Raw genomic sequence first — 144,179 nt, forward strand, 5'->3', positions numbered from 1 at the left:
CTTGGTGGTGGCGACAGTGGGGGAAGGCCATCGTTTCCCTAAGAGCGGTCCTCGAGAGGCTGATCTCTCCAGGCACCCTCGCGAGGCTGACCCCGCCAGCGGTCCTCGCGAGGCTGGTCGCCACTCCTGATGAGGGTCACGGCCGTCCCAGCGTCTTCCACCTCAGCCTCCTCCGTGGCCGTGGCCTCGATTGTTGCGCTCGGGGTGTCGACTGAGGTGCCCGTCACGGATGGCCCTGAGCTCCTGACAGTCGTTGGTGTTGTGGCTGTGCATGTTGTGGAAGATGCGGAATGGGGGGCTACCCTTTGATGACTCCAGGTGATCACAGTCGCGCTTCATCTCTGGTTCAGCCACGAGTATGGCTGGTCCCTTGCGCTTCACGTCCTTGGCCTTCGTCTTCTTGTCTTCTGGGTCAACTTCTGGGAGCTCAAGAAGGGAGAGGCGTCCCTCGTCAGCTCTTGTACACTTGGTCGCCATGTTAAACATCTCCAGAGCAGTTCATAGGTCCTCGTGTATGGTGAGCTCCTCCCTCATCTTGACGTTGCGGACGCCATCAGTGAACGCCGAGATGATGGCCTCATCTGACACCTTGGGGATCTTGAGGCGAACGCTATTGAAGCGCCGGATATACTTTTGTAAGGTCTCTCATGGTTGCTGCTTGATGCAGCGCAGGTCACCCGCGGCCGGTAGGCGGTCACGAGTGCCCTGGAAGTTGGTGATGAAGCGCTCTCGCATTCGTCCTAGCAGGAGACGGATCCAGCGGGGAGGTTCAGGAGCCATGAGCGCATGCCATCCTTGAGGGCCATGCGGAACCGGTTCACCATAACCTTATCGTCGCCATTGGCTGCCTCAATGCTCAACTCATAGAGCTGCAGGAACTCGTCAGGGTCGGGAGTGCCGTCGTAGCGTGGCGGCAGGACGGGCTTGAACTTCCCTAGCCAGACGATGATGCGCAGCTCTGGAGTGAACGCGCGGAATCCAGCAGTGGTCGCGAGGGCCTACCGTGGAGGTGGAGCCTGGTCTTGACGCCCGTGCGCCGCCGCTGTAGGCGGCGCTCGGTCTTGGCGTGGCGGTGCTGGGAGCGCACACGCATTTTCTTGTGTCCGCTGCACCACCTAGCAGCTCGCCTCATCGCGCGCGGGCGCCTGGCGCTGCAGATCATGCCATGGAGCTTCCCGCCTTGGCTCGATGATGGCGTCCTGCCTTGGAGGTGGAGGAGGCGCTCCGTGAGCTACATCACCCGCATCAGGAGATGGTTGAGACAGTGAGCGAGATGGTGTCGGTGTCAAAACCGGCGAATCTCGGGTAGGGGGTCCCGAACTGTGCGTCTAAGGCGGATGGTAACAGGAGACGGGGGACACAATGTTTACCTAGGTTCGGGCCCTCTCGATGGAGGTAATACCCTACGTCTTGCTTGATTGATCTTGATGATATGAGTATTACAAGAGTTGATCTACCACGAGATCGTAGAGGCTAAACCCTAGAAGCTAGCCTATGATTATGATTTTTGTTGTCCTACAGACTAAACCCTCCGTTTTATATAGACACCGGAGGGGGCTAGGGATACACAAAGTCGGTTACAAGGGAGGAGATCTACATATCCGAACTGCCAAGCTTGCCTTCCACGCAAAGGAGAGTCCTACCCGGACACGGGATGAAGTCTTCAATCTTGTATCTTCATAGTCCAACAGTCCGGCCAAAGTATATAGTCCGATTGTCCGAGGACCCCCTAATCCAGGACTCCCTCAGTAGCCCCCGAACCAGGTGTCAATGACGATGAGTCCGGCGCGCCGATTGTCTTCGGCATTGCAAGGCGGGTTATTCTCCAAATTCCGAATACCTGTTGAGTAGTGTTCGACTTCCCATAAATGTTTCACTCCTCAGCTTCTGTGCTTTAATAATGGCTATATTCCAGTATCGAGCGAATGTGAGAAGTCGGGGCATTTTTACATTTTCCACCCTGACCCTGTGAGTAAATCGCCTATTTAAAGAGTTGGGGATCCTCAGATCAGATCACACCATCCTCCCACAGCGAGTATCCATCGGAGCGCGCCCGGAAAAGCCCATCCTATCATGGCCGCCATCGCAGCTCCTCCTCTCACTCCCGTAGCACTAAGCCAGGCAATTGGGAGAAGTGTTTCGTCCCTCACAGCCAATTAGTAGAGTTACAGACCCAGGGGTTTCTTCCTCCTGCGTATATGGTCCCTGTCCGAGCTGGACTAGCCACTTATAACAGCAGGGAGCAAGCAAAGAGCTTCCCCAACCCGTCCATGGGGGAGCGGGTATGCCTTGTCCCTTATTGAGGGGACTCGGATTTCGAATCCATCCGTTCCTCCGCGGGCTCCTAGAGTTCAACAGCCTCCAGCTGCATAACTTTACTCCCGCCTCCATATTGCACATCGCTGGCTACGTCGCATTTTGCGAGCTGTTTCTGGGCTGCAAAGCTCATTTCGAGCTATGGAAATGGCTATTCTGCCTCGTACCCCGAACACAGAAGGAGTCAATATATCAAGTGGGCGGAGCCGAAATATGGCGCATCGCCGGGACCGGATACCTGTCCGGTGCCCCAAAGAAGACATCCGAAGACTGGCCTTTGGAGTGGCTTTATATAGACGACGTTCCCCTACCAGACCCTATTCGGATGGGCCTTCCTGAGTTCAATAATGCCCCTCTGAAGAAACACCGCAACTGGCATCCTTGGTGCCCCCAGGAGGAAGATAACAGAGAGGTCCTTTACCTCATGGGCAGGATAGAAACGCTGGCCAAATCAAGACTGACAATAATCGAGGTTATGTCAATATGTATAATGCGGGGGGTGCAGCCACTTCAGTATCGGGGGAAACCCATGTGGCACTTCAATGGAGAAGACGATGCCACCCGCTGCGGCAGTAAAGGTCCAGACTCCGCCGCCGCTCTAGCAAAAGTACTGTCCGATTTATACAAAGGAGAGGAAGAGGAGTTCATCCGTATTAAGCCACGGGATGGATTCTCCATGTACAACCCCCCAAACTGGGTGAGCTGCTACCTTTTACTCCAGATCTTCCCGCATTCTTCATTATAAGTATTTACCTTCCTATTTCATACCAGGTACTGCGAAAAGCTGCGAGGGAGGTCCATAGCCCATCTCCACAGCCAGAGGACCCTGATCGGGCCCTCGACCCCGGACTCGAAGAAGATCCGGACATAATCGTAGAACTCATCGACATGATGTTCTATCAGTTGAGCTTCGACGGTGCCTTGGTCGCTATCATAGCCGATTATCCGGGCCTGCTCCCTACATCACATGTAAGTAAAACTGGAGTCCCAACTTATGATATTGATCCTTTTTTGCACTACACCCATCACACACATATGGTGTCCTACAAGGAAGGCCCTTGGGATGCCACGCCGAACCCGCAGTGACTCACCAGCAAGGGGCACCGAAACTGGATAGGCTTAAAAGGAAGGCGGTCAGGACTGAGACGCCGTCACAGAGGTATGAAAAAACCCTGCTCTGTGGTTTGTCATCTTTTAAAATATAATAACATCCATGGTTCCCGGCAGAAAAAATGCTCGCCGGACCGTGCCCAGAGAGCCTGCCGGCCATGCCTCCGCCAGCCGGACCCTAGAGTCGGACTTAGGGGTAGATGCTAACGTGGGGACAACACTGGATGTTCCTCCTACAGAGGATGCAGATAGATTGTCCGCTACGAATTCCGAAGTGGAGAGTGCCATGAATCACAGGCGCCACCGGGCCGTACTCCGCGACCCTGGTTTCTCCGAAGAGGCGTTCGATGCCGTCAACTCAGGAGACGCGTACATACGCGCTGCTCAAAATGGTCTTGCCAGAGCCACAGACCATTATGTAAAGGATATACGGGTAAGAAATTTTATAATTATATATACCACTAGCCCCTGAGACTTGAAACAGTTGACACAACTGATTTAAGGATCATTATTTGTGTAGGCTCTTATGGAGAATACCCAGTTGTCTCAAGAGGTGGAGGAGTGCAAAGCCCAACTGCGGGTCGTAGTTGCCTCAATGAAGGAGTCCACGAAGGCCCCATCTGGTAACACTTGCTTCTATCGAAAAGAAGGATATGTACCGGTTAGTATTCGGCATGTATGCAAATCTAACAATAGATTCTGTAGGGGACACCGGAGTGAATCCGGAGGTCGTGCGAGGGGATGAGCAACATGCTCAACGACAGCTAGAGGCTGGCGAGCGCGTGCTGACGTCGATTAGGCAGGAGAATATTGATCTCCAAGATGCCAATGCCCAGCTGGGCGTTGAACTGAAAGACGTTCGGGCCCAGCTAGCTGAGTCCGTAAAGTTGAATAAGAGGCTTCGACGCGGCATTTTTAGTAAGTGCTTGAACGAACTTTTTATAGAGTTTGGCGAAGAAATCGACTAACAGAGTTATGTCTGTAGGTATGCTGACAGGTCGTCCTGGAGAGGAGATGCCCGGATCTGCGGGCGATCTTCTGCCAGAGTTCTCACAGCTGCACGAACAAGCTCGGCAGGTGATGCAGGGCATTGCCCAAGCCTTGTGGCCATCCGCCTCCCTGCCAGGAGGCATGGGGGAGCTTGTAGAGATGCTCAAGGGAGCGCGGCAGCGCTTCTGATTATGGAAGATATCAGCCTGCTGGCAAGGTGCAAGTGAATCCTAGGCCATGGTGAAGACGCGATATACCAAGGCTGACCCGAACCACATGGCCGAGGTCGGACCTGTAGGGTCCAATGGGAAAGAGATCCCCGTCAGTTTAGTGTATGACCAGGTGAAACTAGCCACAAAGTATTCCCAACAGGATTGTAGGCTAGACAGCCTGTTGGATGGTATAGAAGAAGAATTTAGTCAGTCTAAGTGATTGTGTACTTCAAGTGACATATATTGTCCCTAGCCGGATTGTAAATCATTTGTCATGGCGGACCTTTTCGCTTCGACCTCCGGCCCCGACAGTCCAGAGTGTATCCGAATACCCGCTCAGTTATGTAAAAACCGGGGTATGCGTGGAAACCAGGCGTAGGGGTCATTAGTGCTTGAACATACAAGTACCTAACTAGCTATGTTATATTACATGGATAGTAAGAAACATCTTCCAGGGAGAATAGTTCCGTTAAGGGTTCTGTAAGTGCATCTAGTGCCACCCCTAGTTGGTTGGAGTATTGACGACAAACCTAGTTGAGGGACTAATGTGTTTGTGAGAATTGCAGGATAACACAGGTAGAAGTCCCTCATTGATTCGGTTTTCCTACCAGAGATGACCCCTAAAAATGTATGAAGACATTGAAGTCAAAGGTGGTATATGAAGATATTCACATTGAAGACTATGACAAGACAAGACACCACATGAAGCCTATGGAGCTCGAAGACTTAGATCTTTCGTAGTTCTCTTTCTTCTGTGTTGAGTCATAGGAACCACCGTACTGTTAAGTGGGGTCCAAGAGAACCAGTCAGAATGACTGAAGTGATGCTTAAACAAAACCTATGTCTTCGAGTGAAGACTTTGAGAGCGAATCTTGTCCAGAGTCGGGCAAGTCAGCTTTGCTTGAAGCCCAAGTAAAGTTGCCGTGTGAGTTTGAAATCTGACCGTTGGAACACGTGTCAGTTCCTTAGTGACCCAGGGTCATTTCGGACAAATCATGTCGGGTTGCCAAGTGGCTATAAATAGCCCACCCCCTACAACCATAAACGGTTGGCTGCTCAGATTCGGAGTACGGCTTTTGTCGTTTGATAGCAACCCACCTCGAAGCCTTTGAGAGAGAATTCCTTGCGAGGATAAAGCCCTAACCACCCAGAGCCAAAGAGAATTAGGCATCACTTAAGTCTTCTTGTCTATGTGATCTGAAGACTTATTACACTTGAGGACTGTGCATCCTCCAGCCGGTTAGGCGTCGCGTTCTGAGCATCCAAGAGACATTGTGGATTGTCGGTGAACGAAGTCTGTGAAGGTTTGGGAGTCTACCTTGAAGACTTACCAGAGTGATTGGGCGAGGTATGTGTGACCTTAGCTCAAGGGGAATACGGTGAGGACTGGGTGTCCTGAGCTGCGTGTTCAGGACTGGGTGTTCGGGACTATGTGTCCTAAGGTTTAAATACCTAGCCGCCCTAACCAGACGTACAGTTGTCATAGCAACTGGAACTGGTTCAACAAATCATTGTCTTCAGCGAGTCACTGGTTTCATCTTCCCTTCCCTTTACTTACTGTTACTCCTTGTGAAGTCATTGTATGTTCGCACTATCTTTTGTCTTCACTGAGTGACTGCGTGTTCTGTGTGGCTTCACAATATCTTCCTACCTGATCCTTACTACATTGCTGCTATTAGTCATTGTGCTTTCACTCTATTGAATACTTGACTATGGCTTGCCTAGTGTAGTCTACCTTCCACTGCAGGGTAATAGGTTTATTTCTATCGTTTGTCTTCATAACTTCCACGTTTTGAAGACTTTCATAAAAATCGCCTATTCACCCCCCCTCTAGTCGATATAACACACTTTCAATTGGTATCAGAGCAAGGTGCTCCCTTGTTCTGTGTGATTCGGTTTAACCACCTGGAGTTTTAGCTATGTCGACTGCAGGGATAATTAAAGTCTTCGCTGCGTGCCCCGTCTTTGATGGAACTGAATATCCCTACTGGAAGAATAAGATGCGCATGCATCTTGAAGCCATTAACGTCGACCTATGGTATGTCGTCAAGAACGGCGTTCCCAAGGCTGGAGAAGGTGTCACTGCTGCTGATGTCAATAAGTTCGTTCAACTGGACACTACTGCCAAGAATATCATCTGTGGTCATCTGACCAAAGGACAATATAGCCGTGTGAGTGCTTTGGAAACATCTAAGCTGGTCTGGGACTGGCTCTCCAAGGTCAATGAAGGCGTCTCAACCCAGAGAGATCAGAGAATCAGTGTCCTTCGCAACCTCTTCAACCGCTTCAAGCGAAATGACAATGAGAATGTCCAGCTCACATTTTACCGACTCACTGACATCACAAATGAGCTTCAAGCCCTCGGCGCTACTAAGATCACCAAACATGAAGTCGTCAAGACACTACTGAGATCACTTGATAGTTCGTTTGACACCCTAGCCCTGATGATTCAAGAACGTCCTGACTTCAAGACACTCGATCCGTCTGACATACTTGAGAGGCTCAACACACATGAGTTTCAGCTTTCTGAGAAAAGAGATATCTACGGTCCAAACTATGGGCGAACTCGTGCCTTGAAGGCAAAAGCTGTCTCCTCATCTGAAGAAGAATCTGACAGCAGTTCGGATGATCCTGAAGACATTGGAAGGGAACTTGCTATGCTTGTGAAGAAGTTCCAAAAATTCACCAAGAAGAAAGGTTTCAGAAAGTCTTCCCGATCAAGCTCAAGGAATGATGAAGCTTCTGCTCACGACTACAAGAAGAAAACATGTCACAAGTGCAAGAAACCTGGCCACTTCATCTCTGAGTGTCCATAGTGGGACAATGAGAACAAAAAGAAGAAGAAGAGCAAGGAATATGACTCTGACGACAAGAAGAAGAAGAAATACTCAAAGTCTTCTTCCAAGTCTTCCTCAAAGTCTTCATCACACAAGAAGAGCTCATCTGGCAAGGCACGTGCGTTTGTTGGCAAGGAAATGGATTCAGAGGAGGAGTCCACTTCTGAGGAGGCGGAGGTGGAGTCTGAGGAGGAGTCCGATTCAGGCATCACAAGTCTGGCTACAGCATACGTTGCCAAGTCCATCTTCAACACTGAAGACAATGACTTCATCACCGACACCGATGCAAATGACAAGGACTACTCCGCTTCTACCTACTGCTTCATGGCACGCGGTGCCAAGGTAAACACACGCACTACTCACTATCAAACATCTAGTGACGATGACTCTGATTGTGGTTCAAAACCCAGCTACAAAACACTTGCTAAAATTGCAACTGAACAACAGAAAGCTATGGAACATATTCAAAAACTGTTAGACAGAAGCGATGATCTGTTAGGTGCTGAAATGACTCGATCTGAATCCTTAATTGAAGACATAAAAAATCTTCACGTTAAGTATGAGGAACTTGAAAGTCGTCATGAAACTCTCTCAACAACTCATGAAAAGCTTTCCTATGATTATCTTCAAAGGAAGCAAGATCTTGAGAAATTGAGAGCGACTCATGAAGATCTTCAAAAGGAAAACAAGTCACTTCGCGCCAAACAGATCAGTTCCGCTCAGGAAGGATTTGAACCACCATGTCTTAAATGCATTGAGTGTGATAATGCTACTTCTGTTGCTGAATGTTCTACTGCTACTACTGTTGCAATATCTTCAACTGTTGATGTGGTAACTAACCCCTCTACTGAGGATACCACTGCTATTGCTGATGAGAATGCTAGGTTGAAGACATTGCTTGAAACAAGGATGTACAAAAGTATTAAAGGGCATCAGACACTATGTGATGTCCTCAAAGAGCAGATTCTGAACCGAAACCCGAGGAAAGAGGGTGTTGGGTTCGTAAGGAAAATGAATGCCGATGGCTATTACTGGAAACCTGAGCAGTACCCCAAAACCACGTGGGTTGCTGCAAAGGAACCTTCAGCAGATCCATCCAATCTATCCGGCTTCACTTGTGCTAACCCCATTATCATTGATGAATCCCTTGATGCAAACTATAAACTGTTTAAGAATCAGAATGGTGAAGTGTTTGCCAGGTACATTGGTACTAACTGCAGGAATGGACCGCCTATGAAGAAGATCTGGATTCCGAAAAGGTGTCTGGAGAATCTTCCTATGAATGTCATCATGACACCTCACATGAAGAAGACAAATCTCAGACCAAAGGCTTCATACGGTCCAAAGGCTTCATACAGACAGAGGACTCACCTGAGTCGCACTAACGCAAATGTTTTGCAGGGAAACCATACTCAGGCATATGAATATGAGAGCGGTTCATCAAACCACCATGTTCATAAGACCAAGAACTATTCTGCTTATTCTTATGAGTACTATTATCCGCCTGCAAGACTGTTTGCTAGGGCTCCAAAGCCAAAGTTCTCAGATGCTGCACTTAGACTTATTGCTTCTAAGCCACCCTTGAAGATGTGGGTGGCTAAGAAAGCTTAACTCTCTTTTGCAGGGAAAGGTCTCCAGCAGAAAACCAAAATCATTTGACGCTATTGCTGGGGACCTTAAACATCTTGTAGGGCGCAAGATCAAATGCCCGAATGGTCTTACTATGTACTTCATTCCTGAATCGCTTGCTACTCTCCCTATTAGTCCTAATCTGGATCTAAGCTTTCATAACCCACTGGTTCGTCAAATGTTTTTGCTTCACAATGCTCTTCGTGAAGCCTATCCCCCTAACTGCACTGTAGGGTACGACACCAGCGTCTTCAGAATGGATTATTGATAGTGGGTGTACAAATCACATGACTGGCAAAAGAAGCCTTCTTATGGACTCAACCTTACGTCCATCCGACAAGAGCCACATCACATTTGCTGACACTGGTAAAAGTAAGGTATTGGGTCTAGGTAGAGTTGCAATCTCAAGGGATCAACACATGGATAAAGTCATGCTTGTTGAATCCCTTGGCTTCAACTTAATTTCTGTCTCAATGCTTTGCGATTTAAACATGATCGTAATATTTGGAAAATATCGTTGCCTTGTTCTAATGGAATCTGACAAGTCTCTAGTATTTGAAGGGTATCGAAAAGATGATTTTTACGTGGTAGATTTCTCAGCAGGACCACAGCTTGCCGTATGTCTTCTAGCAAAAGCTTCAGAATGTTGGCTTTGGCATCGGAGGCTTGGGCATGCTGGCATGAGGAACCTCCACACCCTGGCAAAGAAGAAGCATGTCATAGGCATCGAGGGCGTCAAGTTCAAGAAAGATCACTTATGCGGTGCCTGTGAGGCAGGAAAGATGACGAGGGCCAAACATCCCTCGAAGACATTCATGACCACTACTCGACCCTTCCAACTGCTTCACATGGATCTTTTCGGTCCCACTCATTACTCAACTCTTACTACTACTGCTTGTCTCTATGGCTTTGTCATTGTTGATGATTATTCTAGATATACTTGGCTGCACATAATCCTTTACAAGACTGAAGTGCAGGATGTCTTCAGACGCTTCGCCAATCGAGCAATGAACAACTATGGCGCCAAGATAAAGCATATCAGAAGTGACAATGGCACTGAATTCAAGAACACTGGCCTTGATACATACTTGATACCTTGGGCATCACACATGAATTCTCAGCCCCGTACACGCCACAGCAGAATGGGGTCGTCGAACGCAAGAACAGAACACTCATTGAGATGGCCAGAACGATGCTAGATGCATACAAGACTCGAAGAAAATTCTGGCCTGAAGCCATTGATACTGCATGCCATACAATCAATCGTGTTTATCTTCACAAGCTTCTGAACAAGACATCTTATGAGCTCCTTACTGGCAAGAAGCCAAATGTCAGTTACTTCAGAGTATTTGGCGCCAGGTGCTGGATCAAGGACCCACATCACACCTCAAAGTTTGCACCAAAAGCACATGAGGGTTTTATGCTTGGATATGGAAAGGATTCACACTCCTACAGAGTCTTCAATCTCTTTCATTACAAAGTGGTTGAAACAATGGATGTGCGGTTCGATGAGACCAACGGTTCACAAAGAGAGCAACTGCCAAATGTGCTAGATGAAGTTCCATCCAGTGAATCAATCAAGCTAATGGGAACTGGAGAAATTATACCTTCTGAAGCTCATCCTGAAGAAGAACTTATCATCTCAGCACCTGATCAACATGAAGACAATGCTCAGCCTGAAGACATTCCTTCTAACAACGACAATGATCAGCAAGAGCAAAATCTTCGCCCTGTACATCCTCGCGTTGCCAATGAAGTGCAGATTGAAAGAATAATTGATAGCATCAATGCACCCGGTCCACTCACTCGTTCAAGGGCAACTCAGCTAGCAAATTTCTGTGGGCACTTCGCATTCGTCTCAATAACAGAACCCAAGAAAGTTGAAGAAGCCTTCATGGAACCTAAATGGATTCAAGCTATGCAAGACGAGCTTCAATAGTTTGAGCTGAATAATGTATGGGAACTGGTCAAGCATCCCGATCCTCGGAAGCACAACATAATAGGCACCAAATGGATATACCGCAACAAGCAAGATGAGCATGGTCAAGTTGTCAGAAACAAAGTTCGTCTCGTTGCTCAAGGATATACTCAAGTGGAAGGCATTGACTTTGATGAAACATTTGCTCCTGTGGCTAGACTTGAAGCCATACGCATACTGCTGGCCTATGCAAATCATCACAACATACTTCTTTATCAAATGGATGTGAAGAGCGCCTTCCTCAATGGCAATATTCAAGAAGAAGTGTATGTTTCACAACCTCCTGGCTTTGAAGATCCAAAACATCCTGACATGGTATACAAGCTCAACAAGGCATTGTATGGCCTCAAACAAGCCCCTCGGGCCTGGTATGACACACTCAAATACTTCCTGAAGAGCAAAGGCTTCATACCTGGATCTCTCGACCCCACTCTCTTCACGAAGACATATGATGGTGAACTGTTTGTGTGCCAAATATATGTGGATGACATTATCTTCGGCTGCACCAATTAGAAGTACAGTGAAGAGTTTGGATATATGATGCAAGAGCAATATCAAATGTCTATGATGGGAGAGTTGAAGTTCTTTCTCGGTCTTCAAATACGATAGCAACGCAACGGCATCTTCATATCTCAAGAGAAGTATCTCAAAGATTGCCTGAAGAAGTTCGGTATGCAAGACTGCAAAGGCTTCACGACGCCAATGCCAGCCAAGCATCATCTGGGTCCTGACGACAATGGTAAAGAGTTTGATCAAAAAGTATACCGCTCCATGATTGGTTCTTTACTTTATCTATGTGCATCTAGGCTAGATATTATGCTTAGTGTTTGCATGTGTGCTCGATTTCAAGCGGCACCAAAGGAGTCGCATCACTTAGCTGTGAAGCGAATTCTTCGTTATTTGGCTCACACCCCAACTCTAGGATTATGGTATCCAAAGGGCTCAGAGTTTGACCTAGTTGGATTCTCGGATGCTGATTATGCTGGTGACAAAGTGGATCGCAAGTCTACATCAGGCACATGTCACTTTCTGGGACGATCACTTGTATGTTGGTCTTCAAAGAAGCAGAACTGTGTATCTCTCTCCACTGCTGAATCTGAATACATTGCTGCTGGATCTTTCTGCGCTCAGCTTCTGTGGATGAAGCAAACACTCAAAGACTATGGCATTCATCTGAAGCAAGTGCCACTCTACTGCGACAACGAAAGCGCCATCAAGATTGCCAACAACCCAGTTCAGCACTCGAAGACAAAGCACATTGAAATTCGTCATCACTTTCTCAGAGATCATGTTGTGAAGGAAGATATTGATATCATACACGTCAACACTGAAGAGCAATTGGCAGATATCTTCACCAAGCCCTTGGATGAGAAGAGATTTTGCAAGTTACGGTGTGAGCTAAATATCCTGGAATCCTCAAATGTCCTGTGATCAGGCACACATCCTAACCCTTATGCATATTGATGACTTAGATGTGCAACACACGAAGTAAAGTATATCTTAAATCAATGAAGACATACATTCTAAGTGTGAATACATTAATGTGGAATTTGACTTCGGAGCGCCACGATAATTGTGCGCCGTGTCTGGGTCTAATACTTCCTATACGGTGGGTAACGCCACCACCAAATGTTCTATTTTGAAGTGTTTCACTCATGGCGTTACCTTGCTATGTCTTCACATTTGGTTTGGCTTCAATCTCAACATGTCTTCATGATTATCTTCACTATGTTGATTATATATATATACTAGTGTTCTGTCCTCTACAGCATTCACTTATAGCTATGTCTTCTTGTTGAATCTTTTGAACTAAGTGAATGTGATCGAACCCTAACCTCTCTATGCTATCTATCTCAAACTCTATCTCTCCAAATCATATGCATTCTATTGAAACTGTCGAATGTCTTCTCTGTGTCCTTGTCAGCAGAAGATACAAAGACAAACCTTAAGTCCACTTTCAATGCTCATTCCTCCACATGAAACCCGGAGAAGTAGGAACAACCACCCGACAATCCAGGCGTGCGTGGGACGTGGAACAAACCCCAAAATTCTGCATGATGGCCACGTGTTCCTCAGATGCGAATCACCAGGGGCACCTGTGTAATAATGCAGTGCCGCCCCTGTACCTATAAATACACACTTCACGGCGGTCATTATCTCTTCTTCCACTCTCGCATGAACCCTAGCGCCACCGCTAGCCCTCGATGACGCCGGTGACGAAGCGCTTCGCTGCCGCAACCTCTCCGACGCCGTCTTCACGCTGACCGCGGACATCGTCCTCTCCGCCGTCGCCGTAGGTGTCCTCCGTCGCCAAGTTAGGGCACGGAAGATCAAACTGCTCGGCCTCATCTTCCACTCCGTCTAGCAGTTCTTAGTGTGGTAAATAAACCTTCCTTTTTACGGCACCGTTCATCCTATGGCTTTGCCACTTTCTACCACAAGAAGTTTCTATTCACACAAGTTAGATCTCTCTCATACTGCATCTCATAACATGCCTAGTATATTCACTTATGCTTCACAAAGTAGTTAGATTCCTCACTTGTACTGATCTCTGGATTCGTACAAATCTGGAACCAACTCCTTATCTATGAGTGAATGTCTTCGCATGATGAGGTCAATGTCTTCTAAACTGATTTATATTCAAAATCTTCTGAGAATGCATATGACCTCTTCCCCTTCCCTCGCACCTTAATGCTGTCACAGGTACATGTCCGTGGGAGAATCCCTTGGTTCTCATAGTCTGCATTCATTTGCAGAATTCTTACAGCATCATATAAATTCTCCCGAAGCAAGTTCCTGTTTGTCCAGCAAGCGAAAATCTTTGAAGCCTTTGAACATGTTGAAGCCTTTCAGTTTAGAGTTCATGGCTTCAGAGAAATCAGCAAGGAAGGGTGGCAGAAAGCGTCGTGGAGAAACATCTAGAGATCTGCCAGATGACCTCTCAGAACTGTACAAGACAGGTCCTGAAGAGGATTACAATCAGCGCAAGACCCGAATCCAATGGATTCGAAGATATTGGGCAGAACAATGGTTCAAATACCGATTTGTAACCCAGGAATATGCTGAGAAAAATGCCATCAAGAGACTATGGGGAGACATCCTATACAAGAATCTTCAACCCAGGTCTAGAGATGAAGCCATTGAACAAGGCTTCTATCCCTGCATGGTCCGTGGGCCACAGCCTGTTGATGCACACCCATCGTCACTACTATGGTGTCATGACGACATTCTGTTCAAGCGCAACTTCCAGTTTGCCCAGAACTCAGCGAAGCAAAACAAGAAGACATTGGGACTAGACTTCAACCCTTGTCCCTCAGCTCCAAGGGATGATGGCACACGAGATGCAGAACCCAATGTCGTCGGTCCTTTCTACAACCTTGAAGGCCTCATCACCCATATCTTGGTTCAAGGGACTGCAGTGAATGAGCCTGCAGCTGACGCTGAATCAGATGAAGCGCCTGCAGCACCGAAGCCAAAGAAGTTGAAGAAGCCTAAAGCTTCAAAGCCTGCCCCTTCACCAAAAATCTCATGGGCGAAGCCACTGGCAACTGCACCTCCTGAAGACAGTGTGCAGTCCGAAGATTTATCACGCATCTCCAAGCCCTAGAAGGTCAAGATGCCTCTGCCACACACCGGCCAAGAGCTAACAGCTGCTGCCATTCTGCGCAATGATGCCATTGATCTGTCAAGTGATGAAGATCTTGCAGATGACGCTCTTGAGCAACTCATCAAGAGCAAAGAAGAAGCAGAAATCTTCAATGATCTGCCTCTCTTTGATGTAACAATCATCCACAACTTCATTGATGAATGGTTTGACACGCCAAACATCAGCTTCGACGATCTCCAACTACCCATTGGCCTCAGTGTCGCCTTCCATGGCGCCATTGCTTCAGAGTTAGCTATCGCCCAGCGCATTGTTGAACTGAAGCAGAAGATTGACTTTGAGAAATCTCAGTTCAAGAAGCATATGGCCAAGCTCAGCGTGCAAGACGTGAAGAATTTCAAGATTATTCTGCACGAGCTCAAGGAAGCCTTTCTAAAGAAACGTGCAGAAGCTCAGGGTTCTCGTGAGCGTATGAAGGTCCTGGCTGATAGGTGTGTGCAAGCCTACAATGAGGCTGAGAAGCGCAAGGCCCTTGGGCGTCCTGGCATCGACCCCAGGATGGCTGCCAAGAAGTAGAAGAAGCCCGCTATGGCTGAACCTGAAGCACCAAGGCAGGAGGCAGATCCCCTTGTCTTCCCAACTAGCATGACTAGCCCGAAGCCAAAGGTCAGGTCAACCGCTTCAGAACTGAAGAAGACTAGGACTGCTGAGGCTGAAGCAAGGAAGAGAAAACATCCTGAAGCCTCTGCTACTGCCCCCACCTAGAAGAAAAGAATGACCAAGAAGGAACGGGTTGCTCCCACAGAGCCCTTGATTGTTGAACCCATTTCCATGGTTCACCCCGACGCCGATCCACAAGAACGTCAACTGACTGTCCATGAGCCTGCTTTCACAGAGGCTCATGAAGCTGAAGACTTTCCAGCAGCTGATCCCATCGCTGCAGAAGACATTGGTCATCATGACCATGTTGAAGATGATGCAGCCCTTCCTCAGCTAGAACACCAACAGGTATCATCGCCTGTGCTAACGCACAGCGAACTCATCAGCATTGGTCGTCCACTGACGACAATTGCACAGGATGCTTCATGGGCGGATCGCCCACAAGAGAATGAAGACCTTGAGGCCCAGCCAACAGCAACTCCACAGGCGTCACCCGCATTGCGCAGGCTTCGCAAAGGTCCAAGACCTCAAGTCTCTGCTGAAGACAATCCTCCTACTCGTCAAGTGGATGTTGAATATCTTGAGGCTGCCACCACCAACACCACTGAAGCCACTGACGCTGTCATGGCTGAAGCTAATGTGGAGCCCTCACCAACAAAAGCACCAGAAGTCAGCGAAGCCACTGATCCCGCCACTTCTGTTCGTGAGTCTGCTGCCGGTCCCCAGTTCGACTATCATGTTGAGCATAGGCCTCAGGTACAGAAGCCAATCCCAAGATTGCCAAGGTTCCCAGGTCCTGCATCAGCACCTGGCTCCTTCAATATCAATGGCTTCAGAGCAGACAACACATTCTTCAACAGCTCCAGGAACCCCTAATCCAGGGAAAGAATATCATCTGATCGATTCTGGAGTTATCCGCAGCGAAGCTATTACTCATGCGTTCTTTACAACCAAGGTCGCATCTTCCCACACAAGCGCCTTGACATTGAAGCAATAGCTGGTCTGCCCTGTCTGGAAGAAGCTCTGGATTGCTTCAAAGAGGTTGGACTGCTGCCGTTCGTCACTGACCAAGAGCATTGGAACGAAGAGTTGCTGCTCCACTTCTATGCCACACTTCACATCCGCGGGTATAGCAGAGATCCGAAGACTTGGGTCCTGGAGTGGATGACAGGAAACGTTCATCACGAAGCCAAAGCCTTTGGCATCATTGAGCTCACTGGTTTGCCCACTCCTGGCGATCTCTACGAGCATGGCTGTCAGCTTCATAGTGAAGCTATTGAGAGCATCTTTCAGAAGACTGAACCTAATATGAGTCAGATGCTCAGTATGATGAAGCCATTGCCCCAAGATGCTGCTTGTCCCACGGAGTTCTTCGTTGAAGACCTTGAGTATCTGCCAAGAACCATTTATCACATCATAAGGCGAACTCTCTGGCCAATCAAAGGACATTCTCCCCATGCCAAGCTGGAAGGTGCAATGAAGACTTTGGTCTTCTACATTCTTCATGGAAAATGCTTCAATACACAGGATTTCTTCATTCGCCAACTTGCTGCATCTGGCTCTGATCTGTTTGGTTTGAAGTTCTACGCCCCTTGGGTGATGCAGCTGATCAAACTTCACTCCGCTATCTCATATCAGCCCTCGGCCCGCAACCATCGGATCTTTTTGCCTGATGTGGATATGTCTATTGAAGCCATCTATCCTGAGCCTGCCAAGGAACCTCTCAGTCTTCAGAATGCAGAGAATCAAAGTTTCACTCAAAACATTGAAGGCGTGGAAGCCGTAACTCGTGTGTATCCTTTGGCTGGCACTACACGTGCACCGCATCCTGCTCTCACTGAAGCCACTGACAGTACAACTGCTCCACGACCCAAGAAGCGCACTCGTGTTCTCAACGACCGAGAGCTTCTTGTGGCTCTTCATCAGAAACAGGATAGGCATCATGACTGGCTGAAGCGTCAGATGCAAAGCCTCTTGGTGGATGTTAATCGCATTCGCAATCTTGCCACCAAGAATGCTTTTGTTGCCCATGAAACCTCTCGCCGCACATGGAAAGGGCTAACGCTGATGTTTTCTGAAGATGATCTTCAAGAGGATGGCTTCACTGAGCGATTCAAGTTTGACTCCACACCTCCTCGAAGGGCAGTGCTGCGACGAACTCCATCCCTTGAAGACTCTGAGTTCTCTTCCTCTGCTGCAACTGTGAATGCCAGAGTGATCGAGGATGAAGACGATGCTACTTCACCGCCACCTCCTTCAGCACGCTTCGACTCTGCTCCAAGCTCTTCAGCACCGCCAAACACCACCAACGACCCTGCTGCTTCACCTACTCCTCGTGGGAACGAGTAGATGCTCTATGTCTTCAAACCTTTTTGGTCCTTACTAACAAAAAGGGGAGAAGCATATGAGGTTGATAGTCTTCAAGCGGGTCCATATGGGTGGGTGCTTTATATTTTGCTTCGTGCTTACAACTCTCGTTTTGCTACATTTGGTTCTTTGAGTTGTAACACTTAAACTCGATGGTCGTCTGCTACTTATCTGCCACCTTGTGTTGCGATGATAAATTCCGCATGTGCGACGATAAATTCCGCACTTAGATCATTATGCAGACGTCCATTTTCCATTATGCATGTCATTATCTTCATATACTTTCACATGCATAGTGGATTGTCATCATAAGTTGAAGTGGATCTCCACAAGTACAACCTGCCATGTGCATTTGCATTCCAAAAGCAAATTACTTATATGCACATCTTCAGGGGGAGCCCTTGCAACTTATGAAGACAATTCCTTATCCTTTACAATTTCACAGATTATATTCCCCGTTGAAAACTTCAACTAGTTTGTCATCAATCACCAAAAAGGGGGAGATTGTAAGTGCGTCTAGTGCCACCCCTAGTTGGTTTTGGAGTATTGACGACAAACCTAGTTGAGGGACTAATGTGTTTGTGAGAATTGCGGGATAACACAGGTAGAAGTCCCTCATTGATTCGGTTTTCCTACCAGAGATGACCCCTAAAAATGTATGAAGACATTGAAGTCAAAGGTGGTATATGAAGATATTCACATTGAAGACTATGACAAGAGAAGACACCACATGAAACCTATGGAGCTCGAAGACTTAGATCTTTCATAGTTCTCTTTCTTCTGTGTTGAGTCATAGGAACCACCGTACTGTTAAGTGGGGTCCAAGAGAACCAGTCAGAATGATTGAAGTGATGCTTAAACAAAACATATGTCTTCGAGTGAAGACTTTGAGAGCGAATCTTGTCCAGAGTCGGGCAAGTCAGCTTTGCTTGAAGCCCAAGTAAAGTTGTCGTGTGAGTTTAAAATCTGACCGTTGGAACACGTGTCAGTTCCTTAGTGACCCAGGGTCATTTCGGACAAATCAGGTCGGGTTGCCAAGTGGCTATAAATAGCCCACCCCCTACAACCATAAATGGTTGGCTGCTCAGATTCAGAGTACGGCTTTTGTCGTTTGAGAGCAACCCACCTCGAAGCCTTTGAGAGAGAATTCCTTGCGAGGATAAAGCCCTAACCACCCAGAGCCAAAGAGAATTAGGCATCACTTAAGTCTTCTTGTCTGTGTGATCTGAAGACTTATTACACTTGAGGACTGTGCATCCTCCAGCCGGTTAGGCGTCCCGTTCTGAGCATCCAAGAGACATTGTGGATTGCCGGTGAACGAAGTCTGTGAAGGTTTGGGAGTGATTGGGCGAGGTCTGTGTGACCTTAGCTCAAGGGGAATAGAGTGAGGACTGGGTTTCCTGAGCTGCGTGTTCAGGACTGGGTGTCCGGGACTGTGTGTCCTAAGGTTTAAATACCTAGCGGCCCTAACCAGATGTACAGTTGTCACAGCAACCGGAACTGGTCCAACAAATCATTGTCTTCAGCGAGTCACTGGTTTCATCTTCCCTTCCCTTTACTTACTGTTACTCCTTGTGAAGTCATTGTATGTTCGCACTATCTTTTGTCTTCACTGAGTGACTGCGTGTTCTGTGTGGCTTCACAATATCTTCCTACCTGATCCTTACTACATTGCTGCTATTAGTCATTGTGCTTTCACTCTATTGAATACTTGACTATGGCTTGCCTAGTGTAGTCTACCTTCCGCGGCAGGGTAATAGGTTTATTTCTATCGTTTGTCTTCATAACTTCCACGTTTTGAAGACTTTCATAAAAATCGCCTATTCACCCCCCCTCTAGTCGATATAACGCACTTTCAGGTTCGTTTCACTGGGTACGCATGCGTTAATGTGCATGTCCAAACTACGAGAAGATACGCATGATATAAACATCTGGGGGCATGTATTGCAATAATTTAAAGTCATCTTTTGTTCACCGACCGAATATTCCCTTAAGAACGCTAGCTTTCGGCTTCACCCAGTCTGAGGTACACATCTGGCTGACCCGGCAGTAACAATCGCAGAGGCCTTATGCCCTAGATGAATTAATGGGAACATAGGGCATAAACACAAGAGCCAGGCAACCCAGCTTGGCCAAAACTTAGGTCATATCGATGCATATAATGGCGAAGAAAAGGTACATGTGAAAAGTAACACATGTGCGGGGGGCATAGAGCATGGGACATAGTTATATTAAGCTTCTGTATAAGAAGCCCCCAGGTATAATGAGCACGCCTAGCATGCCAAGATTGTGTAGTCAAGACACATTTTGACCTTTTAAGACCGTGGAGAAAAAGGGAAGAAAGAAAGAAAATACAGATAACGGATATATAAAAAATTGATGGAGGTAAGGAGACGAACACAGAGTCCGGCACTAGGCATAGAACCTTCAGAGTCATGCTGCGTTCCATGGGTTTGGCTCGAGTCGATTGTCTGATGCATCCCGTAGACGATACGCTCCACCGGTCAGAACTTTGTCAATAACGAAGGGACCTTCCCATTTGGGCTTGAGCTTGTCCATTTTATTCTCCGGTAGGCGCAGAACGAGTTCGCCAACGTTATAAGTTTTGACCCATACTTCTCTGCTTTGATACCGCCGAGCTTGTTGCTGATAGAATGCGGGGTGGGCTTTTGCCACGTCACGCTCGTCCTTCGGGGTGTCCAAACTGTCCTGCCGATCAAGCTCGGCTTCTTTCTCTTCGTACATGCGCACTCGAGGTGAGTCATGAATGATGTCGCAGGGCAGTACCGCCTTTGCGCGGTACACCATAAAGAACGGTGTGTATCCGGTAGTGCAATTCGGCGTGGTCCACAACCCCCATAGTACGGAGTCAAGCTCCTCCACCCAGTGCGTTTCTGATTCCTTCAAGGATCGCACTAATCTGGGTTTAATGCCACTCATGATAAGACCATTTGCTCGCTCGACTTGACCGTTAGTTTGTGGGTGATAGACAAAGGCATAATCGAGTTTAATGCCCATTTTGCTGCACCAACTTTTTACATCGTCGGCTGTAAAGTTCGAGCCGTTATCGGTGATGATGCTGTGGGGGACGCCGTAACGGTGTACAACCACAGATATGAAGTCTATGACTTGTCCGGACTCAGCCGTTTTGACTGGTTTGGCTTCTGTCCGTTTGGTGAATTTATCCACCATGACCAATAGGTATTTTTTCTTGTGGCTACCCCCTTTAAGGGGTCCCACCATGTCAAGCCCCCAGACCGCGAAGGGCCAAGTTATGGGGATTGTTTGGAGAGCGGTGGGTGGCATATGGCTTTGGTTTGCAAAAAGCTGGCAACCGACGCAATGTTGAACGAGGTCATGTGCGTCTGCTCGGGCCGTCAGCCAATAAAAACCTATACGAAAGGCCTTGCTTACAAGGGCCCGAGCTATGGCATGGTGGCCGCCAAGTCCAGCATGAATTTCTGCCAAAAGTTGCCGTCCTTCCTCTTCGGAGATGCACCTTTGAAGTACTTCGGTATCGCTTTTCTTATAAATCTCTCCCTTGTGGACCTTGTAGGCTTTAGACCACCGCACAATGCAACGTGCCTCGTTTGGGTCATCGGGGAGTTCTTGCCTAGTTTGGTAAGCCAAGAAGTGTTTTGTCCACGGGGCGATGACAGCCATAATCACGTGGCCAAAGGTGTTATTTCAAAGGCAGAGCCTCCGATTACGTCAGAGTGTTCGGTATCTAGCATTGTGGTCGGGTCCGGACTGTTTTTGCCGGTCTCTCCTTCCCATACCACGGATGGCTTGAACAGCCTTTCCAAGAAGATGTTAGGTGGGACAAGGTCGCGCTTAGCGCCGATGCGGGCGAGGATATCCGTCGCTTGATTATTTTCTCGGACCACATGGTGGAATTCAAGCCCCTCGAACCGAGCTGACATTTTGAGGATGGCGTTGCAGTAAGCCGCCGCCATTTTTGGGTCCTTGGCGTCAAAGTCTCCATTTATTTGAGATATTGCGAGGTTTGAATCCCCACGCACCTCTAGGCGTTTAATGCGCATGGAGACTACCATCTGGAGACCATGCAACAGGGCCTCATATTCTGCTGCATTGTTGGAGTCTGTGTATAATATTTGGAGTACGTATTGGACTGTATCTCCGGTGGGGGATGTCAGGACGACGCCTGCCCCCAGACCAGCCAGCATCTTAGAGCCGTTGAAGTGCATGATCCAATTGGAGTAGGCGTCATACTCTTTAGGGAGTTCGGCTTCCGTTCATTCAGCGACGAAATCAGCCAGTACTTGCGACTTAATGGCTCGCCGTGGTTTGTATGTTATGTCGAACGGGAGGAGCTCGATAGCCCATTTAGCAATCCGGCCCGTGGCATCGCGGTTATTTATTATGTCGTTGAGTGGTACTTCGGAGGCCACCGTAATAGAACACTCTTGAAAGTAGTGTCGTAGTTTCCGGGATGCCATGAAGACCGCTTATGCTATCTTTTGATAATGTGGGTACTGTGATTTGCATGGAGTGAGCACAGTGGATACGTAGTATACTAGCTTTTAAAGCGGGAACTTATGTCTGTCCGTCTCTCATTCGACGACGAGCACTACGCTTACAACTTGGTGTGTTGCCGCTATATATAACAGCATTGGTTCGCAGACATTTGGCGCGGCCAAGATTGGGTTGGTGGCCAATACGGCTTTTATTTCTACCAATCCGGCCGTGGACACATCCTTCCACTCGAAGTGTTCGGTGCGTCGAAGAAGGCAATAAAGAGGTAGTGCCTTTTCTCCTAATCAGGAGATAAAGCGGCTTAAGGCAGCCACGCATCCAGTTAACTTCTGGATTTGCTTGAGGTCTGTTGGGATAGCCAACTGTGACAAAGCTCGGATTTTAGCAGGATTTGCTTCAATTCCTCTATTGGAAACGATGAAGCCCAAGAGCTTTCCGGCGGGCACGCCGAAAACGCATTTTTCGGATTGAGCTTGATGTCATATGTTCGGAGGTTGTTGAACGTGAGCCTCAAGTCGTCTATTAAGGATTCGACGTGTCTTGTTTTAATGACCACGTCGTCTACGTATGCCTCCACTATTTTGACGATTTGTGTTTCCAGGCATGTCTGAATCATGCGTTGATAGGTTGCACCGGCATTTTTGAGCCCGAAAGGCATGGTGTTAAAACAGAAGGGGCTGTATGGACTGATGAATGCCGTTGCGGCTTGATCGGGCTCCGCCATCTTAATTTGATGGTATCCGGAGTATGCGTCGAGGAAGCACAATGAGTCGTGTCCTGCGGTAGCATCGATAATTTGATCGATGCGGGGGAGTGGGAAGGGATCCTTGGGGCAAGCCTTGTTAAGGTCCTTGAAATCGACACATAGGCGCCAGGATTTGTCCTTTGGTACCATCACCAGGTTTGCTAGCCAGTCCGGATGTTTTATTTCTCTAATGAATCTGGCCTCGAGTAACTTGGCTAGCTCTTCTCCCATGGCTTGCAGCTTGGGCTCAGAGAAACACCGAAGAGTCTGCTTGACCGGCTTGAACCCTTTTAGAATGTTAAGGCTATGCTCGGCCAGCCTGTGTGGGGTTCCTAGCATGTCTGAAGGATGCCAGGCGAAGAAGTCCCAATTCTCGTGCAAGAACTCCCGCGGTGCAACGTCTGTTGTGGGGTGCAGCTGTGCCCAGATGGATGTTGTTTTTGTAGGGTCCGTTGGGTGGACCTGGAATTTGACTATTTCGTCCGCTGGTTTAAAAGAGGTGGACTTGGGTCTTTTGTCGAGTATCACATCAACCCTATCCACTGTGGAGCGCAGCGCAGTTAGTTCTTTGGCCGCCAGGGCTTCGGATAACGCCTCGAGGGCTAGTGCGGCGGTTTTATTTTTGGCGTAGAGTGCTATGTCCGGATCACTAGCCAGATTGATTATTCCATTGGGCCCAGGCATTTTGAGCTTCATGTACCCGTAATGCGGTATAGCTTGGAAGATCGTGAATGCCTCCCGCCCTAAAAGGGCGTGGTATCCACTACTAAACGGGGCCACATGGAATGTGATTTCTTTGGACCTATAGTTCTCCGGCATGCCGAATACCACATCTAGTGTGATTTTTCCCGCACATCGTGCCTCCTGACTAGGGATGATTCCTCTGAAGGTCGTGCTGCTTTGCTCAATGCGGCTCTTGTCTATTTCCATCTTGCTAAGAGTTTCCTCGTATATGAGGTTTAATCTACTGCCACCGTCCATGAGCACTTTAGTAAGCCGGAAGCCATCCACAATTGGACTAAGGACCAAAGCGGCTGGTGCTCGGGTTGCTTGGAATTGAGGTTTGTCACAGGCATTGAAGGTTATGGCTGTGTCGTTCCATGGATTTATTGCTGCAATGTGGCAGACTTCGGCAAGGCTGCGGAGTGTTCGCTTGCGCCTATTATTTGAGGTGAAGGTCTCAAAGACTGTCAATATCGATTGCTATTTTCCACAGGATGGTGATCTGTTGTATTGTTGGTGAGGATATCCTCGCCGTGCTTGGCCACCTGCCGGAGTACCCAACATGCTCTAAGGCTGTGCGTTGCCATGGTATTCGTTGTACTGTGAATTTTGCATGGCCCATTGAGCCATCCCTCCAATACAGTTCCACGCCCTGTAGTGGGCTTTGGTTTCTTTGTAATTGGATCGGGTGACTTACGAGAGTACACCCTTTTAGTTCCGACGGGGGGTTTAGTGAGAGCCGGAGGGTCCCAGAATTTTGTTTGGGTTTTCCAGGCGCTTTCCATCGCACAGTACTTCCGTACTATGGCCGCCAAGTCAGCAAAGTGTGCTATGTCATGGTGACTTATGGCGTTGAGGATTCCCTTGTTCGTGCAATTTTTGCAAAATGAAATTGCGTCTTCCTCGCGATAGTCCTTGACCTTGCACATTACAAGGAGGAATCTAGCCCAATAGTGATGTACTGTCTCTTGGGGCTCTTGTCTAATGTGGGAAAGATCACTTGAGTCTGGGTGGGTGGGTAGATTTAGGTCTGAACCCTGACCCGATCTGAGGCCCAGGGGCGGAGGAGTCTCCGAGCTTAACAATTCGGGCTCCGGGATGCTGCCCAATAGTCCTGGCCCACTGTCTAATTCTAGGTTGGAAGCTTGGGCCATGTCCTCCCGTGTACGGGTATCCGGCTCGGAGAGCTCGGAAATCCAGACATAGTTTTTCCTCAAAATAGAGGAAGAACCGCTACATTGCTCCTCCACCACCACCATCTGATGGGTGACCGGCGGAGAGTTAATCTCCCTTTGGTCGGGTTTAAGCCCGATCCGATCATAGTCCGTAGCAACTCCCAGGGCGGCGATGCGATCCAAGAGCTCGTTCAAGGAAGAGAGCTCTATTGGATCCATCTGCTCGGCGAATACCGAGCCGACGTGGAGGCTATTTTTTATGACCCGAGAAGTCATCGTCGGTGCGACGGCCGAACGGGCGGTCATGATGAAGTCGCCTAGTCGGAGGGTTTGTCCTACAGCCAGGGCTCCCCCCGAGGTGATGTTGTCCTTGACAACAAGACAAGCCATCCAGCCTTATCGTGACGGCATAGTGGAACTCTTAATGAAAGCACCAATGTCGGTGTCAAAACCGGCGGATCTCGGGTAGGGGGTCCTGAACTTTGCGTCTAAGGCGGATGGTAACAGGAGACGGGGGACACAATGTTTACCCAGGTTCAGGCCCTCTCAATGGAGATAATACCCTACGTCCTGCTTGATTGATCTTGATGATATGAGTATTACAAGAGTTGATCTACCACGAGATCGTAGAGGCTAAACCCTAGAAGTTAGCATGTGATTATGATTGTTGTTGTCCTACGGACTAAACCCTCCGGTTTATATAGACACCGGAGGGGGCTAGGGTTACACAGAGTGGGTTACAAGGGAGGAGATCTACATATGCGAACTGCCAAGCTTGCCTTCCACGCAAAGGAGAGTCCTACCCGGACACGGGACGAAGTCTTCAATCTTGTATCTTCATAGTCCAACAGTCCGACAAAAGTATATAGTCCGGCTGTATGAGGACCCCCTAATCCAGGACTCCCTCAGATGGTGTAGCAGATTCTCCGGTGGCGCTGACGAGCTCGGTGAAGCGGTCGAGCCAGTCCTCACAGAAGTCGTCGACCCGACGGTAGCACAGGAGCTCGTGTGCCATGAGCAGTGCGGCATGCGGGTTTGCCGGGCCATGACGAGCATGGGAAGACAAAGCAGCTGGAGTCAGTGATGGAGTGGCGGTGCGCCCATCCCGCCGTGCGGAAGGATGCAGCAACGAGGCTTGTTGTTCATGGCCCGCGGGGCCGGTGGCGGCATTCGCCACCGGCGACGGGGGACGGTGAGGGCAGCCATCGCCCGCCGGTGCTGTCTGAGCGACATGAGCAGCAAGAGCGGCCCAGTGGTCAGCACGAGCTCGACGTGCGTCAGCCATGGAAGCGGTGGAGCGGTGGCGGGCCAAATGTCTGAGCACCCTTACCTGGCATGCCAAATGTTGGATTTCGAGTTTCGTGGACCCTTGAGAGGTTCAAACTCTAGGGTGTGTGCGAAGAACTCAACTTCCCCAGCCTGCCTACTCTCCAGTCTCATAGCCTAGCTCGATGAACTCGAAAGAAAAGCAGACACAGACGTTTACCCAGGTTCGGGCCACCTTGCGGTGTAAAATCCTACTCCTGCTTTGTGGTGGATTGGCCTCGAGGGGCTGAGGGTGAACTAGAACAGTGGGAGAACAACCTCAGGAGGAGTGTTCTTGGGCTCAAGTGAGCTAGTGAGCTGGTCAGGGTGGAATGGATCCGATCCCCTCTATGGTGGTGGCTAGGTCCTATTTATAGTGGCCTTCGTCCTCTTCCGAAATGAAGGCGGGAAGGCATCCCACAACGGCCAAATTCGAAGGGGGACAATTAGTACATGCTGCGCTGGCAAAAGTAGTCTTTGCCTGCAAAAGCCTCTGGTCATGACGTCGTGGTGGGCTCGACGATGACCTCCGTCCTGCCGTCCTGGTAGTCTTGGTCTTGTTGCACGGGAATGTAAACCTTTGGCTGCGCTGATTCCTCGGGACTCCGCGTTTGCGCTTGCCACCTTAGCACCAAAGAGGAAACTGGTACACTGCACCCGCTGGCGCCCGCCCGGCCTTGGTCATCACGGCTCACATCATCCGAACCTCACGAGGTGAGGCTTGCATAGAAATCTCCGCTCCTCGGGAGCCAGCCTGAGGTGGCTGCTCCTCGTGGAGGTCTTAGTGTCGTCCGCCTTGCGAGGCTTGGTCCCTTGCAAGTGCCTTGAGTTGTTGTCGCCGAAGCTGGGCCGTACCAGGCCATCGGTGAGCCACGCCGTGGGCCGCAGGCAGGCAAGTCTGGGTACCCCAGACCCCAGAATGCCGACAGAACCGATCCCTCCCTTTACGTCCTCGCACTTCCTGGTGTTTGAGAATGGGATGAAGGAAACATGGTCTTCCAAAGAGTACCTCTGGGCCACTGCCGGTGCCCATCCAGTCCTACCGTTCTTCTACATCTCGTAGCACCGTCTAGCTAGAGTCACAACTAGGGTTGACCAAGCTAGAGCCCATAATGGCTTGTGACTGCGCACGGAAGCTACTTGATATGAAACATGTCCAACCTTTTTGAACCTGGGTGGCATTCCCCACATTTTCCTGAGTAATGCAGAGCCTCTCGGGGGATACATACTAGTCGACTGGTCCCGACAAACCTTTCTGCCCAGATGATTGATTAATTGGTATTGTTGAGCTTCCGAGGAAATACAATGTGGCACCCCGGCTCAGAGCAACCGGTTTACCTTGCATTGCCTGCCCAGAGATCAAGTCTTCTGGCAACACACAACAACTTGGTCAACAAAACAACCGCTTTATTGATGCTAGCAGAAACATAGGTTCGATATTACATCAAGTAGCGAGGCCAAACGGCACACACGGTGTGACTGAACAATATGTACATTATTTAATGAACATGAAGGGCCTCGATCATGATAACTAGGCAACCTCAGAACGACGACGAAGTGGAACTCCATAGCACAGGGGCACCGATGTGGACACGATCTAGACACGGGACGTTCTCCGATCCGGAACGACTTTCCTGAAATCTGGCATGACACGCGAGGTCAGTACATTGAATGTACTTGCAATCTCACAACAAGCATAAGCATAATGGCAAACAATATGATGATAATTAATCAGGTTTAATGCAATGCAAGACATATTACTGATGCAATGATAAATCAACTTTTGCACCGAGTCCCGCAGACTCTCTTACCAGACGGGTTACCTCGTAACCGGAACGGTGATCATAACCGGATCACAAACGAAACCAACACTTTGGTTCCCACAACGATCATCTTCATGATCTCACAAATCATCACATAACCAGTGCGAGAAACAAACTTTAGTGTGCAAGATTAATTATTAATGTTGATCCATGGACTGAATTACTCATGAGCTATGTCCGTAATCAAGGATGCGGCTATCGATAGACTAAAAATACACTCTATAGAGGTAGCACACTTTACCCACACCACGGAACCCATGGCCTCAGCTTCCCATTCGGGTGGACCAACCACTATTGGAATCAGCTACTTTGCCATCTGCCAACTCTTTGTCATCTACTAGCAGACGGCAAAGAAGCTCTTTGCCATCAGCTACCGAAAAGCAGGCGACAAAGAAACGGCGGATGGCAAAACAGCCCTTTGCCATCTGCCAGCTCTTTGCCGTCAGCTGGCTGACGGCAAAGAGAGAGGTGGCCCCCACCCCCAGCCCGTTTAGAAAAAACTTAACGCCCCACCTCTTTGCCGTCCGCTAGCAGACGACAAAGAGAGATAAAGGCGGACGGCAAAAAGCGGCGGACGGCGAAGAGCAGATTAACTAACGGCCCCCACCCCCGCCCGTTACTCTCTCTGCTCTCCCTCTCTCCTCCCCGACGCCCACCAGATCCCCACCCACCTCCGCCCCCGCCGCCCGGCACCGCCCCCACTTGCCCCGTCGCCCCACCACCCCTCCGCCCCCACCCCACCCCGCCGACGCCCCGTCGCCCCGCCACCCGCCGCCCGGCGCCGCCACCGCCACCCGGTGCCCCCCCCCGCCACCGCTCCCGCCGGCCATCCCATTGCTCTGGTGAGGGGCTACTTCTTTTTTTCTGTTTTTTCATTTTGTTGTTGTTTAATTGTTAGTGCTAGATTGTGTTTGTGTTAGTGTTAGAAAAGAATTGGAAGAAGTAGAAGTAGTAGAAGAAGAAGAAAAGAAAAGAAGTAGAAAAAAGATGAAAAAAGAAAAAGAAGAAAATAAGTAGAAGAAGAAGAAAGGAAGAAAAGAAAAGAAGTAGAAAAAAGATGAAAAAAGAAGAACAAGAAAAGAAGTAGAAGAAGAAGAAGAAAAGAAGAAAAGAAGTAGAAGAAGTAGAAGAAGAAGAAAAGAAGAAAAGAAGAAAAAAGAAGTAAAAAAGTAGAAAAAGGATGAAAGAAGAAGAAGGAGAAAGGAAAGAAGAAGAAGGATAAAAGGAAACATCCCGACCCCCTGACCCCAACACCACACCCCGACCCCCTGACCCCCTGACCCCGACACCCCGACCCCGACACCCCGACACCACACCCCGACCCCGACACGACACCCCGACACCCGACCCCCTGACCCCTCGACCCCGACACCACACCTCGACACCCGACCCCCTGACCCCGACACCCCGACCCCGACACAACACCCCGACCCCGAAACAGCTCCCCGACCCCGACACGGCACCCCGACACCCGACCCCCTGACCGCCTGACCCCCTGACCCCGACACCCCAACACCACTCCCCGACCCCGACACGACACCCCGACACCCGACCCCTCTGACCCCCGACCCCGACACCACACCCCGACACCTCGACCCTGACACCACACCCTGACACCCGACCCCCTGACCCCCTGACCCTGACCCCGACACGTCACCCCGACCCCCCGACCCCAAAACAGCACCCCGACCCCAACACGGCACCCCGACACCGACACGACACCCCGACCCCCGACACCTCCCGAAAAGGTGTTCTTTGGCCTTCATGAGGCTGACGGGGTCATATATTTGTGAATTATTAGTTAGGTCATATATTTTTCGATTTTGTTATGAAAAACATCATATATAATTGTGTTGATTGGGTAGATTTAAATGTGCAGTTGTTTCATCGTTGCGAGGTTTGGTGTTCGACGACCTCGCCGTGCGTTTCACGAGCTCTGCCCCTTCGTTCATGGGTGAGCACAAATGACATGTCCTCCTCCCCCATTAATTATTTGCTCTGTTCCGGTGTTCGTGCCGATGAAACTTGATAGCTAGCTATATAGGTGTCTTTAATCATCAGTATGCGTAACCAATATGTGTCTCACATTCGAAAGCGCCATAGTTATAAATATGCATGCATTTGCATATTTATAACCTTGATTCTTTCGAATTGTCCAACGCTATCCATGGATAGCCCGAGTATGTGTAGATTGGGTTCATTTTCCCATATGCTTTGCTCCGGATCCGACGCATAAATTCCGTTAGTGCCTCCCCTGTTGTTCTCCGGGTACACATCCTCTCTGTTTATTGGAGAGATGTCTATCAGAAGAACAGTGGGGAGGTGCTGCCGAAATTTTGCGTCGGATCAGGAGCATAGCATGGGAAAATGAACCCAATCTACACATACTCCGGTGGGATTAGGACCTATCATTACCTATTAGAGTGTAGGTTGCATGGACGTAATAAAATTGACAAAGTAGATCAACTGATTAATATATACATGGTGAATTATATATATAATTGTTGTGTGTCCAGTAGCTCTGAAAGTCAAGATGAGTGATTGTGCATGGATGTATACCGGTCACACGGTCATAACAAATGGAGCGCTGAATGGTTCACAAAAACCAAGGGGTTTGTGGAAGCCGCATTTGCAAATGGCCAGAGGAAAACCTGGTGCCCCTGTTTCCAGTGCGGCAATTGGGAAAAGAGGACAGAGGCTGAAATGGGCAAACACCTGCAGAAGAGTGGTTTTACTCTCAATATGGTGTGGGCATTTCATGGTGAGTCTGCCCAACGTGATCGAGCTGAGGTGGATCGTCGTCGCACTGACAAGCATGGTACCGGGATGGAAAACATGGTGCAAGACTATGATGATGCTCGGGATTTGGACGAGGAGATGGAGGAATCTGCAAAGGCCTTCAATGAAATGTTGGAGTCTTCAAAACGTCCGCTCCACGAGCACACTGAGCTTTGTCAGTTGGATGCCATCTCACAAGTAATGGCTCTGAAGGCTCAGTTCAACTTGGACAGAGAATGCTACGACGCAATTATGACAGTATTTGGACACTTTCTACCCAAAGGCCATTTAATGCCTTCAAACCTGTACCAGTCGGACAAAATCCTCCGTGCACTAAAGATGCCCTACGAGAAGATACATGCCTGTGAGAAAGGATGTGCCTTATTTAGGCTTGACTATGCGGACTTGAACTATTGTCCGATTTGCAAGTCTTCCAGGTATATTGTGGTAGACAACAGTATGGGTGAGAAGACACAGACCAAAATCCCCATTAGTGTTCTTCGGTATATGCCAATCATACCAAGACTTCAACGTCTTTTCATGGTCGAAGAGACGGCCACACAGATGACCTGGCACAAAACAGGCAAAAGAACCGAACTAGATGCAGATGGGAATCTGATGATGGTACACACATCGGATGGTGTTGCGTGGAAAAAGTTTGATGAATTACATGCTGACAAAGCGGCAGATCCGAGGCATCCTCGAGTCGGCATCAGCACGGATGGGTTCAGTGTGTTTGGTATGACGGCAGCTCAATACAGTTGTTAGCCCGTATTTGTCTTTCCACTCAATCTCCCCCCCCGGACATATTATGCAAAGAAAGAACATTTTCCTGACGTTGATAATTCCAGGGCCCAACTATCCAGGGAATTGCAAGAAGCCTGGGATAATGGGTTCAAGACATACGACGCCTATAGCAAATGGAACTTCATAATGTGTGTCTGGTACATGTACTCGACGCATGACTTGCCGGCGTATGCGCTATTCGTCGGCTGGTGTGCATGGAAGCTTCCCGTGCCCCACATGCAAGGGAGCTCTTGAGTTTCGTTGGCTTCAGGCCGGTCGCAAGTTTTCTTGCTTTGACATGCATAGACAGTTCCTGGATCCTCGCCATAAGTTCAGGAAAGACAAGAAGAACTTCATCAGAGGTAGAGTTATCAAAAACTCTGCACCACCTGCGTTGACAGGCCAACAGACCCTGGATCAGTTAAACGCTCTCGAGCCAGATCCAGAGCGTCCAGTGTACTTCAAGGGAATTAATTCTAAGCACGCCTGGACTCACAAAACATGCTTATGGGATCTGCCTCACTTCAAAGACCTCCTTTGCCCACACAACATCGACATGATGCACACTGAGAAGAATATCGCCGAGGCACTTTTTGGTACATTTGTTTGGCATAGATGGGAAGTCAAAGGATAATACTAAGGCTAGAGTTGATCTGGAGGCGCTATGTGATAGGCCGTTACAAAACATGAAAGAACCGAAAGCAAAGCAGAACTGGACGAAGCCAAAGGCATGGTTCAATCTTGGAAGGCCAGCTATGAGGGAAATTATCTTGTGGGTGAAAATGCAGTTGATGTTCCCCGATGGGTATGCAGCGAATCTAAAGAGGGGAGCGAGTCTTGATAAATTGAAGATATTTGGTCTCAAGAGTCATGATTGGCACATATGGATTGAGCGGGTAATGCCGGTGATGTTGCGTGGCTTCATCCCTGAGGATGAATGGCTAGTACTGGCAGAACTCAGCTATTTCTTCCGTGTTCTTTGTGCGAAAGAACTATCGCCTAGCGTGCTAGAAGAAATGGAAGAGTTGGCACCGGAGTTGATCTGCAAGTTAGAGAAGATCTTTCCACCAGGCTTCTTTAATCCAATGCAGCATTTGATTTTGCATCTCCTGACCGAGGCAAGATTGGAGGGCCCCGTGCAAAATCGTTGGTGCTACCCAACTGAGAGGATGCAGAAGACGCTTCGAGAAAAATGTAAAAATAAACGTAGAATTGAAGCATCGATGTCTGAGGCATTCATCACTGAGGAGGCGGCAAACTTCGTGGCAGCGCACTACGAAGCCAAAAATCATCATTTGCATAATCCGAAGCCTCGGTACAATGCTGACGACCCTAAAAAGGGTGGATCCAACCTCAGCCTATTCAAAGGTAATCTCACACCAGCCAGTGTTTCAAATCCAGTATCTTTGGATAACGAAGAATGGCGGATCATTTCATTGTATATCTTCAACAACATGATAGAAGTGCGGCCGTACATCGAGTAAGTTCTCGGTACATTGTTTCGCAACTTCTATTTCCTTTAAACAGCTCTTATTCCTGGATATTTCATACAGTCGGTACATCCCCATATTCTCATATGGTGCGGTGATCCAAAAGGATTCCGTCGAAGAGTATGAGCTTCTCGCAAAGCAAGGAGGAGGCTATCTCGGTTTCATCTCTTGGTTCAAACAAACGGTAATTTCTATTAGATTATTTCATTTCATTCGCTAATTTGTGCGTAATGCAACAATCCTTTCATATTAAACTTGTAGGCTAATTCAGAGTCTATGGACGCCGAATTGAGACAAGTCGATAATGGCTTTGACTATATGGTCCGTTCATTTGACAAATACGACATCAATGGGTATCGCTTTCGTACCTATGGTAAAGAGCTATCTATGGCCGACCGAAAATCTACAAATTGTTGTGTATCTACTATCGGCGAAGGAAGTACCGAGTATTATGGGAGAGTTGAAGCAATTTATGAACTTCTATTCTATGGTGAAAACCCACCGAATGTCGTAGTCTTCAAATGTTATTGGTTTCAGCCGAAGGAGACTAGAAGGACTCATGAACATATAGGGCTAGTTGAAATCAACCAAAGCACCCATTTAGATGTTCCTAATGTCTATATTACGGCTCAACAGGTGACCCAAGTATTCTATCTATCGTGGGCCTGCCAAACCAATCCAAATCTGAAAGGTTGGGATGTCGTTTATGAAGTGCCGCCACGTGCTAGACTTTCTCCCCCAAAGGAAGAGGATTATGAACCTCACATTAACCCAGACACATATGAAGGAGAATTCTTCCAAGAGACACATCTTTCCAAAAAGCGTTTCAAGAACCACTATACTTCACCCCAAAACATTGAAGTAGACAGCGACAGTGAATCCGACATCACCCCAGGGGAGGAACAAGAAGAGCCGGAACAAGAAGAGGTTACTGCTGCGGATGACCTGTCAATGCTTGATCGATTACGTCAAGGTGGCCTTGCACATGTTGATGCCACTGAACCCTATGAGCCCATCATTGATTATAGTGATGATGATGATTATGCATTTATTGATGATACTGATCGAGATTATTAGTAGTGTCAGGTATTCAATTTTTTTATGTTGTACTTGATGATGATACACTCAAGTGATATACATATTATTAGTAGTGTCGTCAAGATTGGGAGGCCCCTTCTTCGTCGGTGCATGGTGTGAGGTCTTCCATTCCACACGCACCTCTCCGTCGAGCATTGCTGGACAGTATGGCGACACCGCTGGGCCCTTCTTCGTCGACCGCGGTGCCCAGCAGGGGACGAGGTAAGAAGAAGAGAGGAGGTGGAGCACGTGGTCGCGGGAGAGGAGGTAGGGTGACTGCTACGGCGCCTTCCTCGCCGCCACCCCCAGCTGTTTCACCCGAGCACGTGACTGCTAGGGTGGACTCGTCCGAGGAGGAGGCTACACGGACTTCGGTCCACGAGCCTCCGGTCCACGGGTCTTCGGCCCATGAGCCTTGGGTCGACGGGCCTTCGGCCCACGAGACCCTGGAGGAGCACATGTCTGGATGGGGTACCTGGCCGGATCAGCCTGAGGAGCCGAGTGGCCATGCTGATGATGGCGGGGAGCTGACTGATATTGAGGAGGAGGGGGGCACCGTCTACCAGCGTGGTTGTACATGGCTCCTGTCTGTGCGGCGACCCGCGAGCAGAGGTGGTTGATTTTCCCTGATGGGGAGAGGCAAGTGCATTTAATATTTTTGTACCTTCTGCATTCATGTTTCTTCAAATAACTAATGCGTTGGCCTTGTCATGCTGCAGGGGTTGGGACCACCATCATAGTGTCCGCGGCCCAACTCCGTCCTTGGAGTTCTTTGTCGGTAAAAATTCCCGGAGTTTGTCACGTTGCCTGGTGAGGGTCGGCTTCCAGAGCTTGGATTGAGTTGGGAGCACTACTTGGCTGCCTCGGCCCCGCCGGGTGAGATTATCGACGGTGTCTTGTGCAAGATGAGGGCAGACGTGGTGATCAGAAAGTTCTGGGTAATTTCTCATTTACACAATTAAAAATCTTCAACTAGCTAGTTATTAATTGTACTAATCAATATTGTCTCATTTGATTGCAGACATTCTACAGGTGTGAAGGGATACAAGGAGGAAGCGGCAAATGTTATCGATAACGTCTACAAGCGCCTACTACAGAACTTACGGCATGAGGCTCGGGTGCAGGCTGTTCGAGACTACTACGCCTCGGGTGGTATCAAGAAGACCAAGCCGGCATGCCGCGAGAAGTTCTTGAGTAAGGAGCAGTACATGAAGGTAATTCTTAAGGCCTTGTACTTACTTCCTTCATTTAGTAATTCATAGCCGTAGCGCTCAAGTTTCTATTTGCTAACTTAGGCCCCTCCGAGATGGTGTGCGGATCGTATGGATTGTTGGGAGGTGTTGGTCAATGAGTGGTGCTCAAATGAATGGCTAGCCCTCCACAATGATGCCAAGGACAAACGTGCCCAAATGGAAGGTGTGCCACACCATCAAGGCAGCTCCAACTTATTTCAGTTTGGGCCGAACTGGGTATGTGGTTTGCTTCATGATTCATGCAATTCATTCATCATGCTAGCTTTAGCCCTTTAATTACTAATTAACTTTGTTTATCTCTTTCAGGCATGCTACAATAAGGCGGATAAGGTGCCAGAGGTGTACGACCTGTATGCCATGGCCCACATTGGCCCTTACAAGAAAGTCAAGGCATTCCTGCGTCTGACCTCGATGATCCAAAGAACTTCACCAACATCTCCTCCCACGACAAGATCGTGCAATATAGAGATCAGGGGAAGGGGAGGAAAGGGGAGGACTTTAACCTGAGCCAGGGTCCCATTGATACAGAGCTACTGATGATATCTGGTGGCGGGAGGTTCCATGGCTCCATAGCCATAGGAGATGAACTTATCCGTTGTCCTAGAACTCTCCCGGAGATCAAGGCACGCCAGTCGAGCTCCGCTAATGAGATAAGGCCTCGTGAACGGCCAGTCCAACTCGCCTTCAAGGTTAGTTATACGTACTCAGCTATCTTTCTCCATTCGTTGTGTGCGCTTCCATCACTGATTACAAATGGTCATGTGAGTGGTGTTGCAGGCTGCTAAACAGAGTGAGAGAGATAGAATGGAGAAACTTCTGGCGGAGGCGGCGGAGAGGCAGCGGGAGTTGGAGGAGAGGACGACAAAGATGTTGGAGGAGGAGAGGGCACGGAATGACATGCAGGCAAGGGCCATGTACGAGCTCCTTGTGGTAAGTTTCTTCTGCAGATTAGCCAAAACATTCATGTAGTGTTTGTCTCATTAGTAACTAGTATGACTGTGTTTGTCAAAACCAAATGTGTGCAGTCTGTGTGTGAGAAGTACGGTCAGACCGCTCCGCCGATGCCAGTGATTGCATCCTGGGACCATGGTGAGTTTAATCTGAATGGACATTACTTGCTAGTCTTAACATTTGAGTGTCATCATGGTAACAAGACATTGGTAATGATCATTGGTGCAGCGTAACTCCAGACAAGCATCGCACGATCCTTCTCCAGCTACCGGCACGAGCCAGCCCGCTCCTACACCTCCATGATCACGGTAAGTTTCTCTAGTGTTTTGCTTAACAAATGCATAAAGACCTAGACTTAGCTTTATTTCCTCCAATATGCTTACCATAATGACCTAGAGTTAGCTTCTTTTCCTCCAAAATGACTTAATAAGCTTACTGACCTCCAAAACCATCCATTTTACCTAAGTTAGCTCTAGAACGATTTGTACTTAGCTTACTTATGTCAAAAATTGCATAATTAGATTAGTTAGCTCATAAACGATCCATTTTACCTAAGTTAGCTCTAAAATGACCCATTTTTACCTTAGTAAGCTTATAAATGATCTAGTTTATCCAAGTTAGCTCTAAAATGACCCATTTTACCTAGATTAGCTCCTAAATGATCCATTTTACCTACGTTAGCTTTAAAATGACCCATTTCACCTAGGTTAGCTCCAAAATGACCCATCTTACCTAGGTTAGCTCCAAAATGACCCATCACACCTAGTTTAGCTCCAAAATGACCCATCACACCTAGGTTAGCTCTAAAATGATGCTTTTTACTAAGTTAGCTCATAAACAATCCATTTCAACTAAGTTAGCTCATAAACGATCCATTTCACCTAAGTTAGCTAAAAATGATCCATTTCACCTAAATTAGCTCTTAAATGATCCATTTCACCTAAGTTAGCTCAAAAACGATCCATTTCACCTTAGTTAGCTCAAAAACGATCCATTTCACCTTAGTTAGGTCATAAACGACCTATTTCAACTAAGTTAGCTCATAAATGATCTATTTCATCTAAGTTAGCTAAAAAACGATCCATTTCACCTTAGCTAGCTCAAAAATGATCCATTTCATCTTAGTTAGCTCATAAACGACCCATTTCAACTAAGTTAGCTCATAAATGATCCATTTCACCTAAGTTAGCTAAAAAACGATCCATTTCAACTTAGTTAGCTCAAAAAGGATCCATTTCACCTTAGTTAGCTTATAAACGACCCATTTCAACTAACTTAGCTCATAAATGATCCATTTCACCTTAGTTAGCTCATAAACGACCCATTTCAACTTAGTTAGCTCATATATGATCCATTTCACCTAAGTTAGCTCATAAATGACATATACTTCTTGTTCTAGTCTTCTTGTTCTAGTCTTCTTCTTCTAGTCACCTATTTCTAACTTTCTTATTTGCCATTTTGCAGATTTCATTCACTTCATGGAAGCTAGCTTGCTATGATGGAGTGCTTGTTTTTTCTTTGCTGAAACTTTGCATTGTATCTAGCTTGCTATGATGGAACTTCCTATCTTGATGAAACTTTGCATTGTAATATGTATATGGATGGAACAATGTGTATGGATGGAACTTGATGGAACTTGCTTATGTATGAATGGATGAAACTTAATTATGTGCTGGATATGTGATATTTTTGCTGTTAAATAGCCTTGTGAAATATATCTATATATGTCATATATATTTGTTGTGAAAATTGTTGGATTAAAAAAACAGAAAAAATAGCCAATATGCAGGCTCTTTGCCGTCTGCCACCGATGCAACGGGCTCTTTGCCGTTAGCTGCGAATGGCAAAGAAGCCACGTGGTAGCCAACTGTGCTTCCTGGGAGCTGACCCATTTGGTCAGTTTGCCTATAGTGGCAGACGGCAAAGAGTGAACAATTTTGCCGTCAGTGGCAGACGACAAAGGCCTACCGTGTAGTGACATCTAGCTGACATCATACGGCGGACGGCAAATGCAGGACAAATTTTGCCGTCAGCGACGGACGGCAAAGGCCTGTCGTTAGCCACCTAATGGACTAACAGCGCATTTTTTGCCATTTGCTTTCTTTGTCGTCTGCTGCTGATGGCAAAGGACCCTTTGCCGTCAGCCGCATAAAGCGGACGACAAAGTAGTTGTTTGTCGGACCTTACTTCGCCAGAGCCTGTTGCCGTCCGCGGCAGATGGCAAAGACCTTTGTCGTCCGCCATTCAGGCCTTTGCCGTCCGCCGTGGTAGACGGCAAAGTAGCTGATTCCTGTAGTGAACTGTGTTCCAACAGAACCCTCCCATTGCCATGACACTCTCCCGGCCACTCCGACCAACTCCCCACTGGGCTAAGTCATGGGTGTCCCCGTGCCTACCAAAGGCATCAATGGCCATCGTCGTCGCAAAACGGTCCCAAACGGGGACAAGGTACCATAACAACAAACGGGCACACAAGGTTATGTCTGCTTACCGGGCCAGGGTACTGCATGCCCATAACCTTTCCTCGTTGGAGGCTCCGGTGAGAGGCATGACAACGGACCAAATAACGACCTTCCCATAAAGGCAAATGTGGTTGCACTGGGAAAAACACGATTCAGTGGCACCATGACTCGATCAAAGTTATGTTCAAGTTGAATTAACATCAGCTTTTACTTCAAGTAAAATAACTCGAGTCCCAATATGCCATGATCATGCAACTTATCCGACATGAAAAACATACCACTTAAAGTAAACAGATCAATATCATCAAAGTTTTCTACTTGCACTACTCATCATTAAACTTTTTTGATTACTGGTTTTAGTTCTCATCATTTTGGTTAAACCATAAGATATTTAAACCAATTAATCACATAATGAAACTACCCTCATTCATATCCAAAAGCATAACCACACAATATAAAATTTCTTCTACTGCATTAAACTAGTTCAAACACTCAGCAGTATTGTAACTAAGCATTCAATCATGACAAAGTAATTAATACTAGAAATATTTATTTAAACAATTAAATGCATGAAAAATGACTCATATTCAAGTTGGAAAAATCATAGATATTGAAATTACACCATACAAATGTTGGTGCGGCTTGCCTAGTGCAGAGGAGGTTCACACTCCTCCTCGTTATCTTCAAGACAAGCTTCTTCCTCTGAAAATAATTAAAAACCACAAAAGAAAATATCAAGAACCATTATGAAAATCACCAGAAATTCTAGACAGCAAGGAAAAATCTCCATTTTGGTTTGCTACTAGAACTTTTCAAAACAAACACAATGCAAAAAGAATCAACTCATTTGGACTTGTGGTTTAAAAGTTATGGCTAGTCAAAGTTTCTCGTCAAAGTTTCATTTAAATTTGAATTAAAAGAAAATTAGAGGGGGTGACGTCGATGGCGTATTCCTGGAATACGCCTCCACTCATACCGCTTCGGGCACAAGTGGTGAGGCTGGCAGCGGGCCCCACACGTCAGGTCGGGGGAGAGAGAGAGGAAACAGAGACGGGCGGCGCTTCGCCGACGCTTTCTCCAGCGAGGAGAGCCCAACGGCCAGATCGAGAGGGATGGGTGCATAGAGGAGATGCTCGAGGGGCACCGGAGTGAGGAGGAGGGGCTGTGGGGATTCCCGGCGAGCTCGGGTCGGGGACGGTGGTCAGAGGCCTGCCCGGCCGGGCTGCAGCTATGCTACGTGTTTGTGGAGGTTGGGCAGTGAGCTTGGAATGCTCGGAGAGGCTGGAGGGGTCCGAATTTATAGGCGGAGGGGGAAGAGGGTATGTGGCTCCGCCGGAGCTCTCTAGAAGCAGCGCACGACGACAAGGAGCTCCAGCAAGGAGGGGGCAAGGCTTCAGAGCTCACGCGGCCACTATGAAGCTCGAAGACGAGCACAGGAGGCAGTTGGAGAAGAAGACAAGGGCACAGGCGCACTGTGGCTTCTGGCCGCGACGTGCCCATGCTCGCTGTGGCTGCTCCGGCATCGGCGAGTGGCAGGGAGGGGTCAAGCACGATGAGACGAAGATGGTGGCGCGGTGCGGCAGTCGTGGGCGAGCTCTGGAATGATCACACGTTGAACAAACACTCGAGCGCAGCGCAGAGCGCTTCGAGCGCGTTGCCAGGGCCATGTCTTCATGCGGTCACCACGCTGGCATGGTCAAAATGACGCACACGCGATGCCAAACCCTATCTAGTGTGTTGTTCGTGCAGTATTTAGTCTAAAGGAGGAGATGTCTCACTGCCACGCTGACTAGAAAATACTAGAGCTTCTTAAGTTTTTGGACAGAAACATGGTCGCCAAGTTTGGAGGGCTTCTAGAAGGAGATTAGGGTTAATCTTCTGGCGTTAAGCTTTACTTAGGAGGGTAATGAGACTCAAGAAAAATCATCCTCATTGGATCAAGGAAACGGGTACTTGCTGCAGAAACTGCAATTTGAGGCCAGAACAGAAATGATTTTCTGTAGCAAAAATATTCCAAAAAGTTATGCAATATTTTTGCCCAGGGGGGTGTGCCAAGATCCAAAGAATATTTGAGAATTTTCTCGAAATTTTGGGAACAAGAAAAATGGGGGTTGTTTGGAGCACAAGTTTTTGAATTGAATTTCAGAGAAGAAAATGAAAAATATTCCTTTGGTCATTTTGGGTTTTTTCAGAGAAAGAATGATGATAAAGAGATGGATGGGTCACTTGGGTGAAAATCAAGGACATGCCCAAGTGGTTAAGTCCATTTGAATTGATTTAGAAATCCCAAATGCAAAGTAGAGGCAAAAGAAATCCGGAAAAAGAGAGAAGTCAAAAACCAGGATGTCACATACAATACATGTAAGTTGTTAATGTAGTCATTTCTTAAGTTCTCTCGCAACTTTCATGAATCACGCGGTACCCAATCCACGTCTACCATAGCATGGCTAAGCAATAACTACACGATAACGATTCTCAATGTGGTGGCAAGGACTATCAGGATCAGGCTAAAATCTGGCTATCCTATCTGGGTTTAACATTTAACATAACATAGTAGCCCTACACATGCATACTACTGTGTTGATAGAGGGCACTACATGCAAAGTAAAAATGTAGGATTGGTATGAACAGAAGTGCAAACTTGCCTATTAAAGTTGATGAAGTACTCCGCACTCAAGGTCCTAACAATTCTAATCTTGGCACACCGAACAATCTATTGTAAGCAAGCAATAACATACATAAGCATAACACTCAAAGAATGAAAAAGAAAACAAAGAAAACACTTATGAAAAACTCCAAAAATAACCAAGTAAACATTTTTTACAGAACATAATTTTAACAGCGGCAAAAATATACAGTTTTGGTTTTAACAGAAGTTACATGTCACAAGCTTCGATTTGCAAAAGGAATCACTCAAAACGGAGTTATGAAACTCAAGTTATGGCCTATCGAAGTTTGCATTCAGATCTGCTCGAATTCGAAATTTAAAATTTTCAAAAATATTTTTTGTTTGACTCTCTGGATAGAGGGGATTTTTATGAAACCGTAGGAAAAAGAATCAACTAAATCAGATCTATAGATTAAAAGATATGCTAAAAGAAAATTTGGTATAGAATCTGAATTTGGAAATTCCTGAAAAAACAAATATCAGCCAGCGACAAGTGGCGCCCTCTGATTGGTGTGCTGCTGGTTTTGGAGAGGACAAACGCTATCTAAATGTTCCGGTAGCTACGTCTTACATAAAATAACTGAACGAGCGGTTCGAACTAAATCGAAGAAAACCCGATCTAACCGGTCTAAAAAACAAAAACGTTTTTTAACTGAACGAACAAGTGCTCGTGCACTTACAGAGAGGTAAGTGAGGAGATGGAGGCAATCCGGCATGGTGGTGGCGGCGGCTCCGATGGTCGTGGGTGGCAGCGGGAGTGTCTAGAGGGTGCACCGATGAGTTGTTCCTCCGGTGGTGGAGTCGGAGATGGCAGGCGACGACAAACGGTGACAGAACGAAGTGGTGAGCTCGGCACTCCGGGTGCTCCGGCGAAGACAACGAGGTTGGTGCGGCGGCTGTAGATGAAGAGGAATCACAAGACCATGTCAACGAGAGTGCAGGGATCGAGAGAGATCGGAACACAAGAGGAGGAGGCTCGGGATGGCTCACTGGCATCAGAATCCGGCGATGAACTGCAGCTTATGGGATGAGATTGGAATGACGAGAGCTCGAAATTGGGGTGGTTTTGGCGAGGGTTTTGGAGGGGAATCGGTCGAGAGGTATCATGGCTATATATAGGACATCTTTCTTGGACGAGAGGTTGACTCGGGATTGGGATCCCCTGAAGTTCGGACGCGGCGGCAGCATCCTGCGTGAGCTGGACTCTGTTCTATTTCGTGCAAGGGAAGAAGAAAGCACGCGGGGCTCAGGCGCCAGGGAAAAAAAGTCAACCAGAGGGAGAGGAACTGGGAAAACGAGCGAGGGGATCTGGGGCTGGGGCGAGTTCCCCTGAATTTTTGTGAAGGTACTGGACTGGCCTGTTCGCTGGCTGCCCCTGGCCTCTACGCTCGTGGCTGGCACTGGGGCTAGCCGCTGCTGGGCTGAGCCGGTTGGCCTGGCCTGGCGGCTTTTTTTCAAAATCCTTTTTTTTCTGGGTTTTTTCAGGAACACTAAAGTACCAAAAATTCAAATAAAATAAGTCTAAAATGTTTCCAGAAAATTCACATAATTATATGGTCTTATTTATGACCTTGTGAACTTTTATCTGGCCTAAAATGCAAATTTTAAAAAATAACATTTTTGCTATGCTAATAAAATTTGCATCAAAATAATTTGCAAATAAAACCCAATAAATATATTCTGATTTCAAATTTAGTTTCCAATATTTCTTTTTTGTTTTTGAAGAAGTCTTTTTATCTTCTCTCTTTATTTTATTTTTGAAATAATGGAAATGAATTTTAGTGAAACCAAATTTGATCCAAACTCCCAACTTTGAAATTTTCAAAATGGTTTTTAGAGAAACTTCCAACTCTCTCCTTTGGTCATTGAGTTGCTCGAAGTCTCTTGGATCTGATTCAAATGAAAATCAATGGCAAAAATGTATAAATCATGGATGCATATGAATGATCTAATTATTAACATCCAAATTGAAAATTGGGATTTTACAAAGTTTGAACTGTTTATCATATCAGCAGGGCTTGTTTGGTGATTCTTGGTGTTAGTAGGGTAGCTACTGTGCGAGCTATAGTACTTGCAAACACTCAACAAAGAGAAATGTTGGGGCTGATGAGCTCGTGGTACGCTTATAGGTCTGATCCGTCGTCGATCGGCCAATAGCCCAAGCTCCTAAAATTGTAGGCTTAGCGATCGATCAGAGAAATAGTCCACAATTATACATTAATTCACATCAAACTCAAAGAGTTGGTTCACGGATACATTCACATTTATAGACAGAAAAATTGGCACATACTTGTAACATGCGTGAATGTGTAATTTTTTTTGCTGGAAGCGTGAATGTGTAGTGACGTCGTACTTTCAGAGTGGCTACATAGATTGTGTACATGTGCTAGAGTCGTTGTGGGATGGAGAGAGATCTAGAGAGAGAGAAAGACCCTTCATTTCTTTCTAGATGTTAGAATGATAAAGGATACATGTGCTACAAAATCATAGCAGTACGAAGATGTACAAATCCTACGCGGGCTAGTTTGGCCTAGTGGGTTTCAATGATATGGCGCGCTACAGTGGCATCCAATCTTTGTGTGTGGTAGTAGTATTGTGGGTAAAGTAAGTTTTCTTGAAGAAGCGGATTCAACGAAATCATGATGGTTCCTTCGTCTGACCAACTTATAGTGGGAAAGGTTGGGCCTGCGCTACGACCGGGGTGACTCTCCCCTACAGTACTGTGTGGTGTACTACAGTATAATTTTGTGCATGGCAAGTGGACCAGGATGGTCGACGTCCCACATGTCGGCGAATGAAAGTATTATTTCCGATATCGAGGACGAGCAAGAATTATTCATTGTTTATTTTTTATGAAAGCTATTGGCTCCACTATTATGACGGAGGAGTGTGAAACACAGCAGCCCAGTGAACTCGGCATGTGCACAAGTCCCTCCTTCCTCATGTACCATAGTGTTGACTATAAGGTTGGCTATAAGGTTACAACTTTTTCTCACTTTCTCTCTATCTATTTCCTCTCAAATGCTTTCTACCTTGTTTTTTATACCTAGGAGCACGTGTAGAGACGGGCTCTTGCATTAGAGCCCACTCCTTCACTTTTTCAGTGCCTCTCTCCTCCACATAAGCGGGATTATAGCCAAGTATTATACTTGCTCTAAATGTGGGCAGCTGGTGCTTGGGGGGAGTGCGCGCGGGAGGGGGGAGGGGTTTTCTGGTGGGCTAGGGTGGTCAGAAGCGGCCTTATGAGCGGTCCGGACTCCCGCATGGCTCACCTCACATATTTCTTGGAGTCCGTGCACGACGGGCGGGCGATCTATTCTCCCTCCCTCGTCTCTCTCTTCTTAGCCAACGCCCGCCGAGCGATTAGATTTCGGCTATTGACGGTTTATTCAATTGCAGTCCCACATGTCAGTGAAAATGCAAGACAACGAGTGTCCCCTTTGGTGAGCAGCATGCGAGACGGACTGTCGAGGGTGCGACGCGAACGCGATAGGTGTGATTTAAGTGTGCCGCCTTTTCCTTTTGAAATTTCAAAGTGTAGCATTTTCGTGCGATCGATCGGTAGAAATCCAGAACAAAATGACGACGGCGGGACTTTCCCGCGCGTTAGGCAGGCTAGTTTGGCCTAGTGAGTTTGAGTGATATGACATGCTACAGTGCCATCCACTTGCTCAATTTTTATGTAAGCAAGCATCTCCACTCTTATGAGCGAGGAGTGTGAAACATGGCAGATCTGATTTTGATCGAGGTATAACTATTCCCTGCGAAATAATGGAGCACTGTTAGCGATTATAGCATGATAGTTAGGGTATCTCCAGCATTGACCCACAAATTTACACCGGCATATGTCCGAGGACAATGATGCCAGAGGGTGCCATCCAATGTTGACCGCATACCTTTTGACAACTATATGAACTAACCGGACGAAATTTGTGCAAACAAAGCAAATTTCATATTAACCGGATGAAATTCATTACATTTCAAAAACTTTCATATGAACCGGACGAAATTCATTACATATTTCGCACAAACCGTACTAAAACCTAGTGTAAACCTAATCTAAACGACCGCAGTTGCCCGACTACCATGTCCGTCCACGTGCCCCAAGAATTGATGCTCCGGCTATTGCCTTTACCTCCTCCTCATCCGCCTCAGCTTTGTCCAGCTCTGCCTCCATAACATATTCCTCCGGAGCCCAAGGTTCTGAAGATTTCCGCCTCCATGTTGCTGTTAAGCGGCTAATCGGTCGCCGATGTTTACCCCACCAAGCTTGGTGTCGACAGAGTGGAGGAGCGATGGCCTTCTTGGAACCAGAGCGGTGGTGACCTACCATGTACTACTCTTCCTCGATGGCGGCTACGCACGCGCACGCATGTCGGCTTCATGGTCGTAGCGGTGGAGGGCGGCCGGGGGAGCCGGCGATGTCCTTCGTCTACTCCGGCAATAGTACATCCAAGATAGCTTGGGAGCATGTCCGGAGCAGAGCCAGCGATGTCCATCATCTGCTCATGCGACAGTACGTCCAAGAGAACTTTGGAGTGCGAGGAGGCCATGGTTGGAGTGGTGCCACCAGAAGGAAGGGACCGGAGGAGAATGAATGTGGGTCTTTGGCTATGGCTGGGGCTGAAGTTAATATAGCGGGCGAATGGCAATGAGCCGCAGCAGACGAATGGACGGTGGGCACCGGAGTAGGTACGGCAGCAGTCGCGTGTCATTAATGTGGGCGGCGGATGGACGGATGGTCGTGGTGTCGTTAACACGGAGAAGTTTCTTGCACCGGGATGTCGTGTGGATGGCGCTCTCTTGGCCGTCACACCGCTGCAATGCCGACGCCAATGAGAGGTCACGTTGGGCGTGAATGCAGCATTGACGTTCTGTAGCGACGGTGACCGTTTCAGGCGGGAAGCGCGCGTGAGCGATGGAAGGGGTTTCGGTGGGCTAGGGCGGTCAGATGCTGGCATGGTGGTATATTGTTTTTGTAGTTTGCAAAAGTACTCAATTAATGTGGTAGTTCACTTTTTTTCTACGATCAACATACACCCTACAAAGCACCGTGTTCAAATTTGGCACTTCTCCGGGTTCATTTACCATATTTAGGCTATGTGCATTTTGTAGAAATTTACTACCACCATCCTAGTTTATTGGTCCCCTTGGTATTTTGTGGCAAACTTTGACCACATATTGAACTAAGAAAATCGTAATGCATGTAACCAAAAATTATATCGTTGGATTCGTATTTCTATATCTGTACCCCTACAGTGTGTGAATAACTTTGAAAGATGGTCATTGGATGAGCCAATCCGATGGTACAGAGATGGCAAATCCGAGCACTACTGGCCATTGGATATCATCTACATTCCACCAGATTGTGCCACATATAAAATCTAGAAGACTCCATGGTTGAACTTAAGCATAATGCACAAACCTCAAAACACAAGCACTTCTCCTTTGTTCTAGAATCTTTCATATCATAATTGCCCAAACTTTTTTTCTAGATGAATTGCCATTATTTGTTTTTACCTTATACTTTACGACGCACAATTCCATGAATCTTAAAATAGATTAAATTTTTTTATAAAAATTAATGCAAAAATATTCCAAAAAGTTATGCAATATTTTTGCGCAGGGGGGTGTGCCAAGATCCAAAGAATATTTTTGAATTTTCCTAAATTTTTGGGAACAAGAAAAATGGGGGTTGTTTGGAGCACAAGTTTCTGAATTGAATTTCAGAGAAGAAAATGAATATTTTTCTTTTATGAAAAATATTCCTTTGGTCATTTTAGGTTTTTTCAGAGAAAGAATGATGATAAAGAGATGGATGGGTCACTTGGGTGAAAATCAAGGACATGCCCAAGTGTATAAGTCCATTTGAATGGATTCAGAAATCCCAAATGCAAAGTAGAGGCAAAAGAAATCCGGAAAAAGAGAGAAGTCAAAAACCAGGATGTCACATACAATACATGTAAGTTGTTAATGTAGTCATTTCTTAAGTTCTCTCGCAACTTTCATGAATCATGCGGTAACCAATCCACCTCTACCATAGCATGGCTAAGCAATAACTACACGATAACGATTCTCAATGTGGTGGCAAGGACTATCAAGATCAGGCTAACATATGGCTATCCTATCTGAGTTTAACATAACATAGTAGCCCTACACATGCATACTACTGTGTTGATAGAGGGCACTACATGCAAAGTAAAAACATAGGATTGGTATGAACAGAAGTGAAAACTTGCCTGTTAAAGTTGATGAAGTACTCCGCACTCAAAGTCCTAACAATTCTAATCTTGGCACGCCGAACAATCTATTGTAAGCAAGCAATAACATACATAAGCATAACACTCAAAGAATAAAAAAGAAAACAAAGAAAACACTTATGAAAAACTCCGAAAACAACCAAGTAAAGATTCTTTACAGAATGTAATTTTAACAGCGGCAAAAATATACCGTTTTGGTTTTAACAGAAATTACATGTCACAAGCTTCGATTTGCAAAAGGAATCACTCAAAACGGAGTTATGAAACTCTAGTTATGGCCTATCGAAGTTTGCATTCAGATCTGTTCGAATTCGAAATTTAAAATTTTCAAAAATATTTTTCGTTTGACACTCTGGATAGAGGGGATTTTTATGAAACCGTAGGAAAAAGAATCAATTAAATCAGATCTATAGATTAAAAGATATGCTAAAAGAAAAATTGGTATAGAATCTGAATTTGGAAATTCCTGAAAAAAACAAATTTCGGCCAGCGACAAGTGATGCCCTCTGATTGGGTTCTGCTGGTTTTGGAGAGGACAACCGCTATCTAAAGGTTCCGGTAGTTATGGCTTACATAAAAAACTGAACAAGCAGTTCGAACTAAATCGAAGAAAAACCGATATAACCGGTCTAAAAAACCAAAACATTTTTTAACTAAACGAACAAGTGCTCGTGCACTTACAGAGAGATACGTGAGGAGATGGAGGCGATCTGGCGTGGTGGTGGCGGTGGCTCCGGAGGTCGTGGGTGGCAGCGGGAGTGTCTAGAGGGTGTACCTGAGTGGTTCGTCCGGTGATGGAGTCGGGGATGGCCGGCGACGACAAACGATGACAGAACGAAGTGGTGAAGCTCGGCGCTCCGGGTGCTCCGGCGAAGACAACGAGGTTGGTGCGGCGGCTGTAGATGAAGAGGAATCACAAGACCATGTCAACGGGAGTGCAGGGATCGAGAGAGATCGGAACACAAGAGGAGGAGGCTCGGGATGGCTCACCGGCATCGGAATTCGGCGATGAGCTGCAGCTTATGGGATGAGATTGGAATGACGAGAGCTCGAAATTGGGGTGGTTTTGGTGAGGGTTTTGGAGGGGAATCGGTCGAGCGGTATCGTGGCTATTTATAGGACATCTTTCTTGGACGAGAGGCTGACTCGGGATAGGGATCCCATGAAGTTCGAACGCGGCGGCGGCATCCTGCATGAGCTGGACTCTGTTCTGTTTCGTGCAAGGGAAGAATAAAGCACGCGGGGCTCAGGCGCCAGGGAAAAAAAGTCAACAAGAGGGAGAGGAACTGGGCAAACGATCGAGGGGATCTGGGGCTGGGGCAAGTTCCCCTCATTTTTTGTGAAGGCGCTGGCCTGGCCTGTTCGCTGGCTGCCCCTCGCCTCTACGCTCGTGGCTGGCACTAGGCTAGCCGCTGCTGGGCTGAGCCGGTTGGCCTGGCCTGGCGGCTTTTTTTTGAAATCCTTTTTTCTGAGTTTTTTCAGGAACACTAAAGTACCAAAAATACAAATAAAATAAGTCTAAAATGTTTCCAGAAAATTCACATAATTTTATGGTCTTATTTATGACCTTGTGAACTTTTATCTGGCCTAAAATGCAAATTTTAAAAAATAACATTTTTGCTATGCTAATAAAATTTGCATCAAAATAATTTGCAAATCAAACCCAATAAATATATTTTGATTTCAAATTCAGTTTCCAATATTCCTTTTTTGTTTTTGAAGAAGTCCTTTCATCTTCTCTCTTTATTTTATTTTTGAAATAATGGAAATGAATTTTAGTGAAACCAAATTTTATCCAAACTCCGAACTTTGAAATTTTCACAATGATTTTTAGAGAAACTTCCAACTCTCTCCTTTTGTCCTTGAGTTGCTCAAAGTCTCTTGGATCTGATTCAAATGAAAATCAATGGAAAAAATGCATAAATCATGGATGCATATGAATGATCTAATTATTAACATCCAAATTGAAAATTGGGATTTTACAAAGTTTGAACTGTTTATCATATCAGCAGGGCTTGTTTGATGATTCTTGGTGTTAGTAGGGTAGCTACTGTGTGAGCTATAGTACTTGTAAACACTCAACAAAGAGAAATGTTGGGGCTGATGAGCTCATGGTACGCTTATAGGTCTGATCCGTCGTCGATCGGCCAATAGCCCAAGCTCCTAAAATTGTAGGCTTAGCGATCGATCAGATAAATAGTCCACAATTATACATTAATTCACATCAAACTCAAAGAGTTGGTTCACGGATACATTCACATTAATAGCCAGCAAAACTGGCACATACCTGTAACATGCGTGAATGTGTAATTTTTTTTGCTGGAAGCGTGAATGTGTAGTGACGTCGTACTTTCGGAGTGGCTAAAGAGATTGTGCACATGTGCTAGAGGGGTTGTGGGATGGAGAGAGATCTAGAGAGAGAGAGAGAGAGAAAGACCCTTCATTTCTTTCTAGTCGTTAGAATGATAAAGGATACATGTGCTACAAAATCATGGCAGTACGAAGATGTACAAACCCTACGCAGGCTAGTTTGGCCAAGTGGGTTTCAATGATATGGCGTGCTACAGTGGCATCCAATCTTTGCGTGTGGTAGTAGTATTGTGGGTATAGTAAGTTTTCTTTAAGAAGCGGATTCAACGAAATCATGATGGTTCCTTCATCCGACCAACTTACAGTGGGAAAGGTTGGGCCTACGCTACGACCGGGGTGACTCTCCTCTACGGTACTGTGTGGTTTACTACAATATAATTTTGTGCATGGCAAGTGGACCAGGATGGTCGATGTCCCACATGTCGGTGAATGAAAGTATTATTTCCGATATCGAGGAAGAGCAAGAAGTATTCATTGTTTATTTTTTATGAAATCTATTGGCTCCACTATTATGACGGAGGAGTGTGAAACACAGCAGCCCAGTGAACTCGGCATCTGCACAACTCCATCCTTCCTCATGTACCATAGTGTTGACTATAAGGTTGGCTATAAGGTTACAACTTTTCTCACTTTCTCTCTATCTATTTCCTCTCAAATGCTTTCTACCTTGTTTTTATACCTAGGAGCACGTGTAGAGACGGGCTCTTGCATTAGAGCCCACTCCTTCATTTTTTCAGTGCCTCTCTCCTCCACATAAGCGGGCTTATAGCCAAGTATTATACTTTCTCTAAATGTGGGCAGCTGGCGCCTGGGGGGGAGCGCGCGCGGGAGGGGGAGGGGTTTTCTAGTGGGCTAGGGTGGCCAGAAGCGGCCTTGGGAGTGGTCCAGACTCCCGCATGGCCCACCTCACATATTTCTTGGAGTCGGTGCACGGCGGGTGGGCGATCCATTCTCCCTCGTCTCTCTCTTCTTAGCCGACGCCCGCCGAGCGATTAGATTTCGGCTATTGACGGTTTATTCAATTGCAGTCCCACATGTCAGTGAAAATGCAAGACAACGCGTGTCCCCTTTGGTGAGCGGCATGCGAGACGGACTGTCGGGAGTGCGACGCGAATGCGATAGGTGTGATTTAAGTGTGCCGGCTTTTCCTTTTGAAATGTCAAAGTGTAACATTTTCGTGCGATCGACCGATAGAAATCCAGAACAAAATGATGACGGCGGGACTTTCCCGCGCGTTAGGCAGGCTAGTTTGGCCTAGTGAGTTTGAGTGATATGACATGCTACAGTGCCATCCACTTGCTCCATTTTTATGTAAGCAAGCATCTCCACCCTTATGAGGGAGGAGTGTGAAATATGGCGGATCTGATTTTGATCGAGGGATAATTGTTCCCTACAAAATAATGGAGCACTGTTAGCGATTATAGCATGATAGTTAGGGTATCTCCAGCGTTGACCCACAAATTTACACCGGCATATGTCCGAGGACACTGACGCCAGAGGGTGCCATCCAATTTTGCCCGCATACCTTTCAACAACTATATGAACTAACCGGACAAAATTCGTGCAAACAAAGCAAATTTCATATTAACCGGATGAAATTCATTACATTTCAAAAACTTTTCGTATAAACCGGACGAAATTCATTACATATTTCGCACAAACCGTACTAAAACCTAGTGTAAACCTAATCTAAACGACCGCAGGTGCCCGACTACCATGTCCGTCCACGAGCCCCGAGAACTGATGCTCCGGCTATTGTCTTTGCCTCCTCCTCATCCGCCTCAGCTTCGCGAAATACGGTGGCCCATCCGGTGGGTCCCCGCTGTCAAGTGGATGAATAATTATTTTACGCGTAATAAGGTTGCACTTTCTTGCCATGGCCATGGACCCATTTGTCAGCCTCTCCATGTACAGTACTCTCCCGATGGAAGTCGTTCCTTGACCACATTGACCGCGCCGCGCCGAGAGCACCAAGGCGGTGGACGACGGCGAGGCCTACGAAGTGAACGATGCAGAGCCGGGGAAGACGCGGCAGTGGATGCCCACACGGAGAGGAGTACAAGGTTTGACTGGTTCGGTTGTGGTGTGAGGCTGCCGTCGCCGCAGAATAACAGGGGGGTGGGTGAGTAGAAGGATTGCATGGCCAGTGGTGGGAGTAGTAGGAGCGGTGAGGCCTCCGCGGCAGCACAGCCGGCCACGAGAGGCAGGAGCATGCGATGGTTTGGACGACTGGAGCAAGAAAATCAGAGGTTGAAGAAGCAGGACGACCGTTGGATGTAAATAATCCAATGGTCACTGGTGATAGAATCGTTTGTTGACTAAGTTGACAATGCCCTCCGTACGCATCAACTTAGTAGGGCCACAAGTCATGGGCAGCACTCGTTATTTTTCGCTTAATAAGGAGGCAGTTCCTTCCATCCCAAGATATAGCTGGCAGGTCTAGGGCTGGAATTCGAGCCGAGTTGAGCCAGCTCGTCTCAACTCGCTAGAGATCGTTTCGTTAACGAGCTAGCTCAACTCGACTCGTTACTATAACGAGCTCAAACCCAAGATTGGCTCGGCTCGTATAACTCGCGAGCTGGCTCGTCTAGCTTGTTAAGCTCGTTAAAGATATAAACATAAACATAAAGCCCTCAAATATGATAAAAAATGATTATGTATATATTAAACATGTATATCACTAAACAATTGTAATTTCCTTATAATGCATGAGTCTCCTAGGAGGCTAGGACTTCAACGGCTGGGCCTTGTGTTGTGCGCCTGGGATGTAGGTTGTTGAGGGGCTGATCTTTCTTTGTATTGGGAATGTCTGATCTATTTTATCGATCCTAATGAGTTACAAGAGTACTCTTTACATTGGCTCGTTTAGCTTGGTCTATAAACGATCTTAAACTAAAGCTCGACTCGACTCGTTATTCTTCGAGTTCGAGTCGATTCGAGCCGAGTCACGAGCTACTTGTTTAGCTCGCGAGCTTTGAGCTTTTTTCCAGCCCTAGATGGGTCCCAGCTGTCATTGGGAGGATTCATTCTTTTTGGCATAATAAGGAGTTACTTGCTTGCGTGCAGCCACAGACCATGTGGGTCCCAACTGTTAGCCTCTCCATATACATCCCTCTTCTGATGTTGTCATTTGTTGACAACGTTGACCACGTCGTGCCGAGAACACCAGCGCGATGGACGACGGGGAGACCCATGAAGGGAATGACATGGAGGTGGCGAAGCCACATCAGTGGAGGGAGTTGGGTGAGTAGAGGGATGGCCTGGCCAGGGGTGGGAGTAGTAGGGGGCGGTGAGGCCTACGTGGCTGCAGAGCCGGCCACGGGAGGCAGGAGCAGGCGGTTGGAGCAAGAAGATCATAGATTGAAGAAGCACGACAGCCGTTGGATTGACATCCAATGTTTACATCTGCTAGAATCGTTTGTTGACGTATATAATAAGTAAAAAAATCTTGCATACGCGTCAATTTAATAAGTCCACAGGTCAAACCATTACCTAGTTTTTAATAATTTACGGCTCATTGCAACTTCTTATGCAATTTGTTGCAGTCCGTTTTTTTGTTGGCTAGGGCCAGGGTTAAAAATTTAAATGAAATTTTGCATATTTCTGTGGGGTCCAAACTATTTTTAATACCGAAATGTCGAGCCAAATTTAAAGTACTTTGAAGATTATTTAAATTAGGTTAAAGCCCAGTGAAATTGGAATATGAAAATGTGGAAAAATTCATAAATTATAAAGTAATTGCCAATTTGTCGTCTATTTTTTATATTTACAGCCCATTTCATATTACTTTCAAGATTTGCAGCCATCTTGAAAGAGTTGCATCCCATTAGGGCATAGAAAAATAAGTAGGTCTGGATTGGGTATTCTTCAGAAAAAATAAACTAGGCTCATTTTCACAAAGAAAACATAGCTAGGCTGGTCATGTGGTGAACGTAAACTATAAGCCTGGGCTAGATGGGCCACAGCCCAGTTGAAACCCTGCTCCATCTCAACAATAACAAAAAATACTGCTCAAATAGCTACGTCCTAGGTGTCAGCCGATCTTGTGTTGTTCTCTTGTCTATTGACTATATACACCGACAATGCCGTGGGTCCCAGATGTCAGGAAACCACTAGGAGGAAGCATTTTCTTTTTCTATACACAGACAATGGAGTATATATAACAAAAAATGAGGTACTTCTAGTCTATGGCCATGGACATGGTGGGCCCCTACTATCATCCTCTCCACGTACAATCCTCTCCTAATTCCTCTTGTTTGTTGACCATGTTGACAACACGAGAGGGCGGCGCCGCGGCAAGCGCACCAAAGCGCGCGAAGGATGACGATGAGGCCTCGGAAGTCGGTGTTAACGATTTAGGAGACGATGGGGCGGCGATGCATGCGCTGAGGCGCAGCCAGCCGTGGGAGGCGGAAGCAGCCGGCCCCGCCAGCGCTGGTTTGATTTTGGCAGCTGGAAGAAGATAGGACTAAAGAAACACGACAGACTGTAAAAGCAGCATGAGTACTTAACAACCTTAATTGAAACCTATAGGGGTACTTAATAACCATAGCTGAAAGCAGTATGAGTACTTATACAGGTTCAACCATACAAAGCATGCCTCAAACAGTGCTACTTTGCCTACAGTTAACTAATGGTGAGGCCACCAAGTCCTAGGACAAGGCCCAGGCACCACCCCGTGCATCCACAACCTTCTGAAAGCGGCTTCATCTCGCAATGTGGTCAATAAGCAGGATATTCGCTTTAGAGCCATGCAAAAGCATGAGCATAACCTTCTGTCCTATTCTCCAAGATGGACAAACCTTCATTATTTGAGACCACCCATGAATAAGTATATTTTCACGTCCAAGGGGAATGGAGTAGATTGACATAAACATCATGATGTGACCAAGCGCAAGTCTGACCCAACCATGGTCAGGCATCTGTATAGGAACAATAGAACTGGGCAGTTTCTGTTTCAAGAAGATCACATCTGTAAAACTGTGTATAAGCAAGAGTTTATGAACAACATATATAACAGAAAACAACTCGTACCATAATTTTCTCCACACAGTTGGACCCATTCAACGTGTGCAGCAGTGGCACACATATCCCACGTGGCCTTCCACCATTGAAACGCCCCACAAGGACCTCAAGACGATCAGTAAAGTGTCGGAACATGTGGATGTCGTCCCAGTCAACTTCAGTGCCATCAGTAACAGTCGAGTTCTTATAGAATAACAAACGAGTAGCCTGCTTAACTTTGAAATAACCTACACATGCCACCAATTGTAAGAAATATTACTTAGAAGTAGCATCTTTGTGAGAGAAGGGAATCACAAATTGTTGCTACTTCTAAAGTTAAATTGTGATTAGTTAGACAGAATAGGTGGATTAAGAAATAATCGAGGCAAGAAGCAAGAACCAGATACAAAACTAACATGGATGAGCTACTGCAACAACGTCAGGGTGGAAGATCACCAGTGAAGATGAGACCAAGTTCTGCTATTTCCATCAACATTGATGTGCCAACTTTCAGTTTGTAACACTTGAGGATGTTTATCCAAGTTCGGCCATAAAAAAGCAGCGATCTTCTTGGTTCATGAACCCAGCTCGGAACTTATATCCATGGCTTGTCTTCAATGTGACCATTAAACTGGTGTATTCACTTATGGCAAGGCCAACCATCTTGAGTACATGTGTTCTGGCAGAGCAAGGAATGCACTATACGAAAAATAATATGAGAACACAATGTACTCCCTATACAAATCTAGAAATAACTTCCTCCTTCACGTGAGTGTTGACCATGGTACTAGTACCTTTTATCCAAATATAGCAATCCAAATTTCCAAATTAGTCGACAACATGTTTAAAAAACCCCACCCTCCCGGATAGAAAAGAGGATTCTAGGAACATACTGTGCGCGTTTTAAAATCCTGTGTTAGGATGAGAAGGAACAAGTCTGGCGTCTCGCCGAGGGCGCAGAAACCTGTAGGGTCCTTGCACTTTGGGCACTGCAAATCAAACACAGTAGATTCAGTAGGAAGAAAATGCATCAATGGCAGCGACGCACATCCTAGGATTACCCCCTACCAAGGGACTTGGATTTATCGGGGATGGATGAAGAATTTGTACCTGGTTCTCCATGAGAAAACCCTATGCAGTCACCGAGAGGGGGGTTTCTCTGAACAAGAAGACGAGGGAGAAGGGGATTCAGGCCCAGGGAAATAGTGCTGCTTCGTCCGTCCAGCTTACTGCTAAAGCTGGAAAGGTGGGGGGTTTTGTGATTTGATGGCTCATTGGGCATTACTGCGGCGCTACGACCGGGGTGAGTCTACCATGCAGTTGTGCACTCTAATTGGGTGCATGGCGAGTGGACCCTGTTGCCGGATGCCCCACATATCAGCGAAAGAAGTAGAAACACAAGAGTAACTAGTTACACATAAATATATTTTTGACAGAGAGATATTCCCTCCATAAAGAAATATAAAAATCTTTTATATCATAACTTTATACATAAGAAAAATCAAGGGGGGTATATATAACATAATATGGTGGTTCAGCTGAGAATATAAGACTCAGACAAGATCATGGTTTTGGACTTTGGGCCACAGGTCGGTGGGCCTGCATGTTTGGGGGCCCATGTGTTCTAACTCAGCACATTTCATATTGCAAGCGATCAGTACGGCGCTGGTTTTAGATGATGTTGCAAGGCGAATACAGGAAATTGAATAAAGCACGATAGTTGTTAGAATGAAATCGAACAACAGTTCCTAACCAGCAATTAGAGTTGCAATTCTTTCATGATATCCTATGTGATAAATAATAATGTCGTACTACTTATCACACATGACACTTGTTTCACCATGCCATATTATTACATCAAAATCTCTCGGAGGATAGATCAGTTCGGCAGTTGCGCGCTGCTACTGAAGAATTTCAAAGTTGATTTCAACCATCTCTCCTTGCTGAGAAAGTTCGATTTTGACATCATCCCCTACCGCAAGATTTGATTTAGATTTGAACCTTGACCATCCTTTAGCATCAATCATCATGCAACCATCCTTTGAACTTACAGTATATTGAGCAGGTTCATTCACACCAAGGCCGCGCATGGTAAGAGAAACTTGGCCACAGTCACCCGGATTGTTGAACGACTCCCTCATTGCTCTAGGAATTCTTTGTTTGCAAACAACCAGACATACACAGATAGTTAGATCAACACAGTGAATCATGTGAAACAACATGGAAAGAAAAAAGAATGAAGCACTCGGGCGACCAATGCTTACCAAGAAGGTGGAGATGTCGGTTTTTGTAAGGACTTTGGTATATGCAGTGCGAGCTGCAGCCCAGTCTGTTGCCGGTGCAACTGTTGGTTCCGTTATCGCTGCACGGGCCGGAGCAGATGCAAGTGCAACTTATAGTGTTGGTGCATGTGCTAGAGCCATTGCTGTTGACCGTGCTAGTGCGACTGGTAGTGCCGATGCTGCTGTCGCAGATGGTGCTCCTTGTGGAGCTGGTGCCGGTGTTGGAGCAGGTGCTGGTGTCGATGCCCGATCCTCCGATAGATCAGCCTGATCTGCTAACGTGGTCGGTGCCCAATCCTCATGTGGATCAGATTGAGATGTTGCCGCTGTTAATGCTAGAGCAAGTGTCATCGGAGAAGGTGTTGGTGCTCGATATATTGCTGAAGGTGGTACCGATGTGCTAGATAGCATCGATCGTCTCTGGTCTGCTATGATCAGCTTTCTAACTTGACTAGGCTCCGTCACCTTGATCCAGTATTTTTCTTCATTTCTTTTAAACGCAAGAAGGACTAATTGTGGCGTGTTTGTTAAACCAAACTGCAGTTCATCATAGGGCTTCAGATTGTACTCAAACAACATACTGATCCAATTGTGTCAAGTAATATAAGTGATGTATAGTGCCTTCATTACTGACAAGATAGAAGAAGTGAAACCTACAAAAATAACCATCATAGAGCAAACCAAACGGTTTATTCTATGACAAATGTCACATGGAAAAACCTGCATCGTAAAATTGCAGCATAAGTAAGAAAACATGGCATTAAATCAGTAAGATTTAGACAGTAAATCAATAAGATTTACTTGATGTGACACGAGTGAATCCTTACCAGGAAATCACTATGTTGAAGTTCTAAATAGAAGATTGATCGTCCAATTACGCGTGGCATGCAGGGCCCTGCTTACTCCCACAAGCAGGACAGTCCAAAGGCTGTGACAAATCGTATGGACCGAACATCCATGGGGCTGGAAATCATGGTGGGTGCGATAAACCCTGCAATGCATATAGATATTGGAGTGTAACCATAATTGATAAACCGTCCTCACAAAAAAGATGATCTGGATACTTCAAAATAGACATTCTGAATTGAGCGGACAGACATTAACATAGACTGTTCTCAGGACTCAACACACAACAAAAGCGGCAATACTAAACAATACATGGTTCACACACACAAATCAAGTACTGAACAATAGTACTTACTACAGACAAGAAAAGTTGCACCAATTAAACTCTGCAGACTATTTCGTGCCACTAACCTACGGAATGAACCCCGCATAACTGACTAGGCCATGGACTTCGTGAGAGATGCAGGGCCAGCCCTGGGGAGGGGCAGGGGCGGCCGCCCCAGGCCCCCAAAATCTAGGTTCCCCTGATAGTTAGGCTATAGGCCTATTGCCCATACTAGGTAGACGCGCGCCAGGGAGCAGCAGGTCGATCTCCCAATCCAAGCAATCGAGTGTTTGATAGAGAGCGATCAGCGGAATTTCCTTTCACGTAAAAAAAGAGCAATCAATTAGCTGCATGGGTGATTTCCTTCCTATTCTATTTGACCATTCCATCAGGCAGAGTCACGCAATGACTCCCAGGTCCCAGCCTAGCTGCTGGCCGCCGACGCCGCCGTGCACGCATGCACGCACTCCCGCCTGGCCATCTCGGCGCTCCCAACCCCTGGTAATTTCCTTCCTAATTTGTGTATGCTCGCCGCTGATTTCAATTCCGGACCCTGTTTGGCATTTGCTCAGTTGTTCTCTTCTCAATCCTCTGCAGACTCTAGGCATTGTGCCGACCCTTGTGTACTGTATACGCACACGCACTGAAGTTTGATCATCACTCCGTTAGGTATTGAGGTATATTCATATAATATTGATACAAAAAATTCCTTTGATGCATGGCCGGCATTGTTCAATAACTGATGGAACAAATTGTTTTGTTTTCAGCATTGTGTGTGTTATCATGACGCCCTCCAGTAAGAGGAAATATTTTAATGTTTTGATTGATATGGAGATCACCCTGATGTCATTAAGTGACAATGAACTTGGAGAATGATAAACTCAAATAACTCATGGTGTTTAAAGATATATTCGGATTTTTATTGAGCTCGGGCACCTTGATGTCATTAAGTGACAATGAACTTGAAGAATGTTGCACAAAATTTGCACAAACTATCTCTCTTAATGGTTCATCTGATCTTGAGGTATACAATCTTATTTCTGAACTGATGATTATGAGATTCACTTTGCCAGATATCGCGGGATATCCATGGCCACCTATGGGACCAGGAGGCCCCTTGCAGGTTCGGTAGGGGGACGTCGTGTTGCACAAAGAGAAGACCAGCGCGCGGCAGCACGACGGAGAGCACACAAGCAATTTACCCAGGTTCGGGCCGCCGTGAGGCGTAAAACCCTACTCTTGCTTTGGTGGATTGATGGTGGAATGTGGATAATGCAATGCAGTACACTTGCCCGGCAGGGGTCGCCGTATGGTAGCAGCGACTATGCGCGTATGGGGTGTGGGTTCCTCAACTTTCCTACCCCTCCTACGGGTCCCATGGGCCTCCTTTTATAGATTAAGGGGTCACCACAATGGCAAAGTCGTCATTATCCACTGATATGATAGCAAATAGTGCTATCATACCTAACTCTATGGGCTGACAGGGTGCATTAAATGCACCACTTATTGTCACATCACTAGTTGCTCGGCAAGGCTTGCAGGGCTATCTCGCCAGCTCCGCGCTTGTTCTATTGACACGTTGTAGGACGGGTGTCATCTGTATGTTCCTTCTGTAGGAAATGGCCGCCATGTGGCGAATGGTTGCCACCTAATCACCTTGCGGCTTGACACCGCACTGATTGACGACATGGGTCACGCTTGAGTGGTTAGTGGGGATGGTTTTGCCTCCGCAAGCCTCGGAAGGCCCTGCCGGGGCGCCTTGGTTGTTGTCTTCTGGTGGTAACCTTGCCTCTTGCCGGGCTCGCCTGCCCGGCAAGGGAGGCCCTTCTCTTGCCGATATACTTCTCCTCTGGCTTGATATTGATCCCTCTAAGATGTATGTTGGTTCTTAAAATCTCTTGGTCCTTCAATCTCTGACTCAAGTTGATCCTCCAATTCTATTCTTGTGCTTGTGCACAATCCGGGCAATGGACCCAGGGTCTATTGCATCGACAGAAGCCCCCGGGCCTGCCCCGAATGCGCTGCTGAGCATCGTTGGGGTAGGGCCTAATAAGTGCACATGGAGGGTTGTGGAAGGGGTGGGCCCCTTGAGATTTTCATTGCTGCTTCGTTAGCCTTGATTTCTGGTCAGTTTCCGGGTTCCTCACGCGTGGCGTAAAGCCGATAGTGGTGGGGCCGCTCCAGTAATGGCCCATGAACGACTTTAACACACGGGGTAGAAACTGCCAATTTACTCTTCCCACGACGTGCTCTTATCCTTGGCCACGTATGCTGCATGCATCACATAGGATTGGTAATGGAGGCGCATAGCGCGGGAGAGCATCTTGGAGAGGGCCCGCCCGCCTTGAATTGGTGGAGGAGGACGGTGGCCGCCCATTGATGGAGCAGCTTCCCTCCTCCGCCCGACCTATAAAAGGGAGTGGTGGAGGAGCCAGAGTCACCCTCCTTCGCATTCCTCCTCTTCTTCCTTTGTTTTCTGCTTCCGCCGATGATGTCGAAGAGAAGAGCCCGGGGCCAGCCCCGAGGCTCCTGCTTAGGGCTATTATTGCCCCATGCTGGTGCTGATACTCGGGGAGTGAGCGTGGTTCTTCGCATGGCGAACCTCTTGATATCTTCAAGGCTCAGCTGGGAGGCGGGGCTGGAGATCACTGGTAATCTTAGCATCACCCCTCCCGGAGGCCTCAAGGCTGTTGTCGACGAGGGGCATGCCTTCCTGCCTACCAAGGTGGGGCGATGGCTGCATTGCACGCATGTAGTGGGCGATGCTGATACCGTTTCTGCCCCTTCCCTCTCCCCTCCCCCCTTTTTTTGTTCGGGAGGGGCGACGAGCCTTGCTCATCGCCTTGCGCAGCTCCTGAGTGTACGCCATCTGCGGATGGTGGTGCATGACTGCTCTGCCGACCCCTTCATCGTCGTCCTCTCCTAAATGCTCCTTTTATTCTCATTTCCCTCTTGTGCCAATTTCCTGGGGAGGAGTAGAGAAAGGAAAAGAGGGGTTATAGGATACTTATCTTTTTCAATCTTAAACTTGTAGGCAATTGCCAAATTTTAATTCAAATAATTTAATCTCTCGAGTCCATCTTTGTGTTCTGTAATGCTTGTACTTGTATCAGCATATGAATGAAAAAGATGAACCCTGCCGGGAACCCGTGCATGTGTATGTCCATGCAGAGGTGGAATGCCTCTTTAATGTAAATAAACGAGTTTTCCCCAGTAGGATATCTTGTCGGCACCCTTTTTGTCTGCCGGAGAGCTACGCATGTCGGGGAACAAATAGAGGGGCCAGCCCCCTAGCTCATTTTTTTACCAGAGGCTACTGCGACCATCCTGACCGAAGCAACATTCAAGTCATGAATGGGAGCACCTAGGTTTCAAGAGAGGGGGGAGGTTTTCTCATGCAAAGTTATAGCTTTACAGAACACTAATGGACAAGAGATAAAACTTATTTGTTTGGCGTTGTCAGGGATCACTGTGTTGTGCAATCTTCTCGCCCTTTGTCGAAGCCAAGTTCACGGCAGGAACCTGCAACTTCATATAGATGAGAATGAATGCAGGATGCAATCCTATCTATATGCATATGCAAATGCTCATGAGATGCTTATGCAGTGATCTTGGTGTGCTCATGCATGCATGCAATCTTAGTTGGGGCACCCTCTACAACGCTTCTTTATTTTCTCTTGCACGGGGTCATCGCCCCGGCTTTGTACAAGGGGTTACATGCAGCTGAGGCAAGGCTTGTACAAAAGGGTGGCTGCCCGGCAGTGCCCAGCAGCCTCGTGCCTTACGGGTAGTACTTGCGGAGATGCTCAATATTCCATGAGTTTTGCAACTGAGTGCCATCTCCGGTCTCCAGATGGACCGCGCCGAGTCTGGTGACTTGTACCACCCAGTAAGGGCCATCCCACTTCGGTGACAGCTTGTTTGTACCCTTGGTGGACTGAACGCACCTAAGGACAAGGTCACCTTCCTCAAAACACTGGGCATGAACCCTGCGGCTGTGATAGCGACGCAGGGCTCACTGGTAGCGTGCAGCACGCGTAGCAGCCCGGAGACGGTTCTCCTCGAGTAGCACGTCATCGTCACGCCGGTGCTGATCTTGCACTACTTCATCATAGGCAAGCACTCAAAGAGACCCGTAAATGAGTTCCATGGGGATAACTGCTTCTGCCCCGTAGGCCAGGGAGAAGGGAGTCTGCCCGGTAGCTCGATTAGGTGTCGTTCTGAGGGACAAGAGAACTACCGGCAGCTCCGCGATCCACTGCCTGCCGTGCATCTGTCGTGTATCAAAAGTTCTTGTCTTGAGTCCATGCAACACTTCAGCGTTCGCCCTCTTAGCTTGTCCATTGCTCCGAGGGTGTGACAGAGAGGCGAACGAGATCTTGCATCCAAGGGTACGAACATATTGCATGAAGGCGTGGCTCATGAATTGGGTGCCGTTGTCGGTGGTGATCCTTGCCAGAACTCCAAAATGACACACCAATTCTTTCAAGAACTTGATAGCTGACTGAGCAGTCACTTCCGACCACTTTGTAAACTTGTCGATAGCGATGAAAAAGAATTCAAAGCCCCAATTGCTCGGGGGAAGGGACCGAGGATATCGAGCCCCCAGACCAAAAATGGCCATGATAAAGGGATTGTCTGAAGGGCTTGGGTAGGCAGGTGTGTTCTCTTGGAATGGAACTAGCAGGCTTCATAAGTCGTGACGAGCTCGACCGCATCTTGGAGGGCTATGGGCCAATAGAATTGTCGGGGCTTGGGTGCGACATATGCCAAAGGATGGCTTATCATGGTGGGGGCGAGTAGAACATCGCCGGTGCCTGGAAACGGGATAAGGCGAAGGCATGCACGCCGGCGAATCTTACCCAACTTCGGGGCTCTCCGTGGAGATAATACCCCTACTGCTGCTCTACGGGGTCTCCGCATGATCACTATGGCAAAGTGTGTACACGGTTGCTCATTGAGCTGTTTCCTGGAGGTAGGAGAAGGTGAGGCTAGCTCTCTTCTTCCTATATGATCTGGTCTAGTGCTAATGGATTCCAACCCTTTGCATGTGTGCCCAGGGGGGTTTATATAGGCCTACCCCCCAGGGGTACAATGGTAATCCGGCTGGACGCGGGCCCAGCCGTCAGTCTCTCTGGCCGCCGTCTTATCCGCTGACTCTTGGGGCCCGCCGACTGGCTTGCTACGGAGCCGACAGGCCGCGTCCGCCGCGGGCGGGTCTTGCCGGCGGCGGATTACTGTGGCCGTGCTTCTAATGACGCAAGCTCAGTCATGGGGCCGTGGCAACAGCTCCGACGTCTGGCGGGCGATCACTGTTGCCACTCCCTGTCCTGTCTGGTTAATGGCGCGCGGGGCCCGTGGGAGGGGTCGGCCGACTCCTGGGGGCCGACTCCCAACTGGGCCGACTGGTGGCGCTCTCGTCGTCTTCCATACGCCCGTCGACTGGTGGGACCCGCTGTCCCTGGGCCGTACCGGCAGGCCGTCGTGGGCACAGGACTCCGCCCACTGGGGCTGTCGTCAGGGCCGGCATGGCAACAGTGTTGCGCCGGGTGGAGATCTCCGCGGGAACGGTGTACTGTGGCCACGCCTGCCCTTGGAAAAGGGGTGGGAGTGGACCTTACTGTGGCCACTCCCCGTCACGTCCCTCTTTATGAGGGCATGGGGGTTGTTGGCGTCGCGGGCCGACTCCCCATGGTCGGCTTCTATGGAAGTCGCCAGTCAGGAGTCGGCTCATCCTGAAGTCGTCCCTGGGACTCGGCCGAGAGTGGGCAGTCGGCTGCCTCGCCGCTGACTCTCAGAAGGTAGCTCTTCTTCCTGGGGTCTCGAGGGGCGCAGCCTGCCCCGATGTCTTGAAAGGTTCTGGGCCTGGGTTAGCCTACCCGTGGCCCATTACTCCGACAGTAGTCCCCAAAGCTGGTAAGGCACTGAGGGTGATATGTCGAGGAGCCTCAACAGTTTCTTCTTTCCGGCGGTTGGATCTGGGCCTCGCTAGCCGTCTTCTGTCAAGCCGACTAGTTGGAGCTAGACCTGCTCAAGGCCGACTTGCCCCTGAAAAAGTTTGAACGTCGTGGCAGAGTCCAGGCGGCGTGCCTGATAAGCCTCTGGGTTGCCGCCCGTTGTGGATCCGTCGCGAGGCGCCACGTGGCTGAGCTAGTCTGCCCACCCACGCGCGCGACGGGACAGGCCTACAAGCGGGGCCCGCCACTACCGCGCCTCGGCATGTGAATGGATCCGTTGTGGCCGTGCGGATGGTTGGGGTTCCCGCACAGTTATTGCAAGCAGTAACTTCGTGTGGTAAATCGTGGGGGTCCTTGGGTCCTGGGCGCAGTTAATCCCACGACTGCCCCCTCGGCTTCTCAGCCCACGAGCCTACAAGTGGGCGGGGGGAGGGGGCGGCGAAGCACGCGCGCCCATCCTCCCTACTCCCTTTCGCTCCTTCTTGCTTCTTCTTCCTCTCGCCGCTGCTGCTCCGAACCACGCCGCGCCCGCAGCGATGAGCTCTTCCTCCGCCGCCGCGCCTCCTGCTGTGCGCTCCGGAGTGTGGGACGGCTCCGAGGTCGATGACTACGATGTCAAGATCCTCCACAAGACATGGCGCCTGCCCGGCAGGGGCTTAGCGCGGGTACGCCTCGTGCCAGAGGGGGAAATATCACCGGCGCCGGAGGAGGGCGAGCGGGTCATATTCCGCTCGCACCTTATGCGCGGCCTGGGGCTGCCAGCGAGCGGCTTCTTCTGCTCCTTCTTGGAGTTCCACGGGCTCCAGCCGCACCACCTTACTCCGAACACGGTGGTGCTGCTGGCTGCCTTTGCCACCTTGTGTGAAGGTTTCCTTGGTGTTCTCCCCACCATCGAGTTCTGGGGTGAGTTCTTCCAGTCCAAGCTTGGCACACACGTCGCCGGCGTGCCGGCCCAGTGCGGTGCATTTATCGCGATGCGGAGATCAGTGGCCGACAATCCGTTTCCCACCATCGCACTGATTAAGTCAATGAAGATGTGGCAGCGGTCATATTTTTATGTGAAGAACGTCGCCCTAGAAGGCGACTGGGTCAACCTGCCAGCGCGCCTGCTGGAAGGCTCCCCAGCTGGTCACACTGAGCCTGGACATTGTCTCCTGCTGGTGCCGCCGTCGTCGCGCGACTCCGAGTGCTGACGCAGTCGGAGGGCTTGACCGGGGCCGACTTGCTGGCCGCTTTCGTGGCGCGCCGAGTCCTCCCACTCCAAGGCAGACCTCACCTGATCTGCCAGATGAGCGGTCATCAGGACCCGAGTCGGATGTGCTCCAAGGACATGCCTCACGCGGAGGTGGCGGACACGGTGAACTACATCGCAAACTGCGGTCTCTCTGTGGATTGGCGGTTCGGCAAGGAGCCGTACTCACGCGCCAACCCCCCGCCTATTGTAAGTCGTCTTCCTTCTTCTTCTATTTCTTTTGTTGCCGAGTCCGACTTGTCCAGTCTAACCTTTTTTTGTTTTTGAATCAGAACCCTCTCGTCCATCCTTCGGCCGGCACCACAGGGTCGGCTCGTCAGTTTGTCCCCGATCGGGCGAAGAGCGACGTCGACGATCCTGACTTGGGGGCGGCGGCCATGGAGGCCGACGCCGAGGGAGGAGGAGGAGAAGCAGGCGGCTTCAGGCCAACGGCCACTTTCACTGACTGCTCTGATGACGATGCTGAGGGGGAAGTCGCCCCGCGTCACCAGCCAAAGGCTGGCCAGCCAAGCGCGAGTTCCTCCGCCGTCTTGGACGCTCAAGGCGGCGCGAAGAAGCGCCGGGCCGGGCCAAGTACACTTGGTGGCCGGTCGAAGAAGTTTAAGGGAGCGGCCGCCGCGACCAAGCGGGAAGAGGCGGCCGCGAAAGCCAACCGCTTCCGCAAGGAAGTGAAGAAGCCGCCGCTGGTCTCTGCGTAAGCGCCTCCGTCCCTTATCTTTATTTTCTCTTTGTTGATATTGTCTGAGTATTTCATATTCTTCCCTCGCTTCAGGGCTCCCCTCACTCTTGAGAGGGTTGCCGCCGCCTCCGTTATGGGGTCGGCGGAGACGTCTGCCACTACACGGCAGATTGACCCCGCCGCTGACCTCCGGGAGGCGACGGAGCGGAACGCGCAGGAGAAGCGCGAGGAGGAAGAGGCCGCCCGCCTGAAGAAAGCAGAGGCCGAGAAGGTGGAAGCCTCCGCCCTGAAAAAGCTGGAGGAGGCTGAGGCCGCCGTCGCGGCAAGGCGGCAGGCTAAGGAAGTCGTGCACCGGTGGTCGGCGGTGTTCGTCACCCCTCCGAACTCTGCACCGCCGCCCCCGCCGCCGTCTCCATGCCGGACGCGGTCGTGCCCGATCGTGGAGAGGGGCGGCGGCGACGCCTCCATGCCGGACGCGGTCGTGCCGCCACCGCCGCCCCGCCGCCGTCTAGGAGCGCGCAAGGCAAACAGCCGGCAGACCCGCCCTTGCCGCCGACTGAAGACGAGGCCGTGGCAAGGCTACTCCTTCAAGCCGGCTCGCCAACGCGCCGCCGTCTTGAGAAGGCGACTTCGGCGCCACGCCCCTTGGAGACCGGCACTGCTAGCTCGATGATCCCAGACGCCGAAGCGACGAGTGCCGCGCCCATTGGGTTGGTGCGAGGAGGCGGCACGGGCCCGCTGAACCAGGCGCTTCTGGATGTCCAGACAAAGCTGCGAGCTGAGAGCGACGCTATCCAAAACTGCACCAAGGCGCACCTGGCGTCGCGGGCAGCCATCCGGGTATGCTTTCTCCTTTGTCTTTCTTTTCTTGTTCCTCTCTGTGGGGGCGCGCCAGCGCACCCATTGGGTGTAGTCCCCGAGTTTCGGGCCGGCTGCTGAGCAGGCATCCCGGAACTCCAATTGGTGAGTTCCGGGTACTAAATTTTGTCTGAAATACTTGTCGTAGGACTATCACAACCTCTGTTTCACCGCCTTCAATCGCAACGTTGAAGAGCTGGGCAAGCGGACCGCCGACTTGTCGGAGAGGCGGAGTGAGTTCTTTTTCTTCTTTGCGGGGGCACGCTGGCGCACCCGCGGGCTGTAGTCCCCGAGCTTCGGGCCGACTGCTGAGCAGTCGGGCCGGATCTCCCCGACGACCTTCTTTGTTGATGACTTAACGCCTTCTTTCTTCTTTCTCTTCAGAGGCCAACGCCACTCTTCAACAGCAGCTGAGCGAAGCCAACACCATGTTGCGCGCCAAGGGGGAGGAGTGCAGCAAGCTCGCCGCAGAGCGCGATCTGCTGGCCACACAATTGGCAGAGCAGAAGGAGCTGCTTAAGAAGACGCAGAAGGAGGCGGAAGAAGAGGAGGCCGCCCTCCTGGCTGAGTTCGCGAGCGAGCGCTCCTCCTGGACTGACAAGGAGGCAATGCTGGCCTCCGGCTTCCACGAGATCGAGGACCTCATCGACGGTGAGCTTCTTTGCTTTTCTTCTTCGAGCCGCCGACTATAGGTCGAGCTGACTCCTGGTTTTTTGACTTGTTCTTCATTCTTTCCATCTTGGTAGACTTCTTCCCCGGCCAGTCGCCGGCCGCCATTCAAGCTATCGAGGCTGACCACGAGGAGCGGAGGGCAGATGGCGCGGAGATCGCCGCCGACGCCCCCCGGACCCTTGACGAGCATATTCTGAGCATTGGGGCTCGTCTGCGGCTGGCCCACCGGATGCTGCGCCAGCTTCAACATATCGGCGCCCAAGCAATCGCCGCCCTGTGGCCAAACGTGCAGGCTCCGCGCACCTCCAGTCGGACTGCCGACTGGCTGGAGGTCGCAGCTGGCCGTCTTGAGGCCTGGAAGGGTTCCTCAGCCCGGGCTGGAGCGCGCCGAGCCTTGGAATTCGTCAAGGCATGGTATCCGGGGCTGGACCTAGACCGGCTGGCCACGCTCCGGTCAGAGGCCCAGTCGGAGCTGGCAGCCGCAGAAGACGCCCTTTTCAAGCGTGCGGCGGCGATCGCCGAGTACACCGACACCAGCATCTTTGTCCCTGAACGGGCTGAAGACGGCGGGGAGGTACCGCTGGAGTGGTTTGGGATGAACCCAGACTACGGCGAGGACTCGGCGGAGGTGATCGGCTCCAGCGTCGAGGAGGAAGACGAGGCGGAGGACGGAAGCGAGACGGAGGCACCGGAAGACGGAGCGGACGACCAACCTCATCTCGACCGCGCCTCTAGCAATGAGCCGTGCCCGCCTGAGCCGACTGCCGCCGGAGGTGATCAAGCCGAGACCGCCCAGCCGGTCGCCCCAACATCCCACACCGCCGACTCCTCCGATCCTCCGAACCCGTCTGCCGCCTCCTAGGCTGCCACCTTATCTTTGTGTTATCTGTTTTAATAGTCTTTGAAGAACTTGTTAATTCGCACAATTCCACCCGCAGGGTGTATTTTGAACTTCTGCTCGAAGGTTCGGCCAAGGGCCTTTGTTATGTAAATATTCATCCGACTTCTATCTTTTCTCGCTCATTGCTCTTTTGGCTTTTTCCTTTGCCGCCTTCCCTCAGTTGTCGTCTTTGTCAGTCGGACAGCCGCTCTGCAGACTGCTGCTGGATCAAATTCTTGGTCACTTTGGGAAGGCAGGTACTTAGCCATTTTAGAGTTGTTTAGCAAGTCGGATAGAAGGCGGCAAGCCGACTGTTCAAGAGTCAGTTTGCGAAAAAAGGGTGGAAGCCGGCTTTAAGCTATGTTTATGCTTTGAGTCCTTAGCCATTTTTCATGTGGACGCCCATTCTTCCTTACTCCTGCCCACCAGACAGTCGCTCTGCGAGCTGTGGCTTCTGACAGGCGACGGCTTAGGCGCCACACACTACTTGTCCGGCTGCAGGAAGCATTTCATAGCGCAGGGCGGCAAGTCCCCGGGCCGACTAGTCGAACCCGGTGCCAAGCGGCATAACAAAGAGTAATATATTCGAAGGCATAATTCTTATCATATAGATAAAAGAGGGCAGTCCCCGAGCTCTTCTCGGGGGGGGGGGGGCGAAGTCTTGGTACTTTTAATACAAAAGGTAGCGTGGTACATACTGCATTTAACTATAAAATTTTCGGAGGAGATTTGCATTCCATGGCCGCTCTGTCTCTTTGCCGGAGTCGTCCCTCTTGCATGCTCGGGGCTTCTGAGCGTCGATCAGGTAGTAGGAGTCGTTGCCCAGCACTTTGCTGATCATGAAGGGGCCTTCCCAAGGCGCCGACAACTTGTGTTGGCCGGCTATTCGCTGGATCAGTCGGAGCACAAGGTCGCCCTCTTGGAAAGATCTCGGCCTGACCTTCCTGTTGTAGTATCTGCGCAGGCTCTGCTGGTAGATGCTGGACTGGCTGAGTGCCAACAGCCAGCCCTCTTCCAGTAGATCGACGTCGTCTTGACGTGCTTCTTCTGCTTCTTCCTCGGTGTACATGGTGACTCGCGGGGAATCGAACTCTATGTCCATTGGGATGACGGCTTCAGCACCGTAGGCGCGGAAGAAAGGCGTGAAGCCGGTTGACTTGTTTGGAGTCGTGCGCGGACTCCAGAGGACGGCTGGTAACTCATCGAGCCAGCAGCCAGCCGAGGGCTCCAGAGGCTCGACCAGTCGGGGCTTGATGCCGGACAGGATGAGGCCCTTTGCTCGCTCCACCTGGCCGTTTGACTGTGGATGGGCGACGGACGCTAGGTCCAGTCGGATGCCCTGTGTCGCGCAAAAACGGGCGAAGGCGCCTTTGGCAAAATTCATGCTATTGTCGATGATGATGTTGTGTGGTACGCCGTACCGAATTGTGATGTCGGAGATGAAAGTCACGGCAGTCGGACCATTCAGCTTCTTGATTGGCTTCGCTTCTATCCACTTGGTGAACTTGTCCACCACGACAAGTAAGTGAGTTAGGACACCTCATGCCGTCTTGAATGGTCCCACCATGTCTAGGCCCCAAACTGCGAAGGGTCAGGCAATGGGGATGGTCTTGAGTGCAGAAGCCAGCTGATGCGGCTTGGAGCGGAACTTCTGGCACCCTTTGCATTTTTGGACCAATTCCTTGGCCTCTTCTAAGGCCGTTGGCCAGAAGAAACCGTGTCGGAAGGCTTTGGCGACTAGTGCTCTTGAAGCCGCATGGTGGCCGCACTCGCCTTGATGGATGTCTTTGAGAATTGTCTGGCCTTGCTCTGGCTCTACGCAGCGCTGGTAGACACCAGTGACGCTGCGCCTGACCAGCTCTCTGTTGACTATGGTGTAGGCTGCTGCTCGGCGTTGTACTTGCCGAGCTAAGGTCTCATCAGTCGGCAGCTCTTTGCCCACCAGGAATTTGAGGATGGGCTGGGCCCATGAGGGTGCTACTATTTCTTCGACTGCCAGAACTGCGACTTGGACGAGGGCGGCTGGGCTGGGAGGCGGCGGGCTGGAGTCAGCAACCGCTTGCTGGATTAATGAAGTCCCCGGGCCGACTGGTGCAGCCCTCGGGCCGAGTTCTGTAGTCTTCGGGCTGGCCGCCGCAGTCCCCGGGCCGGGTTCTACAGTCCCTGGGCCGGCTTCGACTATGGCGGCTTTGGAGCCATCTGCCAAAATCCTCGTACCATCTGCTGGGGCTCTGGAATCGGATCCGACTTCTTCGGGGGGAGCTGGCACAAAGATGGAGTCTGATTCTGGTGAAGGCTTGACAGACGGCTTGAGGAGGCGCTGAAGGGCGACGCCGGATGGTATTGCTTGGCGGGTAGAGCCGATTCGTGCCAGGGCGTCTGCTTGGTCGTTGTCGTTTCTTGGCACATGGAGGAACTCGCACCCCTCGAAATATCCACTGAGTTGCTGCACGAGGAAATGATAACTCGCCATGTTTGCATCTTTAGCGTCCCAGTCGCCAGACGACTGCTGGACCACTAAGTCTGAGTCGCCATAACACAGGATCCGGTGAATGCCAAGTTCTTTGGCAAGCTGGAACCCGTGAATGAGCGCCTCGTATTCGGCGACATTGTTGGAGGCGGCAAGGTGGATTTGCAGTGCATATTTGAGCTTGTCGCCTTTAGGAGAAGTGAGGACAACGCCGGCTCCCAAGCCGGTGCGCATCTTGGAGCAGTCGAAATGCATCCGCCAATGGGTGGAGTCAGGCGCTGGTGGTAGGTACTGGGTCTCGGCCCAGTCGACGAGGAAGTCGGCCAGTGCTTGTGACTTGATGGCGGTGCGGGGCTGGTAGTAGATGGTGTAGGGAGCCAACTCTATGGCCCATTTGGCCACTCGGCCAGAAGCATCTCGGCTTCCGATGATCTTGGCAAGTGGGGCCGTGCAGACCATAGTGATTGCATGCTCTTGAAAGTAAGGCTTCAATTTCTTGGCGGCAAAGTGCATGCCATAGCACAACTTCTGGTAGTGGGGGTAGTTCTGCTTGGAGGTCGACAACACTTCGCTCAGGTAATATACCGGTCTCTGGACAGGTAATGCCTTGCCTTCCTCCTTGCGTTCCACTAAAATGACTGTGCTGACTACCCGGCTAGTGGCGGCAATGTATAGGAGCATTGGCTCCTTAGGAGTCGGAGCCGCCAGAATGGGTGGAGTAGTCAACATCTTCTTCAACTGGAGAAAAGCTTCGTCCGCCTTGTGGCCCCACTCAAAAAAGTGGTCTTCTTCATGAGCTGGTATAAGGGGAGAGCTTTCTCGCTCGGCCGACTAATGAATCGGCTGATGGACGCCAAGCAGCCAGTGAATTTTTGCACGTCCAACAGTCGGCTGGGTACCTACATCCTCTCAATGGCCTTGATCTTTACAGGGTTGCACTCTATGCCGCGTTTAGAGACCAGAAAGCCAAGGAGTTGGTCGGCTGGTACTCCGAAGACGCACTTCTCAGGGTTGAGCTTGATCTGGAATCGGCGCAGTTTCTCAAAGGTCTCCTTGAGGTCTTCCAGCAGTGTTCCATGCTTCTCCGTCTTCACCACCACATCGTCCACGTAAACGTGGGCGTTTCTGCCGAGTTGCTTGAGGTGGCATTTCTGCATGCAACGCTGAAAGATGGCGCCAGCATTCCTCAAGCCAAACGTCATGGTCAGGTAGCAGAAGGCTCCAAATGGTGTGATGAAGGCGGTCTTCAGTCTGTCAGCCGGGTTCAGCTTGATCTGGTGATATCCTGAATATGCATCGAAGAAGCTCAACAGCTCGCATCCGGCTGTGGAGTCTATCACCTGATCAATTCTCGGCAAAGCAAACGGGTCCTTGGGGCAAGCCTTGTTGAGGCTTGTGTAGTCAATACGCATTCTCCACTGCTTGTTCTTCTTTAGTACCAGGACCGGGTTGGCTAGCCACTCTGGAAAGAATACTTCCATAATGAAGCCGGCTGCTAGGAGTCGGGCTATCTTTTCTCTGACAACTCTTCTCTTTTCTTCTGATAGGCGGCGCAAGGGCTACCTGACTGGCTTCGCATCAAATCGGACATGTAACTTGTGCTCAGCGAATTCTGTCGGTACACCTGGCATGTCTTTGGGGGACCATGCGAAGATGTCCCGATTCTCACGGAGGAAATCGATGAGCTCGCCTTCCTATTTGCTGTTGAGCTTTGTGCCTACGACAGCGTACCTCTCCGGGTGCTCCGGATCCAAGGGTATCTTCTCTGTCTCTTTGGCCGGCTTTAACGAACCCTCAGCCTCCGACTCCTTGGGGTTAGGCGACACCTCTAGCTGCTTGCCGGCCATCGTCACAACCCGGTCAAGGAGCCGCTTCTCGGCCGCGATCACCAGGGACTCGGCCAACCGACTACTTTCAGCCGCACAGGCAGACGACTTCCGGTAGTCGCCGGCTACGGTCAGAATCCCCTTGGAACTAGGCATCTTCATCTTGAGGTAGGCGTAGTGGGGGACCGCCATGAACTTGGCCAGGGCGGGTCGGCCAAGTAATGCATGGTATGGGCTCTCGAGATCCACCACCTCAAACCAAACTGACTCTCGGCGGAAGTGATCTTTGTCTCCAAAGAGGACGTCCATCAGGTTCTTGCTGATTGGTGAGCAGGAAAGGCCAGGAACAATGCCGTGGAATACAGTTCGGCTATTCTGAAGCTGTCTTTGCTTGATTCCTAACTTCTCCATGGTGTCCTTGTATAGGATGTTGATGCTGCTGCCTCCATCTATCAGAACTCGCGAGAAAGGAGCAGCTCGTCTATCTGTGGCAAAGGTGGCATCCAAGACCAAGGCATAGGAGCCCAGACTCGGCATCACCTCTGGGTGATCAGCTCTGCTCCAGCTGATAGGCTTCTCGGACCAGTGCATGAATTCTGGTGTCTCTGATGCTACTGCATTCACCTCTTGCTGCTGCTGCCGCCTGCTGCGTCGATCATCATCCACGCTGGTAAATACCATGTAGGCTCCGTGCTCTTCGGGGTACTCATCTTGTACTGCGCCGACTGGCCAGACAGCCGGTTGCTGGGGCGGAGGCGGAGGCTACTGCCCAGCAGGCGGGGGAGGCAGGAGGATGTCTCCTTTGGCGATCCTGGTGAGCCAGTGGCACTTCCGGGTGATGTGGTTCGACGGCTTCGCGCCGCTGTGGAACTTGCAAGGACCATCCAGAGTCTGCTCGTATGAGAAAGCCGGCAACCAGTTGGGCTTTCTGCCTTTCTGTCGCTTGGGTGGAGGCTGCCCTTCCGGCTGCTGGTCTTCGACTGTTGCCACCTGCCGGCTGCTGGAAGCTAGTTGTGGGGCCTTGCGCTTGTGGTCGCTCTGCTGTTGTCGCCGACTGGCGTCTCCAGCCGGAGTTCTAGGAGCCTGAGGGGCCACTTTGCCAGTCGCACTAACTTGAATCTCCGCCTTCATGGAGGAGTCGGCCGTGGCATACTTGTCTGCTATGATCAGCAGCTCGTCGAGGGTTTCTGGCTCGTCGCAAAGGAGCTTGTGCTTGAGGAGGGTGCCTTCTCTGCACTCGGCGGTGAAGTACTCGATAGCCTTCACCTCGTGCATGGCCTCGCAGGAGTTCCGAAGCTCGGCCCAACGCGTGAGGTAGTCGCGAGTCGACTCGTTGGGGCCTTGCACGCACAAGGAAAGCCGACGAGGCTTGGGAGGACGCTTGTACGTGCTTGTGAAGATGCAGATGAATGCATCGGTGAAATCGACCCAGCTGTTGATGCTGCGGGGCTTCAGGTTGTTCAGACATGTCCGGGCCATGCCCTGGAGCATGAGCGGAACGTATTTTACGGCAACACGCTTGTTGTCGTTCGCTATGTTGACGGCCGTGAAGTAGTCAACTAGCCAGTCCTCTGGCTTCACAGAGCCGGTGTACTTGGGCGTGTCTCTTGGGAGTGTGAACCCTTTGGGAAAGGGCTCGTCTCGAATGCGGGGCCCGAAACAAGGCGGACCCAACTCGTCTTCTTCTTCCAGCGCCAGGGATCGGTGAAGTCGGTCAATCCGGTGGCGGGAGTCGTTTTCTCCGACTCCCTCTCGGCGGCCAAGGCGGTCGCCGAGAGTCGGATGGTCAACAGGCGGCGGGGAGACTCGCCTTTCCTTGCGAGGAGGAGGAGGCGGACAGTCGTCCCGTCGTTCCACTGCTCTCGGGCAGCCGTCTTGGTCACGCTCTATGGTAACGCGAGTCCGACTGCAGCTGACAACCGGATCCTTGTCTTTTCTTCCGCGGGCGCCGCCAGTCGTCGTTCGAGACGTCGCGCCTTGGTCTCGGCGTGGAGGCGGGTCGTCGTTTTGTCGCCGCGGCGCCTCTGTGCGGCAGCCGGCCTCGTTCTGCGCGGCAGCCGCGGTGAGGAGCCGCTGGACTCGCTCCGCCATCAGGCGGCGCTCTTCACCCTCGAAGTTGTCCAGCTCGTCCGCCGCCGCCTTGGCGGCTCGAATGTTCTCCGCAGGCGTGGCGTATACAGGGCGATTTGCCCCGAATAGGTTGGCGATGGCCATGCCGCGCTGCTGGACCATGCCTAAGCGGTTGGGCCCAGCTGGGGCTGGCGAGCCACCCATAGCGCGATCCATCTCGCGCTGGTAAGCTTCTGACAAGCGTCTCATGCTAGCCAGCTTCTTCGCACCTTCGACGAGCTGGAGGCGGCACGCCTCTAGCGTCTCTGCGTCAGCGTCTTCCGGAATGTGCGCGGTCAGGTCTTACAGTGCCGCGCCATGTGGGTCATGCGCTCCTCCGCCGGGATGCTCGTCATGACTGATGACGAGCACCTCTGTGACGGTGCTTCCGTCGCTCTCCGCGCGAGGGAGCGGCTCATCATAGACCACCACATTGGTGGGGAACGCGTCAAGTGACGCCGTGTCGGAGTCGACCAGCATCGGGTCGGTGGAGCCTACAGACTCCAAGTCCATGGCAGGCTCGCCGGCGACGTGGAGTTGGTCAAGGAGGCCCGCGAGGAGGCTCTCGGGGCCACCCGTGCCTGCGTCGAATGTAGGCTCGTCGGAGAGGCGAACCTTGCCGACAAGATCGGCGAGGCAGCTGGCTGCGCAGGCGATCTCAGCGCCGTGCAGTGCATCTGCGCAAACTCCGTCTGGCGTGCCGGGCTGGCTGCGCTCGCCAGGGAGAAAAGGGTTCCCGTCCAGAGCAGGTCTTCGGACGACGGTGCACCAGCCCCCACGGTGGGCGCCAAATGTCGGGGGTTGGGTGCGACATATGCCAAAGGATGGCTTATCATGGTGGGGGCGAGTAGAACGTCGCCGGTGCCTGGAAACGGGATAAGGCGAAGGCATGCACGCCAGCGAATCTTACCCAGCTTCGGGGCTCTCCGTGGAGATAATACCCCTACTGCTGCTCTGCGGGGTCTCCGCATGATCACTATGGAAAAGTGTGTACACGGTTGCTCCTTGAGCTGTTTCCTGGAGGTAGGAGAAGGCGAGGCTAGCTCTCTTCTTCCTATATGATCTGGTCTAGTGCTAATGGATTCCAACCCTTTGCATGGGTGCCCAGGGGGGTTTATATAGGCCTACCCCCTAGGGGTACAATGGTAATTCGGCTAGACGCGGGCCCAGCCGCCGTCTTATCCGCTGACTCCTGGGGCCTGCCGACTGGCGGGCCCCGCCGACTGGCTTGGTACGGAGCCGACAGGCCGCGTCTGCCGTGGGCGGGTCTTGCCGGCGGTGGATTACTGTGGCCGTGCTCCTAATGACGCGAGCTCGGTCATGGGGCCGTGGCAACAGCTCTGACGTCTGGCGGGCGATCACTGTTGCCACTCCCTGTCGTGTCTAGTTAATGGCGCACGGGGCCCGTGGGAGGGGCCGGCCGACTCCTGGGGGCCGACTCCCAACTGGGCCGACTGGTGGCGCTCTCGCCGTCTTCCGTACGCCCGTCGACTGGTGGGACCCGCTGTCCCTGGGCCATATCGGCAGGACGTCGTGGGCACAAGACTCCGCCCACTTGGGCTGACGTCAGGGCCGGCATGGCAACAGTGTTGCGCCGGGCGGAGATCTCCGCGGGTACGACGTACTGTGGCCACGCCTGCCCTTGGAAAAGGGGTGGGAGTGGACCTTACTGTGGCCACTCCCCGTCCCGTCCCTCTTTATGAGGGCATGGGGGTTGTTGTCATCGTGGGCCGACTCCCCATGGCCGGCTTCTCTGGAAGTCACCAGTCAGGAGTCGGCTCATCCTGAAGTCGTCCCTGGGACTTGCCACGAGTGGGCAGTCGGCCGCCTCGCCGCCGAATCTCAGAAGGCGGCTCTTCGTCCCGGGGTCTCAAGGGACGCAGCCTGCCCCGATGTCTTGAAAGGTTCTGGGCCTGGGTTAGCCTACCCGTGGCCCATTACTCCGACAAGAATCCTTGTCGGAATGCTTTCCCAACTAATGCCCTTGATCCAATGTGTGAGCCGCACATTCCTCTGTGAATCTCAGCCAGTAGTACCTTTCCATCGTCTAGGCAGACACACTTCAATTTCACACCGTTGGGCCTCCTTCTGTACAGACTGTCATCGACAAACGGATACATACTGGCCCTCCGGGCTACTATCTCAGCTTCATCTTGGTCAGGAAGCTCTCCAGTTTGGAGGAAGCGGACAATGTGCCTTGCCCAAGTTGGAGCCTGGGGCTCGGCAACGAGGACTAGCGGTACCTCCTCGGCTACTGGAGCACCAGCCTTGTTCGCGGGGTCCATTGGCCCGGCTAGAGGGCGTGGTCCGGCAGGCTATGAGGAGTTACTTCCGGCAAGGTCTCTGCCAGGAGTGGGCGGCTCGATAGGAAGAGGCTTATCGTAGTCCAACTTTCTACTTTTTCCGGGCCATTGTGGTTGTCGGTGTCCTGGGAACGGGGGTACCCAGACTTGCCTGCCTGCGGCCCACGGCATGGCTTAGTTGGCGGCCCGGTACGGCCCTGCTTCAGCAGCAGCGACTCAAGACCCTCGCGAGGGGCCAAGCCTCGTGAGGCGGACGACACCAAGACCTCCCTAGGGGGGCGGCGTCACTAGGCTCGCTCCCGAGGAGCGGAGATATCAATGCAAGGTGCACCTTGCGAGGTTCACGTGACGTGAGCCATGATGACGAAGGCCAGGCGGGCGCTAACGGGCACAGTATGCTAGTTTCCCCTTTGGTGCCAAGCAGGCAAGCGCAGGCGCGGAGTCCCGAGGAATCAGTCAAAGGTTTCCATATTGATGCAACGAGACCATGACCGCCAGGACGACAGGACAAAGGTCATCGCGAAGCCCACTGCAGCGTCACCCCCAGAGCCTTTGCAGGCGAAGACTACTTTTGTCAGGATAACTTGTACTAGTTGTCTCCCTTCGAATCTGGCCGTTGTGGGATCCATTCCCTCCTACATTTGGGAAGAGGACCAGGGATACTATAAATAGGACTTATCCACCGCCCGATAGAGAGATCGATCATTCAGACCATCCTCACATCCACCAGCTCATCGAGCTCAAGAACACCTCACCTCCAGATGTTGTTCAACCACTGTACTAGTTCATCCTCAGCCCCTCGAGGCAATCCACCAAAAAGCTGGAGTAGGGTAGTACACCACAAGGTGGCCCGAACCAGGATAAACTTCTGTGTCACTTGTCCCTTGGGTTTGTTGAGCTAGGCTGTGGAATCGTTGGGCCAGCAGGTCGGGAAGAAGGAGTTCCTCATATGCACCCCAGTGTGCGAACCTCACAAGGGTCTGCGGAGCCCTGAATCCAACAATTGGCGCGCCAGGTAGGGGTGCATCGAAGCTTCTCTTCCGTCGATCGACTCGCCGCCGCTCCGCCGTCTCCATGGCTGATGCTCGCCGAGCCCGTGTTGAGCATCGAGCCACTCTTGCCGCGCGCGTCCCCAGATGGCTCCCGTCGGCGGGCTTCCCTGACGTTCTCCATCACCTATCGACAACGCCGCCACTGGCCCGGCAGGGCATGAGCAGCAAGCTTCGTCGTAGCACCCCTTTGTGCGGCGGGACGGACGGACCGCCACCCTGTCGCTGACTCCGGCCGGCTCGTCGTCCCACGCTCGTCACGGTCCGGCGAACACGCAGGCTGCGTTGCTCATGGCGTGTAAGCTCCTGCACTACCGCCTGGTCGAAGACCTCTATGAAGACAGCTGGATCGCATCGCCGAGCTCGTCAGTGCGGTTGGGGGCTCGCCTGCACCGTCCCTCTCGCTGCCTCGCCCGGCGCCTGCTGCATATGATGTGGCCCATGGAGTGCCTCCGCCACCTCCCCATCAGGACGTCACCCTCGGTCCAAGACCCGCGGCCCCGCGGCATAACCCACCATGCCAGGCGCCAGCACGCAAAGAAGAAAGCTGCCGGGAGATCCAACGGCCGCAAGAAGGTGCTCCAGCGCTCCCTCCACCACCACGTCAAGACCACACGCCGCCTGCCGCAGTGGGGTGCGAGCACTAAGATCAGGCTCAACCTCCACGACGGGCTCCGGTGACCACAGCGGGCTGTCGTGCCTTCACCCCTGAGCTGTGCAGCGTCGTCTGGCCAGGTAAGTTCAAGCCTGACCTGCCTCCGCGCTACGATGGCACCCCTGACCCGACGGAGTTCCTGCAGCTCTACGAGCTGAGCATCGAGGCGGTCAACGACGATGAAAAGGTCATGGCGAACTAGTTCCCCATGGCCCTCAAGGATGGCGCACGCTCGTGCCTCCTGAATCTGCCCGCGGGATCGATCTCCTCCTGGGGAGAGATGCGCGAGCGTTTTGTCGCCAACTTCTAGCGCACTCGCGACTACCCACCTGCCGCGGGTGACCTGCGGCGCATCAAGTAGCAGCCTGGGGAGACCTTGCAGAAGTACATCCAGCGCTTCATCAGTGTTCGACTCAACATCCCCAAGGTTTCTAACAAAGCCATCATCTCGGTGTTCTCCGTTGGCGTCTGCGATGTCAAGATGGAGGAGCTAGCCATCCACGAGGACCTATGCACAGCTTCGGAGATGTTCAACACGGCTACCAAGTGCGCAAGAGCTGAGGAAGGGCGCCTCGTCCTCCTTGATCTCCCAGCCGCCGACCCAGAAGACAAGAAGGCCAAGGCCAAGGATGTGAAGCGCAAGGGGGCTGCCGTGCTCGCGGTAGAACCAGAGATGGAGTGCGGTTGTGACCATCCGGAGTCGTCCAAGGGCAGCCGTCCATTTTGTGTCTTCCACAACGTGCACAACCACAACACCAATCACTATCAAGAGCTCAGGGCCATCAACGATGGGCACCTCGGTCGACGCCCCGAGTGCAATGATCGAGGCTACAGCCGCGGAGGAGGAAGAAGTGGAGGACGTTGGGACGACCGCGGCACCTGCCGGGAGTGGCGCGACCAGACTCATGAGGATCGCTGGCAAGGCCAACCTCGCGAGGGCGCCTGGAGAGACCAGCCTCGTGAGGACCGTCCTCAGGGCAATGTCAGCCTTCCTCTGGTGCCACCACCACCAAGAAGAAACGACAACCACCACCAGGACGAGGGGGCTGGGGGCTTCCAAGAGCCCCGCGCCATCGCCTACATCTTGGGTGGCGCTCAGGCCCCAGCCTCCAACCGCATCTTCAAGTAGTTCACTCGTGAGGTGAACGCGGCCCTCCTCAGGCTCGAGGCCACATGCCCGCTCAGATGGTCCAAGTGCACCATCACCTTCAGCTCGTCCGACCAGCTCAAGTGCACGACAACTACCGGCGCCCTCTCGATGCTTTGCTCGCCCATCATCAGCAATGTCCTGGTCACCAAGACCCTCATCGATGGTGGTGTAGGGCTCAATGTTCTTTCCATCGAGACGTTCGACCGCCTCCAAGTGCCGTATGATCAGCTGCAACCCACCAAGCCCTTCTCAGGAGTGACCGACGGCTCCACCACCCAGATAAGGCAAATCCGCCTCCCTGTCACCTTCAGCCAGCGATATAACTACCGCACCGAGCTCATCGATTTCGACGTTGCTCACATCTGCCTCCCGTACAATGCGATCCTCGAGTATCCGGACCTAGCCATGTTGATGGCAGTGACCCACCATGGCTACAACGTCATCAAGATGTCAGGGAACCGCGACATCATCATGATCGCATGCGAGGAGAAGGATGTGGTGTGCTCCCTCGAGCGCGCTTATCAGGCCACGGCGATTGAAGACCCGAACAATGAAGGCGCCATCTACCCTCCTGAGGCTGTCCCCAAGAATAAGAAGCAGCTACTCCGCCAAGAGCCTCAGGAAAGAGGTGTCTCCAGTAGCACAACCTCAGGATCTGCTCCCGCAGATGGGGTGCCTCCCTCTCGTGCTTAGGAAGGCGCGCCTGGCGCCCTCCTCAGGCTGGGCTCGGGGGCTCTCTTTTGGAGGGCCTCTAACTTAGCCAACGTCATGAGGGAGGCGTTCGAGCACCACATGGAGGCGTGATTCATCGCACGCTTCCCTCACGAGGGCACAAGGCACCGGGTGCCAGGTGCTCAGGAGTTCATCACCAAGACAACCGAGGAGCTTCAAGAGGCGAGAGCCATGCGTGGCGACCATCGCCTACCACCTGGCGCGGCCCCTTATCCTGGCGAGGACAACGAACTACGTGTCTACGTCAACATCCCAGGGCTCAACAGAGCCGCATCCCAGGAATGCTTCTGACCTTCGCGCACTGGTCGGTGTGAGGGCTCGCCTCACAGCTATGTTCGCATGCCTCTTGGCTTGCCGAACACGGCTATCGCCTTCTAGCGTCTCCTGCGAAGCATCGTGGCCGCTCAAGAGGCTAGGCACCACGCGGTCCTGGCGGAGGTGGCAACGGTTCTTCGCGAGCCACCCGAACCTCCAGAGCCTCCTGAGGTTCAGGACCCTGGCGGCTCATGAGGGGAAACCTCTTCAACGTGCACCTTCAGCTACTTCGACATCTCTTCAGCAACGGCACCAGGTGACATTTTCTAGTTTATTCAGTTGGGGGCGCCCCCGGGCTGCATTATCCCCAGGTCGCATGGGCCTGTCCCTGCGACATGCCCCCTTTTGCATCTTTAATTTACTTTGTTGGGGGCGCCCCTCGGGCTGAATCATCCCCAGACCGCGTGGGTCTGTCCCTGCGGCATGTATCACTCTTGCATCTATCTGGACTAGCTTTATCTCCTTCCATGAGATGATTTATGTTATCGTCTACTTGCCTAACGCCCTTCACGGCTCCCCGCATTGCTGACCGGCCTCTCGCTCATCCCGCAACAGGGACTACATGCTGGCATGGCGCTTGTGTCGTGTCCGTCCCTGCAACGCTGATAATCTGTGAGATCGAGCTCTAGCTCGCGGCCTGCCCCACGCACGTTACCTCACCAGATCCTTAGTGCCTTCATCTTCTTGCGGAAAGACCAATGGTAGGACATCAAACATGATTATGAGTTATGTTCTTCTCTTGGACTAACCCACCGGAATCTCCAGAGCTTAACTACAGACGGCCCCGCCGGCTGCCCCCTTCTTTTATGTGATTTGCTTGTGCATTAAAGGGGGGATCCTGAGCATCGCGCCTCAGGAGCTCTTACTAACTCTCCAGCCCACACCCCCTAGCCTTGACCACGACATCGCCACCTGGGATACCAGTGGCGGCTGAGCCTTGCTCGACGGTCAGGACACGAGGATGCAGAGCATACAGATGAGCGAGGAAAGGGGGGACCAGCGTGGCCCTACCTAGTAGCATCACTGCAGAAGCATGAATCGGGTGTGGTGCAGGGAATCACACCAGGCTTGCCAAAAGATAAGTCACCCATGCGCAAAGAAGTGAATCTCTCGGTCTAAAGCCCTCCGCTCTCATAAACTCGCTCTGGCAGTACTACTTTACTTTTCGGCCTCCAGGGAGCTTCTTGCACGCCAAAGGGGACATCTTGAGCATCGCGCCTCGGGATCTCCTACCGGACCTCAAGCCACTCACCTCTTGGCCTTGACCACGGCATCGCGACCTGGTATACCAGCGATGGCTGAAGCCTTCCTAGGGCCTCGGACCTGATGGTGTAGAGCGCTAAAGCTACCGCAAGAACGAAAAAGGGGAGTGATGCTTAAGTGAGACATGAAGCCGAAATCTCATGTTAAGAACAATAAACAATGGAACAAAAGCATTACAAGTTTTTACATACCCCCACGGGGTTCGTATTGATTCCTCGCATGGAAGAAAAGAAGAACAGAAGCCCCGACTACGGGCACCGCCGCCGATGCCATCATCAACAGTGGGCCATGCGAGGCCAACGCCAACCCCATCCAGATCATCGTCGGCGCCGAGTGGAGGTCGCTGCGGCACTCCGGGCATGGCGAGAGCTCAGGGGCACGTAATTGTCGTCACTCGACTCCGAAGACTCGCTAGGGCCAGGAGAGTCGCTGGACTCCCAGGAGTCGTCGCCACTGTTGGAGGAGCTATTGACAGGACCAGCGACAGGCACTGCGCTCGTCGCTTCACCATGCTGACGGTCTCCTCCGGGGCAGCACTCCAGGAGACGGCCTTCCTCATCGAAGACCTTGAAGAACAGCATAGAGGTGTCGTCTTACTCGAAGTGGATGGCGAGCGCCCCCTCCGCATGGCAGGCGCGGGTGACCTTGCCGCATCCATGAGTCATGAAGATCCTTCCGGGGGAGACGACCTCAACCTCCGCCCCCGTGGCCACGCTGCAGCCATAGATCGAGCGGCCCCCTCGGTGGCATCTCTTCGGCGAAGAACTACGGGAACCGGATCCACGTGCGCGGTGGCATCGCCGCCCACATCACGAACTCACGCGAGGAGCCTTCAGCATGGGTTCATGGGCCAGACGGCCGCACAGCCCCAGCCTGATCCCCGCGGCCGCAGCTCATGCGGCATGTAGCATTGCCTCCTTCTCCCAGGCCATGCGCCCGAATGTACAGAGGGAGTGGGAAGCCAGGTGATGGCCGCTCATACCAGGGCCGCGTCAGCTCCTGTCTCACCCCGATGTCATGAGGGTGCCGGGGCCTCTTCTTTGGTGGGAGCAGCTCAGGCTCCTCGAGGGGGGTCTTTCCCTTCTCCTCTGCAGAGAACCTCCTGATCGGCGCCATGGGTGCTCCAGCAAGACGGCGAGATGGCGGGGCCAGGAGGAAGAAGAAGAAGCAGACTTTGAGAAGACAGAGATGAGCAAGGGGGCTCAGCCCCCTCCCTCATTTATAGCCAGGAGGAGGCCAACCGCCGGCCTCCATGACCGCACATAATGATGATTTTCCTCTACATGCAGCGGAGTCCCGTCAAGTCGGATGGTTGCTGAGGCAGCATGGGGAAGCGGAGCTGCCCACGTCCAATCAATTGCCACGCATCGACCAAGGCCGCATGCGGTTGGGGCCCGCGGTGCTCCACACTTTCCCTTTGGCTTCGCCTTGAAGCCAACCTTGAGCGTGCATTGGGCCCGGGGGCTACTGTCGGCATCCAGGGAATGGGGGTACCCCAACTTGCCTGCCTGCGGCCCACGGCGTGGCTCAGTTGGCGGCCCGGTACGGCCCAGCTTCAGTGGCAACGATTCAAGACCCTCGAGAGGGGCCAGGCCTCGCGAGGTGGACGACCTCAAGACCTCCCTAGGGGCGGCCTCACCAGGCTCACTCCTGAGGAGCGGAGATATCAATGCAAGGTGCACCTCATGAGGTTCACGTGACGTGAGCCATGACGACAAAGGCCATGCGGGCGCTAGCGGGCGCAGTATGCCAGTTTCCCCTTTGGTGCCAACGAGGCAAGTGCAGGCGTGGAGTCTTGAGGAATCAGGTAAAGGTTTCCATATTGGTGCAATGAGACCAAGACCGCCAGGATGACAGGACCAAGGTCACCGCGGAGCCCACTGCAGCGTCACCACCAGAGCCTTTGCAGGCGAAGACTACTTTTGTCAGGATAACTTGTACTAGTTGTCTCCCTTCGAATTTGGACGTTGTGGGATCCCTTCCCGCCTACATATGGGAAGAGCACCAGGGCCACCATAAATAGGACTTAGCCACCGCCCGATAGAGGGATCAGATCATTCAGACCATCCTCATATCCACCAGCTCATCGAGCTCAAGAACACCTCACCTCCTGAGGCTATTCAACCACTGTACTAGTTCATCCTCAGCCCCTAGAGGCAATCCACCACAAAGCTGGAGTAGGGTATTACACCGCAAGGTGGCCGAAATAGGATAAAGTACTGTGTCTCTTTTCCCTTGGGTTCGTCGAGCTAGGTTGTGGAATCGATGGGCCGGCAGGTCGGGAAGAAGGAGTTCCTCGTACGCACCCCAGTGTTCAAACCTCACAAGGGTCTGCGGAGCCCTGAATCCGACAGTGGTTGGTGATATGGAGGGTTGATAGAGATGGAGAGCAAAAGTTTCTTGTTCCACAGGAAGCTTCTGCGCAGCACACTTTTGACAAGTGATCAGCTATGCTATTTTCCGCACGGGGTACGTGCTTTGTTTGCAACCCGTCAAAGTGCTCCTCAAATCTTCTCACTTCCTCGACGTATGCTTCCATCAATAGGCTTTGATAATCCTTGTTGACTTGTCTCACCACAAGCTGTGAATCTCCTCGTATGATTAACTTCTTGATTTCCAGTTCTGCTGCAATTCTGAGCCCGACAAGGAGCCCTTCATACTCAGCTGTATTGTTGGTGGTTTCTTCTCGGGCAAAGTGCACTTGGACGACGTACTTCAAGTGCTCCTCGGAGGGGGAAAAAGGAAGCACGCCAGCCCCTGCACCTTGTAGGGAAAAAGCACCATCAAAATACATAATCCATTCTTGGGGTGATTCCTTGCCGGGGATAGTTGTCTTTGTCACTTCCTCATCAGGAGTTGGCATCCATTCTAGAATAAACTCTGCCAGCGCCCTGCTCTGAATGTTTGATGTGCTCTCAAACTTCAAACCAAAACTGGATAACTCCAAAGCCCACTCCACTATTCTGTCGGTAGCCTCAGCATTTCGAAGTATCCTTTGCAACAGAAAACGAGCAACAACCGTGATCTCATGGGCATGGAAGTAGTGGCACAGTTTCCTTGAGGCCATAATGAGACCAAAAATCAACTTTTGCACCCCAGAGTACCTCGATCTAGCGCCCTGCAACAAGGAGCTGACGGAGTACACTGGTGCTGCACCACCTTCTTCCTTGCCACGTCCCTGGGGTTGTTCTCGTTGTCATGATCACTCTTGCTCTGATCCTTTTCTGACTCTATCGTTATCTATCCACTTTATGCCTCATCCACTTCTCGCTCTGCTACCAAGGCCACATTGACCACTTGGTTGGTTGTCGCCAAGTATAGCAACAACGGCTCTTGGGGTTTGGGTGCAACCAAGGTAGGCACAGACGACAGGTAGGCCTTCAACTCCTGCAAAGCTGCATCTTCTTCTGAGGTCCACTTCATTGGCCCTGCCTCCTTCAAAATTTTGAAGAATGGTAGGGCACGCTCGACAGACTTGGAAATGAATCTACTTAGCGCGGAAACGCATCCTATCAAGCGTCTCACATCCTTAACTATCCTTGGTGCTTGGATTTGCTCGATGGCGTTGATCTTGTTGGGGTTAGCTTCAATCCCCCAATGGGACATGAAGAAACCAAGTAGCTTGCCGGAGGGGACTCCAACCACACACTTCTCCGGATTAAGCATCAAGTTGATCTTGCGCATATTAGCAAATGTATCCTCCAAATCCTAGATAAGAGTGGTCTTATCCGTGGTCTTGACCATGATATCATCCATATAAGCTTTGGAAGTGCGTTATATCGACTAGAGGGGGTCAATAGGCGATTTTTATGAATTCGTCACTGAGGAATTTCTGGGTGATGAAATTCCTGAGCAAGGAACTACTTAGCAGCGGAATAAGTACTCAGATGCAGGCATAACAGGGTAGTAGCACAGTCATCATGATGAAATGAAAACAAGCACAGAGTACAAGTAGCGTAAACACATGATAAGCAGGTTGAAGACAAACTGACTAAAGAAATAGGTTTGAGGAAATTGAGAATGTCTTCAGTCAAAGTCTTCACATAGTAACGATCAAGTACTTCTACGCAAAAATGAGGAAATGAAAGGGTTGAGGAAATAGAACCAGTAGCTTGGTGAAGACAATGATTTGGTAGACCAGTTCCAACTGCTGTGACAGTCATACGTCTGGTTGGATCCGCTAGGTATTTAAACCTGAGGACACACAGTCCTCACCGTATTCTCCTTGAGCTATGGTCACACAGACCTCGCCCAATCACTCGTGGTAAGTCTTGAGGTGACTTCCAAACCTTCACAGACTCGGTCACTCGGCACTCCACAATTTCCTCTTGGATGCTCCAGACCATGACGCCTAACCGTCTGGAGAATGCACAGTCCTCAAAGGTAACAAGCGTCGGTTCCACAGAGGAACAATCTATTCAATGATGCTCAATCACTTTGGGTTTGTAGGTGTTTGGGTTTGGGTTTTTCCTCACTTGATGATTTTCGCTCAAAGTCCTCGGAGGATGGGATTCTCTCAATGACAAGTGTCAGTTTCTCGCGGAGCAGGCAACCAGCTAGTGGTTGTAGGGGGCGGCTATTTATAGCATAGGGAGTAGCCCAACATGATAAGACATAAATGCCCTTCAATGATATGACCGTTAGGTGGGTAGATATTTTGGGACAGCTGGCGCATAGCACAACAACGGTCGGAAATTTGGCTGTCAAATTCCTTAGGGCTATCATGTTCCTCACTTGTAGGCAATCCGCACCGGCAAATTCCTAACTCCTCAGTCAGAACAAATTCCTTAGAGACCAGAAGATCTTCGTCTCTATCACTAAATAACTTGACTTAACTGTATGAGATTTCCAGTGGCTTCACTCGAAAGGATTGGGTAGGTGTAGGATTTTGAGATGAGCATCACTTGGAAACTTTTCCTTAGTTTTACCTCAACCCCCTTTAATAGTATGGTGTTTCCTATGACTTAAGAAAGAGAAAACGAAACTACGAAAACAAAAGTCTTCACGCTTCATATTCCTCACATGAATATCAAGTCTCTAGGATTACACCAATTTCTTCACTTTCAAAGTCTTCAGAAAGCCAAAGTCTTTAGTTAAAGGCATTCATTTTTAGGGGTCGACTTTCTCTGTAAATATAGAACTCCTCATAGACTTATAGAGCTGTGTACACTCACAGACGCATTAGTCCCTTAACCTATAAGTCTTCAATACACCAAAATCACTAAGGGGCACTCGATGCACTTACAATCTCCCCCTTTTTGGTGATTGATGACAATACAGGTTAAGTTTTCAATGGGGATAAACATATGAAGTGTAAATGATGATATTGAGGAATTTGATTGCAAGATATAGAAGAACTCTCCCTGGAGATGTGCATATGTGAGGAATTTGCTTTGAATAGCAAATGCACATTGTAGAGTGTAATCATGGAGATCTCCCCCTATATCTTGTAATTCATACACGCATTTAACATATGATATGAAGAATTTGAAATGCATGATGAAATATGGTGACTGATGTAATTCAGCATGCGTGCATTAACATATATGAGGAAATAGCATGCAGAAAAACATAGCAAAAGTATCAGACCACCATTCGACTTAAATTTACAACTCGATCCAACAAATGCTTCAGAAGAACAAGAGTTGTAACTTAGCAAAAAATGTCCATATATAGAGACCCGCTTGAAGACTAACTCAAATTTCTCCCCCTTTGTCATCGAATGACCAAGAGGGACAAAAAAATGAGGACTAACACCCCTGAACAATATCATCATGAAGTCGATGGAGGAGCGCCAGCGTTGTTGGGGTCGTCCATTGGAGTAGGGCCTGCCGCAGTGTCGTTCAAATCTTCATGCTCATCAGTCTCGCGCGATGAAGAATATGAACTGGCAACCAGCTAAGGAACTTTGACCTTCTTGAATTTCATTGAAGGTGGTTGTGCCCAGTCAAAGTCCTGTTGAAATTCCATTTCCTTGATATCTTCAGCACTATAGAGGTTAGACAGAATAGCCCAAGTGCGGTCAAAGACTTCATGCAGATAGTAGTGATTCTTCTTCACAGTATTTTGAGTGACTGTCATGTTCTAAAGAATAGCACCAAACTGACGCTTGACCCACTTGTGGTTACGATCGACCTTCTGATGAAGACTGAGGAGAAGCTCACGATCAGTCATCACCCTTGGAGAAGTGGCTTGAGGATATTGCTTTGAAGCATTTGCGACAGTGTCATGAGTGGCAAAGTCATCATTGGTGGAGTAGGATGCAGCTTTGCAAAACTGGCCATCCAATGGACGTGTGCCTTCATCAATTATAGCAGCCTTGCCCTTCTCGTCAGCTGAGGAAATGGTCTGTTTGAGAACTTCAATAGGCGGCAAGTAGCTGACGTGATTTTGAAAATCAGCCTTGTAATGAATTGAAGAGCTTGATCTAAGGAATCTCAGGATCCAGGGAGTGTAAGGCTTCAATTCAAATGGTAACAGAGCGACATTGGCCAAAGTCCTCATGAAGAAATCGTGGTAGTTGATAGGAATACCAAGTATGATGTTGAAAAGTAGATTCTTCATGATGCCAACAACTTCATCATTAGAGTTGTGGCCCTTGATTGGACTGGGGGTTTTGGTCAATATCCTATATATTGTCCTTGGCACATAGAGCAGTTCCTTGACGAGGAATTTGGTTCTAGGAGCTTGACCTTGCTTCAAAGGCTTCATCAAAACTTGCATCAGATGGTTTGAAAGTTCACGTTCATCATAGATGCACCTTGCACCTTCAATAGGAGGACTGACTGGGACGGCATGAAGCAATTCAGAGGCCGGTGCTTTGTAGTGAGTATTTTTTGCCATCCAGTCCAATACCAATGAATTCACATCTTCAACGTTGCTAGTGATGTGCAGCGTGGCATAGAACTAAAGAATGAGTTCTTCATTCCAGTCGCAGATGTCGGTGTAGAAGTTGAGTAGCCCGGCATCATGAAGAACACTGAGGACTAGGTGAAGCAGGGTAGCGACTCCACATCCACATGAGGAATTTTCTCATGGTCAAAGATCTTGTCTTTATCAAATAGGATTGAGGAATAGAAGTTCATTTGAATTGTTGTCCAGAAGCGCTTGCGTCTAAGTCTTGCAGAGTCATATGATTGTAATTCGTGAAGAAAATGTGCTCAGCAAAGAAGTCATTAGCCTTGAACTTCTGCTTCTTGGAGTGAGGATTTTGAGGCTTGGGCTGAAGATTAACTGTTGAAGTCGTCACAGCCTCTTGAATCATAGTCTCTATAGCCACAGGCTGAGGAATTTCAGTGGAAATCACTTCAGCAGCCTTGGCCTCCATTTCTACAGCAACATTTTCATCAACGCTAGTGGCTGGAACTTCTTCAGGAATAGTGAGGAGAGATGTCTGGTGTTCTTCAGAGCCCATATGAATTTCTTCAGTCTGGATAGGGGAGTGAGAATCTGTTGCAGAGGGGTGAATAATAGTGAATTGGGGTGATGACTTTCCCAATAGTCATCATTCAGAATTGGAGTGGTACACCCAATGTCCACATCTTCATCTTCCTCATCTATTTCTTCAATGTCAGCCTCTTCAGCTGGGAACTTAGGCATGGGTGAAGAAACCAATGGAGTTGAAGGCATGGGCGAAGCAGCATAAGGATCTTCTTCATCTGATTCATTGGGAATCACATATTCCACAACAAAGGGAACAATCTCCTTTGATGGCATTCTTGATAGAGGAACAACATCTATAGGATTTTCATAGGGGGAGAATTCCTTATTTAACACCGTGTCTAAAGTTTATGCCCTATTTGACATCGACAAATAATTTCTTCCCTATCTAACAAAGAATTTAAATTTTATGCCTTTTATAGCACTTTTGTCCATTTCAAGCCTAAATGACACCTGAAAAGACTCTTTTGCCCTCATGTGGTATGTTTGTGTGATGTTGCACGCGTGCGTGTACGTGTACCCGTGTGCTACTGCTCTGTGTGTGTGCACGCGCGCGTGTGCGTGTGTGTTTGCTAGTGCAAGTGTATGTACGTGTGTGTCCTGTTACGTGCATGTGTGTTTGCTAGTGCATGAGTTTAAATTTTTTGGGTGGAAACTAGGCCCCTATGACCAGACTCTGTTTTTTCTTTTCAATCCCAGTCATCTATACGACTAGATGCATGTGTGTACCAGTATAAAAGCTTTTGCACTGCGTCCTCCGCATGTGTTGTGTGTTGTGTGCGTCCGTGCTGCTGCTGTTGCCGCCGCTGCCGTATGTGTGCGTGCGTGCTACGCTCGTGTGTGCTGCTTCCTGTGAGTGTGTTGCGTGCGTGTGTGATGCTGTGTGTGTGCGTGTGTGTGTGTGTGTGTGTTGCTGCGTGTTTATGTGCTGCTATGTGCGCTACTGCCTCACACTGATGTTGCGTGTGTGCTACTGTCCTCCACACACATATACCACATGGGGGCAAAAGGGTCTTTTCAGGTATCATTTCGACTCAAAATGGACAAAAGTGTCATAAAAGGCATAAAATTTAAACTCATTGTTAAATAGGGAAGAAAAAAAATCAGTGTCAAATAAGGAAACGAAATTTAAAATAGTGTTAAATAAGGAATTTTCTCTTTCATAGGAGCTTGTAAAAGTCTTCACTTTCTTCGGAGTTGAAGACTCTGAGGAAGCAGATGCTTTCCTTTTCTTCACAGATGCTCGCTCCGCAGCCTTCACTTTCTTCGCTTCTAATGTAGAAGGAAGGTTGATGCTTGTTGTTGGTGCAGGAGGAGGAAAGGAAATTGGTTCAGTTTCTTCAGGCACAACTGATGCAATTATCCTGGTTTGGTCAATCTCTTCAGGCGCTGTAGCAGATGCTTTAACAGGCCTGGCTTGTTCTTCAGGCGCAACACTAGAGGTTGCCCTGGGAGTTTCTTCAGCGGCTGGAATGTCTTCATCAGCCCTGGTGCTCTCATTTTCTTCAGCAGCCCGATTTTCATCACTGGTGCTGGCATGTTCTTCAGTAGGCTGAGCAGATGCTTCAGCCTGAGGATTCTCATATTGCGATGAGGTTGCAACTTTTGAGGTGAATCCCTTCGCCATCTTGATGAATCTGACTTTGGCTTAGCCAATCTGCACGATATGCATCAAATTCATCACTGAGCCCTTTGATCTCAACTTGCATGGCCACAAGTTCATCAGTTGTCATTTTGACAACATGCTTCTTTAGAAAACACTCCTTCTTGTACTGAGCTTTCTTCAGTTGCCTTGCCTTTTCAAACTTCCATTTTTCTTCGCCTATGAAGGCAGTCAACATATGACTCTGGCCAGGTGTGAGTTTGAAATCAGGCATAAGAGTGTTGGGGTCCTTACCGCCTTTGGCACTAACGGCCTGTTGATGTCTGTCTCTGATGATTTCTTCTAATTCCTCATCGTCATCTTCGTCTTCACTAGACGGTACATCGAAGGCAACCTGCTTCTTGTGAGGACTTGGCCTTGTACCTCTTCCAGCAGTGGCCTTTGTCTTCAGCAAAGTTGGGCGTGTTGAGGACTGCGGAGGAGCTGAAGAACTTGCAAATACTCCTGAAGCAATTGAGATACTAGTTGTCCTTAGGCACAAGGCGAGGTGCGCAGGTGTTGTGGACTTTGCAGTAGCAGCTGAAGGTTTTGCAACAGTGGGGACTGGAGCTGCTTGAGGAATTTGCCTTGAAGGCTTTGATGAGCTTGGCCGTGAGGGCATTGTAGCTGAGGAACCGGGCTTGTGCGCAGGCTTCTTGGGCATAGCATTCTTGGTCTTGCTAGCAGAGGCCTCAGCAGTGGAAGCGCAGAGTCTTCATTGAATTTCCTCACGGCTTCCTTGACCATTTTGGCCAACTTGGCTTGCCCTTGGCCCATTCATCTAGATAGTCCTCACCGCGCTTGAGGCTAGTGCGATCAGCAATTTGGCTAGGTGCCAACGGAAGTCTTGGGCAAGGAGGGTGTAAAGTGAATTTCTTCATGTACTTAGGAGTGACATATCTGTACTCCATTCCCGTGTCCATCTCCTCTCTATCCTCTGTATGCGCACTTTGCGCTCATTCTTCGTCTCTTCAGCTGGAGTGCAGTACCCTGCATAGATATCATCAGGGATCTCAAAAGCGGTGTTAACTTCCAATTTCTGCCCTCCCTTCTAGGGTCTCTTGCCATCAACCATTTTCTTCAGGTGAGGAATTTGAACAACAGAATTCTCCAAAGAGGTATGCAATTTGTCTTCGAGGAATGCTACAAATGAGTTAAGTTGATGAGAACCTAGTGATTCAGCAGCGGACATGTGTACCTGTGAATAGAGTATAGATGTGAAGAATTTGTAGAGGTCACATGCGTTCTCAGAAGTTTTTCAAAATGAACAAGCTTGAGGAATTTGACCAGCAGTGTCTTGAGGAATTTCACTAAGCGGTCTTTGACTTAGGTTCCAGAGTTGTATAGATTGAAAATCTACACAATTGAGGAATCTTGAAGAAAAACATTGCTTAGAGAAATAGATCAAGAGCAGATGCATGTGAGGTGTTTAACGAGTGGGGAAGATGAAGAATAAACACCTTTTGAAGATTTTGTGAAAATCATCAGAATCAACAAGGGTAGTAAAAATAGATTTTATTTACCCTTGACGACGAACATGATGAACTGGGAGGTGTAGATGGGAAGTTCGTCTGTTCAGATATTCCACGCCCTAACTCGGCGGTGGAAGACAGCTACGGCGGCGGAGTGAAGATTTCCGAGGCCGGCGCGAGTACAATGGTGACGAGGTTGAGGCAGTGAAGCTCTTCCTCACCAGCGACGATGGAAGTAGTGGCAGCGCTAGGTCTGAGAGCTTGAACGAGGGGAGTGAGGTTGAGCGGGGTAAATGCAGTCTGAGGAGGGTGAGGGGTATTTATAGACGAGGTGAAAAACCGCTCGCCCGAGGAAATAGGACGGACGTGCCCCTGACCCTTCTCATCCTAGCGACATGTGTCACCCACGTACAATGAGGTGGAGATCGTGTGAAATCATGGGTGAATAGAATAATGATATCATGTGATGTGGAACGGTTTGATCGGCAAAAGCCAAAAATTGATATATGAAAATTTTAATGTTTTGTTCGCAAATTCTTCAGCTGACAAGGACACAGTGAAGATTTTGAACGGGTTTCAAATAGAACGCACATGAAGCATTTGTGAATAGACTGGGTTGAGTTTAGCATAGAGGGGGAAGGGTCCGATCACATTCACTTGGCAGAAAAGTCAACTTGAAGAATTAGCAATAAGTGAATGTTGTAGAGGCTGAAAACTCAAATATATATATATAGCCAATGAAGAACAATGATGGAAAGAGTGAAGACTAGCAAAGTTGAAGAATTTGAACAACTGTGGAATTTCCAAACTGAAGAAAAGCTCAAATTGAAGATTTTCAACTTTTTTGGTGGTGTGACCCACCGTATAAGAATGACGATTTCAGACACCGCGTACAATTGTCGTAGGGCTCTGAGAATCAAATTCTTCGTTGATTTCTTCACACTTAGAGGGTTAGTCTTCATTGATTGAAGAACAATGTTACTTCGTGTGTTGCACATCTAAGTCATCAATTTTGCATAAGTGTTAGGATGTGTGTCCTTTTTAAAGAACATTCGAAGATTCTAGGATATTTAGCTCACACCGCAACTTGCTAAATCTCTTCTCATCCAAGGGCTTTGTGAAGATATCGGCTAGCTATTCTTTAGTCTTCACGTGCTCGATAGAGATGTCGCCCTTCAACACATGATCTCGAAGAAAATGATGACGAATCTGGATGTGCTTTGTCTTTGAGTGCTGAACTGGGTTATGAGCAATCTTGATGGCACTCTCATTGTCACTGTAGAGTGGTACATTCTTCACATTGATGCCATAGTCCTTGAGGGTTTGCTTCATCCATAGCAATTGAGCACAGCATGAACCAGCAGCAATGTACTCAGCTTCAGCGGTAGAGAGTGATACACAATTTTTCTTCTTCGAGGACCAACATACTAAGGATCATCCGAGGAAATGGCATGTGCCTAATGTTGACTTGTGGTCCACATGATCACCAGCATAGTCAGAGTCAGAATATCTAATGAGATCAAAAGCCGAGACCTTGGTATACAATAATCCAAGTGTTGGAATGTGAGCTAGATATCGAAGAATATGCTTCACAGCCTTATGGTGTGATTCCTTCGGTGTAGCTTGAAACCGGGCACACATGCAAACACTAATCATAATGTCTGGCCTAGATGCACATAGATACAATAAAGAGCCAATCATGGAGCGGTATACCTTTTCATCAAAGTCTATACCATTTTCATCAATGCATAGATGGCCATTTGTGGGCATAGGGATTTTGATGCCTTTGCAATCTTGCATGGCAAATTTCCTCAACACATCCTTGAGGTATTTCTCCTAAGATATGAAGATGACGTTGCATTGTTAACGAATTTGAAGACCTAAGAAGAATTTCAATTCTCCCATCACAGACATTTGATATTCCTCACTCATCATATAGGCAAATTCGTCAGTGTAACGTTGGTTAGTGCAGCCAAAGATAATATCATCAGCATGTATTTGGCACACGAATAATTCATCATCATAGGTTTTGGTGAAAAGAGTTAGGTCAAGTGAACCGGGTTTGAAGCCTTTTCTTCATGAGGAATCCCTTCAAAGTATCATACCATGCCCGAGGGGCCTGCTTGAGGCCATAGAGGGCCTTATTGAGTCTAAAGACTTTGTCAGGATGCTTTGGATCTTCAAAACCTGGGGGTTGAGCAACATATACTTCTTCCTCAAGCTTACCATTGAGCAAAGACTTTTCACATCCATTTGATATAATATGATATTATGATGGTTAGCATAAGTAAGTGATATCCAAATAGCCACAAGTCTAGCAACAGGTGCAAAAGTTTCATCGAAATCAATTCCTTCAACCTGTGTGTAGCCTTGAGCTACTAGCCATGCCTTATTCCTCACCACAAGGCCATTTTCATCTTGCTTGTTGCGGTAGATCCATTTCGTGCTGATGATATTGTGCTTGCATGGGTCTGGTCGCTTGACAAGTTCCCAGACATTGTTGAGCTCGAATTGATGTAATTCCTCTTGCATTGCTTGCATCCACTCAGGCTCCAGAAATGCCTCATCTACTTTGGTGGGCTCTGTGATAGAGATGAAAGCAAAGTGCCCACAAAAGTTAGACAAATGTGAAGCTTTTGAGCGTGTGAGAGGAACTGGTGCTTTGATGTCGTTGATGATTCTCTCAATTCGCACTTCATTAGCAACGCGAGGATGAGCGGGATGACGACAGTGAGGGGGATCAGCATTTTCTTTAGAGCCATTTTCCTCAGGTGCACCAGCATGATGTTCTTCATGTTCTGGAATGACTTCTTCAGCAGATTCTTCGGTAGGAATGACATCCTCAGTAGCCTTGAACTTAATGGATTCCTTAGGTGATATTTCATCTAGCACAGGAGGTAGGTGCTCTCTTTGTGAGCCGTTAGTCTCATTGAACCGCACATCTATAGTTTCAACAACCTTGTGGTGATAGGTGTTGAAGACTCTGTAGGTGTGCGAGTCCTTTCCGTAACCAAGCATAAAACCTTCATGTTCTTTGGGTGCAAATTTAGAATTGTGATGAGGATATCTAATCCAACATTTAGCACCGAAGACTTTGAAATAACTCACATTGGGTTTCTTGTTAGTGAGGAGTTCATATGTGGTCTTTTTGAAGAATTTGTGGAGATATACCCTATTGATGATGTGGCACGCAGTATCAATTGCCTCAAGCCAGAAGCAAGGAGGTGTCTTGTATTCATAAGCATAGTGCGAGCCATCTCAACAAGAGTCCTGTTCTTGCACTCCATGATGCCATTCTGCTGAGGAGTATAAGGAGCAGATTACTCATGAGTAATACCAAGTTCATAAAGATAGTCATCAAGACCAGTGTTCTTGAACTCGGTCCCATTGTCACTTATGATGTGCTTGATCTTCACACCAAAGTTGGTTGAAGCCCTCGAGGAAAATTGTTTGAAGACTTCCTGCTCTGGAATTTTGTAAGTGATGATATGCACTCATGTGTACCAAGAATAGTCATCAATAATGACAAAGCCATATAAAGATGCAGCATTAGTAAATGTGGCATAATGAGTAGGGCCGAAGAGATCCATGTGAAGCAATTCAAATGGACGAGTGGTAGTCATGATGGTATTTGAGGGATGCTTGGCCTTGGTCATCTTTCCAGCTTCACAAGCTCCACACAGATGATCCTTGAGGAATTTGACACCCTCGATGCCAATGTCATGCTTCTTCTTCGTGAGCGTGTGCAAGTTCCTCATGCCAGCATGACCAAGTCGTTGATGCCATAGCCATCCTTCTGAAGCTTTTGCAAGTAGACATGTAGGAGGTTGTGGTCCTGTAGATAAATCAACAATATACAAGTCTCCTCTCCTAAAGCCTTCGAAGACTTTGGAATTCTCAGCTTCCATGATCACAACACAACGATACTTGCCAATGACAACAAACATATCAAGATCACAGGGCATTGAGACAGACATGAGGTTCAATCCTAAGGACTCGACAAGCACGACTTTGTCTATGTGTCGATCCTTTGAGATCACGGCCTTACCTAGACCCAATACCTTGCTTTTGCCTTTGTTGGCATAGGTGATATGCTTCAGATGCGATGGAGATAAAGCAGTGTACATCAATAAGTTCCTGTCACTAGTCATGTGATTTGCACATCCACTGTCGAGGACCCACTCAGTGAATTTAGGTTGATCATCCTGCAGATGAATTAGTGCATCTTACGAACTCATATACTTCAGCAGTGAAGAATATGACATCAAATTAATCAGATCAATTTCATCAAGAGATAGAACAGATATCGCGGTATGAGGACATGAGAAATGAAAATTCATTTCTTCATGATTAGCTTGCGTCCTTTCAAGCATATTCAGGTCTCCAGCAATTTCTTCAGACGTTTAAGTTTGTCTGGAGACCTCACCCTACATAAGAGATTAGTTCTTTTTCTTCATCACCCACATCTGGAAGGGTGGCAAAGAGTTCATCATTCTGCGAGCTCCATAAGAGAAAGGTGGCATAGATGCTAGTCCGCTTCGTTTCACCGAAGAGGGGTTAGAGTAAGCATATGAATAAATAGAGAAATTCTTCAAGGACTTATGAACATAATGATTTGAAGAATAACGCACATAATCATATCCCTTAGATCTTCCCTGCGAAACAGAAGTATTAGCACGATGATGTTCATATGAAGATCCAGATCCATATGAGGAATTTGATCCACGTGAGGAATTTGGTCCATATGAGGACTTGGATCCATATGAAGACTTTGGTCCATATGAAGAGTTTGATCTGGGGTTCCTATTCTTCATAGGTTGTGTCATGATGACATTCATCTCAAGACTTTCAACACACCTTTTGGGAACCTAGATTTTCTTCATAGGGGGGCCGTTCCTGGAGTTAGTGCCAACATATCTAGCAAATACTTCACCATTCTGATTTTTGAACACTTTATAGTTGGAGTCAAATGACTCATCACAAGAATATGAAGATTTACATGTAAAGCCAGATAAAGTGGATGGATCTATAGGAGGTCCCTTTGCAGCAACCCATGAGGTTTTGGGATACTGCTCAGGTTTCGAGTAGGTCCCATCAGCATTGAGTTTCATCTCAAAGGCAATACCCTCTTTCCTAGGGTTCCTATTGAGGATCTCCTTTTTAAGCACATCACAAATAGCCTGATACCCTTTGAGGCTTTTGTACATGCCTATCACATACGATGCCTTCAGCCCTGCATGGTCAGTGATACTAGCAGCATCCTTAGATGAGGAATTTGTGATAGCAGAAATAGTTGAAGAATTTGCAGCAATAGAAGCATTTGAACTTTCAGGTGAAGAATTAGCAGATTCACATTCAATGCATTTCAAACGTGGTGGAATGAATTCAGCATGAGCGGAACTGATATGTTGAGCTAGCAATGAATCACGTTCCTTCTGAAGATCATCATAACTCACCCTTAGCTTCTCAAGATCTTGCTTTCTTTGAAGAAATTCATAAGAAAGCTTCTCATGATCAGATAAGAGAGTGTTATGATGACTCTGAAGGTTATCAAACTTAGTATTAAGTCTTTGGAGAGTTTCCGTCAAGGTTTGAGTACGATCCAGTTCTTCACCCAACAGGTCATCGCTTTTGTCTAGCAGATTTTGAACCTTTTCAAAAGCCTTTTGTTGTTTCATAGCAATCTTAGCAAGTTTAGAATAGCTTGGCTTGATGTTTTCATCAGATTCATCCTCACTTGATTTAAAGGAGGGGTATTTGGGTACCTTGGCACCTTTTTCCATGAAGCAATAGGTGGGAGCGTAGTCATCATCGCCGTCGTCAGCAGTGTTGGGGGAGTCATTTTCCTCAGAGTTGAAGATGGACTTGCTGACTAAATTAGTAGCGAGGGCTAGGCCCGCCACACCAGAGTCTGACTCCTCAGATGCCTCCACTTCCTCATTTTCCTCAAATTTAGCTTCAGAGTCCATTTCCTTGCCAATGAATGCCCGAGCCTTTTTGGAGCTGCTCTTCTTGTGAGATGAAGAATTTGAAGATTTTGATGATCAGGACTTTGAAGATTTCTTCTTCTTCTTCGAGTCATCACAACTGTAATCCTTGTATTTCTTCTTCTCTGATTCCTTCTCCCATTGAGGGCAATCAGTGATGTAGTGACCGAGTTTCTTGCATTTGTGGCAAGTTCTTTTCTTGTAGTCATGGGATGAGGAATCTGATCTCATGTCATCACTTCTTGAGGATTTAGCAAAGCAACCACGCATTGAGAACTTCTGGAATTTCCTCACGAGCATTGCTAGCTCCTGGTTCAATTCTTCAGGATCACAAAGGATGCTACCAGAATCCTCACCTTCAAATTCAGAGACTACCTTGGCCTTCAGAGCGCGTGATATGCCATAGCTTGGTCCATAGAGATCTCTCTTCTCAGCAAGTTGGAACTCATGAGTGTTTAGCCAACCGAGGATATCAGCGGGATCAAGTGACTTGTAGTCTCCACGTTCTTGTATCATCAGTACCAGAGTGTCAAATGAGGAATCAAGCGATCTCAGCAATTTCTTCAGTACTTCATGGTCGGTGGTGTCAGTGGCACCAAGTGATTGAAGCTCATTTGAGATGTCAGTGAGGCGATCGAAGGTTGGCTGAACATTTTCATTGTCGAGTCTTTTGAAGCGGTTGAAGAGATTGCGAAGAACGTCAACTCGAGAGTCACGTTGTGTTGAGACTCCTTCGTTGACCTTGGACAGCCTATCCCAGATAAGCTTCGCTGTCTCCAAAGCACTCACTCTACCATACCGCCATTTGCTCAGATGGCCACATATGATGTTCTTTGCTTGAGAGTGGAGTTGCTTGAATCTCTTCACATCAGTAGCGTTGATGGTAGGAGTGACGGAGGGAACGACATTTTCCACAACATACCAGAGATCTTTGTCAATTGCCTCAAGATGCATTCGCCATCTTATTCTTCCAGTAGGGGTAGTCCGTCCCATCAAAGATAGGACACCCAACAGAGACCTTGATCATACCTGCAGTCAACATAACTGAAACTACAGGCGTTTAAACCAAAATCACACAGAACAAGGGAGTACCTTGCTTTGATACGAATTGAAAGTGCGTTATATGGACTAGAGGGGGTAAATAGGCGGTTTTTATGAAATCGTCACTGAGAAATTTCAGGGTGATGAAATTCTTGAGCAACGAACTACTTAGGAGCGGAATAAGTACTCATATGCAAGTATAACAGAGTAGTAGCACAGTCATCATGATGAAATTAAAACAAGCACAGAGTACAAGTAGCATAAACACATGATAAGTAGGATGAAGATAAACTGACTGAAGAAATATGATTGAGGAAATTGAGAAAGTCTTCAGTTAAAGTCCTCAAACAGTAACGATCAAGTACTTCTACACATAAATGAGGAAATGAAAGAGTTGAGGAAATAGAACCAGTAGCTTGGTGAAGACAGTGATTTGGTACACCAGTTCCAACTGTTGTGATAGTCGTACATCTGGTTGGAGCGGCTAGGTATTTAAACCTGAGGACACACAATCCTCACCGTATTCTCCTTGAGCTAAGGTCACATAGACCTCGCCCAATTACTCGTGGTAAGTCTTCAGGTGACTTCCAAACCTTCACAAACTCGGTCACTCAGTGATCCACAATTTCCTCCTGGATGCTCTAGACCATGACGCCTAACCGTCTGGAGGATGCACAGTACTCAAAGGTAACAAGCGTCGGTTCCACACAGGAACAATCTCTTCAGTGATGCTCAATCACTTTGGGTTTGTAGGTTTTTGGGTTTGGGTTTTTCCTCACTTGATGATTTTTGCTCATTCCTCGGAGGATGGGATGCGCTCAATGACAAGTGTTAGTTTCTCACAAAGAAGCCAACCAGCTAGTGGTTGTAGGGGCGGCTATTTATCCTAGGGAGCAGCCTGATGATAAGACATAAATGCCCTTCAATGATATGACCGTTAGGTGGGTAGATATTTTGGGACAGCTGGCACGTAGCACAGCAACGGTTAATAATTTGGCTGTCAAATTCCTCACGGCTATCATGTTTCTCACTTGTAGGCAATCCGCACTGGCGAATTCCTCACTCCTCAGTCAGAACAAATTCCTTAGAGACCAGAAGATCTTCATCTCTGTCACTTAAGAACTTGACTGAACTGCATGAGATTTCCAATGGCTTCACTCGAAAGGATTGGGTAGGTGTAATATTTTGAGATGAGCATCACTTGGAAACTTTTCCTTAGTTTTACCTCGACCCCCTTTAATAGTAAGGTGTTTCCTATGACTCAAGAAAGAGAAAACGAAACTACGAAAACAAAAGTCTTCACGCTTCATATTCCTCGCATGAATATAAAGTCTTCAGGATTACACCAATTTCTTCACCTTCAAAGTCTTCAGAAAGCCAAAGTCTTCAGTTGAAGACATTCATTTTTAGGGGTCGACTTTCTCTGTAAATATCAAACTCCTCTTAGACTTATAGACCTATGTACACTCACGAATGCATTAGTCCCTTAACCTATAAGTCTTCAATACACCAAAATCACTAAGGGGTACTAGATGCACTTACAAGCTTCTATGTTTCTGTGTAACTGTGGCTCAAAACCAATCTGAACTGCCCTTGCAAAAGTGGACCCGGCACTCTTTAGCCCAAACGGCATGCGGACAAAGTAGTACGTACCACATGGGGTGATGGATGATGTCTTCTCTTCATCTTCTTTGGACATGAAGATCTGGTAATATCAGGAGTACGCGTCCAGGAAGGAGAGAAAATCACACCCTGAGGTGGAATCCACAATCTGATCGATACGTGGCAAGGGAAATGTGTCCTTTGGGCAAGCCTTGTTGTGGTCTGTGAAATCAATGCAAAGCCTCCATTTCCCACTAGCCTTCCGGACTACCACTGGATTTGCTAACCATGTTGGATGCAGTACTCCTCTGACTAAACCAACTGCCTCCAATTTCTTGATTTCCTTGACAATGAACTTCTGCCTCTCCAAGGCCTGCTTCCGGATTTTCTGCTTGACAGGTCTAGCGTGTGGGCAGACAGCAAGGTGGTGCTCGATTACCTCCCTGGGAACACCAGGGATATCAGATGGTTGCCAGGCAAACACATCGATAATCGCCCGCAGGAAGGCAACGAGCGTGCTTTCCTATTTGTCATCTAGGGTGGCACCGATGGTGAAAGTACCATCAAAGCTAGCCAGCCCTGCCGGGACCTTCTTCACTTGGGGTGCAGTAACCTTGGATCTCTTGCTGTTGGAACACTCCAGCATGTCATCAACAGGTGTCGTGCACTCGGAGGGGGCACGCTTCCCGGACTCCTAGCCAGAGGTCATACAATACCTTTTATTTCCTTTACTTTCCTTGGTGGGAACTGTTGCTGCCGCAGCCTCTGCCGCGACTGCATCCCGGTACATCTTGTCCACACAGATAATTGCATCCTTCTCATCTGACGGGATAGTGATGACTCCCAGTGGCCCAGGCATCTTCAGAGTGTTATAAGCATACTGGGATGCTGCCATGAATTGGGCTAGGGCCGGGCGTCCTAGAATCCCATTGTATGGCAGGGGAGATCAACCACGTCAAACAAAACCTTCTCTGTCCAGTAGTTTAGTTCTCCCCCAAAAGTCACCGGCAACGTAATCTTCCCTTTAGGATGGCTCCTGTCGGGGTTAACTTCTTGAAACGTTCCGGTAACCTCTAGCTCTCCCTCTCCTATCTGAAGCATGTTGATGACTACTGGGGAAATGAGATCCAGACCTCCTATCTCAAGCATGTTGATGACTACTGGGGAAATCAGATCCAGACCGGCCCCGCCATCCACTAACATCTATGTGACCTTGAGGTTGCGAATTGTCGGGGAGACCAACAAAGGCAAGCATCCAACTGCGATGGTGCGGTTAGGGTGATCCTCCTCATCAAAGATGATTAGCGTGCGGGACCATTTGAGCGGTTTCCGGGCCTCGCGCACTGGCTCCACAGCATTGATATCTCGTGCCCATCGCTTGAGCTGGCGTTGGGAGGTGTGCAAAGATGCACCCCCATCAACACATAGGGCGTTAGTGGCCTTCTGAAATTCCTGCTCACCGGTTTTATCTTCATTCCCTTCATCACTCCCATCATCACAAACTTCCTTCTCTTGACCCATGGCAGGTTTTCCTTGGTTCTGATAGGGCTTGCCGGGGCGATTTTCTTCACCGTCTCAGCCCTTTTCACTAGCGGCATTCTGAACTTTTTCCTTATCATGCTTGTCATATTCTACCCTCTGTTTCTTGACAAGCTGCTCAACTTGGTAACATTCCTGAAGATCATGGCCCTTGGTGCAGTGGATCTTGCAGTACGGGCCATCACCTTTCCCAGCTTTCTCAACGGTAGCGGCTTCCTGGCAGGCTGCACAAGCGCCAACTTCCTTGCCAGGGGCCTCAGCCTTAGCCTTCCTGCCGGTACTAGGTGTGCCCGAACCTTCTACAGTCATCATTGCTTTACCCCTTGGCTTCTTATTGCGCTTCTTGCCCTTTCTCTGGCTAGTTGATTCATCTTCATCCTCTGAATCAACGTTGATGCAATCCTCCTCTCCGGGCAACTTCCTTCCTCCATCTGAGCACACCTATCCACCAGCGTGTATAGCTCCTTCACAGTCTTGGGCAACCGCACATTCATCCTAGAACGAATGTGACGGTTGCGTACATTGGACTGGAAGGCTGCTATAACGGCTGCCGGATGGATATTTGGAATATTCCTATGAAATTTACTGAATCTCTGTAAATACTTACGGAGAGTTTCTCCTTCTTTCTGCTGGATAAGTTGCAGGTCGCTGGGTCTGCCAGGCTCTTGGTGGCCACCGGTGAAGGCACCGATGAACTCAAGGCACAAGTCCGCCCAAGATGAAATGGAGTTCTCTGGCAGGTGCATCAGCCAAGACCTCACATTGGACTTGAGGGCCAACAGGAAGTAGTTGGCGAACACCTTCTCATCTCTCCCCCCGGCAGCTTGAACAGCGATGGTGTAGATGCTCAGGAACTTTGTCGGGTTGAGCCTTCCGTCGTATTTCTCAGGTATCTCTAGCTTGAACGTGCGAACGGACGGCCAACGGACTTGCCGCAGCTCTTGTGTAAAGGCAGGGCAGCCAACCTCGAAAGGTAGGCACCCGCCAACACCGAGCGCAGGTTCATCGACATCGAGGCCGTCGCACCCATCGGTCTGGCAGAGGTTGCCATGGTGTCGATTTATGTCGACGCGCGCATCTCCCCGTCGCCTATCCTCCGGGGCCTGACGTTGGCCTGGATTTGCTCAAGGGTTGGAAGAGGCCATCGAGACGTCATCGGGGTCTTGATTCAGCTGCGCCTGCGTTGGCTGCCGTGGTGGGGACTGCACCGTGGGGACGGCCCCCTCCGTTCAGCCAGCAGTACGGGCGGTTGCCATTGGTTGGGAGGTTCTAGCGGGCCGGCCCGTCATGAGCCCCCAGCTTTGGCGAAACCGAGCAGGATCTGGATGGTGTCACGCCACTCATCCATCTGCTCGGCCATGGGTGGAAACCTCAGCAGCAACTGAGCTCGCTCCATTGTCGTGGTATTCTCATGGGGGTGCAAGACGACAGATGCCACAGGGTGGCTTAGTGTGAGGGCAAGACCGCTGCTGGAATATACGGGGACGGGTATTGTAACACCCTCGATGCGACTATATCTCCCACGTGTCGAGGCACGACTTAGAGGTATAATCGCATTGAAGGCATATGTCGCAAGTTAGGCAATCTTCACAACATCCCATGTAATATATAATAAAAGGGGAGATAACATAGTCGGCTTACACTCGCCACGTCAATCAAGTACATAAATAACATTACATCATCCAAACACTCATGGCCCGACTACGGCGCCAAAATAAAAGATAACCCAACATGCGACACGGTCCCGATCACCCCCAACTGGGCACCACTACTGATCATCAGGAAAGGAAACATAGTATCGTTGAGAGTCCTCGTCGAACTCCCACTTGAGCTCAAGCGCGTCACCTGGAGCGGAATCATCAGGCCCTGCATCTGGTGTAATAGTAATCTGTGAGCCACAGGGACTCAGCAATCTCGCACCCTCGCGGCCAAGACTATTTAAGCTCAAAGGTAAGGCAAGGTAAATATGTGGAGTTGCAGCAAGCGACTAGCAAATATGGTGGCTATCCTGTTCGCAAAAGAGAGCAAGAAGAGGAGGCAAAGCGCGAGCGAAAAACTAGAGGGCAACCTGCGCGGGCATTACTCCAACACCGTGTCCACTTCCCGGACTCCACCGAGAAGAGGCCATCACGGTAACACACTCAGTTGATTCATTTTAATTAAGTTAAGGTTCAAGTTATATACAACCGGTCATTAACAAATTCTCATCTGCCCATAACCGCGGGCACGGCTTTCGAAAGTTCAAATCCCTGCAGGGGAGTCCCAACTTAGCCCATGACAAGCTCTCATGGTCAACGAAGGAATAGACCTCCTCCCGAGGCGTTCCGATCAGACTCTGTATCCCGGTTCTTCAAGACAACTCCGACAATGGTAAAACAAGTCCAGCAACACCACCCGCTGTGCTGACAAATCCCGATAGGAGCTGCACATATCTCGTTCTCAGGGCACACCGGATAAGCTAAGCGTACGGGAGCCAACGTAACCCAACTTGCCAAGGGACGGGCCCGCACGATGCTCTAGGTTGGACCAACACTCAGAGGAGCACTGGCCCGGGGGGTTTAAAATAAGATGACCCTTGAGTCCGCGAAACCCAAGGGAAAAGGCTAGGTGGCAAATGGTAAAACCAAGGTTGGGCATTGCTGGAGGAGTTTTATTCAAGGCGGACTGTCAAGGGGTTCCCATTATAACCCAACCGTGTAAGGAACGCAAAATCCGGGAACATAACACTGATATGACGGAAACTAGGGCGGCAAGAGTGGAACAAAACACTAGGCGAGAGGCCGAGCCTTCCACCCTTTACCAAGTATATAGATGCATTAAGATAACATGGCAATATAATGATATCCCAAGAAGTAAATAAATGTTCCAACAAGGAACGGTCTCCAATCTTCACCTGCAACTAGCAACGCTATAAGAGGGGCTGAGCAAAGCGGTAACATAGCCAATCAACGGTTTGCTAGGACATGGTGGGTTAGAGGTTTGACATGGCAATTTGGGAGGCTTGAAAGCAAGTGGTAGGCATCGTAGCATTGGCATAGCAAAGAGCGAGCATCTAGCATAGCAAAGATAGTAGTGATTTCGAGGGTATGATCATCTTGCCTGCAAAGTTGTCAGAGTTGACTGGATCCTCGAAAGCAAACTCAACGGGCTCCTCATTAGCGAACTCGTCTCCCGGCTCTACCCAAACAAGACAAACAAGCAACAAGGACACAATCAACCAAGCCATGTGTGAGGCATGGTGCATGCTATGCTTGTCTCGTGGGGCACTTTATAAATCAATGCTCAGGGGACACGGTACACTGTAGAAGACGCCGCGGTACGGCCGTCTCGTCGGTGTCGGTCGGGCTGCAGTCGGCAGCCGGCTGGTTGGCGCGGTCGGCAGGCGGTCGGGCAGAGCAGTTGGACGGGGAGCCGGCAGGAGCGGCCGGGCAGTCGGACTGAGGGGATTTGCCAGCCCCGATGTCTTGAATTATTGTCTTGCTCTCTTCGGGGTACCCGTCGCCAATAACCCCGACACCCGTAGCCTCCATGGCGATGCTTGGCATGGATGTCGATGACATCGGTTGCACCGTTGCCTGGCTCTTGTTGGCGCCAGCGGTGGCGATGATGGTGCTGCCATGGCCACGCAGTTGTGGGGCGACCATCTGGGCAGCGGGGTCACGCGACGATGGTGCTCGAGGGTCAACAGCTCCGACGAGCACTGCAGTTTGGTCGACTCGTCCGAGAGGAGACACATGGGCCGCGGTCGCACCCGTGGTGGGGGCGGACGGAGGGCGATGCCTCACCCCGGACCGAGCGTCGTTGCTGCGACTATGCCCGTAGCGGGAGGAGAGGGCGCAGACGGAGCGACCCCCTCGCCCACACCTTGCAGAGCATGACTGCCGAGGCGTTGTTGATGTTGTTCTCCTTCGACACCTCCAACCCTCGTGTTGGCCATAGGGGGAGTGGCGATGGCGCCACCTACTCCAAGCATGCCCCCAGCAGTGTTCACGTCTTCGCTCGCCTCTTCATCCTTCGAAGCGCCCGAGGCTGCGGGCGGCGGAGCCTTCGAGGTGGATGGATGGGCCGAAGGGACGGACTTCTTCTTCTTAGGCACCATGGTCGAGGGCGCCGTCGGAGACGAAGATGGTGATGAAGATGACAAGCTGCGCACACTTCCAGGTTCGCGCAAGCGATCCCCCTACCTGGCGTGCCAAAGATGTCGCCGGATATCCACGGCCACCTATGGGACCAGGAGGCCCCTTGCTGGTTCGGTAGGGGGACGTCGCGTTGCACAAAGAGCAGACCAATGTGCGCCAGCACGGCTGAGGGAGTCCTGGATTAGGGGGTGTCCGGATGGCCGGACTATACCTTCAGCCAGACTCCTGGACTATGAGGATACAAGATTGAAGACTTCGTCCCGTGTCCGGAAAGGACTTTCCTTGGCGTGGAAGGCAAGCTTGGCGATACGGATATGCAGATCTCCTACCATTATAACAGACTTTGTGTAACCCTAACCCTCTCCGGTGTCTATATAAACCGGAGGGTTTTAGTCCGTAGGACAACATAAAGAACAACAATCATACCATAGGCTAGCTTCTAGGGTTTAGCCTCTCCGATCTCGTGGTAGATCTACTCTTCTACTACCCATATCATCAATATTAATCAAGCAGGATGTAGGGTTTTACCTCCATCAAGAGGGCCCGAACCTGGGTAAAACTTTGTGTCCCTTGCCTCCTGTTACCATCCGGCCTAGACGCACAGTTCGGGACCCCCTACCCGAGATCCGCCGGTTTTGACACCGACATTGGTATTTTTATTGAGAGTTCCTCTGTGTCGTCGCTGCTAGGCTTGATGGCTCCTACGATCATCAATAGTGATGTAGTCCAGGGTGACACCTTCCTCCCCGGACAGATCTTCGGCTTCGGCGGCTTCGCACTGCGGGCCAATTCACTTGGCCATCTGGAGCAGATCGAAAGCTATGCCCCTGGCCGTCAGGTCAGATTTGGAAGTTTAAACTACACAGCTGACATCCGCGGGGACTTGATCCTCGACGGATTCGAGCCACTACCGAGCGCGCCACACTGCCATGACGAGCGTGATCTAGCTCCGCCGCCGAACAGTGTCCTGGAGGCCGCACCCGCATCGGCTTCGACCCTTAATTCGGAGCCAACTGCGCCGATCGAGGATGGGTGGTTGGACACCGCCTCGGGGGCTGCGATCCCAATGGCGATCGAGCCGAACACCAGCCCCGCACTCTGCGAGAATCGTGACTCCAAGGAGCCGGACTCCTCTCCGGACTCCGAACCCTCCGCGCCCCTGCCGATCAAATCTGATTGGGCGCCGATCATGAAGTTTATTGCCGCGGACGTCTTTCAGCACTCACCTTTCAGCGATATTCTGAAGACACTAAAGTCTCTCTCTTTATCAGGAGAGCCCTGGCCGGACTACGGTCAGCAAGGTTGGAATACGGACGATGAAGAAATTCAAAGCCCACCCACCACCCACTTTGTAGCCACTGTCGACGATTTAACCGACATGCTCGACTTCGACTCCGAATACATCGACGGTATGGACACCGATGAAAGAGACAATGAAGAACCAGCGCCTATTGGGCCCCGGAAAGCCACCTCGTCATATGACGTATACATGGTGGACGCACCAAAAGATGACAATGAGGAGCGGAAGGACGCACCGAAGGCTTGTTCCCTCGAGAAGCAGTCAAAGCGGCGACGCAAGCACTGCCCCAAATCCCGCCTCGATAGAAATAACGATCACACAGACCCAGCGCTGGAGCAGGGCGAACCGCTGCCGGACAACGGCAATCCGGATAATCAAGCCGAACAAACAAATTCTATCAAGGATAATAGTCCGGACGACATAACGCCGGACAGGCACCCAGAGCAGCAGAATGCCCGTAAAAGGCTTGTTGCCGCCGCGAGGAGTCTTAAAAAGCAGAAGCAAAGGCTCAAGGCTGCACAAGGCACACTCCAAATCAGATGGAGTAAAATACTCAACACAGCAGCGAGGTACGGCGACAATCGCCCCTCCAAGAGCTACCCAAAGCGGAAGCTGCTACCTGAATTCGATGAGGAGGCCTCAGACCCCCCCACAACCAAATATCAAAGCAGCCACCTGGCCGGATAGACGACCCCTCTACCAACACAGAGCGGCATACAACGCCACTCAAAATACAACATGCGACCCATGCGAGGGCTCACACCCAAAGGACGGCGCAACAAGATCCATCTATGGACCACGCAAGCGCGCCCCAGCATACAATGCAACACAACAAACATCCGAACAACGCGGTACACCCAGCTACAGGGGTGCCGCACACCCCCTATGTTTCACTGATGAGGTGCTGGACCATGAATTTCCAGAGGGATTCAAACCCGTAAACATAGAGGCATACGACGGAACAACAGACCCTGGGGTCTGGATTGAGGACTACATCCTTCATATCCATATGGCTCGAGGAGATGATTTCCACGCCATCAAGTACTTACCCCTCAAACTCAAAGGGCCAGCTCGTCACTGGCTTAAAGGCCTCCCCGAAAGCTCCATTGGAAGTTGGGAAGAGCTCGAAGGCGCCTTTCGGGCAAATTTTCAAGGGACTTATGTCTGACCTACGGATGCGGACGATTTGAGTCATATAACTCAACAGCCCGGAGAGTCAGCCCGAAAGCTTTGGAACAGGTTTCTTACTAAAAAGAACCAGATTGTCGACTGTACGGACGCCGAAGCCTTGGCAGCTTTTAAGCATAGCGTCCGTGACGAATGGCTCGCCAGACACCTCGGCCAAAATAGCTGGCTAGCGAGATGCAGCACCAGCGACCCCAGTACATTTGAAGTTAGAGATGGAAACGGGAAATCACGGCGCAATAGCAATAACAAACACCGGAATAAAGAAGACATCACGAAGGGCACGGCAGTAAACGCCGGATTCAAAAGCTCTCGGCCAGGTCAGCAAAAGCCGCCCTCTAAAGGCATCAGGGATGAATTGTCCAGCCTCAACAAAATTCTGGACCAAGTATGTCAGATCCATAGGACCCCTGGTAAACCGGCTAATCATACCCACAGAGAATGTTGGGTCTTCAAGTAGTCCGGCAAGCTCAACGCCGTACACAAGGGGGAGGATACACCAAGTGAAGACGAGGACGAGCCTCCCAAGCAAGACACTGGGGAACAAAAGAAATTTCCACCAGAAGTCAAAATAGTAAACGTGTTACACGTGATCAAGGGAAAAAACAACGTGGCACTCCCAGGAAAATATACCCAAGTGCCTGTCACCGCGAAGTCCTGCCACTGGTCGTCTCAACCGATCACTTTCGACCATCGCAATTACTCAGCAAGCATCCGACACGCAGGATGGGCTGCCCTGGTATTAGACCCAGTAATTGGCGGATATCACTTCACACGAGACTTGATGGACGGTGGCAGCAGTCTAAACCTAATATATCAGGATACAATCCGTGGGATGGGGTTAGACCCAACAAAAATTCGCCATAGCAATACTACCTTTAAAGGAGTAACACCAGGCCTAGGGGCTCGTTGTACGGGATCCCTCCTACTACAAGTTATATTCGGCTCCCCCGATAACTTTCGTCGCGAGCATTTAACCTTCCACATCGCTCCGTTCCAAAGTGGCTATCAAGCACTGCTCGGACGCGAAGATTTCACTCGCTTTAATGCAATACCACACTACGCCTCCCTCACACTCAAGATGCCCGGTCCACGTGGCATTATTTCAGTGAAAGGAAATATCAAGCGATCAATGTGCGCCGAAGAGAGTGCGACTGCCTTGGCAGCCGCACACTAAAGGCGCCCGGACCAGCGAAAGCATCCAATAGGTCGTCAAGACCTCAGACACAACTAATCGAGTCCGGCACCGCTATTTATACCGAATACATGGTCACACCCCTATTTGTCAATACAAGGAGCTCAAGGCGCGCAGACGAGTGGCAATTTCTTCTCATCTTGAATTATACATGGTTTCTTTAAAAACTATCCTTTTTGCATGACAACTTTTTCACCTAAATTCCTCTCTTTTACAGACGATCATCGTGCTACACCCGTCCAGGATACGGCACAACGGAGACACAGGCGCAGACGTGCAGCAGGGACCTGCCCCAAGGATTCTTTTTAGATTAAGACCCTGCATAAACCTTTTTTACTGTCTCTTGTTGATACATATCCACCGTTGAGAAGGATGCTGACATCTTGGCATGTGGCCACGCCAGAACAATGCACGTACATGGACACAAGGGGCTTCTTACAAAGGCCATTATTTAGGCCTGGTTTATACCACAAAGACCGAATACCTTAGGGAGTGTTCGGCGTCGCGAGTTTGGCCCTATATGCATCAACTCCGAATCATTGTCTTTGGTCAAATGTTGGGTTTGCCCGGCTCCTGTGTTTTGGTGCCTTACGTTCCGCTTTACCGGCTAAGGTAGCACCAGGAGAACTACTGCGATTGTGCCCTGGTTCATCCGGACGAGCACCTCAGTAGAGAAAGCCGAAAACTGACTATCATGATATAGTGTGAGACTGGTCAACCACTCGATGACCTGTTGGAATGTTAGAATTCCTCCGCCTTAACGAAGGGCCATTTTCCGGCCAGGCATGTGCGCACCCCAGGATCGGGAGAGTGCGGAGCCACCAGGGGCTATCTAGTAGCCCCACTGTCAAACTCCTATGGCTAAGTGAAAGTGTTAAAGCATTATAGTCCGATTGCCTCGCTCGCTCCGCTATCACCTCCTTAATAGGACCAAGACGTTGGGTTAAGTGTGAATGCATGTTTTTTGCGAGCACCTGCGCATTATATGCGTGGGGGTCGAAGCCGACGGCTGCAATCTTTCAGGTTATACACATGTATACATAAACGGCCGCCCAGGAGGCATCATATTACTTTCAGGCAGAAGTATAAAAATAGCCTTATAAAAATTTATAAAAGCATTTCGCTTACAATGAGATTACATATCACTCAAACATAATATTTTTTGAGCACTGGGTCTCTATCAAACGAGCACCCTCAAGAACTTCTTCAAAGTAGTGCTCAGCAGCCATTCGACCTATGGCCGAATCCCGCGCTGCAACAGTGGTAGCATCCATCTCCACCCAGTATGCTTTAACACGGGCAAAGGCCATCCGTGAGCCCTCTATGCATGCCGACCTCTTCACCGCATTAATGCGCGGCACCACGTCAAGGAGCTGCTGCACCAAGCTGAAATAGCTGTTCGGTTTTGGCCTTTCCGGCCATAGCTGATCCACAACAGACCTCATGGCGAGTCCGGACAACCTATTCAGTTCGGCCCATTCGGCTAATTGGTCAGTCAATGAAAGTGGACGCTCGAGAGAATGGAATTGTGTCCAAAACAGTTGGTCCACTTCACGGTATGTCTGACCCTGGAAGTACTTGGCCGCATCGGCAGCGCTCGCCGCCAAATCCATATACACATCCTCCGAACTCCACAGCCGATCCAGAGAGGCATACCGTGGATCTCCGAAATTCCTCCGCAACATAAAGGATTTCCCAGCTACAATATCCCCGGCTTCCCGCAGCTCCTCCTTCTTCGCCCTCATAGCAGAGCGGATGTCTTTTCTCGTCGTAGCAGCCTTCTCAAGGTCCGATGCCTTCGCTAGATTTTCCTTTTCAAGAACCCGGCAACGGTCGGCGGCGGCTTTTAATTCTATAGCCATCTTGGCCATCTTATCTCGGCTCTCGCCATGCGCGGCCTTCTCGGTTTTCAACTCTTCGGCCGCCTTCAAAGCAGCCGCATTACTAAACCTCGCTTGTTCCTTGGCTCGGGCAAGTTCTGCCCGCAAGGCTTCAACAGTGGCAGCTCCATCTGCAGTCACAACATATTAAAGATACTGGCATCATGCTGCTCTTACTATGTGGCGTTTACCAGATAATGACACTTACCCTGTGCCTCGTCAAGCCTTTGGTTAACAAGCTCGATGTCGGCGTCTGCCGCATCCAACTACCGTTTTAAATGGGCAAACTCTGTAGTCCAGCTAGCCACCGGAGCTTCCATCACCTGCACATAGAGGCAGTATGGCTATTACCTGGGAATATGATCCTCTATTCGTCATCGTTTTCGATGACAACCAGAGTCTCAGGGGCTACTATCTACACAGGGCACATCTAGCATGTGCAGGACTATCATACATTATTTTACATACCTCAAAGCCTGTCAGTAGACTCATAAAAGCTTCATGCAATCCGCTTTCGGCGGACGAGATTCTCTCCATCACCGTATTCATCAGCACACGGTGTTCATCTAAGATAGCTGCTCGCCCCACCAACTCCCTCAGAACATCCGTTCGCACACCAGACGGTGCCGGACTCTTTTTTCCGCTCTCTTCGGGAGCCGGACATTGGGAGCTTCGGGAGTCAATGGGATTATCTTCTGGCCTCACCGGACCAGGAGAGGCCCTTCGCGACGACACTTTGGGGTCGCCCGCTTCTGGACCGGAGGAGTCCGGAGGGGGCGTTTCGCTCTCCATCATCTCTGGAAGAAGATCCCCCGAAGACGAGCTCATTTGAGAGGGGCTAAGACCCGAACTGCAAAGATATATGCGGTGGTTATTTTCTCAGAAGAAAAAGATGGCATACATGTACTATTAAAGTATTTCGGGTCACTTACGACTCGCTGGAGGATTGATCCCCCCGCGGACTTTGTGCGACAAAAGCACCCCCCGAGGTAGCACCCTCTATGGGAGACTTCTTCTCCCGGTTGGAAGCTTCGGCTTCCGAATCCCCGGGCGCAGTCCTTTTCCTCCCCCGGTCGTCTTCCTTCATGGAGACGCTCGCTCCCTCGGTTAGAATGGGCAGCGTTGGGGGCCCGCGTCCGCCCGTATTATCCTCCCCAGTATCTTCCTTCAAGGGCTCCGGGCAAGGTGCGACCTGGAGCATCTTTTCCAATACCGGATTCTCCGAACCCTCAGGGAGGGGGGCCGAACACCGAATCAACTTCGCCTTTGTCAGCCAGTCCTGGTCAAAAAGCAAACTCTCAGAAATAACTTCGTAACAAGTGAGAGATAGTATGTTCGGTCGGAAGATTCCTTACCTGTTCGGTGGCGCGGTTACTGCTCAGGCCCACGTCCTCGGTAATTTCCGGACACTCTACCTGAGGTCCGAAGAATGACTTGTATGTGACACCCCAAACTTTTAACCTTGTTTTATTAATTAAAAAATTTCCAGGAAATTTAAACTTTTAATTTTCTAGATTTTCTTTTGATTTCAGAGCCATCCTTTTCCTTATTATGGAATTTTTACCTCAAGTGAAAAACTTTCCAAAAATATTATTGGACTTGTCTAACCTCTCAAGAAAACATTTCTATTATCAGTGGAATTGATTTGCACAATTATTTCTCTCTGAGCTTTATTCCCTAAAATGATTTTTCCTTTAGTTTTGGAGCTCTTCTGAACTACAACCACTTGATAAATTTATTTAAAATTTTCACCAAAATTTGGAGATGTCATGAGATGTTTTTAAATCACTTTTATGCAAAAATATATTTCATTCATTTAATATTTTGAGCTCTACACCAAGTTTCCAAATCTGGTCCAGAGAGCAATTTTGCACTACAACCCCTTTAAATATTTCTTTCTAGCTTCCACCAAAATTATGGGATGTTAATAGGAGTATATTATTCAACTTCATGCAAAAACCCATTGATGTTCTTTGAAAAATTTGAGTGAATCAACCTCTTTTTCATTCTGGCCCAGTTGGGTGTTTTCAACTGCATCCCTAATAAATTTTGCTCTAGTGGCCATGAGCTTTCTCCTGCTTGTAGTACACCATACCAAACCCTTAAGTCCAGGAGAGTGGACCCATTGGAAGATTTTTGGCTCCTGAAACAATGCCTTTTTCCTTCTGCCCAGAACTGAAGTTTGGCAAAACTTACTCTAACAAGTTGGAGCTTTTGGCAAACTAACCTCAACACCCTCTGTATCATCTAAAGAGACATTGATCTGGAGAATTTGGCCACCCCAAGAATTTCCTAGGTGCCATAGGCATTCTGTCAAACACCTGGTGTGCATGTCCAGTTTTGGCATGATTTTTGTTTTGCACTGTGATCTTGCCCCTCTGTACATACTGGCATGTCCGCTAATCTCCTAAGGGACCCTAGCCTAGACCTGCTAACCCCCAGCTTCACCCTCGCCGCCTAGCATGCTCTGGCATTTCGCCGAACGCTTGGCGTGCATGCTCTGGGCGCGCCCAGAGCGCCCGTTTTGCACGTGCGTGCATCGAGCCGCCGCGTCCCGCTGCCGACGCCATGCGCTCGCTCTGGCCCTTCCCCTCTCCCAGTCGACGCCCCGACCCCTCCCCTCGCCGCAGAGCCGCCCCTGGAGCTCCACAGCGCCGCCGTCAGGTCGGCAGCGGCGGCTAGCGGGCGGCCACAGTGCGCCCTACCATGGACGGCGCCGCCCAAGCCACCCCTGCATGCCAGCTGCCCTCTAGAGCAGCTCGAGCTCATCCGCAAGCTTGTCCACAAGCGCTCGTCGCCGCCACGTCCCCCTGCTGCAACAGAATGGCGGTTGTCGGCATTCTTATCCACGGCCATCGTCGGAACCGACCCCGGCCGCCTATTTAAGGAGCCCCGAGCCTCTCCGAAACCTCAGGTGACCTCAAGCCACCCCACCTAGCACCCCCATAGCAGTCAATCGACCAGGGAAGGTCTTCTTCCCCATCTCCGGCCAGTACAGCCGCCGCCGCCCTCCGGCCCATTCAGTAGCAACCCGAGCCCCTCCCGTCCAACCAGTGCCACCATGCGATTCCCCTCGACCGTGCGGAGCTGCCCAACCTTTCAAACGCAACCCAGAGCCACCGTAGCCCAAACCCCCATTGCCCCCGAAGCTTCCTCCGCCGCGGAGCTCGTCGCCGGCGATTCCCTCCACCCCCACCGACCCAACGACCATTGGGAGGACCGCCCCGGTCTTGCGGATCCATCCCAACCCTCTGGAGCCCGTGGGGAGCCGCCGTTCGCCGGCGTTGATCGTCGGAGCCCTCACCTCTGTTCGTCCAGAGGAGGACGAAGGCGGGGCGACCGGTCAAACCTGACCAGTGGGCCCCCTGGACCCACTATCAGCGACCCCGATCGAGTCCACGCTGGCGTAAGTGGAAGCGCAAACCCCCGAGTACGTCTCCTTTGCTTTGAAGACGTATTCTGCCCGAAACGTTTTCCCTTTTTCTGTTTTATTAAAAAAAACAGAATTGACTAAACTTTGACTGGCTATAACTTTTAAAATATAAATCCAAATGACTTGATTCTTTTTCTGTTGTTCCTCAAATATTGTCTAGTTTATTTTCATATTTATTTCAAAATTTTCCAAGCAACTTTTTTGTACTGTTTTTAAACTATGTGTTAATTTAAATATTTCCAAAAATAGGATTTGTTGGAGAGAGAAGAAAACTTTCAAAGTTTTGGAATGTACCCTGCCTCTCCACAACTTGAAGGCAAGCATTCTGAACCCTGGCATATTGTTTTGTGGGTTGTTCGATACGGTTATAACACCACCTCGACATGAAGCGTTGGTTATTTTTATATGACGATATGATCATACACCTTGAGTGCATAAATGAAAATTCTTGCTTTTGGAAATGGATAAGCTTGTGATAGCAATCACCCTCATATGCCTCTCATGTCTACCGGGAAGGACCCGGGAAAGTCTCTGTCTTGTGTAGACACAAGCTTCTCCCTCGTCGAGACGGTTATGACCGGTAGGGCAGGGGGAGGTATGATAAGTGGTGGTTGTGTCTGATGGCTGTGAAATATAATTCTTGAGCTAACCATGCAGGAAATAGTTAAGCCTCCTGAGTCGGCCGTAGATCGAGTCTTGTTCCATTAACCCCGATACTTGGTTCGTGCTGCCACTTGCCCCTGCCGTAGGTAGGGTACGGTTCAGTAAGTTGTCAACCCCTGTCCTAGCACACACCGTACAGAGAGGCAATGGTGGAAGATACCGGTTGTAGCTGGTAGGCATGCCACCTGGTCCGGGGGCATGGGTGTTTCCGGTTGGGACCGAGAGGGGAGGCCACCCCTTAGAGCGTGCGATAAAAATTTGATCCCATGCTACACGAGGTTGTAGCCTCCCCACTTAGAGTTTTGCTTAACAGGTGTCTGGGTGATTCCATACACGAGTAAAGTTAAGCTGGTGTGTGCAAGTCAGGCGTGTTGTCGACTAAAAGACCGTAGACGGAATTAGTTCCGATGGACTAAAGAAATCCGCTACTCGTGGGTAAAGAGTACACCCTCTGCAGAGATATTGAACCTATTCTAATAGCCATGTCCATGGTTAAGGACTACAGTCTGGGATGGGTTAAGCGTCAGTCTTAGTGTCGGTCTTCGGAGGAGAAACTACTAAACCAGAACATGGATCATAACTTGTGACGTATGATGATTATGATTATTATTATTATGGACTAATCATTTATGTTATTTGAATTAATGAGTATCCCTGGGACAGTTCTACCTCCTGGATATTCACCGTGATTATTCTTATATAAGCCCTTTATGTGGTGTCGCCCAGACGCCCGACTGTGGCATGCGTGTTATTTCATTTACTTATAAGTCCTTTATGTGGTGTCGCACAGACGCCCGACTGTGGCATGCTTGTTATTTCATTTACTTATAAGCCCTTTATGTGGTGTCGCACAGACGCCCGACTGAGGCACGCTTCATATTATTATCCTTTCGAGGCGTCGCTTCAGACACCCGATCGGTGCTTTTCATTTCTACTCCCTAATTGTTTACTCATGTTTTATTTGAATGATCTGCTTGCGTGCATCATAAACCTTATTTCATAACTGACGAAGTGATCATGGAATATTTCAAAACATGATTATCAATGGCTATATTATACCTGTGTTCTTAATGTTTGCGAGTACATTCAAAGTACTCACTGGCTTGTCCCTGGCTATTGTCTTGGCCAGATTTCTTGCGTGGAAAGGAGCGTTGCGATGAAAGCCCCGGAACCTACGTAATGGTGATAGCAGCCTCGCGAAGATAGGAGTTATCCTGGTCAGCTGTTCCTGTGGGAAATGGAGTCCCATAGACGCTGACGATCCGCAAACCGTTTCCGCCATCAACCTCTAGAAACAAATTGTTGTACCCATAGGCCAGAATGGTCTTGTACTTCATATTTTGTATTTTGCTTGGAGTTTCTGTAACAAGTTGGTGTCTCATCAGCTAACAGTAATCCTGGGGCTGGTGAGCACAAGGGCCGCTTTTGGGAAATTAATATCCCGAAAATCCGGTCCTAACATTGTACATCTCCTCGTGCGTCAGGCCGAGGAAATTTTGAATGACACACGGCCCCTCGGGATTGAACTCCCACAAGCGAAGGGGCCGGCGTTTGCAAGGCTGGACTTGACGAACCAGCATAACTTGTATTACCGCAACCAAACTAAAATATCCATTGAAGAGATCTTGAATGCGGCTTTGCAGTATAGGCACGTCCTTGGCTGGACCCCAGCTCAGACCTCTGCTGATCCATGACATCAGTTATGGTGGAGGGCCTGAGCGGAAAACTGGGGCGGCCGCCCACTTGGCACTTCTAGGAGCCGTGATGTAGAACCACTCCTGTTGCCACAATTCAGACACCTCTGGAATGGAACCTTTGGGCCATGGAGCTCCTGTCATCTTGCATATTGAGGCACCTCCACACGCTGCATGTTGCCCCTTGATCATCTTCCGCTTTACTTCAAAGGTCTTGAGCCACAGGCCAAAGTGAGGGGTAACCCGGAGGAAGGCCTCACACACGACAATAAATGTCGTGATATGAAGAAAGGAGTCCGGAGCTAGGTCATGGAAATCTAGCCCGTAATAAAACATCAAACCCCTGACGAAAGGATCCAGAGCAAGGCCTAGACCTCAGAGGAAGTGGGAGACAAACACGACATTCTCGTTGGGTTCGGGGGAGGGGACGACCTGCCCTCGGGTGGGCAGCCGATGCACAACTTCGGCGGTCAGATATCTGGCCTCCCTCCACTTTTTGATGTCTTCTTCTGTGACAGAGGAAGGCACCCATCGGCCTTGAAGGCTAGATCCAGACATGATTGAAGGTTCGGAGCACCTAGCCTGAACCTTGGGTGTTTGAGCTTGAGGTGGGGGAAGGATTCGATTGAGCACGGGAGGGAAAAAAGTAAGAGCCTTGTCCCTTTATAAAGAGGGTGAATATCAAGCGTCCTCTCTGTGGCCGTTTGGACTTGCCTATAGTCTAGGAGTCCTAGAAGCGGTTGGGTTACCCACGCCCGTATTGATGAGAATCCCAGAATAAGGGGACACGATCTCTGCTTTAACAAGACGTGCCAAGGAAACCGCCTCGCATGACGTGCTGAGGTGGATAATAAAATGATTCGAATAAAGGCTTGGCCGTGGTGCTATGTCGCACTACAGAATACGTCAGCGGATTAGATCTGTGTAAATATTATTCTCTCTATGGCCATATGTGGAAACTTATTTTGCAGAGCCGGACACTATCTTTGTGTTCAAAATCTTCTATGAAGTACTTGGAGGAGGAACCCGCCTTGCAATGCCGAAGACAATCTGCGCGCCGGACTCGTCGTCGTTGAAGCCTGGTTCAGGGGCTACTGAGGGAGTCCTGGATTAGGGGGTGTCCGGATGGCCGGACTATACCTTCAGCCGGACTCCTGGACTATGAATATACAAGATTGAAGACTTCGTCCCGTGTCCGGAAAGGACTTTCCTTGGCGTGGAAGGCAAGCTTGGCGATACGGATATGCAGATCTCCTACCATTATAAACGACTTTGTGTAACCCTAACCCTCTTCGATGTCTATATAAACCGGAGGGTTTTAGTCCGTAGGACAACATACAGAACAACAATCATACCATAGGCTAGCTTCTAGGGTTTAGCCTCTCCGATCTCGTGGTAGATCTACTCTTGTACTACCCATATCATCAATATTAATCAAGAAGGACGTAGGGTTTTACCTCCATCAAGAGAGCCCGAACCTGGGTAAAACTTCGTGTCCCTTGCCTCCTGTTACCATCTGGCCTAGACGCATAGTTCGGGACCCCCTACCCGAGATCCGCCGATTTTGACACCGACAACGGCAGAGAGCACACAAGCAATTTACCCAGGTTCGGGCCGCCGTGAGGCGTAAAACCCTAATCCTGCTTTGGTGGATTGATGGTGGAATGTGGATAATGCAATGCAGTACAATTGCCCGACAGGGGTCGCCGTATGGCAGAAGGGACTACACGCGTATGGGGTGCAGGTTCCTCAACTTTCCAACCCCTCCTACAGGTGCCATGGGCCTGCTTTTATAGATTAAGGGGTCACCACAATGACAAAGTGGTCATTATCTACTGATATGATAGCAAATAGTGTTATCATACCTAACTCCGCGGGCTGACAGGGTGCATTAAATGCACCACTTAGTGTCACATCACTGGTTGCCCGGCAAGGCTTGCCGGGCTATCTTGCCAGCTCTGCACTTGTTCTATTTACACGTTGTAGCACGGGTGTCATCTGTATGTTCCTTCTATAGGAAACGACCTCCATCTGGCTAATGGCTGCCACCTAATCACCTTGCGGCTTGACAATGCACTGATTGACGACATGGGTCGTGCTTGAGTGGTTGGTGGGGGTGGTTTTGCCTTCGCGATCCCCGGCAGGCCCTGCCGGGGTGCCTTGGTAGCTTGCTTCTGGTGGTGACCTTGCCCCTTGCCGGGCTCGCCTACCCGGCAAGGGAAGCCCTTCTCTTGCTGATATACTGCTCCTCTAGCTTGATCTTAATCCCTCTAAGCTCTATGTTGGTTCTTCGAATCTCTTGGTCCTTCAATCTGTGACTCAAGCTGATGCTTCAATTCTGTTCTTGTGCCTGTGCACAGTCTGGGCAATGGACCTAGGGTCTGTTGCACCGACACCAGATGGTGTAATGTCTGCTATGGAGATTTTCGGGCATGTCAGAGAAGTTGATTGTTATCCTAATATATGTGTTTTCTATCACATCTTATTTACTGTGCTTGTGATGGTCGGATCAGCCAAAAGAAGCTTTTCGAAGTTCAATTATTGAAGAATTATTTGAGGTCAACAATGACTCAAGTGATGTTAAATGGTTTGGCAAGATTGTCCATCGATAAGAAATTATTGGATGGGATTGACATCGACCCCATCATATGTGACTTTGCATCAAGGAATGTTTGAAGAAATTTTAAGGTAATATGTATAAATTATTTGATATGCATACTGATTTTGGATGTGTTTAAGTGTTACCGGATGGGATTACAATGAGTGTATATATATTAAGGGCCCCCAATTTTTAGTTTGCCCCGGGCTCCCGAAATCTCAGGACCGGCCCTGGAGAGATGTCTACCAGCACCATCACTATCGTGGAATTGTCACGGAAGATGTCCTAGTGTGAGGACTTAGTCATGAGGCCAACGCATTTATGCGATAGCTTGAGAGGGGTTGAGTGGGACGAGAGACGCAAGGTTTTACCCAGGTTCGGCCCCTCACGGTGGAGGTAAAAGCCTACATCCTGCTTCATTGACATTGATGATGATGATCACGATTACAAGGGTGCTCTATCTCAAAAGCTATTGATTTGTCTATCTAAACCTAACTTGTGAAAACTTGTCCCTCTTGGGGAGCCCTACCCCTCCTTAGATATGTCGAAGGGGCGGCTTACATGACTAGTCCTATTAGGATTAGGATTACTCTATTACAAGTGGAGTCCTAGTCTTGCTTCCTTTGTAAGGTAATATTCTTTATGCTTTCCTCTTAACCGGCCCACAATCATATGAACCGGCATACTGGGCCTTGGGCCTTGTCATCCGTCTGACCCACCCGCCGGTTTACTAATGAGTCGCCAAGATCGGGCGGGTTACTGTGAGTCGCCAAGCTCCGGGCAGGTCACCAGTGAGTCGCCAAGATCCATCCGGGTCATACATCCAGCCGGGTTGCACCATGGGGTATATCCCCGACATTAGCCCCCAGTTTAATTTGGATTTATCCATGTTAAACTGATCTTGCAAAATAAACACAAGAACAAATTTGACAGGTTGTGCTCCAGGTTAAAAATTATTGTAAGCCAACACCTGATCATCCTTAAGTCCTTGTCATTTCCTTTTTCTGGATAGTTCAGGTCAATAGACCAGCTTCATAATCAATTTGCTGACATTGGCTTCTCACAGAAATATATTGTGAGGAATATTTGATTCAGCTCCCAATGCTTAACAAAAATATTGGTCTTGAAATACTCATCTGATTTTCAGCCGGCTTGTAGAACTTCCCGGTTTATCATTGCCAAAATATCCGGTTTGTAAATATTGATAGCACTGGGTTATAATTGTTGCCGATGCCGGGTCATAGTTATTGGTGACGCCGAGTCATGATTGTTCGTGACGCTGGGTCATAATTGTTGCAGACATCGGGTCAATCTGGTTTGCTCAAAACTGAAAATTGGAAGATATTTCTCCCTTATATCCATATTACCTGTAGCCCCCAAGTCTTGAGAAGAATAAAGTGATGACTTAAGACTTGCTTCAATATAAATACTGCCACTTTGAAGAAATCCATGTTGTTCATCTTAGTCACTAGTAAAAATTGAATACTCCATATATGTAGCCCCCAAGTGCCGGGTTGTCATGCTTGCAGCAACCTGGGACTTGTAATTGCCTTATACTCATAAAAACTTCAACCGGTGTAGCCCCCAAGGGCCGGGTCATTATGCAATAATGAGCAGGGACTTTATAAACATGATCATGTAGACTTGAACAACAACGTGTAGCCCCCAAGGGCCGGCTTAGTAAGATAATATTGAGCTGGGACTTTATATATACTTCTTTGAAAAGAACATCATATGATGTAACCCCCATCATGGGGCTTGAACCCATGTCCACAAGGTTAAGAGATTTGTTCTTTACCAACTGAGCAGTGGATCCTTCAATATAATGGAATAAGACTTGTGTACCTTGAATTGTTGACAGGAGCAATTGGTAGCCCCCAAGGGCCGGCTCATTGTGATGTGATGAGTCAGGTCTTCAATGAGGTGAGCAAAAATGACTTTGCATTAGCCCCCAAGTGTCATGGTGCATGCTTGAAGCAACATGAAACTTCCATATTTCATGTAATCTCAACTTGAATAATGTAGCCCCCAAGTGCCGGGTAGTAAACCTGCAGCGACTCGGGACTATTCCTTCCATCGTAGAATAAATCATATCGATCGATAAAATAATAGCTATTGCGCTCAAGCGACTTTGAAAACCTCAATCATGATATTTGTTATTGATAATCATAATAAAAATCCAGCCATGTTGGCTATTAAAGATTTGAATAATACAATCCGGTATGAAAACCTCAATCATTCAATATCATCATGAAAATCCAGCCAATTTTGGCTATGAAAGATGTGAATACCTTATCGGTTGACAAGTAAATCCGGAGTTTAAATACTTGGCGGCTCTTGGCCGATGGCAACCTAATGCGCATTCATTGTAAGCCGGAATTTTTATAACCTGGCGGATTATAGCCTTTGACAAAATCTAGAATGTATAACCCTTTTGAAACATCAATTTTGATGATGAGCTTGAACTTAATCATTTATATAAGTCATAGTTCTGCAAATCCTGCACAAAGTTTAAGCAACATATGCCCTGGCGAATTAACGTCAAAAGTCAGGGCAGGTAACAACCCAAACATAATATAGTCTTATGCAATTATGGAAAAGACTAGCATTAAGGCCATTCAAGATTAAACATACTGGCAACTTAAAGTTAAAAGCCAGGGCTGGTTATCAAACCTCACATATTCATATAACCAGGAAAACGTACCTGTAGGATTGATTTATACTGCCGACTTACATTGCCATACCCAGTGATTTATAAGTGCATGTTCCAATGGAGCAATCCAAAATATACTATGTTTGAGTTGTGCTTTGCAACAGACTCTCTTTGGTCCCTGTAACCCGGGCGTTAAACCTCCAAGTAGGTTAGAGCTATGCTCATTTAGAATTTTGGCTTGATAGCCGGATTACTGAGGTAAGCAGAGCTATGCTCTTACAATATGGGCTTGATAGCCGGATTACCAAAGTAACCAGAGTTGTGCTCTTATAATATGGGCTTGATAGCTAGATTACTGAAGTAACCAGAGCTGTGCTCTTATAATATGGGCTTGATAGCCAGATTACCGAAGTAACCAGAGCTGTGCTCTTATAATATGGGATTGATAGCCGGATTACTGAAGTAACCAGAGCTGTGCTCTTATAAATGGGCTTGATAGCCAGATTACCGAAGTAACCAGAGTTGTGCTCTTATAATATGGGCTTGATAGCCGGATTACAGAAGTAACTAGAGCTGTGCTCTTATAATATGGGCTTGATAGCCGGATTACCGAAGTAACCAGAGCTGTGCTCTTATAATATGGGCTTGATAGCCGGATTACCGAAGTAACCAGAGCTATTCTCTTATAATATGGGCTTCATAGCCGGATTACCGAAGTAACCAGAGCTGTGCTCTTATAATATGGGCTTGATAGCCGGATCAAGAGGGTAGTCATAGCTATGCTCAATGAGCAGGAAATCCCCAAGTGACCAATGATATGATAAGCCAATAAGGCAGGAAACCCATGTTTGAACCATGCATCACGTCAGCAAGTTCTCTTTGGCAACCTATAATTTTTCCTAGGAACTCGAACTTACGAGAGATGAATTCTTCTTTAGCCAGAAATTCTTAAACCGGATATTGAGAGCTTCAAAGCTTTGTGGGAGACAGCTTTCCCTTGAGCCGGATTTTACACCGGGGTCCTTCTTTTTAAGCCGGACATTTTCTAACGGCCTTTAAATTGTCACCAATGTGGCAGTAGCCTCCGGGACTGGGTTATCTTCCCTCCATTGACCCGGAGTTCTTGACTTGCTGTAAACTGTCAGTCATTTACTGAGTCATGTCATCGTAGCCCCCGAGTCTCAAGGCGACTCGAGGAGTTGGTTTGAGATTCTCCATAACTGACCGTGATACAAACCGGCACGAGTCATTCAACAACTCAATGATATAATAGTCCCTGATATGTCAAACCATAAATTAGGAGTTGATGATCACTGGAACTTTTTGATAATCCAGAACTTTTTAAACTGGAACCTCTTGATCAGCTGGCATGAACTTTTTGAGCCGGAGCTTTTTGAACCGGAATTTTTTGATAATCCAGAACTTTTTGAGCTGGAACCTTTTGATAATCCGGCCAGAACTTTTTGATAATACGGAACTTTTTTGATCTGAAACCTCTTGATAATCCGGCCGGAAATTTTTGATAATCCGGAACTTTTTGAACGGGAATATCTTGATAATCCGGAACTTTTTGGTAACCCAGAACTTTTTTGAGCCGGAACTTTTTGATAATCCGGAACTTTTTGAACCGGAACTTTTTGTGCCTAATTCAAAACTCTTTGGCGATTCGAATGGAACCCTTCGGCGATTCGGACAGAACTTTTCGTCAAGGTGATCGGAACTCTTTGGTGATTCAGACGGAACCTTGCATCGAGGCAGTCAGAACTTTCCAATGAGCCGGCCAGAACTTTCCGATGAGCCGGCGAAACCTTTCGATGAGCCTGACGGAACTTTTTCGGCGAGCCAGCTGGAACTCTCTGACGAACCGGCCGGAACTTCTTCAATAAGCCGGGCGGAGCTTCTCGATCCCTAGGATAGCGCCCTCCAAGAACTCAACACCACCGTGCGCAGGCCCCACGGTAGGCACCAACTGTCGTGGAATTGTCACGGCAGATGTCCTAGTGTGAGGACTTAGTCGTGAGGCCAACACATCTATGCAATAGCTTGAGAGGGGTTGAGTGGGACGAGAGACGCAAGGTTTTACCCAGGTTTGGCCCCTCACGGTGAAGGTAAAAGCCTACATCCTGCTTCATTGACATTGATGATGATGATGATCACGATTACAAGGGTGATCTATCTTGAAATCTATTGATTTGTCTGTCTAAACCTAACTTGTGAAAACTTGTCCCTCTTGGGGAACCCTGCCCCTTCTTATATATGTTGAATGGGTGGCTTACATGACTAGTCCTATTAGGATTAGGATTACTCTATTACAAGTGGAGTCCTAGTCTTGCTTCCTTTGTAAGGGAATATTCTTTATGCTTTCCTCTTAAACCGGCCCACCATCATACGAACCGGCATACTGGGCCTTGGGCCTTGTCATTCGTCTGACCCGCCCGCCAGTTTACTAATGAGTCGCCAAGATCGGGCGGGTTACTGTGAGTTGCCAGGCTCCAGGCGGGTCATCAGTGAGTCGCCAAGATCCATCCAGGTTATACGTCCATCCGGGTTACACCATGGGGTATATCCCCGACAATCACCATCTCGTCAACCTTGGAGAACCTAATAGAGTGGTCTTTCCACTTATAAACCTGACGATGAAGACAATCTGCATCATATTTGTCGGGAAGCTTTACAAGAACCACACCCTTCGTAATCGAAGGCACAGCCAGAAAATTATTGTGGTCAAGTACACCCTCGAGAACACGCCTGACAACAATGCTACAGGAAAACACTAGTTCAACATACGTGGCGACAAGGACACAACAGCTGGATAGTTTAGGAGTAGAACTCATCCTCAGGCCTTCCAATTCACACGGCATGACTTTGGGAACTTCATCTCCACCACGGACCTAGTTCTAATTCAAACAAAAACCAAATATTTTAGTACTACCTCCATTCAGAAATATAAGATGATTTTCGATATTTTACTACATATAAGACTACATATACACACAGAAATGAGTGAACAAAGACACTAGAACATGTCTTCAAAGGCATGAGAGCAGAGGGATTACTTGCAATATCCATAACATGTTACTAAGGCAAATATACTCTCTTCAAAGCTAGCATTGATGTTCATAAAGTAATTGAAAGTAATCTACAAGAAATTAGTGTGAACCACTCGCATGTTTTGGGCAACAGAGGAATTTAGAACCGTTATTGGCACACAAAAATCACATGTAAGATCACCCAGAAAGTTGTACTACTAGTACTAGTACTACGTGTTAGATGAAAAAACACGATCAAGATCGAGTAAAAGGTCGTCAATAAGAGATATTACCTAGACTTGCTCAATGAGGGATCCCGGTGAGGGGGGCTTAGACAGGGTGATGGCCTTGAGCTTGTCTGCGGTAGTCTCGGCGGGGTGCTTGCGCTTCTTTGTACCCTGAGCCTCGACGGTTTTGGCCAGAGACATAGACATCACTTTGGCCGGTGCTCCAAGGTCCATCAGGGAACTGTCAAATAGAAATAAAAGAAAAGAAACCATAATCACAAACCCAAAAGAAGAACAGAGAGGGAGTTATAGGATGATTCTCGTGGTTGCCAAACCGGGCCTTGGCCAGAATCAACACCATTGATGCGCTCACCTTTCCTTCTTTGGGTGTGATAGCCTGGCTTAATAGGGATGATAGACTACTCATATCAATAAGGAATTCCTTCTTTTTCGGAAGCCCATTCGGACAGAACTCCAAAGTTAAGTGTGCTCAGCTTGGAGTAATTTCAGGATGGATGACCGACCGGGAAGTTGCTCCCGGGTGCGCACGAGTGAGGACAAAGTGCGCAGAAAAGACTAGTATTGATCTATGGGGCCAGTCTAGATCCCGCCAGGAGTAACAATCACCGGCGGGTGTGCATTGTGGGTGTTATAAGTTGGTATCAGAGCCGACCCTCGCGGTTACATGGATGTTTGCGGACAGGTGCGCGGTCATGTTGTTCATGACGTTTGTGACCGGTCGTGGCACCCGGCATGGCACATATACCGGACTGGATGCACAGACGTATGTGCCAAGAGGGAACGTTCCTGTGGCCCGATGATGACGCCGGTTCCTCTGAGTGGGAGTGTATGTGATAGCCTGGCTTAATAGGGATGATAGACTACTCATATCAATAAGGAATTCCTTCTTTTCCGGAAGCCCATTCGGACAGAACTCCAAAGTTAAGCGTGCTCAGCTTGGAGTAATTTCAGGATGGGTGATCGACCGGGAAGTTGCTCCCGGGTGCGCACGAGTGAGGACAAAGTGCGCAGAAAATACTAGTATTGATCTATGGGGCCAGTCTAGATCCCGTCAGGAGTAACGACCACCGGCGGGTGTGTCTGGGGAGTTACATTGGGAGAGAAGAACAATGGCAAAAGCAGGTCGGGGTTTTCTTGAAGAAATGAGGAATAAGATGAGGGAGAAGCGAGTTGGGGTTTTCTTCAAGAGAGGAACCTGAGGGAGAAGAGTGAAATGATGGTTACTTCGTCCGTCCAACTTACTGCTGGAAAGGTGGGGCTTTTGTGATTTGACAACTCATTGGGCATTACCGCGGCGTTTCGATCGGGGTAGTCTACCGTGCAGTTGGGCACTATCGTATGGAGGAATTTAGTGCATGGCTAGTGGACCTCGATGTTGGCTGGCACACACGTCGGCGAAAGTGAGTAGCGATGTTCCCGATGACCGTCGAGGAGGATCCGCATGGTAGAACGTGTCCATTGTTTCTGAAGAAAAAATGATTACAACAAGCGTTTCCACTCTTACGACGGAGGAGTGCGAAACATGGCAGCCACTTGAACTTACACAGTGCTCCTACTACTAGGTATGTGAAGTGGTTCATACGTCAGTACTACATAATCTTGTTGCTAGTGTAGAAGATATGACGATAACAAATGATGTTGTGCGCATGTCAACTATATGAACAGTAATGTAACATAGTGCCCCTTTTTTAACTGTCCGGTCGAGAATGAACAGTGAGATCAATGTTAACAGAACAAGGTCTATAGCGCATAGAGAGTATGGTGCTATAGTACTCCACGGAACATGAACCATATGAAGCACAAATTAGTGTTAGGCAGGGTGTATGAAGGATGCATGGGATGGGAGCAAAAGTTCCCTTCTCTACCCACTTTTGGGTGTTTGGCAGAGTGCATGAAGGGTGCATGAGTCCACACTAGTAGGTTATCTAGGAGCATTCATGAATAGGGGTGCTGAGATGAGCATGCACGGAGAGGGAACAACTATATTGAGATGAGAATGCAACCAAACACACCCGCACGCTTTGTGCTACAGTGACTGATCTGCACTGTCTGAGTTTGATCCAACGGTCATGTTGCGCCGACACATGGACATGCCCATGCAGAGGACGCCTAAACACCGCCGAAGTCCCTCTGCTTCTCGAGGCGCACAACGTAGGTGATGCAGGGTGCCACCGCCCGGAGAGCCCGCTCCCGGTCGACGAGAGCTATCTCATCAAAGACGGCGTCCAGTGGCACGAATGGATTCCGGTGACGGAGCCCTAAGTGGATTCGCCTGGCAATGGCAAAGGCAGCCCACAACCCCTCCTTGTCCAGCTCCCCCCCCACCATCGCGCGGAGACAGCTCAGCTCCTCGGTGATATAGGTCAAGAAGGAGACCAGGTCAGGAAGCCGCAGCTCGTTGAAGTCGATGGGGTGGTCGAACGGGTTTAGCCCGACGCACGGCATGGTTGCGCTGGCATGATGGTAGGCACTGCGCAGCTGCAACATGTGCGTGGCAACATGGTCCACCAAGTGGTTGAGGCGATCCTGGACCTCATCACGACCGGCCCGCTCGGGCTCCAGCCGGCTCGCCAGACCGCTTATTGTATCTCCCGCTTTCTGCAGCAACGCCACCGATGCCTAGAGCATCTTTGTGGTGTACGCATGTCGCTTTTGAAGCTCCGTGAACTCCCGCACATAAAGGAGGAGCATGGAACTCCTCTCCTCCTTGAGCTCACAGAGCTCCACGTCCTTGGCCCTGAGCTCCCCATCCTTGGCCTGGAGCTCCTGTGTCAGGCGCCTCACCTCAGACTCCGTGATCTGGTGTGCCGCCATGGAACCAGGTAGAAGCAATGGGGAGAGGAAGCGAACGGGGCGAAACAGCTGAAAGGTAATGCAATCTATGGGAAGGCGGAGGGAGACAGCTAAGGAGCGGGGTGAATCTTTTAGTTTTGACCATGGGAAAACACCAGGGAGCATCAAGGGGCAGTGGGTTTTACAGGCGGAGTCATCATGACTAATTGCTGCCGCGCCTGCACTCGTCAATCAAAATATTAAAAATCCCGCCACGCTTTCTACCGTCAATCAAAAAATTAAAAATCCTGCCACACCCAAAGACAAGAGCAATGCCGTGGTGGATATTTAAATTTACCTTCCGGCAAGGAGATAAAAAAAGGGGTGAAAAAACAAATGTGGTGGCGTCCTAGCTAATTGGTCGCACTAGCCCAACTAGGTAGCCACCATGCTTCACTGGTGTACTCGGCAGGAAAGGTGGTCTTTCGTGATTTGATGACTCATTTACTTGCTTTGGCACTACGACCGAGGAGGACCCAGAAAACACACGGTAGGGCGTCCCACGTCTCGGCAAGAAAAAAATATGTGTGCACCACTCGGGAGGACCCCGGAACCGTGAAGTAAGGTGTGCCACGTCTCTGCACGGAGGAAAAATGTGCGTGTAAAAATATGCTGTATCAGACGTACTACCTACGGTTCGACCTCGGGACCCAACCAGTTTGTCGAAAACACCCCACTAGCCACGCAGCTTCATCATGCTAACATGGCACGGAGGATAGGTGTGGTTAGCTCCGTCTCGACCAGCCAAGATGTCTCTTGTTCTAGGCGATTCTTCTATTATCCAAGCTTTTTTAGTTATAATAACACCATAGCAAGCTAGCGCCGCTTTTCGTGTGTGCCCCTGTGTCTAAAGGTTCGACGATGGAGAGGAGAGAGAGATCGTAGACCTGGGACCCACCAGTAAGTGAGTCAACGGTCATGCACGTGTTGACGGGCCACTCCCTCTACTCTACTCAACGTAATACTGTATAAAATCAAGTTTTGGGACAAAGCCAACAACCGTTGTTGTTTCAGGCTATCGACTTATGCTTTGTAGTCTAGGTTGCGAGTTTGAATCTCGCCTTTCAGATTTGTTAGTTTTAGGTCCAAATTTGATCAATGACAAGTGGGACCCCCATGTGTTGTTCCGATATTTTAGTGTAGGATGGTTTTTTTTTTGAACAAACACTTTGCGCGGTTACACAAGTAATGACACGAGTTACACGTATTTTGCAAGTTTAGGAACAAAAATGACAGCGGCATAGAATATCACATCCACCCCGCAGCATAGATGCTATGGTGATACAAGTTTTTACGTCGTTGGAACTGAGATGCAATGGCTTGGAAGTAGTCATTGTAATTATGCGTAATTTCCAAACTGTCCAAGGTTTCTTTTGCAAATAAAACATTCAGGCCTCGTATGTGCCATTGCATCTTGGATACAACGGCTCCCAATTTCTCATATTAGGTGCTCCTTGTAGCTTAATTAGCCGCTATGGTGATACGAGCATCTAGATCATATGATCTATGATCAGATGTCACATGCTTAGTACTTGTACTTTCTGCGCAATTCCCAAACTCTCTCAGGCGTATATTGCAAAAACATTCAAAACTCCTACTGTGAGCCGTTAGATCTCCGGGAACTCGTATCACCATAGAATCTACGGTGCGGGAGCACCTCATATTCTCCCGTGCGAGAAAACATCAGGTGCTCTCACATCTTGGATGCTACGGTGATACGAGCTTCGAGGTCGTTTGATCTGAGATCCAATGGCATCTGAGCAGTCTTTGTGCTTGTAAGAAGTGGTCGAACTCTTTGGGATCTTTTCGGCAAAAAAACAATCGAACCACCGAGGAGTTGTTGGACCACACATCCAACGGCTCCGAAGAGTTTCTATCACCAAAGCATCTAAGGTGTGGTAGCAGATGATATTCTTACATACAGGAGAATCTGAGGTCCTCCTTCATCTTAGATACTATGGTGATACGAACTTCAAGGTTGTTGGATATGGGATCCAAGGGCATCTGAGTAGTTTTTGTACAAATTGTGTGCAATTCTGAAACCAATTATGGTTTCCAGTAAAAATATTAAGACATCCTATGAGCTGCTATATCTCCGATCTACAAGCTCCAAGAAACTCGTATCAGCATATAGCATCTAAGGTGTAGGGTCACACAATATTCTCCCGGGGACGGGGGTGCACAACCAATCGGTGTTTGGGAGGGTGGGGACAAATATAATGTTCAAATAATATAATCTAAACAATCCTAAATAGGGCTTCACAATTTTATCTAAGGTCGAGGGGTTAACCCCCGACAATCTACATAGCTTCGCCTAAACACAACATTTGCATGTATGTAGTACTAGACTTAATATTCATGTTTCAGTTTCCTGTTCATTTTAAATATTGAATTGAGGACCATGCATGTCTTGCATTTTACCCCCTTAATTCTTAAATATTTGTCTTTTTAGAGATTTCAAATGGACTGCCACATACGGATGTATATAGACATATTTTATAGTGTAGATTCACTCATTTTGCTCCGTATGTAGTCAATTGTTGAAATCTCTAAAAGATAAATATTTAGGAACAGAGGGAGTATTTTCGAATTTGTGTCATACATGCATGGTTTGGAAAAATAGATGCACTATGCTTACTGGATTGTTGTTGTATTCGTGTCATACATGCATGGTTTGGAAAAATAGATGCACTATACTTACTGGATTGTTGTTATATTCGTGTGTGTGTGTGTGTTCATATGCTTGATCCATACATAGTTTTCTCACCACCATACTGTTCATCTTTTAAATTGGAATTTACAATGAAAAACTTACTAGGGATACCATGAATGTGAAATCCACGTTGAGATCACTATATTATAAACTTGCTCTAATTCAAGAACTCGTTATAAATCAATTACCACGTTGAGAGTACTATTTGCAAGGAAAATATGGGCATTGTAATACATATAGATTCGTTCGGCAATTTAAAAGATTCCTTTCGTATTCTCGAATGGTAGCACCCAATGGCGTACCAGCCAGACGTTGGCTCGTGTAGATCCTAAAAAAAATTGGGCTCGTGTCCTTCTGGTGGCGTGCGTGCTACACACAATAGCCAACCCCAACCAGTCGAGCCTCCGCGTTTCAAGTCGAAATATCTGGCGGCCAGAATTCCAGCCCTCATGTCCCCGGTCAAAAATGACTACCGATGAACAATGGATGGATGCTTTAGTAGCTAGACAACATTACCTACCATGCCAAGCACGGTTCAATTCCCTCGGTCACCGCTACCCAAGGTCACCCGTCAACTCCATTTCCTAGTACTAATAGGAGTACTACACTAGGATGAGCATAGAACTGAGCCCCGTTTGTTTGTGCCTAGTACTTGAGTTAATATATCAGGCAATGCACTGGTTCAGAGGGATTATCCTTTTACTCTGCATATATAACTTGTCTGAAGTGTAACTATGAAAAATGTTTGACCAAATCCTTTCTTAAGAAATACAACAGGAAAGATGTATCGCTTGAAAATTTATTGCATCATGCAGGTTATGATATTGTTTCGAATCCTAGATTTTGAATCTCAGAAAATCCAAAAGTGACCGGAAATTCATGAAACTGAGCACGGTCTCGTGATATGGCACAAATATTCCTACGTCATTTTTTCTTCAATTTGAGACAAGCTGCTTATGAGAAGTTGCACAAATGAAGAGCCAAGGTATTTTGGAACAAACATGTGTCACGTTAAGGCGCATGATTTCACTATTCAAACCGTGGGCGTTTATGTGCCGCCACGAGTCCCGCTTCTCATTGGCAAGTGCCGTCTGAGCAAGCATGTGAGTCGACAGGAGGCGTGTAAGTAGACCGCTGTGTCGGCTAACCGGGAGGCGTGCGAGTAGACTGCTGCGCAGGCTCACCAGGAGGCGAGCCCTTTGACCAGGCTCCGCCTCCCACCTTCGTCCCAAGTGCCCCCACTTTTAATGGCGCCGTCGCCACAGTTTAAAATCAACCCTACACTACCCGGTATCGCTACAATCTTCGCTCTTCCTCTCTGATTGTCCTGTCGTCTACCTCCCAGCCTGACCTAACCGTATGCCATGCCGCATCACGATGGTCTGCTCTTAGTCTTATAGTTTCCTGAGGAAGACACCCAGCCAGATTCTCAAGAACATAAGGATATTTGGGATGGGCTTGAACCGGCCTTACTAGAAGATGTCGCGCCCGTCCCCGCTCCCGTTTTGGCTCCCGTCGCCCCGACTACGCCAGCACCCATCCCCGTGGCATTGATGGGCTGGGAGCCGCACATTATCGCCAAGCTTGATGCCACGGGATTCAAAGAGGTCCCCGCCGACTTTCACGTGCCCGTGCACCTGCCAGCGCATGCGCCTACGTGTGCACTGAAGCACGCGCCCGTGCCCGTGCCCGTCCACACAAATGCCTCCACTGCGCCGGTGCCAGCGCCTGTTCATATGTCTCCAACGTATCTATAATTTTTTATTATTCCATGCTGATATATTATCAATATTGAATGTTTTATAATCATTCTATAGTCATTTTATATCATTTTTTGTACTAACCTATTGACATAGTGCCAAGTGCCAGTTGCTGTTTTTTGCATGTTTTTTACATCGCACGAAATCAATACCAAACAGAGTCCAAACACAGCGAAACTTTTTGTGGATTTTTTATGGACCAGAAGACACCCAATGGGCCGGAGAAGCACCTGGGGGCGTGCCTGGGGCCCCAGTCACACCCAGGTGGGTTGTGCCCACGTCGGTAGCCTCCCGAACCGCCTCTTTGCTCTATAAATACCCCAATATTCTAGAAACCCTAGGGGAGTCGACGAAAATCAATTCTAGCCGCAGCAAGTTCCAGAACCACCAGATCCAATCTAGACACCGTCACGGAGGGTTCATCATGTCCATTGGTGCCTCTCTGATGATGCGTGAGTAGTTCTTTGTAGACCTTTAGGTCCGTAGTTAGTAGCTAGATGGCTTCCTCTCTCACGTTTGATTCTCAATTCAATGGTCTCTTGGAGATCCATATGATGTAACTCTTTTTGCGGTGTGTTTGTTGGGATCCAATGAACTTTGGGTTTATGATCATATCTATCTCTTTTTATCCATGAAATTTATTTGAGTCTTCTTTGATCTCTTATATGCATGATTGCTTATAGCCTCGTATTTCTTCTCTGATATTTGGGTTTTGTTTGGCCAACTTGATCTATTTATCTTGCAATGGGAAGAGGTGCTTTGTGATGGGTTTGATCTTATGGTGCTTGATCCCAGTGGCAGAAGGGGAACCGACATGTATGTATCGTTGCCATTAAGGATAACAAGATGGGATCTATTTCTACATAAATAGATCTTGTCTACATCATGTCATCATTCTTATTACATTACTCCGTTTCTCCGTGAACTTAATACACTAGATGCATGCTGGATAACGGTCAATGTGTGGAGTAATAGTAGTAGATGCAGGCAGGAGTCGGTCTACTAATCTTGGATGTGATGCTTATATAATGATCATTACCTGGATATCGTCATGATTATTTGAAGTTCTATGAATTGCCCAACAGTAATTCATTTAACCACTGTTTGCTATTTTTCTCGAGAGAAGCCACTAGTGAAACCTACGACCCCCGGGTCTATTCTTTATTTTATTTGCCTTCGTGATCTATTTTATTTGCCTTTTATTTTCAGATCTATTAAGCCAAAAATACAAAAATACCTTGCTACAATTTATTCTTATTTATTTTATCTCGCATTCCCGCGTGATCTATCTATCAATTTATTACAACTTTCTCATGTCCATTTGCCAATTTCTGGCGCCGTTGCCCGGAAGGGATTGACAACCCCTTTAATACATCGGGTTGCGAGTATTTGTTATTTATGTGCAGGTGCCGTTCATGTAGTGTTGCGTGGTTCTCCTATTGGTTTGATAACCTTGGTCTCATCAATGAGGGAAATACCTACTGTTACTGTGTTGCATCATCCCTTCCTCTTTGAAGAAATAGCGACATAGTTCTAGCAGACATCACATGTCCCTGCACGGGTGCCAGTGCCCCCCTCAGCGGCATGGATGGCCGCCATCGACCGCTTCCTTGCACGAACGCCAGTCGCCTCCTCCCGCCAGCTTACTTGTTCCTGGAGACCGAAGTCCAAAACATTATGTCCAACCTTGAAGCTAGGGCCAACATCCAGGAGTACGCCGACAACGGCGCAAGACACCGCCGTCACCATCGCCATAGGTCAGTGGCCCGACGACACACAGAGCACGGTAGAGGAGCTGCTTCCCACCGCAAGAGCCCCCCTTCTGTTTATTTTAGATCGATCGTCGTATGAATGTAAACTCGGAGTCAGACTAAATGAAATCTATGGTTTGATCGATTGAATGTTCTGCTAGAGCCGTATGAAATTAAATATAAAACGTCATCAAGCCACAAGTATTCCTTCTCATCCAACGACCTAGACTGCTTCAATGTCGAGCGCTCAACATGTTTAGCAGGCAGTTAATTTCCTGTCAAAAATAGTGCTAATCACATAATAACACACAAATAATATCCTACTTAATATTCGCATGCACTTAATATACTTCCAAATTAACGTGCATTGCACGTACACATTGACTAGTACTACTAGTATGTGAAACTGGTGTCGTAACTTGTGAACGCCTCCAGATATGGTCAACGGCAACATTGCCCACGAGTTCTTCGTGTTTGCCCGTGCGTCTAAACGTATAAGGGGAGGAGAGAGAGAGAGCAGACATGGAACCCACCAGTAAGTGAAGGCGAATAGTACGTGCTAACGAGCCGGTCCCACTAATGTACTAAAAATAATATTAAAACATGTTATGCATTAAATAGCATGTGGTAATATAAAAACATTATATCAAGAAAGGGGGGTACAACAAACGTAGTAGTATTATGTTGCCTATTGACATGTGGCTTGAAGGCCCTGGCCGCATGTTCGATCCTCGTCCTTTTTAAATTTTAATTTATATATGGGTCCAAATTTATTTCATGACATGTGGGACCCTCAGTGTGTAGTTTGTAGCACATTAATTTGTGGGTCGAAATTTGTTCCATTACAGGTGGACTATCGGTGTGTAGTTTTGTAGCTTATTTGTAGTAATAAATAAAGAGAACAATAGAGTTATTTGCAAAAATACCATGGTGCGACATTGAAGGTGAGAAAGGACGTGCGAGAGAGCGATGACAAATCCAGATGGAAATCAATTGGGGGAGATGTGGGGGTTGCAACTGTGTTTGGAGTAGTTGTGGGTCGAATGCTACGAAAATGTAATCTAAACCCACCAGAATAAATGCCTTCACAAGTTAATCAAAGGTTGGAGTCCCCCTCGCAATGTAAATAGCTCTGGCACTGCGAGAGATGGAGAGGTAGCTTCGATGTGTGGAAGATACGGCGTGAGAAAGCGAGGTCAATCGAGCCAAGGATAGATAGAGAGACAAAGTGAGTGTGGTCCGGCATTCGTTGAAAAGATATATATGCTCTGGAGAGATATTGTCCGATTGAGCTTTTGGGAAGGGTGAGTGTCGGTGTCAAAACCGGCCGATCTCGGGTAGGGGGTCCCGAACTGTGCGTCTAGGAGGATGGTAACAGGAGACAAGGGACACGATGTTTTTACCCAGGTTCGGGAGATGATCCAGTCACATGCATGTAGATATATTTTGTGCGTGGGAGGAAGCAAGGTCAATCGATTACATATATAAAGGGAGAGAGATTGAGTGAGTGTGGGTCATCGTGCGATCGAAAGAGTGAGACGGGTTGGAGAGAGTGACCTAGATAGACAATGTGCGTGAGAGAGTATACAATATGAATATGTCGAATTGGGCTCAAACATGGAGATATATCATTTGTGTCTGAGAAAGAGAAAGGTCAATTGAGACATACAAAGAGAGAGAGAGAGAGATTGAGCGAGCGTGGCCCGCCATGAGGTCGACCTAGATAGGCAATCTGCATGAGAGAGTATAGAGTGTGTCGATCGAGGCCTGAACATGGAGATATATCATTTATATGTGAAAGAGTGGGGGCGGCTTGGATGGACTGACCTAGATAGACAATCTGCATGAGAGAGTATAGAGTGTGTCGATCGAGGCCCGAACAGGGAGATATATCATTTATCTGTGAAAGAAAGCAAGGTTAATCTAGACTTAAATAAAGAGAGCGAGATTGAGCGAGTGTGGCCCGCCGTGCGGAAGAAAGAGTGAGACAGTCTCGAGAGAGTGGCCTTGATAGACAACGCACGTGCGTGTGTGCGCACGAGAGGGGGGCTAGATAGGCAATGCATGTATCTAGCGAGAGAAGGTGGAAGGGAGAGAGCGAGAGCTCGGCATGGGGTGCAATGGCGGGTGTGTGAGGTAGATACATTTGGTAACAGAGTGGGAAAAGGGGGTTGTGTAGTTGAGAGAGTTAGAGATCGAAACATGGAGAGAAAGAATGAACGTGTGTCGGAAACCGATAACTTCCTAAGGTGGTTAGGAGAGGAAGTTTGATCGATACTGGAAATATGTAGCGTGTGTGCCGATGGGGAGGGGGCCTAAAACAACATTTGAATGTAGACAGTACGAGACTTAATATCGATGTTTCAATTTAGTGTACATTGTAAGATTTGAATTGAGGAGCATGCATATGGGTAATTATTTCGAATTTGTGCCATACTAGCTAGGTTTGGAAAAGTTGACATTGACTCAATTATTGTGCTATTTTGTAGGCCATATGTTTGAATTCATCCAAAGTTTTCTCACTACCATGGTGTTCATCACATACATATGAATTTGTATTAAAAAAGTATCATGGATACCGTGAAATGCGAAATCCATGTTAGAATTGGAGATCGCAATGTGACACACACTCTAATTCAAATAAATCCTCATTCATTAATTAATAGTATCTCGTATTGAATGACTAATTATTTGCAAGGAAAACACAGGCATGGTAATACATACAGATTCGTTTGCAAATGAAAGAAGATTCGTTTGCATTCTCAAATGTAGGCGCACCAGGTAGACCGGGGTCGTGTCATGGTGGTCGCGTGTGTTGTACGGACGCTAGCACCCAGCCACCCACCCACCCCCTCCCTCCCTCCCCACCCCCTCCCCCCAAAAAAGAACGATGACAAAATAAGTTCGCGCTTCCACGTTTTGGATTGAAATATCTGGCGGCCCCAATTCCAGCCCTGCAAAATCTCCCTTCTCCACCGTCCCCTTTCGCACCCAGAGCTCTCAAATCCCTAATTCGCCGCCAACCCAAGCAAAGTTCGAATCTCCCCTTGTCTCGTCTCTTTCCCCACCTCTGTGCCGGATGAAGACAACGAAGACGACGGTCGCGCTTCACCACCGCACTGGAGCTACCTCATCTATGCCCTCGTCCACCGCACCGGGTGGTCCACCGACAACGTCGGCCATCGCAACTGATGTGCCTCACAGACACCGACTTCCACCGCATCAGGTGCACTTCACCGACGCCGTCTCCCACCTCACCGGGGCTACTTCACTAAGCACATCAACGCACCTCCGCCCCCCGAGGCCGTTGGGGCTTCACCAATGGTCTCGTCCACCGCATCATAGCGCTCTACCTCCACTCAAGATCTACATCCGTGCGCAGCCAGCCAACGCCAGCGCATCACCCTCAATGGCTCTGAGGTGACCCGCACTCTAGCTAGGAGAGCATGCCCAAACACCGTCTTGAACTAGGTATCCACATATCACTCCCTTGTGCACTATTCGGACGATGTTTGGATATCCTTTCACTGCTCTCTTAGCTTACACGTCTATGAAACTCTGACTTTAACTCTTATTTCTTCTGGAGATATCATCTGAAACAAGCAAAACCATTTTTTAGCGAAGCATGACGGTGCTACGGGATCTGGTACACATCCTGCACACCGGTATAACCTTGTAAGTACATGTCCTCCAGTACAACAGCAAGGTCAATTCCTCTTATCTGATCAACCATTCGCCGTGTCAAAAATGCAAAGAGGGATGCAAGGAGCACAAGGCCTGCACATCCAAGCAAGTGGTAACTTGGACTTGTACATGGAACATCCCAAGCGCAAGCAGAGCTGTAGTGAGCATGTACAATGAGCTAGCATAAGTCCCTGCATTTCATTTAATTTGTACTGGCCTGCGTGTACGATTTGTGTGCAGTGGCGGATCCATGAACTCATGTTACCAGGGGCGAAAATTTAACTTGAAAAATATGAAGGCACTTGCACTCTGGAAATCAACATAACTTGAGAAATGTCAAGCTACATGCACTTTGAAAACTAGCTAATGATCCAAAGTAGTTCAGATTATAAAACACTAAATGATGTAAGCACCAAAAACACAAAATACAACATGGTCTACAAGGACTACTAACATGGTCTTTACCTGCTTGAATTATTCGTTCTCTGGCTGAAAATATCGAAGTGTAATTGCACCTATAACCAGTGCGCAAACCGCATATCAATATATCGATCCTGCACAAGTACGCCAATAGTTTCAAACAACAGATTAGAAAAGTATTTATGCTACGTTGTCATGATACGGGGACTTTCTGGTAGATGGCCTCGATGTTTCCTCAAGCCATGAAAATGTACTATAATTTGCTTGTCATCAATGCCTGCAAATATCTATGTCTCTCTCAACATAGCAGATCATCATTAGACACTAAATCCTTCAATGAGAGCTTGCAAAATGCTTGCATTAGATCCCTCATTAGACACTATATGTTCATCACCAGGAGAATGTATTTTTTTGCATCAAATCCTTCATTAGCAGTCTGTTCATTAGACACTTCAGGCTCAAGAACAACATGAACTTGTATGTTTGCACCAGAAACTTAATTAGATACATCAGGTTCTTTCAGTTCAGTATTGATTGGGGGAGTTATAAAATAAGCAGAAATTGGTTTCATTTTCTCATAGATTCCCTACATACAAGTAGTTTTACAACATGTCAGGTTTAACTATTGGCCAGAAATTGAACAGTTGAATTAGTTATAATCAGGGATGTGATGTACCTGCTCATTGCGCATGCTGCTCTTGCAAGCTGCAACTGTCCGTTTGCACGAGCTCGATGCCATGCCTATGCTGCTGCCGCTGCCTCCCATGCAGGCTACACCCAGGGTTGGATCTTCATCTTCTTGTCCTTCCATTCGCTTGAAGCCCAGTGACCAGCATCCAACGAGGGCGCGGGGAAGTGTTGTATCGGTCTGTCGAGCGGCGGCTAGGTTAGGAGTGAACCAGACTGGAGGCTCGAGCGAACGAATTGGGATTTTTCCTGTTGTCGATCGATATGGGAGGCACTCATTTGTGCCGCGATCCTACTATAGGGCCTTCCTTGCACTTACGTTATTGGTCCATCCAAATTGAAACATTTTTCTTCATTTTTTACATTGCATGCTCGTGCGTTGGGATGAACAAAACTAGCCTGGGCCAACCTGGACGGTTCAAACTAGGTGCACACTTTCCAGCCACCCGAGGTGGCCGCCCATACCAGCCCCTACGGTGGCCTCGCCCCTTTTTGCGTGTATGATTGGGGTAGTGAAAAATATTCCAGTGGAGCTTTTGATTTACCCACAGAATGGTTGAATTGCTTATTTCTATGAACCGAGTTCGCCAATAATGTGAAGGATGCTAGTCTTTTCATCCTATTGTAGATTGCTTAGATCTCGATATGCCAAATGTAATCGCGTGAAATATACAATAAAAGACAGTGTGATGTGTGTGGCTACAACTAGTCTGACAACCCGTCCTAATATAACATATCAAGGATGCACCATCTTATCAGCTTAACCATTTGACTTACCAATGCAGTGTGGGAAGAAAGATGTATTGGGACTGCGTATCCAAGCAATTGATGCAATGGACTCCTTTGTAGAACCTTGTAAGCAAAAAAGAAGTTGCAGTGTGCCTGTACAAAGAGCTAGCGTAAGTTCAGTTACCTGCTTCTCAGAATTTTAGTTAGCCACTTATTGCAAAATTGTTCAATTACATTTCTTGGCTTAATTTAGTTTACTACTGATTACATAATGCCATGGCCTGTTAATCCTATTCTAGACTGCGACTATCTATGTGTTTGATACTTACTGTTAAGAATTACCTGTTTGCCTGAACTTAAATAGCTACTTAAGCACGTAGATAGCTGGTCATATTGTAACGCCCCGAGACTGTTGCGTCAGGTGTCTTCTAGTTATTCGCTATTGTTGCCTTGTCATTTGCTTGCGTGTTGCATCTTGTCATGTTATCATTGTTTGCATTGCATCGTGCCTCTTGCCATTTTGCATTTCATCACAATCACCATGTGCATTGCATTCTTCATGATGTTGTCTTGCTCTATTCTTGTCGTTTGTATCAACCCCTTCCCATCTCTCTCAAATCTACCCATGTATCATCACCGCCTTCTTCCATCTTATTCCTTTCATTTTTGCAAGTGCCATTTTCTGTTGTCCATAAATGTTCATTCTTTTCCTATAAACCATACACCTTTCCTTTAACCCCTCTGTTAAATTTCAGATCACTTGAAGTCGTTTTGGTTGGGTTCAAAAATGGTTCTAGTTTGAATTTTAATTCAAACTTGAATTATTTTTCTACCCTTAAAAATTCCCAAACCACTTTTATTAAATCGGGCATATTTCATGGTTTCCAGAAATATGTCCCTCTCTCCTCACATCCATTCCAAACCCTCTGTACTTTCTTTCTATTTCTATTTATGCAATAAATAGAAAAGAGAAAAGGTAAATCAGATAGGAGAGAGAAGGTACATCGGGCGGCTTTGGTGGTCTTATTTTACCATTGTCAAATGTCTTATAACCAGGATTCCGAGACTGATCGGGTCTTGCTGTAACATCTCAAAATTCTAAATTTTGAGATATTATAATAAATAGATAGATTGATTGTTTGTTTGATTGTTGGGTGATTGATTGAGTGAAATTCGAAACTTTGTGAAAGTTAAATGAGAGGGAATAAAAGGACTTTCCCAAACTTTCACCTTTTCGCATTTCGATCTCCGTGAATTCAAATTCTTTTCAAATACAAAACCCTCGAGAGAAGATGATATGACTTCTTCCATTTAATTAAATGAAAAGGGGTTTTTGAAAAGATTTGAATTTTATTTGGAAATATTTCAAATTCAGAAACTTTAGGCAACTCAATGATTTTCATGGGAGAAGATAAAATGACTTCTTCAAAATATATGAAATATGAGTTGGAAGTTTAAAAGGATCAAATTTAAAGTCCGTTTGAAATTATTTTCAATTTGGAGTTATTTGGATTTTATTAAATTATTTTTCTCCAAAAATAAAATAAATGGAAAATAGGGTAAAATGATTCGCTACATCAGAAAATTTGAGAGAAATAATTTTAAAATCATCTTGGTATTTCTAAAATGATTTTTATTGGGTTTTATTGTAGAACTAGCACTGTTTGAATTATTTGAATTTTTGTGAATTTTATTTGGCACTAGAGAAATGTTCATGTTGTAGAAAATCTTTTTCTGAAAATTTTGACATATAATATGCCTATATAAAATTTTATTTTATTACCGTTATCCAGTTCTCTTTTTTGTTTCTATTAAAAAAATCTACGCGTGCGCCTGGAACTAACCGTCGCCCACATGCGTAGCATAGCAGCAGGCCGGCCCGTTTTTCTTTTATTTTTTTGTTTTTTTAATTTATTTTCGTTAATGTTTAGTTTTTTTTAAACAAACTTCAGAAAAAAAAATAGACTTCGAAAAAAAACTGCAGCCCGTGTACGCGCGTGGCCGACCGAGGCCTTTAGGCCCGTGCGAGGCGTTAGCCTTTTTCTTCTCTGTTTCATTTAATTACGTCTATGTTTATTCCCACATTGTCTAGCCTTTGACTCCTAAACCTCTTTTCCACCTATAAATATAGATCCATAGAGCCTCTAAAAATCATCCGATTCGGGTTAA

Source organism: Triticum urartu, chromosome 4A (assembly GCF_056163025.1).
Source record: "Triticum urartu cultivar PI428250 chromosome 4A, HENAU_Tu73, whole genome shotgun sequence".
Taxonomy (NCBI): Eukaryota; Viridiplantae; Streptophyta; class Magnoliopsida; order Poales; family Poaceae; genus Triticum; species Triticum urartu.